A 106,461-nucleotide genomic window follows, 5' to 3' on the forward strand; every position below is an offset into this window, starting at 1 on the left:
ATGGGAGTTTTAGCACAAAGAGGTAGGGGGTAAATCTACTAAGAAGGAGACACCTCCTCCGCCCCTGCTGGAGTAGCAGGTTTGTTTCCTTGGGAAGGAAGGGATTACATTTTATTCAAGTTGGGTGCTCTGAGCATGAGCCATTGGAAGGCCGAAACTGTATTTATCCTGAGCTACCACTGGACCTGGCAGAAAATAGGCATGGATTGAATGTAACAAATGGATGAATGAACAGGTAAGCAATAGATCATAGAGGACGCTGATGAAATAGCAGAGAGATCTGAGTTTGAGGTGGCTGGCAAGGCAAAGTTACTATGGGTTATTGAAATAGGATATGACAAGGTGGACCTTTACTGCTTGTACCTAAATTGGATTGCCAAATCCAGCAGACACCTGCAATGCTCATGTAACAGACACCTTGCTCAACTAGGTGGCACTTGTCACAGAAGCTACTCCTCATTCTTGAAGCACCCCTGCTTCAGGATTCTGTGACCCCATACTATCCTGGTTTTTTCCAGTTCACTTTGCTAGATACTCCTTTTCAACCTCCTTTGAGATCTTGCCCTCCTCTTCCCAATGTCTGAGTGTCAATATTCCTCTAATGCTTACAATTATATTCCTCCAATCCTTAAATGTATATCTCCAGCCCAGACATTTTCCTCCAAAAGCACTCTGATTTTTAAATTCAACTGCCTCCTTAACATGACATCTTCACTTGGATGCCTCAGAGAAATCTCAGATTTACCACTTGGAATTTAATTCTCTTAATTCTCCACTAGTTGGCCAGGCAAGGTAGCTCACACCTGTAATCTCAGCACTTCACTGAGGTGAGAGGGTTGCTAGAGGCCAGGAGTTCGAGGTTACAGTAAACTATGATCGCACCATTCTACTCCAGCCTGGGCAAGAGAGTGAGACCTTGTTCCCAAAAGAAAACAGAAGAAAAACGAACATAAGGCTGGGCATGGTGGCTCACTCCTGTCATCCCAGCACTTTGAGAGGCAGAGGCGGGCAGATCACCTGAGGTCGGGAGTTCGAGACCAGCCTGACCAACATGGAGAAACCCTGTCTCTACTAAAAATACAAAATTAGCCAGGCATGGTGGCACATGCCTATAATCCCAGCTACTTGGGAGGCAGAGGCAGGAGAATCGCTTGAACCTGGGAGGCAGAGGTTGCAGGGAGCCATTGCACTCCAGCCTGGGCAACAAGACCGAAACTCCATCAAAAAAAAGAAAAGAAAAGAAAGACAAAACTCCACTAGAAAAACTCCTCACTTGCATATCTCAGTAAATGGGATTAACCTCTACCCATTTATTGAAGTCAGAAACCTGGGAATTATTCCTATCTCCTTCATTTCCCTTCCTTCCACCCTTATCCAATCTATTAGGTAAATTCAGTTACTTCTACCACCAAAATATATCTCAAACCCATCCCTCAGAGCCACCATTCTAGTCCTGCAACATCCTAACAGATCTTACACCCTCCACTCCTAGCCTCATTTATTCTCCACATAAAAACCAGAGCAATATTTTAGTAATGTAAATCAGATCATAGCACTCTCTGCTTAAAACTCTTCAAGGACTTCCCATGACACTTCCCCATGACACTTTGAGTAAAATGTAAATACTCACCACTCAGGATCCTTGCTTCCATTATGTGCATCTGGCCCACTGCCAAGGAGATGATATTTGGTCAAGGACCTCTAATCAATGTTGGAGACAGGGAAAAAAAAAAAAAAAGAATTGGCTGCAGCTGGGTGCGGTGGCTCACGCCTGTAATCCCAGCACTTTGGCAGGCTGAGGTGGGTGGATCACCTGAAGTCAGGAGTTCAAGACCAGCCTGGCCAACATGGTAAAACCCTATCTCTACTAAAAAATACAAAAAATTAGCTGGGCATGGTGGTGGGTGCCTGTAATTCCAACTACTTGGGAGGCTGAGGCAGGAGAATCACTTGAATCTGGGAGGTGGAGGTTGCAGCGAGCCAAGATCGCACCACTGCACTCCAGCCTGGGAAACAGAGGCAGACTCCATCTCAAAAAAAAAAAAGAATTGGCTGCAAAAGGATACAAAGCCAGGGCTGGGCCCGATGGCTCACACCTTTAATCCCAACATTTTGGGAGGCAAGCAGACCGCTTGAGCCTCTGAGTTTGAGACCAGCCTGGACAACGAAACCCCATCTCTACTAAAAATACAATGGTGGTGTGCACCTGTGGTCCCAGCTACTGGGTGACTGAGACAGGAGAATCACTTCAACCCGGGATGCAGGGGCTGCAGTGAGCCAAGATCGTGCCACTGCACTCCAGCCTGGGTAACAGAGCAAGACTCTATCTCAAAAAAAAAAAAAAAAAAAAAAAAAAAAAAAAAAGTCGGGAGTGGTGGCTCATACCTGTAATCCCAGCACTTTTCAGGGTTGAGGTAGGCAGGTCACCTGAGGTCAGGGAAAAAAAAGATACAAAGTCAAAACGGATGAATATTTGTGACTATACAAAATAACAGCGTGCCAACTAATCCTAAATTTCCACTCAGTCTTTAAGTAGTTCCTTATATATTTTGTGTTGGGTATAACGTAGAATTGATCTGCAAATGTAGGAGAATCTTTCCCCCGTTCCTTCTTCCCTCAGCCCTTCTGACTGGCTCCTTCTCCTCCATTAGTTCTCAAATTGTCACATCAAAGGGACCTTGAGGATCAGTCTATCTAAAGTAGCTCTCCGCCAACACACACACACCCCATCATTCTGTCTTATTTCCTCTGTCACGCTGCTCTCACCGGCACTGCTCTCAACATCTGTAGATGCTCTGTCTGTTCATTCTATCTTCCCCATTAGGCTAATAAACTCCATTAAAGCAGGAAACTTATGTCTTGTTCTCTGTTCCATTCTTAGGGCCTACTCCTGTGCCTGGCCCAGAGCAGGCTTCAATAAATAGTTACAGAATGAATGAAGAAATAAATTAATGAGAATTTAATCTTCTAGCCAGGAGGGGCTAACTAGAAAGATTTGTCTTGACTCCATCTTGAGAGGCTGGAGACAGACATCTTCCCTTGATTCCAGACAGATTTATTATTTATGTGCTTATTTAGAGACCAGGAGAGGGGTGTGTGTGTGTGGGGGGGGGGGTCTCCCTATGTTGCCCAGGCTGGTCTCGAACTCCTGGACTCAAGGGAGCCTCCCGCCTCGGCCTCCCAAAGTGTTGGGATTACAGGCGTGAGCCACCGCACCGGCAAGACAGATTTAAAAAGCAATGTCTGGAGGTTTTTTTCCATCAAAAGGTTTGATGAAACCCATTGTAACTTGCCCTTCTGGGGTTAGTGGGGGTGGGAGCGACTCAAAAATTGTCTCAAAACTAGGTGAAGGGAAAGGCAGTGGAGCAGAGACGTGGCTCGCCGCGTTCAGGATCTTGGGCTACACCCTCCCCTCCCCCACACCGTAACGGCTCCAGCCCCTTCCTGTCTTCAGCTTGGCGCGAAGGGTGGCTGAGGCCTGAGTTTGGGCTCCAGGAACCTCGCACCGTTAATTATTCATGAGAAGAAGGGCACCATGGGAGCTGGCTCTCTTGCTATTGATAAGGGGGCGGTGGGGGGCCGACTTCCCGCTAGGGCTCCTGGGAAGATCTACAATATTCATGAGGGAGGCGGGCTCTACGAGAGCTGAGGCTTCTTGCTATTCATGAGGGGGCGGGCCTCCTTCCCGCGTAGGCTCTTGGGAAGATTCTACAATATTCTAGAGGCCACGGGGACACCTGGTGGGCAGGGCTGCAGCTCCGGAGCCTACGGGAGTCTGACCTTCCCGCTTCCTGGCGGGAAGATCTTGAGGAGATATTTTCTTTTCTAAACACTAAGAAATTTGAGGATGGTGGGGCAGAACGACTAACTGCCACTTTCCTGTGACTCTGTAGCCTGAAAAGTGTCAAAATCTGTGGTAAAAGAGGTTTTTTTCCCCCAGTATTTTATTGCGATAATTTCATCTTTCATGGACTGAAGGGAGTGAAACGTACCCCGTGTGGTTTGATTCTCCTGTTGGCCAGGTTGTCCTTTAGGCTTGCCTAGTTTGCGACTTTGGAGATGTTTGGGGGCAGCTGCCCGACGGATTGGGTGGGGCCTTTCCAAGAGTTTTATGTTAAAACAGAAATCGCTGTGAATGTAGTTTTTATCTTAAAGGTGTGGGGGGCGGGGAAGTTCATCCAATTGAGCCTTTCACACGCGGACGAAGTTAGTGGGATGGAACGGGGGGCATGAAGCATCATTTTATTATTATTATTATTTGGGGCTGTGATTCTTATTCACTTGAGGCGTGAGCGGAAACCAAAAATAATTTAGGATTATACCTTTAGAATTTTCACAAAAGCCTGCTTTTTCCCTGCGAAACGTCCAGCTCTGAGTGAGGAAAATAAGGAACTATAGGTGGAGACCAGTTTTAAACGAATTTGGGCTTATCATTTTTAAATGTGTATTTATATTTATTTTAAACATGTATATAGTTCATAGTTGACACAGTGAAGTCCCCGCCTGGTGACAGTCTTTGAAGAGCCCACGGGCCTAAGCCGCGCTTTCCACATTCCTCAGAGAAACAGGACGAAGCCAAGGCCAGATTTATGTTACTATAATAAAAATGCTTTAAAACGCCTACGTTGTTGGCTGGACGCGGTGGCTCACGCCTGTAATCCCAGCACTTTGGGAGGCCGGGGCGGGTGGATCACGAGGTTAGGAGATCGAGACCATTCTGGCTAACGTGGTGAAACCCCGTCTCTACTGAAAATACAAAAAATTAGCCAGGCATGGTGGCGGGCGCCTGTAGTCCCACTGCTCTCCTGCTCAGGAGACTGCGAAACGCCATCTCAAAAACAAACTAAACGCCTACTGTGAAAAGTTAAAGTTACAAACAACCTTATGGATTCAACGAATTAAGATTCTTTTACTTGGTGGAATGACACACAGTCATTAAAATATGATTACTTGTAGAAGGATATTTATTAGCATGGAAAGAGAATTCATTGAAAAAAGCAGATTGCAAAGTAGTATAATGATCCCTCTTTTTTGTTAAAAAGAAGTGTATGTAAAAGTTTGAAATTATATAAACCAAAGTGTTTGTAAGTGAACTTAATTTTTTCTTCGTTTAGCTGTATTGTGTAAAGTTATTATTTGTGTAATTTTTTTTTTTTTTTTTTGAGACAGTCTCGCTCTGTCACCCAGGCTGGTGTGCAGTGGCGATCTCAGCTCACTGCAACCTCCGCCTCCCGGGTTCAAGCGATTCTCCTGCCTCAGCCTCCGGAGTAGCTGGGACTACAGGTGCGTGCCACCATGCCCGGCTAATTTTTTGTTTTTTTGTTGTGTTTTGTTTTTAGTAAGGAAGGAGTTTTCACCATGTTAACCAGGGTGGACTCGATCTCCTGACCTCGTGATCCACCGGCCTCCGCCTCCCAAAACGCTGGGATTAAGGCGTGAGCCACCATGCCCGGCCTATTTGTATTATTTTAATGATAATTTTAAAATATCTCCTAATTTAAGTGTTCACTCAATACTGTCCCCAAGCGCTGTGGTATGGTTTCAAAGGAGGTTCAGAGTGTACCTTTCACTAAGCACTAAATTTCTTTGTTGTGTTTTCAAATGTGTAACCAATTTTAAATTGATGTAAGTTGATATGTAACCTTTCAAGATGAATAAGTAACAATGTTACTTTAGCAATTCTGTAGGAAAGGAGAAAATGCCTTTTAGCCAGATACAATTACATATCTTTGATGAAAATGTCTTAGTTGTTACTTCAGAAACAAGGAGCCTTCTATTGGAGTTGTAATTATGCGTATATGTATATATACACAAAAGACATTGTTTTCTGAATTAGAGCCATAGAGTGACACAAAGTCACTGTGTGGTACACGTGTTTAAATAATTATTTAGTGTAATAGGCGGCGCCGTGGCTCTCGCCTGTAATCCTAGCACTTTGGAAGGCCAAGGCTGGTGGATCACCTGAGGTCAGCAGTTCCAGACCAGCCTGACCAACATGGTGAAACCCCGCCTCTACTAAAAATACAGAAATTAGCCGGGTGTGGTGGCACACGCCTGTAATCCCAGCTACTTGGAAGGCTGAGGCAGGAGAATCACTTGAACCTGGGAGGCGGAGGTTGCAGTGAGCTGAGAGCGCATCGTGTAGCTGCACTCCAGCCTGGGCAATAGAGCAATAATCCATCAAAAAAAAATTATTTAGTGTAAGTAAATAGTCAGTAATTTTAATAAGTTACGTTTAATGAGTTTAAGAAATATTTATCTTTGAAATCAAGTTGCATAGGCCCTAAGATTCATCAGTGACTATTATTTTTTGTTTGTTTGTTGGTTTGTTGAGACCAAATCTCACTCTGTTGCCCCAAGCTGGAGTGCAATGGCATGATCTCAGCTCGGTGCAACCTCTGCCTCCCGGATTCAAGCGATTCTTATGCCTCAGCCTTCAGAGTAGCTGGGCTCACAGCAACCTCCGCCTCCCGGGTTCCAGCAATTCTCCTGCCTCAGCCTCCCAAGTAGCTGGGATTACAGGTGTACACTGCCGTCCCTGGCTAATTTTTGTATTTTTTGTAGAGATGGGGTTTCACCATGTTGGCCAGGCTGGTCTCGAACTCTTGACCCCAGGTGATCCACCCACCTCTGCCTCCCAAAGTGCAGAGATTATAGGCATGAGTCACCTCGCTCGGCCAGTGACTGTTATTAATAGAAGGTGGAATTGAGGAAAGAATTATTACTATTCATGTATTTGTTCTAGTCTTATGAACACACAGTGGCTCATGCCTATAATCCCAGCATTTTGGGAGGCTGAGGTGGGAGGATCACTTGAGCTCAGGAGTTCAAGACCAGGTTAGGCAACACAGGCAGACACTGCCCTGCCTCTACAAAAAATTTTTTTCTTTTTTTTTTTTTTTTTTTGAGATGGAGTCTCACTTTGTCACCCAGGCTGGAGAGCAGTGACACAGTCTCAGCTCACTGCACTCCATCTCCCGGGTTCACGCCGTCCTCCTGACTTAACTTCCTGAGTAGCTGGGACTACAGGCACCTGCTGCTACGCTCGGCTAATTTTTGTATTTTTAGTAGAGATGGGATTTCACTGTGTTAGCCAGGATGGTCTTGATCTCCTAACCTTGTGATCTGCCCACCTCGGCCTTCCACAGTGCTGGGATTACAGGCGTGAGCCACCGTGCCCGGCCAAAAAAAATTTTTTTTTCTTTAGCTGGGAATGGTGGCTCTGTGCCTGTAGTCCCAGCTACTCAGGAGGCTGAGACAGGAGGATTGTTTGAGCCCAGGAGTTTGAGGCTGCAATGAGCTCTCATCATGCCACTGTACTCCAGCCTGGGCAACAGAGCAAGACTGACAAAAAAATAAAAACCAACAAAGAAAAGAAGAAAGACTTTAATTCACTGCTTATTTGAGTATTATACAGCACATAATTGGTAATAGTAATGCCACCTACTTTTTTGTGTTGGGATTACAGACATGAGCCACCACACCCAGCCTATATTCTTTTAAAAAGTCAAAATATTAATGTAGCTTTAAAATTTCATAGTAATGTTTTTCTATTTCTTTAAAACTGAGTACTGAGTTTTTTTGTTCGAAACAATAAAAAAGATGAAAATAGAGACTTTAAAACTATTTAAATTTTAGCTGTAATAAAGTAAGTGGGGCCAGGCTCAGTGGCTCATGCCTGTAATCCCAGCACTTTGGGAGGCTGAGGAGGGCAGATCACCTGAGGTCAGGAGTTCGAGACCTTCCTGGCCAACATGACAAAACCCTGTCTCTACTAAAAATACAAAATTAGCTGGGCATGGTGGCGCTTGACTGTAATCCCAGCTGCTCAGGAGGCTGAGGCAGAAGAACCGCTTGAACCCGGGAGGCGGAGGTTGCAGTGAGCTGAGATTACGCCATTGCACTCCAGCCTAGGCAACAGAGCAAGACTCCGTCTCAAAAAAAAAAAAAAAAAAAAAAAAAAACCAAAAATCTTTTGTAAATACGGAGAAACAGCTATTGCATATCATACTATCAACCTCTTTGTTAAAAAACAAACAAACAAACAAAAAAAACTCTTCCTTGCTTTAACTTCCTTTCTTTCTTGTCTCTTGTACTTTGTTTTTCTGACCAGGATAAATTTATGAGACAAGAAGAAGAATGGCATCCAGAACAAATACCAATTTCACTTTGATTCCCAACCAGAAACTTAGACGTAGTAATCGTCAAACCAGCTGTTGTTCCAAGACCCTTGGCTCAGGCTTTCAACCCATATCAACATTTGGAAATTTTAAAGCCTTACCATTGGAAATATTCCAGATAATTTTAAAATATTTGTCAGGTGAGGTTTGGGAACTTATGAATAGCCTACAAAAGACACTAGACTATTTTAAGTTTTCCCAAGAACTAGTTTGTCATCATGGGCCATGCTAAAATGTTAATGACATTCATGTTAAGTGTTTATTTTCTAAAGTTTCATTATTGTCAGATAAGAAGTACAATGAGAAAGCACAATACTTAAATTATTATTATTATTATTATTATTATTTTGAGATGGAGTTTTGCTCTTGTTGCCCAGGCTGGAGTGCAATGGTGTAATCTCAGCTCACTACAACCTTCCCAGGTTCAAGCTATTCTCCTGCCTCAGCCTCCTGAGTAGCTGGCATGCGCCACCATGCCTGGCTAATTTTGTATTTTTAGTAGAAACGGAGTTTCACCATGTTGGTCAGTCTGGTCTCAAACTCCCAATCTCAGGTGATCCGCCCGCCTTGGCCTCCCGAAGTGCTGGGATTACAGGTGTGAGTCACTGCGCCTAGCCCTAAGTTAATTTTTTTAAATCTTCCTTTGAACACAGCAATACTTAAACTCTTGAAAACATGCCTGTAATTATGACATAGTACCTTGATTGGTAAATCCAAACATGTTTCTAATTCATTGAGAACTGGATTTTAAACAATTTTAAGATTTTTCCCAATGAGATGATGATGGTGATAGTGATGATGATTTAGTTAACCTATAAGTTAATAGACTGTGTTAATAGTGATGTTCTTGCATTTAAGCCATTGATACATACACATATATATTTCTTTTGGTAGTGAAGGATATCAGCATGCTAAGCATGGTGTCCAAAACAGTCAGCCAACACATTATTAATTATATCTCAACCTCATCAGGAAGCAAAAGACTTTTACTACAGGACTTTCATAACCTTGAGCTGCCTGACAGGAGACAAGACTCTGCTATCCTGGAGCACTACAGATCTCTAGGTAACTTATGTAATGAGAATCGCAACAAGTAAAGAACTGTGCTTAATTAAGAGAAACTTAGTATACAATCTGTAAGGCCAGTAGGAAATGGAATATATTCCAAAATGTGCCTGTTTCTATGATGCTTTTACTCTTTAGTGTGAGAACACTCCCTTAACCAGTTATCTTTAAAGGTGAGAAAATGCATTTTGATGTAACGTGTCAATTCTTGTGATTTCATATAGATACAACGTCACCTATGCTTAACGTCTAGTGGCTTATTAGTTTAGGAAATTGATGTATTTTCTATGTGTCACTTCCTGTAGATCGAATGAGTTTTATCTCTTTACCTCTTTTCCCTTTCAACCATAATCTAGTCCTTAGAAATAGAAATTTAAACACATTATTATGGAAGATTATTTATCCTCCCACCAGAAACTGTGTTTTTTTAAGTACATCTAGTAAGTCATTAAGCTATAATTAAACTGACCTTATCAAAGCAAATTCTGTATAATCTTTCTTCCTTAATTTATAATCATTTATGTTTTTTACTCCATTCATTGATTTCATTGTCCCTGAGAGTGCTGAAGTAAAATTCTAATTTTGACTTGACTAATGACACCGATTTAATTATGAAACCACTTTATAATTCATCAAAGCATGGCAATAAAACCAAATATCAAGATGGTGTGATTTAAATAAAGGCGTAACAGTAAGTTAAGTGAATACTGCATTTTAGTAGCCCAAGGATGCTTAGATTTAAGATAATAAGAGTATGTGGATATGTAAATACATCAAAATGTATTTGATGATTACCTGTGTATTTGAATAAGACCAAATGAAAGAAAAGTATGTGATTTGATTACAGTGTCATTGGTTTCAGTATTTATGATTAGGCTTACTAAAGCCTGTAACAGAATATGGAAACTACTTTTTCCTACTTCTCATTATAAATGTAATTTTTTGGCCGGCCACAGTGGCTCACACCTGTATTCCCAGAACTTTGAGAGGCCAAGGCAGGCAGATCACCTGAGGTCAGGAGTTCAAGACTACTCTGGCCAACATGGCGAAACCCTGTCTCTACTAAAGATACAAAAATTAGCTGGGCATGGTGGCACATACCTGTAGTCCCAGCTACTTAGGAGGCTGAGGCAGGACAATTGCTTGAACCCAGGAAACGGAGGTTGTAGTGAGCTGAGGTCACACCACTGCACTCCAGCCTAGGTGACAAAGTGAGACTCCGACTCAAAAAGAAAAAAAAAGAAAAAAAAAAGAATTATTTTCAGTTCATCATTAGTTGTAGAGGAAGTGGTACCTGGGTAATACAGTAGAGCTTATACTTTGGTTTTGATCTGAAAGAAATATTTCTCCCTGATCAAGTCTCAATTACTTAAACTGACAAAAACACTAAGACAATTATATGTGTAATTCAGTAAAAAGTACAAATATGTATTGATCTTAATAGCTTTTTTAGATGGTTGTATTCATGTAATGATTTCAACTTTCTGTTTAATTTTGATGCAAACACTTCATTTATGACTAATTCTTTAAGTAAATGTTTGATACACTTACCATTTTCTCATGTTGTCATTCTTACCTGATCTGTTATTGTTTTCACTTTTTTTTTTTTTTTTTGAGATGGGATCTTGCAGTGTTGCCCAGGCTGGCCTGTACTCCTGGGCACAATCGATCCTCCTGCCTCAGTCTCCTGAGTATCTGAAACTACAGGCATGTGTGACTGTATCCAGCTTGTTTTCAGACATTAAAATAAGATTTTCAGAATGCTGTGCTTTGGGCCGGGCTCAGTGGCTCATGCCTGTAATCCCAGCACTTTGGGAAGGCAAGGTGGGAGGATCGCTTGAGCCCAGGAGTTCAAGACCAGCCTGGGCAACATAGGGAGATCCCCATTTCTACAAAAAATTAAAAAATTATCTGGGCATGGTGGCCCAGCTGAAAGCTGAAAAAAGTCATGAGGTTCAGGTATATATTTTCTTACCATAAATCTTATTTTTAGTTTGAGGACATTTGCCCTCATAGGAGTGTTAACAATGTATTGCCATTTTAGGAAAATAGAACGTTTAAAGTTAGAGGAAACAAATTAGAGGACAAAACCTGTTGTCCCAGCTACTCAGGAGGCTGAGGTGGGAGGATTACTTGAGCCCCAAAGGTCGAGGCTGCAGTGAGTCGATTTTGAAAATGCACTCTGGCCTTGGCAACAGAGTGAGACCCTGTCTCATATTCATACACACACGCGCGTGCGCGCGCTCGCACACACACACACACACAATGCTTTGAAGAATTTTTTTTTTTTTTTTTTTTTGAGGCAGTCTCACTCTGTCGCTCAGACTGGAGTGCAGTGGCACAACCTCGGCTCACTGCAACCTCCGCCTCTTGGGTTCAAGCGATTCTCGTGCCTCAGCATCTCCAGTAACTGGGATTACAGGCACGCACCACCATGCCTAGCTAATTTTTGTATTAGTAGAGACAGGGTTTCACTATGTTGGCCAGGCTGGTCTCGAACTCCTGTCCTCAAGTGATCTGCCCTCCTCAGCCTCCCAAAGTGCTGGGATTACAGGCGTGAGCCACCGTATTCAGCCAATTATAAGTTTTAATTTGCTTTTTCATGTAAAACAGAGCAGATGGCCAATGTGGAAAGAACATTACATCTGACTCTATTTAGGGAAGAACTTTAAAAAAGTCTCTAAAGAGCACCTATGGTTTTCTTTTTTTTTTTTTTAAACAGCTGGTATTGGATTTTATGGTAAGTTGTGAGCCTTAAAAATAGGAGTTTTATGTTAGGCAATCAGCATACCAAAATAAGGCTGGATGCAGTCACACGTGCCTGTAGTCCCAGATACTCAGGAGGCTGAGGCAGGAGGATCAATTGTGCCCAGGAGAAGAATTCTAAGAATTAATGCCTAGAATTCCTTAGTTATGATGTGCTGTGAAACTGGATACCGAAGTATGAAAGGGAAAGAACTCAGCTTAAAAACTAAACACTGAAAAATGTCTTTTTTTTCTTTTCCCTTAGTTGTCAAGTATGAAAAATGTCTTTATATACAAAAATAAAGAGGGTTTATGTTTAAAACTCAATTCTGTTCATGTGTTACTCAAACATAGCAACTTCTAAAAATAAGTTAGATTCCTATAGATTCTTCAGAATTATGTAAAGTAATTATAATCTTATGTAAAAAGTAAATACAGAGAATATGAAAGCTGAAAAACGTCATGAGGTTCAGGTATATATTTCCCTACCATATATCTTCTATTTAGTTTGAGGACATTTGCCCTCATAGGAATGTTAACAATGTATTGCCATTTTAGGAAAATAGAACGTTTAAAGTTAGAGGAAACAAATCATACACTTCCTGTCACTGTAGCTCACGTTATATATCTCACTGAGAAACTGAGTTTTTTTTTCTTTTTAAAGTATCTGTACACAAAATCCTATACATTCTTAGCATGCAAGTCCCATAAAAGGATATCTTAGAAGGAATAAATGGATATTTCATCCTAACTGGATACTTTCTGTGAAAAAAAGAAAAAAATCTAGCCTCTGAAATTTTAAGTACTTATGACTTAAATTTTTGTATTTGGAGAGAGGGATACAAAACCTGTTTTCTCAGCCCAATGCAATTTAATCCCAGTGCTTTGTGAGGCCAAGGTGGAAGGATTACTTGAGCCCAGGAATTCAAGACCAGCCTGGGCAACAAAGCAAGACCCCATCTCTACGAAAAAAAATGTTTTTTTAAAAATTAGCTGGGCTTGGGCTGGGCACGGTGGCTCACACCTGTAATCCAGCACTTTGGGAGGCCGAGGCAGGCAGATCATGAGGTCAAGACATCGAGACCATCCTGGCCAACATGATGAAACCTCGTCTCTAAAAAGACATAAATTAGCTGGGCATGGCGTTGTGCACTTGTAGTCCCAGCTACTCAGGAGACTGAGGCAGAATAATCACTTGAACCTGGGAGGTGGAGGTTGCAGTAAGCAGAGATCGCGCCACTGCACTTCATCCTGGTGACAGAGTGAGATCCTGTATCAAGAAAAAAAAAAAAAAAATTAGCTGGACTTGGTGGCACATGCCTGTGGTCCTAGTTACTTGGGAGGCTGAAGTGGGAGGATCACTTGAGCCCAGAAGATCAAGACTGCAGTAAGTCATGATGGCATGCCACCGCACTTCAGCCTGGGCGACAGAGTAAGACCTTGTCTCAAGAAAAAAAAAAAAGAAAAATCTGTTTTCTCATTCTTTCCATGTTTTAGATTAGCAACTCTTAAAACATTTTCCTTTGTGGATATGGATATGAGGTTAATTTCAAGAGATGCTGAAATCTGCTTTCTATGGAATACAGGCAAAATAAAATTTCTCTAGCGTGTCTTTCTTATTGTATCTTTTATACTCTATGTATTTTTCCACGTGTCCTGTAGAAGCAATTTAACAATTTTTTGCAAGATTTTATGCCAAGGCCTCTTAGATGAGCATCAGAGTCACTTGTTAAATACCACAAATGGAAAGTGTTTTGCACCCTTCCTCCCAAACTTTCTCTTAAAAACTATATCAACTCATAGTCCACTGTGGTATACCATACTTGACTTTCAGGAAACATTATTCTGTGCTCTATTGATATTCTTAATTGTATTGTTGTCATTTTTTCTTACGTCTCTTTACTTTCTTAGGTCTACTGTTTAAAAGATGTACATTGCTGCTACCCACCAAGGAAAGGCTAAAGTACATTCACAAGATACTCACAGAAGTAAGATCATACTTCTAAATTAGTTTACAATCTTGATTTCCAGTAAAGATATTATTTTATTATCTCATGCTCATTTTACTCTGTATTAGTAGAATTTCATGAATTAGCACTAAAAAATTGATTTATGATAGTCTAATATTTTACCAAGTACTTAGAGATTATATAATGTCAAAATATAGTAATCTTTCACTTATTATAAAACCATTTTCATATATAACTAAGCACATCATTGAAGTTTATTAGGTTTCTCAGAGTATAAAGTGTATTTTACACCTCATACAAATCCTAAGGAAGTTTTAAAGTAGTGATTCAGATATTGTATTGAAGTGAAATAATTTCTGAATATTGAAATTTTATTGTTTAAATGTATAGAAACATAGGAAAGTGTTTAATATATAAAACAACAAACATTTTATGATAATAGACTTGGAAATGTGTATCAATATGTTTGGGCATAGTCTCTTTATAAGACTTTTATATACAAATCCAAGCATACGTCCAACTCTTGATGGTTCAGTTCAACACTCAGTGGTATCTACTGTTTCTGATACACTGACTTTTTCTTTTCTTTTCTTTTTGTTGTTGTTGTTGTTGAGACAGAGTCTCGCTTTTGTCACCCAGACTGGAGTGCAGCGGCGTGATCTCGGCTCACTGCAACCTCCACCTCCTGGGTTCAAGCTATTCTCCTGCCTCAGCCTCCCGAGTAGCTGGGATTACAGTCACCCACCACCATGCCTGGCTAATTCTTGTACTTTTAGTAGAGACGGTGTTTAGCCCTGTTGAACAGTCTGGTCTTGAACTCCTGACCTCAGGCAATCTGCCCACCTTGGCCTCCCAAAGTGCTGGGATTACAAGCATGAGCCACCTTGCCCTGCCAACTTTTTCGTGTCAGCATTTACATTGAGTTCTGGTCTGTATTATTATTGCAGCTTCCCAGATGACCTTTCTGTCATCCAATTCATTACTCCCCAAAGCATTCTGTATGCTGAATCAAGATTACTCTTCCTAAAGCATCACATTCGTAAATACGGTTTTTTTTTTTTTTTTTGAGACGGAGTCTCACTCTGTCGCCCAGGCTGGAGTGCAGTGGCACTATCATGACTCACTGCAACCTCCACCTCTTAGGTTCAAGCACTTCTCCTGCCTTGGCCTCCCAAGTAGCTGGGATTACAGGAATGTGTCACCACGCCTGGCTAATTTTTTTTTTTTTTTTTTTTTTTGGAGATGGAGTCTCTTTCTGCTGCCCAGGCTGGAGTGCAGTGGCATGATCTCAGCTCACTGCAACCTCTGCCTCCCAGGTTCAAGTGATTCTTCTGCCTCAGCATCCCAAGTAGCTGGGATTACAGGCGTGTGCCCCCATGCCCAGTTAATTTTTGTATTTTTAGTAGAGACAGAGTTTCACCATGTTGGTCAGGCTGATCTCGAACTCCTGACCTCGTGGTCCGCCCACCTCGGCCTCCCAAAGTGCTGGGATTACAGGCGTGAGCCACAGCACCCAGCCAATTTTTTGTATTTTTAGTAGAGGCGGGGTTTCACCATGTTAGAATGGTCTCGATTTCCTGACCTGGTGATCCACGCCTCGGCCTCCCAAAGTGCTGGGATTACAGGCGTGAGCCACCACGCCTGGCCAACATAACTTTCTTTCTTTTTTTTTTTTTTTGAGATGTAGTCTCGCCCTGTCACCCAGGCTGGAGTGCAGTGGCACAATCTTGGCTCACTGCAACCTCTACCTCCTGGGTTCAAGCAATTCTCTTGTCTCAGCCTCCCAAGTAGCTGGGACTACAGGCACCTGTCATCACACCCAACTAATTTTTGTATTTTTAGTAGAGACAGGGTTTCTTCATATTGGTCAGGCTGGTCTCAAATTCCTGACCTCAAGTGATCCACTCAACTCAGCCTCCCAAAGTGCTGGTATTATAGGCATAAGCCACCGCGCCCAGCCTCATAACTTCTTGTGTAAAACCTTTGCAGGGCACGGTGGCTCACACCTGTAATCCTAGCACTTTGGAAGGCTGAGGCAGGTGGATCACCTGAAGTCAGGAGTTCAAGACCAGCCTGGCCAACATGGTGAAACCCCATCTCTACTAAAAGTACAAAAATTAGCCAGGCCTGGAGGTGTCTGTAATTCCAGCTACTTGGGAGGCTAAGGCATGAGAATCGCTTGAACCCAGGGGGCGGAGGCTTCAGTGAGCCAAAATCATGCCACTGCACTCCAGCCTGGGTGACAGAGCAAGACTCCATCATAAAAAATAAAAATAAAAAATTATTGTTATTATTAAATAAATTGTGAACTTCTTTGAGAGTAGAGTTTTTTTTTTTTTTTTTTTTTTTTTTTTTTTTTTTTTGAGACGGAGTCTCCCTCTGTCACCCAGGCTGGAGTGCCATGGCGCCGTCTCAGCTCACTGCCGGCTCCTCCTCCAGGGTTCATGCCATTCTCCTGCCTCAGCCTCCGGAGTAGCTGGGACTACAGGCGCCCACCACCACGCCCGGCTATTTTTTGTGTATTTTTAGTAGAGATGGGGTTTCACCGCGTTAGCCGGGATGGTCTCAATCCCCTGACCTCATGATCCGCCCGCCTCAGCCTCCCAAAGTGCTGGGATTACAGGCGTCAGACACTGCGCCCGGCTGAGACTTTTATACTACTTTTATAATCCCCACCTATGGAACACAATGCTGATCAGAATAGGTGCTGAAAAAATTCTTGCTTATTTCCATTAAATTTGAATGTCAAACCATTGTTCCACTATTGTCAAACTATAGTTTCACCAACAAGGAGGTATTAACATTGTTCTCTTTACAGGTTTCCTGCTTTAAATTCAATGGCTGTGCAGCTCCTATGCAGTGTTTAGGATTAACATGTTATGGCATGTTTTTACAGGTACATTTTTTTTAATCAGAGAAGAAAAGGGATACCTTTGGAACTGCTAACAAATAGAATATCCAGTCTCTCTTTTCATAGGTTAATAAAGTTATAATAATCTTAAAAAGAGCAAAATAAAGATTTGAGAATGTATTAATCTAATAATGTTTGCTATCTCAGATTTTCATTTTGAATTTCTCAGTGGTAAAAAATGTTTGACATTTATTTATCCCCCAAACCATTCTACATGCTGAATGAAGGTTACTCCTCCTGAAGAATTGGTGTCCTCAAAGTTTCTACTAGTTGTAAAGATTAGAAATATTATGGGGTGGTGTGTGTGCATGCGTGTGTCTATATCTATCTATATAATGAGTTTAATCTTGGGCTAGTTATTTAAGGTGTGATATTAGTAATCAGTTGTAGTAATTCAAGAACATTTTGACTGATCTATTATATTATAAACAAAGAAGATAATAATTAGCGTTTACTCAGCTTACTATGTGCCAAACACTGTTCTAAGTAGTTTACATGTGTTGATTAATTTTTATTTATTTATTTATTTTTTGAGACAGAGTCTTACTCTGTCACCAAGCCTGGAGTACAATGGCATGATCTCAGCTCACTGCAAACTCCGCCTCCCAGGTTCAAGCGATTCTCCTGTCTCAGCCTCCTGAGTAGCTGGGATTACAGGCACCCGCCACCACGCCTGGCTAATTATTTGTTTGTATTTTTAGTAGAGACAGGGTTTCAACATTGTCCTGCCTCAGCCTCCCGAGTAGCTGGGATTACAGGTATGTGCTACCACACCCAGCTAATTTTTGTATTTTTAGTAGAGACAAGGTTTCGCCATGTTGGTCAGGCTGGTCTCAAACTCCTGACTTCAGGTGATCCTCCCACCTCAGCCTGCCAAAGTGCTGGGACTGCAGACGTTAGCCACCACGACCAGCCAGATTAATTTTTTTTTTTTTTCTTTTTTGAGATGGAGTCTCGCTCTGTCGCCCAGGCCAGAGTGCAGTGACATGATTTCAGCTCACTGCAACCTCGGCCTCCTGGGTTCAAGTGGTTCTCCTGCCTCAGCCTCCCAAGTAGCTGGGTTTACAGGGGCCTGCCACCACACCTAGCTATTGTGTGTGTGTGTGTGTGTGTGTGTGTGTGTATGTGTATATGTGTTTTTAGTAGAGACAGGGTTTCACCATGTTGGCCAGGCTGGTTTCAAACTCCTGACCTCAAGTAATCCACTTGCTTCAGCCTCCCAAAGTGCTAGGATTACAGGCGTGAGTCACTGTGCCCAGCCAATAAAAGATTTTTGGTTGTTGACATTCAAAAGTCATAAATAGCCAGGCACAGTTGCTCACACCTGTAATTCCAGCACTTTGGGAGTCTGAGGCAGGCCGATCACCTGAGGTCAGGAGTTCAAGACGAGCCTGACCAACATGGTAAAACCCCATCTCTGGAAAAAAAGTCATAAATAAATGCTCAGAATTGTCACATTGAAATTGGATCATTCTCATTTATAAGCAATATCATAAATGACAACTGCGGGTGTCAAAAGGGATTCTACTCCAGTCTTAAAGCCATAGCATGGTTGTAAGTCAGATATCTAAACTGTGTTCAGGATTTTGGTTATTTGCCTCACATTGTCAAAGTTCAGGATTCAGTACCATTTAAACCTTCTCAAACAAACAAAAAAGTTCTGTCCGTTGCACTCCAGCCTGGGCAACATAGTGAGATTCCATCTCAAAAAAAAAAAAAAAAAAGTTATCTGAAGAGATACTTCCTTTCCAACCAAAAATAAACTGAATTTTGGAGCTTTCCAAGTTTTGTTTATGTTAATTTGTTATTAATTTGATAGTTCCATAATGGGTAAAAATTGCACATCACCTTGATCATGTGCTAAAAACAGTTACACTCATAAAGCAGTAGTGACTTATGTTCTTGTTGTTGTTGTTGTTGTTGTTGTTGTTTGATACGGAGTCTCACTGTGTTGCCCAGGTTGGAGTGCAGTGGTGTGATCTCGGCTCACTGCAATCTCCACCTCCGGGAACAAGTGATTCTCCTGTCTCAGCCTCCCAGGTAGCTGGGACTACAGGTGCGTGCCACCATGCCCAGCTAATTTTTTGTATTTTTAGTAGGGACAGGGTTTCACCTTGTTAGCCAGGATGGTCTCAATCTCCTGACCTCATGATCTGCCACGTTGGCCTCCCAAAGTACTGGGATTACAAGTGTGAGCCACCGCGCCTGGCCTGTTTTGTTTGTTTGTTTTTGTGACAGAGCTTTGCTCTTGTCACCCAGGCTAGAGTGCAATGGCATGATCTCGGCTCACTGCAAGCTCCGCCTCCCAGGTTCAAGCAATTCTGACTCAGCCTCCCAAGTAACTGGGATTACACGTGCCCACCACCATGCCTGGCTAATTTTTGTATTTTTAGTAGAGACGAGGTTTTGCTATGTTGTCCAGGCTGGTCTCAAACTCCTGACCACAGGTGATCCGCCCACCTTGGCCTCCCAAAGTGTTGGAATTACAGGCGTGAGCCACCATGCCTCGTGTGACTTATGGTTTGACTTGATAGTCTGAATATCCACAATGTTTTCTTTATTTTATTTTCCTCAGACCTTAACAGCAGGTTGGGATGAACTTGAGTGCCATCGCGTTTATAATTTCTTATGCGAACTGACTAATCTCTGCCGCAAGATGCAAATGGCTGTCTGCAGCAAACCAGGTAAAAAAACTACAATTTGCATATAATTTACAGAGATTAAAATAGAAAAAATAGAGTTTTAAAAATGTAATTAAAAGTAATTTTGGCCAGGTGTGGTGGCTCATGCCTAAAATCCCAGCACTTTGGGAAGCCAAAGTCGGAGGATCACTTGAGTCCAGAAGTTCAAGAGCAGCCTAGGCAACATAGTGAGACCTTGTCTCTACAAAAAATAAAAAATTATCCGGGCATGGTGGTGTGTGCCTGTGGTCCCAGCTACTCAGGAGGCCGAGGTGAAAGGATCACTTGACCCTGGGAGGTCGAGGCTGCAGTGAGCTGTGATCGCACCACTGCACTCAGCCTGGGCAACAGAGTGAGACCCTGTCTCCATAAATAAATAAATAGTGGGCCAGGTGCCGTGGTTCACAACTGCAGTCCCAACATTTTGGGAAGCCAAGGCAGAAAGATCCCTTGAGGCCAGGAGTTCAAGACCAGACTGGGCAAGACAGCAAGATCTTGTCTCTACAAAAAATAAAAAAAAATTAGCCAGCCGTGATGGCATGTACCTATAGTCCCAGGTACTCAGGAGGCTGAGGTGGGAGGATAGCTTGAGCCAACTAGATTGAGGCTGTACTGAGCCAAGATCAAGCCACTGCACTCCAGCCTGGGCAACAGAGACCCCTTTTCAAAAATAAAAATAAATTGTGGCACACATATATAGCAAAAGGACAAAGAAATGTAAGGGAATGATAAATACTGAATAAGACAGTGAGGTAGAAAAGCAGTATGAGATTGGAGAAAGAGGGCTTCAACTGTATTGATGATCTTTTATTCGTTAAGCCAACTGGTAGATACAAAGGAGCTCATTATAGCATCCTGTAAACCTCTCTATATACCAGAAATATTTCATATTTTTAAATTATAGAACCTTATATCGAGCTGTTTCACTCTGAGAAACTCCCACAATGTGCAGAAGGAGACATGTATATGAATAATCATGGCAGGCAGAGGGCAGTGACTCATGCTTATAATCTCAGCACTTTAGGAGGCCAAGGTGGGAGGATGACTTGAGCCTAGGAGTTAGAGACCAGCATGGGGGACATAGCGAGATCCCCATCTCTACAAAAAAAAAAAGAAGTAGGCAGGCATGATCCAGTCACTGCACTCCAGCCTGGGTGACAGAGGAGGCCCTCCGTCTCAGAAAAAAAAAAAAAAAAAAAAAAAAAAAAAACAGGTGAATGGATAAACAAAATGTGGTATATGTTGCAACATGGGTGAACCTTGAAAACATTATACTAAGTGAGAGAAGCCAGGAACACAAGGACAAATATTGTATGGTTCTACTTACATGAGATACCTAGAACAGGCAAATTCATAGAGACAGAAAGTAGATTTGAGGTTACCAGGAGCTGAGGGCAGGGGAGAGTGGGGAGTTATTGCTTAATAGTTACAGAGTTTGTGTTTGAGGTGATAAAAAACTTTTGGAAATAGACAGTGTGGTGGTTGAACAACAGTGTAAATATAAATGATGCCACTGAATTGCATACTTACAAATAGTTAGAATGGCAAATTTTATGTGATTTATATTTTACCACAATATAAAAAAATTGATAATATACTATAAACCATTGAATTGCACACTTTAAATGATTGAATTGTATGGTATATAAATTATATTTCAATAAAGCTGTCGAAAGAAAACAGTGATAGGCTGGGCAAGGTGACTCACACCTGTAATCTCAGCTACTCAGGAGGCTGAAGTGGGAGGATCACTTGAGCCCCTGAAGGTTGAGGCTGCAGTGAGCCATGACTGCTCTACAGCATTCTAGCATGGGCAACGGAATGAGACACTGTCTCAGAAAAGCAGAGAAATAGTATATACCATTTCACATTCCGTTAGGATGGCTAGAATCAGAAAGTTCGATTTAGATAATAAGTGTTAGTGAGAATGTGACAACAATCCTCATATTGCTGGCGGGAATGTAAAATGGTGCAGTCACTTTGCAAAATAGTCTGACAGTTTCTCAAATGATTAAACATAGAGTTATATGATACATCAATTTCACTTCTAGGTATATAGCCCCAGGATAAATGAAAACATATGTCCACCAAGAAACGTGTGCATGAATGGTTTTGTTGTTATTGTTTTGTTTTGTTTTGAGACAGGGTCTGGCTCTATCACCCAGACTGAAATGCAGAGGTACGATCTCAGCTCACTGCAACCTCCACTTCCTGGGCTCAAGCAATCCTCCAACCTCAGCCTCCCGAGTAGCTGGGACTACAGGCACATACCACTATGCCCAGCTAATTTTTTTGGTATTTTTTTATAGAGATGGGATTTCACCATGTTGTCCAGCCTGGTCTCAAACTCCTGGGCTCAAGTGGGCCTGTCTCAGCCTCCCAAAGTGCTGGGATTACAGGCGTGAGCCACCATGCCTGGCCTACACGAATGTTAATAGCAGCATTATTCATAGCAGCCAAAAGATGGAAACATCTCAGATGTCCATCAATGGGTCAATAGATAAACAAAATGTAGTAGTACATCCATACCATAGAATATTATTTGGCCATTAAAAAGAATGAAGTGCTGTGGGGGTTGGGGGAGGGAGAACATCAGGAAGAATAGCTAATGGATGCTGAACTTAATATCTAGGTGATGGAGGGATGGGGGCAAGGGGAGGGATAATATTAGGAGAAATACCTAATGTAGATGACGGGTTGATAGGTGCAGCAAACCACCATGGCACAAACCACCATGGCACATACCTATGTAACAAACCTGCACGTTCTGCCCATGTATCCCAAAACTTAAAGTATAATAAAAATAAATAAATATCTGGGTGATGGAATGATCTGTGCAGCAAACTACCATGGTACACATTTGCCTGTGTAACCTGCATATCTTGCACATGTACCCCTGAACTTAAAATAAAAGTTGAAGAAAAAAAAAAAGAATGAAGTGCTGATACATGCTACAATATGGATGAACCTTGAAAACACTGTATTAGGTGAAATAAGCCAGTCACAAAATGCCACATACTATATGATTTCATTCATATAAAAATCCAGAATAGGGGCCAGGCGTGGTGGCTCACAGCTGTCATCCCAGCACTTTGGGAGGCCGAGGCAGGTAGATCACCTAAGGTCAAGAATTCGAGACCAACCTGGCCAACATGGCAAAACCCCATGTCTACTAAAAATACAAAAAATGTAGCCAGGCGTGGTGACAAGCGCCTGTGATCCCAGCTACTCAGGAGGCTGAGACAGGAGCATTGCTTGAACCCAGGAGACAGAGGTTGCAGTGAGCCGAGATCGCACCACTGCACTCCAGCCTGGGTGACGAGCAAGACTCTGTCTCAAAAAAAAAAAAAAGAGAAAAAGAAAAAAATCCAGAATAGGGAAATCCATGAAGATGGAAAGTAGAGTATTGGTTGCTTAGGGCTGGGGGTGGTAAAGGACAGAGAGATAACAAGATGATAACAAAAAGAACAGCATGTCTTTTTGAAGTGATGAAAATGTTCTAAAATTAACTATGATGATGGCTGCACATATCTGTGAGTAAACTAAAAACCATTGAATTGTACACTTTAAATGGGTAAATTGTATGGTATGTGATTTATATCTCAATAAAGCTTTTGAAAAAGTAGTCCTATGTTAATCTAAATTTTTTGAGATGGATTCTGGCTCTGTTGCCCAGGCTACAGTGCAGTGGTGTGATCTCGGCTCCCTGCAAACTCTGCCTGCTGGGTTCACACCCATTCTCCTGCTTCAGCCTCCTGGGTAGCTGGGACTACAGGCGCCTGCCACCACACCCAGCCAACTTTTTTGTATTTTTACTGAAGATGGGGTTTCACCGTGTTAGCCGGGATAGTCTCAATCTCCTGACCTCGTGATTCACCTGCCTCAGCCTCCCAAAGTGCTGGGATTACAAGTGTGAGCTGCCGCGCCCGGCTGTTAATCTAAAATTTTTGTAGCTGAGTGTGGTAACTCATGCTTTGTAATCTCAACACTTTGGGAGGCTAAGATGGAAAGGTCTCTTGAGGCCAGGGGTTCAAAACCAGCCTGAGCAATATAGTGAGACCTCTGTAACTACAAAAAATTAGCCTGTGGTCCCAGCTACTAGGGAGGCTGAGGTGGGAGGATTGCTTGAACTCAGGAGTTCAAGGTTGTAATGAGCTATGATCAATCATGCCACTGAACTCCAGCTTGGATAACAGAGCAAGACCCCATATCTATCAACAACAGCAACATAACATTTTTTTTTTTTTTTTTGGGACAAAGTCTAGCCCTGTCACCCAGGCTGGAGTGCGTGGTGAGATCTCAGCTCACTACCACCTCTGTCTCCCGGGTTCAAGTGATTCTCCCTGTCTCAGCCTCCTGAGTAGCTGGGATCACAGGCATGTGCCACCACTGCCACCTGGCTTATTTTTTGTATTTTTAGTAGAGACAGGGTTACGCCATGTTGACCAGGCTGGTTTTGAACTCCTGACCTCAGGTGATCCTCCCACCTCAGCTTCACAAAGTGCTGGCATTACAGGCATGAGTCACCGCACCTGGTCATAAAATTTTCATAAAGGAAAATGAAGTGACTCTTTCAGTACAAAGTATATTAATGATGTATGTCTTTGACCTTTCTCTGCATTTATTTCTTTTTAAATTCAAAATTGTACAAGAGTCTGGTAAGCTTAAGCATGTCTTTTGATTGATTGACCCATTATTCAAAATACTGATTATAAATCAGGAAGGTAAGAGTAGGTAGATAGACAAATTATGAAGTTAGGGGAGTTTAAGAATAGATAATCGGCCGGGCGCAGTGGCTCAAGCCTATAATCCCAGCACTTTGGGAGGCCAAGACGGGCGGATCACGAGGTCAGGAGATCAAGACAATCCTGGCTAACACGGTGAAACCCCGTCTCTACTAAAAAAATACAAAAAACTAGCCGGGCGAGGTGGCAGGTGCCTGTAGTCCCAGCTACTCGGGAGGCTGAGGCAGGAGAATGGCGTAAACCTGGGAGGCGGAGCTTGCAGTGAGCTGAGATCCGGCCACTGCACTCCAGCCTGGGCGGCAGAGCAAAACTCCGTCTCAAAAAAAAAAAAAAAAAAAAGAATAGATAATCTCTTGGTTACTTCCTGTTTAGAAACCTAGTTTACTATCACTAACCATAATGATTAATAAGTTGCTTTGATCACTATTCAATATGCACAGCAGCCTTTCTACAAAGAATGATTTACAATTCTTTTGTCTTCATAGGAAGTGCCCGAAAACTTGAGTTAAGGATCAGACTCTTCTGTAGGAATGTCCTCCTTGATCATTGGACACATCGAAGTGATTCTGCTTTTTGGTTGACACGAATATTAAAACCATGGCCAATGGTGAATCAGGCAAGATTACTGTATATCATGTTTGGGCCAGTATCTCCTCAAGATGGTGAGTACCCATTTTTCAGGGGTGTAACATAACTCGTTCATTATTTTTACTTTAGGAAGCATATATATATTTAAGAAGCATATATTATACACACACACACACGTGCGTGCACACACACATGCACACAGTGGTACAATCACGGCTCACTGCAAACTCCACCTCCCGAGTTCAAGCAATTCTCCTGTCTCAGCCTCCCAAGCAGCTGGGACTGCAGGTGCGTGCCACCATGCCCAGCTAATTTTTTGTTTTTTTGTTCTTTGTTTTGAGACAGAGTCTCGCTCCGTCACCCAGGCTGGAGTGCAGTGGCGCAATCTCGGCTCACTGTGACCTCCGCTTCCTGGGTTCCCACCATTCTCCTGCCTCAGCCTCCCGAGTAGCTGGGACTACAGGCGCCCACCACCACACCCAGATAATTTTTTGTGTTTTCAGTAGAGATGGGGTTTCACCATGTTAGCCAGAATGGTCTCAATCTCCTGACCTTGTGATCCACCCACCTCGGCCTCCCAAAGTGCTGGGATTACAGGCGTGAGCCACCACACCCGGCCAATTTTTTGTATTTTTAGTAAAGACGGGGTTTCACCGTGTTATCCAGGATGGTCTCGATCTCCTGCAGGATCCCACTTTGTTACCCAGTTTGGTCTCAAACTCCTGGGGTCCCACCTTGGCCTCCCCAAGTGCTAGAATTACATGCATGAGCCTCTGTGCCTGGCCAAGAAGCATACACACACATACACACACACACACACACACACACATATATATATATATTTTTTGAGACAGTCTCGCTCTGTCGCCCAGGCTGGAGTTTAGTGGCCCAATCTCCGCTCACTGCAACTTCTGCCTCCCGGGTTCAAGTGATTCTTGTGCCTCAGCCTCCGGAGTAGCTGGGACTACAGGCGTGTACCACCATGCCCAGCTAATTTTTGTACTTTTAGTAGAGACAGGGTTTCACAATATTGACCAGGCTGGTCTCGAACTCCCGACCTCAAGAGATCCTCCCACCTCGGCCTCCTAAAGTACTGGGATTACAGGCATGAGCCACCACACCTGGCCAGAGATGTTCAAATCTATACTATTACCAGAATTGACTTCTTGTTATGAAAGTTAAAATGAAAGTAGCTTGTATAAGTAATGGGATTCCATTATGCAATTCACTTTCCTTTTTGAACAAGTCTTTATCACAAAGCCAACTATTCTGTCATAGCCTCGTTTTTGTTTCAATTCAGGACAGGTGGTTTGGCAGAAAATGATAGAAGAACCTACAGATGAATTCAGTCTGAAAGGTTTGGCTGATGCCATTAAGTTACTATATGACGCTAGCACTAAAGAGTGGACAGCAGATGATGTTATCAGTCTTGTAGATGAACTATCAGGTAAAAAAATATATTTACTAACATAGAATAATAGAAGTTTATTGTTAAAATGCAGTTATAAAATTGTAACAAATGATGTGTCTATTGGAAACACTGAATGCTCTAAAATATTTAAAGAGTTTGGCATTATGTTTGAAAAGAATGCATATAATGAACTTACTTTCCTTTGCTTGCCAATTGTATAAATAAACATTTATTATTATTATTTGAAAGCCTCTTCGTTTAATTAGCTCAATTACTCCCATGTTGTAAATTCTCAGAAACACCCTCCTAGGTTCTGTAAGAAGCCCTCTTCTGCAAGTAAAGGAGAGGTGAAACAATTATTCCTATTCCTGCATAATCCTTTAAGATTCTAAAGTTTACAAGGATGCTTTCCTTGCACAGGGTTAGACCACTTTGCCTGCTGACCTATGTGTAGGAGAATTGCTTTGATTATATTATTAGTATATTTGTAAGAGTCTCCATGACATGGCAATAACCTGTCTCTAACTGAATGCCATAATTGGTAAACTAGAGCACTTTTTTTTTTAGCATTTCCCTTGGCACTAATTGTATTTCCAATAAAGTGATAAAATATTGCATGTACTTAATGGTATTTACTATAGCTGTTGTGTGATTTCTCATTAAATAATTGTTCTTCCTCTAATAAAAGTGGTTCCCCATGAGTGGCTTCTAGAGAATAATGCACGTCTCCTAATGCTAAGTGGAAACAACATCTGTTTCACTTTCATGGCTAGTAAAGCTGTGAATGGACGGACCATTGAACTGGCAAGGCTCATAGTCTTTTTGGCTTTGGTAAGCAAAAATAAGTTTTTCTCTAGCAAGTTGTTCAACACTACAATTGACCTACCAGGGAGCTGCCCTTAAGGAACTGAAATGTGGACAAAAAACATTTCGTAAAAATGAGTATTGAAGTATATATTTTTAATGTTTCTTTTTCAAAATATTAAAATATTTGTTTTGTTTTGTTTTATTTTGTTTTTTGAGACAGAGTCTCACTCTTTTGCCCAGGCTAGAGTGCAGTGGTGCAGTCTCAGCTCACCGCAACTTCCGCCTCCCGTGTTCAAGCAATTTTCCTGCCTCAGCCTCCTGAGTAGCTGGGACTAGAGGCATGTGCCACTATGCCTGGCTAATTTTTGTATTTTTGGTAGAGAACGGGGCTTCACTATGCTTGCCAGGCTAGTCTTGAACTCCTGACCTTGTGATCTACCCGCCTCGGCCTCCCAAAGTGCCGGGATTACAGGCGTGAGCCACCACACCTGGCCTAATATTAAAACATGTCATGAACTATAATATTTGGAATCATCCCTTCTATTAATCTCTCCCCACTTCAAGTCTGGATTTTCATTATACAGTTCTGTTAAGTTATATTCTTTTTTTAAAAAATCCGTTTTAAGAAAAGCATCCCATTTGATTTACTTCAAAATAATCACTGTGGGGGTGGGTTGGGTGACCTCCAAGTTGGGTGACTTGAAAGTAAATGGAGATAGAGTTGAAATAAGATTGATAATTGTTGAAACTGGGAAATGAATACTGGGAGTTTATGATATTATTCTCTCTAATTTTGTATAGTCAAAATGTTTCAAAGTAAAAAGTCTTGAAAATATATTTAGGCTGGGCGGGATGGCTCACACCTCTAAACCCAGCACTTTGAGAGGCTGAGACGGAAGGATCACTTGAGCCCAGGAGTTCGAGACTAGCCTGGGCAACATGTCGAAACCCATCTCTCCAAAAAATACAAAAATTAGCTGGGTATTTTGGCAACATCTCTGGTCCCAGCTACTCAGGAGGCTGAGGTGGGAGGATTGATTGAGCCTGGGAGTTTAAGGTTACAGTGAACCAAGATTGTGCCACTGTACTCCAGTCTGGGCAACAGAACGAGACCCTCTCCCCTCTCAACACACACACACACACACACACACACACACACACATGCATACATATATATAAAATATTATATTTATTTAATATTCATTTAACACAAATTTGTATTGAGTGCTTACTATGGGCCATAAATTATGAGATTCTTGAGCCCAGGAGTTCGAGAGTAGCCTGGAAAACACAGCAAAACCCTGTCTCTACGGTAAAAATTTTTTAAAATTGGCCAGGCATGATGGCTCATGCCTGTAATCCCAGCACTTTGGGAGACTGAGGCAGGCCGATCACCTGAGGTCAGGAGTTCGAAACCAGCCTGGCCAATGTGGTGAAACGCCGACTCTACTAAAAGTACAAAAATTAGCCAGGTGTGGTGGCGGGTACCTGTAATCCCAGCTACTCAGGAGGCTGAGGCAGGAGAATCACTTGAGCCCGGGAGGCGGAGGTTGCAGTGAGCAGATCATGCCACTGCACTCCAGCCTGGGTGACAGAGTGAGATGCTGTCTCAAAAATAATAAATAATAAAAACATTTAAAAATTTAAAAAATTAGCCAGGAGTTGTGGCATGCGTGCCTGTGAGCTCAGCTACTCAGGAGCTGAAGTGGGAAGATCACTTGAGTCTGGGTGGTCAAGGCTGTGGTGAGCCAAGATAGCACCACTGTACTCTAGCCTGGGCAACAGAATGAGATCCCATCTCAAAAAATAAGTAAAAGGCTGAGTGCAGTTGTTCATGTCTATAATCCCAGCTTTTTGGGAGACTGAGCCCAGAGGATCACTTGAGGCCAGGAGTTCCAGACCATCCTGGGCAATATAGGGAAAGCCTCAATTCTACAAAACATAAAATAAAACTAGCTGGGTGTGGTGGTGTGTGCCTATTGTCCTAGCTACTCAGAAGGCTGAGGCGGGAGGATCACTTGAGCCCAGGAGTTTGAAGCTGCAGTGAGCTATGATCACACCACTGCACTTCAGTTTGCATAGCAGAGGGAGACCCTGTCTCTAAAAAATAAATAAGTAAATGAATAAGTAGGAGTTCACCAGGCAGATAGAGGGTGGCAGCAGGTTATTCAAGGCAGAAGAAAAATGGGATCATGTGACTATTCAGAACACTGTAAGCAGTTGAGTATGACTTCTGAAGGGTAAAATCTGCAGAAGAGTAGAAGGAGGTGAGATTAGACATGAAGGGAGAGGCTAGGTAAGGAAGGGTTTTGTGGGCCATTCTGTGGAGCTTCAATCCATTTTCTAATAGGGAGCTACTGAAAAGTTCTATGAAAGAGAGAGACATAATTGGCTTTGTGTTTTTGGCAGATCGTTTTGGCAGCACTATAGCAAATGTAATGGAGAGAAAATCATTAGGGGTGGGGAAGCCTTCTCTAGAAAGCCTTCTCTTATTAACATGTCAATTCTGATCATTAAAGTTCTCTGAATTGCCTCTGATTTGTCTTCTCTATCTTCATTTACTATTAGTGTGCTTAAGCCACTGTATGTGTGGGGTAGGTCATCTCCCAAAATAGACTGCAAGCTCTTTGAAATCCCGTACTGTGTCATTTATTTCTTTCATAGTTCCTAGTACAGTATTTTACACATAATAGTCAATAGATCTTTCCTATCACAGTGCTATTATTTAGTTACACTACTATACAGTTTATTTTAATAATGTGCATTATTTATTTGGCTATGTGAGTTAAATTGGCAATTAAGGATGTTAGTAAAGAAACTTTTTACTTTTCAGTCAATTTTAGCAGGAACATGTAATATTTACTTTAAATATTTATTTTTTCAATAATGAAGAAATTTAGGGAAGAAATTTATTCCCTAAAATTCTCAAGATGGAAAGTCGATAATACCATACAATTCTCTTGCTTATTGAAATTGCCCATTTGTCTGTCACCCTCATTGAACTTCTTGAAAATAGAGCCATGTCTTTATGGTTTCTCATTGCATCTTCAGCTCCTGACAGGTGCTCAATAAATGTTTATTGAATGAGTAAATGAGCAGAATTCTTTTTTTTTATGTTCAGTAACTGTTTTTTATATATATATATTTGTTTTATATATATTATATATATTTATTTTGTGTGTGTGTGTGTGACGGAGTCTGGCTCTGTCCCCCAGGCTGGAGTGCAGCAGTGTGATCTCCGCTCACTGCAACCTCTGCCTCCTGAGTTCAAGTGATTCTCCTGCCTCAGCCTCCTGAGTAGGTGGGATTATAGGCACCCGCCACCACGCCTCGCTAATTTTTATATTTTAATAGAGACAGGGTTTCACCATGTTGGCCAGGCTGGTCTCGAACTCCTGACCTCAGGTGATCCGCGCACCTCGGCCTCCCAAAGTGCTGGGATTACAGTCATGAGCCACCGTGCCTGGCCTGTTTTCAATTTTAGGTATTGCATTAGTAAATAATATTCTATGATAATCTTAAATTAGGCTTATATTTACTTCATACTTTTTTCCCATTAAAATCGTACCATTTGAAAGCAAAATGGTATTAGTTACAAGGGCATTTCCCATGTATAGACTCAGTATGGTGTCAGGTATCATAAATTATGTAAAATCACAAACTATCATTGTTCATCATTGTTCACCATTTTCAAATTCTATAGCTTTCTTCACATGAAGGTTTACAATGCTTTATATGTCTAAATCAGGTGTGTGAGAAAGAACTATACTGCATGGATTGGACAGTTAAAATGATGCAAAAAGTCTGCAAAGTCTTTAGCACTCCAGTGGAAAGAAATAACTTCCTGCAGAATGTGGCAAATGCATTTGCATGTGTTATAATGGAAATGCTGCAATCAATTATGTCTGGTGAGTAGGAATGTACACTTGGTGCACAGGTGTGCATAAAAATGCGCTCTAGTTTCCACCTAAAACGGAGATATTTTTCTCTAACAGTCCAGGAATAGAAAAAAAAAAAGCTATTTCTATGTTGACTTAAAAAAAAAAAAAATTAACAATAAATGGAGCAGACTTCTTGTTTGTTTGTTTGTTTGTTTTTCCTTGCAATATATTTAGTTCCTGGCTTTCATCACTTTAAAAATCTAGTATTGGTTTTAATGGAGAATATAAAGTTGAAGAGTCTGCTCTGAAAGGAACTACTTTCAGTTTTGCACAGCAAAAAAATTTAACTTGCTCACTTACCAACTGTCACTAGCATAAAAATATATTTGTAAATATTATTTTACAGCTTTATTAAGTAACCAACATGATAATTAACTCTATTTTACATGAGAAAACTAAGGCTTAAAGAAGTTACCTGACTTACCAAGGTCTTAAAGTTAGAAGCAATAAAGCATGGATGAGCATCCTTTTCTTTTTTTTTTTTTTTTTTTGAGGCGGAGTCTTGCTCTGTCGCCCAGGCTGGAGTGCAGTGGCACTATCTCGGCTCACTGCAAGCTCCGCCTCCTGGGTTCACGCCATTCTCCTGCCTCAGCCTCCCGAGTAGCTGGGACTACAGGCGCCTGCCACCACGCCCGGCTAATTTTTTTGTATTTTTAGTAGAGATGGGGTTTCACCGTGTTAGCCAGGATGGTCTCGATCTCCTGACCTTGTGATCCACTCACCTCGGCCTCCCAAAGTGCTGGGATTACAGGCTTGAGCCACCGTGCCCGGCCGAGCATCGTTTTCTTCTGACTTCTAATCTACTTTTCTTATATAATTCCTTGATTTCAGTAGTTAACCTGACTTAGTAAAGTCACTAACAAAGCCTTCTGTTTAAATATTACTAGGGAAGGCCGGGCGCGGTGGCTCACGCCTGTAATCCCAGCACTTTGGGAGGCCAAGGTGGGCGGATCGCGAGGTCAGGAGATCCAGACTATCCTGACTAACACGGTGAAACCCCGTCTCTACTAAAAATACAAAAAAATTAGCTGGGCGTGGTGGTGGGTGCCTGTAGTCCCAGCTACTCGGGAGGCTGAGGTAGGAGAATCGCTTGAACCTGGGAGATGGAGCTTGCAGTGAGCCGAGATCGCACCACTGCACTCCAGCCTGGGCGACACAGGGAGACTCTGTCTCAAAAAAATAATAAATAAGTATTACTAGGGAAAATTAGAACATCTTATGTTTCAAATAAATTATATACTTACAAGGTGGGCGGATCACCTGAGGTCAGAAGTTTGAGACCAACCTGACCAACATGGAGAGACATCATCTCTACTAAAAATAGAAAAATTAGCCAGGTGTAGTGGTGCATGCCTGTAATCCCACCTACTTGGAAGGCCGAGGCAGAAGAATCGCTTGAACCCAGGAGGCAGAGGTTGCAGTGAGCCGAGATGGCACCACTGCACTCCAGCCTGAGCAACACAGGGAGACTCCATCTCAAAAAATACATTAATTAATAAAATAAATTATATACTTAAAATTTTAACTGTCATTTTATTTTCCCTACTATGTATGGCATATAGGAGACCGTGATGAAGATGACAGAAGCTTTCTGAATTTGTTCCATCTTGTACATGCTCAGGCTAACTTCCATAAAGAGGTCCTGTATTTGACCATGAATACTTCTCTGTCTGCCTAAATCCTCAGAAAGCCTTGCCTTTAGAGAACCTCACTGAACTAATGATTAGAGGAGTGGTACTTTTTCACTCAAAAAATAGCATCCGTGGGACTTTTTATCATCTAAGTAACCTAAGAATTCAAAAGCTGTATAGAATTTTAGAAGCAACTACTTACATCGTTATTAATATAAAAATAACAGGCAAACTCAAGAATGAACTGAGATTTCTTTGGAAAACAACCTCTGCCTCTCCAGGTTTTAGTCAACCTAACACCAAACCAAAATAGAATGTTAGCTGTTCAAGAATCTGGGACCAGCCAACCTGTATGTGTGGATTTTTGAAGCAAGAGAAAATTCCATTTTATAGTTAGACCCAAATTCACTAAATAGTATGTGTGTTCACTTTGTTTAAGTTGTATAGACATAGCCCAGAATGTTTTGTGAAGATTTGCAATATGGTGTTTTGGAATGTGTAGAATACAAATCACAGTTTTTACTACCTTCTTGGCATATGCTTACAAAGAACATTATATTTTGTTCATGTTTTACATGAACTAACAGATAAAAAAGTATATGTGTATGTCTGTGTGTGTGTGTGTATATATATAGAGAGAGAGAGAGACAGACATATATTTCCTTCTTTAAGATAATCATACAGAAGGTCTATACATACAGGAAGGTATATATTGTCTCAATACAATCAAATCTTTTACTAGGGATTCAAATAAAATGTAGCAAATAAGAGAAAAACAAAATGAAAGAAAATAGCTATTCTGCTGCCAGAATAATCTTTACAAATAGTTTTTACTTCTTCCTAAAGCTTTTCTCCCTCTCTTAAAAAGTGAGATTTGGCTGGGTGCTGTGGCTCATGCCTGTAATCCCAGAAATTTTGGAGGCTGAGGCAGGAGGATCCCTTGAGTCCTGGAGTTGAAGGCTACAGTGAGTTATGATTGCACCATTGCACTTCAGCCTAGTGACACAGTGAGACCCTGTTTCTAAAAAAAAAAAGAAACAAAACAAAACAAACGAGATTTGACGAAGGAAAGTAAAAGTATGGGTGGTTTACAGCAGCCCATGAGAGAGTAGGGTTCGGTTCTCTTCACTCAAGTATATAGATTCCAAGAAGCTGCAGGACTATTTCAGCCTGACTAGCATCTGCCACTACTGCTTTTACTTTTACTATTAAAGTAAATAATAATAGTACTTGACAGGGCTGAAATAATGCTAGAGTCCTCCTGGATCTCCCATCCCATTTTTTTCTCCTTGGGTTTGAGCACTTTACTTCTGAAGACACATTGCTTCCACCTGGACTTCTCAGAGGCCGGCTTTCTTTACCCACGCTCTTGATTTAATTCACCTTTGGAGCTGATGAAGGGAAGAAACACTAGAGGATATGGAAAGTATCTGCAGAAGTAGGGTGTAAAGTGTAGGAAATTCTCAAATTTTTGGTAAGAGAGTCTCAGAGATGAATAGGACTGAGGAAGAGTGAAAATTGTGGAGAAAATACAAATTGTGAAACAGGATTTTATTATATTTCAGTAGTAAAGGCACTTACCTTCATCTCTGGAGGGTGAGAAGTTTAACTGTCTTTCTTAGATGGGTTTTCCAACTGTAATTCCATTGGTGGCCAGAATTTTTTTCTCCAGTTTTTCATTAGCATATTTATGCAAAAACAAAGTTCTTGCTTTTATCCTGGTTTCATTTTCTTCTTCTAAATTTAAGAATTCACCCTCAGTGAATTATAAATGGAATTGAATTATAAAGATTAAAAGTTGGCAGGTATCAGAATATAAAATAATACCTTAGTTTTTTCATTTTCTCCTCTCTTTTTTCCTGTACATGCTTGCAAAGCATAGATTTATCAAAACATTGGTTATTCCAAGTTAAGAACATACCTCTTCAACTACCTGTGAGGGAAAGAAAAACTAAGGAAAAAAAAAAAGTGAAATATTTAAATATAGATAGTGAATTTTTTTTTTTTTTTGAGACTGAGTCTCACTCTGCTGCCCAGGCTGGAGTGCAGTGGTGTAATCTTGGCTCACTGCAACTTCCGCCTCTCTGCTTCAAGCGATTCTCCTGCCTCAGCCTCCCCAGTAGCTGGGACTTACAGGCGTGTGCCACCATACCTGGCTAATTTTTTTGTATCATTAGTAGAGACAGGGTTTTGCCATGTTGGCCAGGCTGATTTCAAACTCCTGACCTCAGGTTATCCACCCGCCTCAGCCTCCCAAAGTGCTAGGATTACAGGTGTAAGTCACCATACCCGGCAATAGTGAATATTTTTAATATTTTAGTAAATGGATTCTAGATTTCATTTCCTTAGAGAAAGAAATTTTGCATTGTAAAGTTTCCTTGAATTCCTTGAATGATCCCAGTCTCCACAGCAATTGTTTTTAGCAAGTTTACAAAAGAAGCATGTAAAACATATTTGGTCTGGGTTTTGAATCTTCTTTATACACTTGAACTGACATGACTGCTGCTGTAATTTTAAAAAACCCTCACATTATTTATTTCATTATTCTTAATAATTGTGAGATTATTATATCATCCTTACCAAAAATTTGGAACATAAAAAGTTTGATTCATTCTTTGGGTGCAGGAAATAAACTGTGTCATTCTGCCACCAATAAAAAGCAAGCTGACAAATTGTCCACTCAATTGTTAAAAAATATAAATAACATTTATGACCAAATTTGCAGTTTTTTCAATTCGGTGGTCCATTCTTTTTTGCTGAATACCTTTGTCATGAGGAAGTGTAATGTCAAATTTTAAAGGGGAAATTAACTTTTAAAAGCATATGTTGTTCTTACCATTACTATCAATGTTTAAGTGATGGTATAGGCAGTCATATTGTCCCAAAAAAAAGAGAATTTGGAATATGAATAGTTTAAAAACGTTAGGAGACTGTAAATTTCTAGCTAACTCTGGAACAGTCATAACAACATAACTATGTAAAGTACTAACAAGTCAGATAATTTAGCCTGTACTGTTTTTTAAAGTAGAAGATTGGCTGCTGGGCGTGGTGACTCACGATCCCAGCACTTTGGGAGGCCGAGGCGGGCAAATCACAAGGTCAGGAGTTCGAGACAAGCCTGGTCAAGAGACCAGCCTAACCAGTGTGGTGAAACCCTGTTTCCACTAAAAATACAAAAATTAGCCAGGCGTGGTGGCGGGCGACTGTAATCCCAGCTACTTGAGAGGCTGAGGCAGGAGAATTGCTTGAACCTGGGAGGCGGAGGTTGCAGTGAGCCAAAATCACGCCATTGCACTCCAGCCTAAGCGATGGAGCAAGACTCCGACTCAAAAAAAAAAAAAAAAGACTGGCCTAAATTAGCAGACCTCGGCGCCCAGCTCCTTTTTCTTTTTTGTAATGATTTCCTCAGCCTCCTTTGACTTTGATTTGTAGAATGATTTTTTACTCCCTGTAGAAGGCAAGTTCAATAACACATTGTTATCTTTATCTTTATTATTGTTTTTACACACACCATGCACCATAATAGTACTAACAAACTAATGATGCTACCTTCCTGAGAAACTAATTGAAAATGTACAACTTGTGATAAACTCTCTGTACCTTGTGAAACTATGAAGCTTTAACACTTTTTTGGAGGATTCCTTCTCATGCCAATTATGAGATACCCAACAGAAGGTGCAGCTGGAAATACCATCTTATGTCAATGAATAACAAATACTAACCTCTTTGTGATTATTACTAAAAGGTTAACCTCTTTATTCAAATAGTACTCAATTGTATGATTAAAGATTTTTATGTCAATAAATATTGTGAAAGGTAAAAGTAAGGCTATTACAAAAGCCTCTTTGGTTATTGGATATCTTACTAACAATGTGACTTCTGTAGCACTTCCACCAGCAGGTAACTGTGAAACCTGTAAGAAATCAGGATATGGACATATGCTTCTTGGTTTTTGAAGCATTACTAAGCTAGGAAAGGTGACCTGCAAGATAGCTGCATTGAACAGTCTTCTCCAGGTTAAAAAAGAAAAAATTTCCAAAGGACTAAGATTGCATTCTTTTCATCGAGAAAACAAATATATTCCATTTAAGGGCAAGATTGAAAAAAAAAAAGAAGAAAAATATAACTCCAGAAAATTCCTCAAATAACTAGAGACTGAAAAAAGAACCCTACAAACCCCAATGATTTGCCCTTTGAAAGACTCTTAAAATAATAATAGTAATACTTGTAGACATTCTGAGATCACTGCTTTCTTAAAGGTACATATAACTGGAAAATATGCATTGCTATTTCAGAAGTATTGTATTTATGGTAAAATTTCTTTGATACTAAATATATTTGCTAAATTTTGTTTATTTACTATATTAATAAAACTATGTTAAAATTGAAAACATTCCAACTTGTTCAGAGTTTGTCATTATGCAAGTCATTGAGTTTTTTGTGGGGGAATTTATCTTCATTTAAGCTGTTAATTATAGCTCTACCATGATCAAAAAAATGAAATGTCTTAATATAAATTAATATTGTAATTAGGTGTATATTTATGTATGTGTATACTTACACTTAATATTAACATAAAATTAAATAATTTCATTTACTAGCAATAACTCATAAACAGTAATCTACAGAACAGTATTCTGCACTGTTCCGCTATTTAATTCAGTGATTAAATCCATAAGCAATGAATATTCCAATTACTGCTAAACTAGAAATGCTATAATTATCATAGCTTAATACCAGTTTCAAAAAATAAAATATGTAATTAAATATTGTGGATTACCTGCAATTTCCCATGACTATAAGATCTTACAGTGTTTTTTTGAGACAGATTCTGTCACCCAGGCTGGAGTACAGTAGTGCGATCTTGTCACACTGAAACCTCTGCCTCCCAGGTTTAAGCGATTCTCCTGCCTCAGCCTCCTGGGAAGCTGGGACCACAGGCACACACTACCACGCCTGGCTAATTTTTGTATTTTTAGTAGAGCTGGGGTTTCACTTTGTTGGAAAGGCTGGTCTCAAACTCCTGACCTCAGGTGATCTGCTCCCCTCAGCCATCCAAAGTGCTGGCATTACAGGCATGAAGCACAGTGCCCAGCCTCTTACAGTGTTTGTTTGTTTTTTGTTTTGTTTGTTTTTTGTTTGTTTTTTCGAGGCATAGTCTTGCTCTGTCGCCCTGGCTGGAGTGCAATGGTGTGATCTTGGCTCACTGCAACCTCCGCTTCCTGGGTTCGAGCAATTCTCCTGCCTCAGCCTCCTGAGCAGCTGGGAATACAGGCACGTGCCACAATGCCCAACCTTTTTTTTTTTTTTGTATTTTTAGTAAAGATGGGGTTTCATCATGTTGGCCAGGCTGGTCTCGAACTCCTGACTTCATGATCTGCCCACCTTGGCCTCCCAAAGTGCTGGGATTACAGGCATGAGCCACCGCGCCCAGCCTGTTTTTTGTTTTTTGTTTTTGTCTTTTTGTTTTTTGGTTTTTTTTTTTTTGAGACGGAGTCTTGCTCTGTCGCCCAGGCTGGAGTGCAGTGACCGGATCTCAGCTCACTGCAAGCTCCGCTTCCCAGGTTTACGCCATTCTCCTGCCTCAGCCTCCCGTGTAGCTGGGACTACAGGTGCCTGCCACCTCGCCTGGCTAGTTTTTTGTATCTTTTAGTAGAGATGGGGTTTCACGTGTTAGCCAGGATGGTCTCGATCTCCTGACCTCGTGATCCGCCTGTTTCGGCCTCCCACAGTGCTGGGATTACAGGGTTGAGCCACCACGCCCGACCAGTTTTTTGTTTTTTGTTTTGAGACAGAATCTCGCTCTGTCGCCCAGGCTGGAGTGCAGTGGTGCAATCTCGGCCCACTGCAACCTCCACCTTCCGGGTTCAAGTGATGCTCCTGCCTCAGCCTCCTGAGTAGCTGGGATTACATGCATGTGCCACCTCGCCCAGCTAATTTTGTATTTTCAGTAGAGATGGGGTTTCACCATGTTGGCCAGTCTGGTCTCCAACTCCTGACCTCAAGTGACCTACCTGCCTCAGCCTTCCAAAGTGCTGGGATTACAGACGTGAGCCACCACCGTGCCTGGCAGTCTCACAGTTTAAATTTTAAGTACAAAGATGTTCTTAAACATTTCTAAATGTATCTGCCTTAGTGTGATTGATTTTATAATGGGCATTGTGTCAATGGTTTTTTCTGTTCCCCTCTTAATATATGACTTTGGTTTTATTTTTGTTTAAAATAGATGGGTGCAAAACTGACTTAAAAGAGGATACTCTAGACTTTGAAAATATTTATAGTTTGATAAAGCCAAAGCATGTAATTTACAAAGACAATTTTCCACTTCAGTTGTGCTTTGATGCCTTACTAAGGAAAAGTCCCATTATTTTTGAGTAATTTAAAATCAAAATGACATTTTGGCCAGGCATGGTGGCTCACACCTGTAATCCCAGCACTTTGGGAGACTGAGGCAGGCAGATAACTTGAGGTCAGGAGTTCCAGACCAACCTGGCCAACATGATGAAAACCCATCTCTACTTTAAAAAATACAAAAATTAGCCAGGCATGGGGGTGCATGCCTGTGGTCCCAGCCACTCAGAAGGCTGAGGCAGGAGAATCGCTTGAACCCAGGAGGCAGAGATTGCAGTGAGCCGAGATCATTCCATTGCACTCCAGCCTGGGTGACAAGAGCGAAACTCCGTCTCAAAAAACAAAAATAAAATAAATAAAATACATCATTCTTCCCCACAAACCCCGTTTTCATCAAGAAAGCAGGTATTAGTGTAATGATTCTTAGCATTGTCACTTGATTTTTTCTAAGTAATCTATTCAGAGTGGTTTTTATTTCATTGACATTTTATTGGACAAAATTACCCTATGACACAGATTTATAAAATTTATACAAAACCTTATATTACAGAAGTAACTTTTTTCAGTGTTTTATTATGTTTTGGGATGCCAAAATACAAATAGTTTAAATGTAAAATTTAAACAACTATCAAAATAATACAGTAAAACCCTGTTATAAGCTAGCATACTGTTGCATAAATATAAGCACAAAGTCATACATTTTTTCCAAAATGTATGTATTTATTTTTTTTAAATCCTATTTTACAACTGAAGAGATGGGTAATCTTCTCTCCTTACATTGTACCCAGTACCAGTGGTATATGTCACCAGTGTATGAGTGAAATCTGCTGATTTTTTTTCACTGAATTGATTAGTTGGTTCAACTTTGTAAGAATACAGACTGAGAAGCCTTGATGTCACAAAAGACTAGAGCAAGCTTGGTTAGACTATGCCTTAAAGATCTATACCGTCATAACTAACTCTAATTTGAACTCCTCCAAAATACTGGCACTTGCCTGAATTACCTAGGTAAGGATGTAGAGCTGCTGTCTTGGCTTGAAGAGGGAAATTGTAGTTTGAAACACTAAGTTATACTGGAGTTAGAAGAATATTTTAGTGGAAAATGTCACGTCAAGGACTCCACTGAAGATCATTCCTAAATATATCCAGGTTCACAGTCATGCTTCTTGCATCCATGTATGTCAGATTACCTGTCTTTTTGCAGTATACCACAATGCAGTATCATACTTGTTAATATTCCTGAAACAGTTTAGGCAAATTATCACTGACATAATATATATTCGGAGTAAATAAATATGGCCATTTTCTCATCAAAATCTGGCTGTTGGTGCAAAAAAAAAAAAAAAGGGGAGTTTTGCAGTTAAATTTTCACTATCAAATGTCATGTTGGGGAGAATATTCAGAAAAGGGGGACTACCAGTGAGCTATTAAGAGTTTGTTCCATGGGAATTCTGTTCTCAATGATGTAGTTTCCAAAGAGATAATGCGACCTTGGCCTAACACTTTCATTTGACAGAATAAACAGAAGACCTAAAGCTTATGTATTTATTTATTTTTATTTTATTTTTTATTTTTGTGGAGATGGGGGTCTCGCTATGTTGCCTGGGCTGGTCTGGAATTCCTGGCCTCAAGCTATCCTCCTGCTTCTACCTCCCTAAATGCTGGGATTATAGGCATGTTCCATAGCGCCTGGCCTAGCCCTGAAGTTTAAATGACTTATGCAAAGTCACATAATCTGTTGCCAAAACAAAGCTTCCAGAATTGTGTTTTTTCTTGTCCATAATTCTTATGTTTTTATTATTATTATTGAGATGGAATCTCGCTGTGTCACCCAGGCTGGAATGCAGAGGTGTGATCTCAGCTCACTGCAACCTCCGCCTCCCAGGTTCAAGCCATTCTCCTGCCTCAGCCTCCTGAGTAGCTGGGATTACAGGCACCTGCCACCACACCACGTAATTTTTGTATTTTTAGTAGAGACAGCGTTTCACCATGTTGGTCAGACTGGTCTCAAACTCCTGACCTCAAGTGATCTGCTTGCCTCGGCCTCCCAGAGTGCTGGGATTACAGGCGTGAGCCACTGTGCCTGGCCTTGTCCATAATTTTTAAATGCAACTTTTCCATTTTAATTGTGACATATAATGCCTCAATTTTTGTTTTAAAACATGGAAATTGGACACAATGTTATTACTAAAAGCTATTAATTTAACTTTCTCCTTATTTATTTATTTATTTTATTTTATTTTATTTTATTTGAGTTGTAGTCTCACTATGTCTCCCAGGCTGGAGTGCAGTGACATGATCTCAGCACACTACAACCTCTGCCTCCCAGGTTCAAGCGATTCTTCAGCCTCAGCCTCCCAGGTAGCTGGGACGGCAGGCGTGCACTACCGTGCCTAATTTTTGTATTTTTATTAGAGATGGGGTTTTACCATGTTGGCCAGGCTGGTCTCCAATTCCTGACCTCAGGTGATCTGCCCGCCTCAAAGTGCTGGGATTACAGGTGTGAGCCACCGCGCCTGACTCTCCTTGTTTATTTTTAAGTGAGAAGGGAAAATTAAATGTAGAACAATTACGACAGACTTGTAAAAGGAATAAACACCCCAGATTTGCAAGCCAATTCTACTCTGAATCCCAAAATATATAGTTTCTTCAACTCTAATGGGTCAGAGAACTATGTGGAAAGTTTTTTTTTTTTCCAGAAAAGATCTTTGACAAAACACACACACACACACACACACACACACACACACACTCATTTTGGGGTAAGAGATTTTTCCTAAATAAGTATAGCCATCTTGTTTCTATCATTTATAATTCAATAAGCTGCAAGGATGAGGACTACATAACCATTTCTCCCTTCAAATGAGAAACTGGGATACAAGTGGTTTGAGGTAGGGAAGAAATGATAAATTTTAAAAACTCAAATGACAAGTTCTTCCTGGCTGGAGAGTGAGACAAGAGAAACCACAAAACCCCAAATTGTGCAATCTGTAAAGACAGTGATAAAGTGACTACTTCATAGGTGAAGATGGACAACTTGAACTTCCCCTTGAGTTTCACAAGGGAGCCCTGTGTGTGAGAAGGAAGGAACATATTTGAGTGTAATGTGCAGTTGCATTTAGATCTAAGGAAACTTAAAATGAATTTAAGTTTCCTTAAATTAAGGAAATTTAAGTTTCCTTAATTCAAAATGAATTTTTGAGCAGTTCTCCACTGTAACTTTAATAAGTCTCCATTTCAACTTTTTGTTCTCAATCCCCTCTATCTACAGCTCAAACACATGCAGTATCTGCCAGCCATGTCCATGAATTCCTGATGTCCCAGCCAAGTGCCTCTCAGCTCAAAAAGCCCCTTGCTTGCCAGGGGTCAGCCATGTCTGGAAGGCTCTGAAAGAGGTCTGCTGGGCAGCGGGACTGCTGCTGTGGATGAGAGACCTCTTGTTGGACTGGAGAGACCAGGAGCTGTAAGAAACCCAGAAATAAAAAGGCTTAGATGGGGACAGCTGCAAAGGTATCAGCTCCCAAGTACCAGGAGCTCCTCCCTCCTCTCCACCAAATCCCACAGTTGGGACATCTCCCTGAAAGCCCCACCCCAAGTAAAATTATTTGCTGTCTCACCCTCAAATAAGAATGAGTCAATAATTAAGTAATGCAATTATACAAGCATAGTCGTAAACAACTATGTTGCAAGTATGCTGACATGCAAAGATGTGTTTTATCTTTAATTACCGGAAGAAAATAGACAACTTGAGTTTGAGCACCTAACTTGAAGAAGAAATTAGGAAATAATAGTCCCTCCCCACCACACCCATCACTCCCAACCCATTCTGCCTAAAACTCCTTTGCATTGTAGATTTTATTTGTAATTTTTAAACTCTTATTTTAAATTAAGTCCCAAAGAAAGAAGCTGGCATTTCTTATTCTTTTCAGAGTGGTCTGAGAAAAAAAATAGGAAAGCAAACTCTTTCTTTTTTTTTTTTTTTTTTTTTTTTAAATCAATACCCGAGATAACAGCCAGAAGCAAAAATCCACCGGTGCGTCAGCAAGCAGGGCACTCGGCCATTCAGCTCCATCCTTCCCTCTGAGCTGTTCTCCAGCAGGCTCCAGCCGCAGCTCCAGGCCACTAGAGCAGATAGATAATGTAGGACAGAATGACCAGGCCTATGATAGCAAAGAACATCAGGATGAAAATATCCAGCATTGTGGATTCCTAGGCCGACCAGGCCCCTGGATTCTGGTGAAACGTGAGCTGTGAGCACGGAGGTTGCAGTCGGTGGAGAGAAATGGCTCCTCTTCCCTCCACGGCTCAGCCCTTGTTCTTTCCCCTCCCCCTCCTGGGGGCCTGAGACTGAAGGATGCTGCAGCTCCACCAGCAGCTTCCTGCCCCCCCACCAACCACAGCCAACCAATCACAAAGCCTGGGGGTGGATAGCCAAGAAGCTGCCAGATTTAGACCCACAGAACCGCAGAATCAAAGGGGCTCAATTTCTCCCCAGTAACCCAATCTGACCCCTTTGTATCTAAATGGAGCCTGCATGCTCTGGATGTAGGAGGAGATAGGATCCTACCCAGCTCCCCCGCGAGTGAATCCTCCTGACTGCCTTCTTCGCCTTTCCTCTCACACACCTCAGGCAGATTATCTCAGAAAAATCACGGTTGGGTATTGGGTGGGCCATTGGCAACTTCTAAAGGTCACATTATGGGGAGACACAGACAAAGGACTCATATGGATCTCAGTGGGCTTCCCTGGGGGATGAAGCTAACATTTATACATTTCCTACATTGGGCCAGATATTGTACATGTGGTGCAATTTCAACCACCCTACGAGTCTTTCATAGATGGGGGTCAGAGATGGTCAGAAATTTACCTAATGCTTCATAGCTTAGATGTGTCAGAGACCAGCTGGGCACAGTGGCTCGCGCCTGTAATCCCAGTACTTTGGTAGGCCAAGGCAGGTGGATCACAAGGTCGGGAGTTCAAGACCAGTGTGGCCAAGATGGTGAAACCCTGTCTCTACCAAAACTACAAAAGTTAGCCAGACTTGGTGCCGCATGCCTGTAATGCCAGTTACTCGGGAGGCTGAGGCAGAGAATTGCTTGAACCCAGGAGGTGGAGCCGAGATTGTGCCACTGCACTCCAGCCTGGGCTACAGAGCAAGACTCCATCTCAAAAAAAAAAAAAAAAAAATTAGCTGGGCATGGTGGCAGATGCCCGTAATCCCAGCTACTCTTGAGGCTGAGGCTACAGAATTGCTTGAACCCGGGAGGCGGAGGTTGCAGTGAGCTAAGACCGTGCCGTTGCACTCTAGCCTGGGCAACAGAGCGAGACTCTGTCTCAAAAATAAATAAATAAAATAAGAAGTAAAAGGCCTGGTGTGGTGGCTCATGCCTGTAATCCTAACATTTTAGGAGGCTGAGGCGGGTGGATCACCTGAGGTCGGGAGTTCAAGACCAGCCTGAGCAACATGGAGAAACCCCAGCTCTACTAAAAATACAAAATTAGCTGGGCGTGGTGGCGCATGCCTATAATCCCAGCTACTCGGGAGGCTGAGGCAGGAGAATCGCTTGAACCTGGGAGGTGGAGGTTGCAGTGAGCTGAGATTGCACTCCAGCCTGGGCAACAAGAGTGAAGCTCAATCTCAAAAAAATAAAATAAAGCCGGGCGCGGTGGCTCAAGCCTGTAATCCCAGCACTTTGGGAGGCCGAGACGGGCGGATCACGAGGTCAGGAGATCGAGACCATCCTGGCTAACACGGTGAAACCCCGTCTCTACTAAAAATACAAAAAACTAGCCGGGCGAGGTGGCGGGCGCCTGTAGTCCCAGCTACTCCGGAGGCTGAGGCAGGAGAATGACGTGAACCCGGGAGGCGGAGCTTGCAGTGAGCTGAGATCCGGCCACTGCAGTCCAGCCCGGGCTACAGAGCAAGACTCCGTCTCAAAAAAAAAAAATAAAAATAAAATAAAATAAAATAAAATAAAATAAAATAAAATAAAATAAAATAAAATAAAATAAAATAAAATAAAATAAATAAAATAAAATAAAATAAAATAAAATAAAATAAAATAAAATAAAATAAAAATGAATAAGAAATGTCAGAGACCAAGATTCAAAACTAGGCATGCAGACATCGAAGTCCATATTCTTCCTCTTGCCCCACACTGCTCCCCCTGTTGGTCTGGAAGGCCTCTACACCCCACGTGCACTGCTCAACTTGCAGAGGGTGCACTTACAGGACGGGCACAAGAGACCCCTCCTCCACTCACTCCTTCGTCTCTTGCAGTCATTACCCACTGTTTTGTTTTCCTTCTTTCTTTTTTTGTAGAGACGGGGTCTTGCCATTTTGCCCAGGCTGGTCTCAAACTCCTGGACTCAAGCAGTTCTCCCACCTCAGCCTCCCGAAATGCTGGGATTGCAGGTGTGAACCACTGCACCTGGCCTAATTTTGTTTTCTTTGGTATCCTCTTCCAAAAGCTCAGCATAGTGTTATACACAGAGAGGACACTGAAGAATTCTCAGGGGGCATCCCTGAAATTAAAAAAATTCAAGTGGTTTCTTCTGAGGGGGAAAAGAGAATTGTTTTATTCTTTTCTTTATTTTTATTTATTTATTTATTTATTTATTTATTTATTTATTTATGAGACGGAGTCTCACTCTGTCACCCAGTCTGGAGTGCAGTGGTGCGATCTCTGCTCAATGCAAGGTCCGCCTCCTGGGTTCACACCATTCTCCTGCCTCCCGAGTAGCTGGGACTACAGGCGCCTGCCACCACGCCCGGCTAATTTTTTGTATTTTTAGTAGAGACAGGGTTTCACCATGTTAGCCAGGATTTTTTTGCCTTTTTATAAGCCTCAATTATTTCTTATTAAATTAAAAAATTCCCTAGGATGTCTCTGAGGCCTAGTCTCCTTGGCCCCCACCCCAAATAGTATTTTTTTTAAAGGCCTGGGGTTAAGATATATTGGTAACCTCCTCATAATGCTAGACCTCAAGAACTTAGGCCACTCAGAAGGAAATCCAGAAGCCCCTCCCATTGGCCCACTCCCAGGAGGCAGAGCTTTCTGTGAGCAGGGAGTGGAGACGTGGCAGCAATGCCCCCCAAAGCACTGTTCCCTCAAATAGATCTGAAGGTGAATGAAGCCTCCTGAGGAGTGGGGTAGGCCAACATGAGGCAAGATTTGCCAACAAACTCCCTTCTATTGGGAAAGTACTGGGCTGCCTGCGCCCCTGGAGGGGAGCAGGTGTCAGTGCTGTCTCTAATTATACCACCCAGGGCCGCCTTGGATGCTCCCCACACTGGCCCAGCTTGGCGGACTCTGGCCATGTCATTCTCCAGATTACAAATGCTCAGCTCAGGAGAGCCCTCCTCCTCTCCACCCTGCTGTGATTCTTAGGCTGGACAATGCTTTAGTTCTGAGCCCCAAGAGAGAAATGCCCCTCAAGCAGCTGGACCTGAGGCTGATTGGCAGCACTGAGCAGGGCCAGACTCACCTCTCTACCACTGTCCTCTTCCCATGCCCACTGAGCAAGAGGGGAGGCCGCCTGGCCTTTTGGCCAGTCACAGACCCTGGGCACCTGGAGCAAAACATGGAACCCAGGAGACACGCATCTGAGAGCTGCCAAGGACACAGGCACACAGCCTGCCACGGCCAGATGGCACAGCACCAGACTGTGAGCATCACATGGGAGTCTCAGGCCCCACTCTGCCACTGTGACTGCCACCAATCTGCTTTGCCTTTCTGGGTTTCAGTGAGCCCCTCTATAAGTAGTTACTTCTCTCACAGAGTTGTGAGGAAGAAGGAAGAAAGGGGATGTGTATTAAAGATTACATTCAGAAGGCACTGTGAGTAGTGCTTTGGGTTACCAGGCCACCTTACAGACAGCTTTATCCAGGTCCCATCCCACTGCGGAATGCCCTGTCCCTGTCATCTCATTCCTTAAACGCATGGAGCTCCTGCTCTCTGCCTGGCAGCGGCAGAGTGCTAAAACTGCTCCCCAGCCGAGCTCATTCATTAATTCAACAGCTCCGCACCTGCTCCTGGGCAAGTACCAGGGATTTAGAGATGAATTAGACTCATCGCCTGCCCCAAGGGCTCTGGCTAGTGGGTACAGATTCATCACTGAGGAAGTGACACAGTAAGACAAGACGGAGCTCAGGGAAGCTTCCGGGAGCATCACCAAGTTGGGCAGAGAGGAATAAGCGGGTGGGAAGCCAGAAGTAGGTTGGTGGGGAGTTCTCAGCAAGGAGGAACTAGGGGCCGAGGGCTTGTCAGACAGCAGCAAACTATCCTTTGGCGTCCAGACAAGTCATTCTCTCCCTGAAGGGCAGCAGAGCTCCCAGGAGGGCCATAGGCCAGTGCCCCCAAGCAGACAGAACACACGCACACACAGCAGTACGTTACAGCTAGACACACACACACACACACACACACACACACATACACAGCAGCACCTTACAGCTACACACACACATACAGCAGCAGCACCTCACAGCTAGACACACACATACAGCAGCAGCGCCTTACAGCTACACAGACACACACACATGCAGCGCCTTACAGCTACACACACACACACACATGCAGCGCCTTACAGCTACACACACACACACACATGCAGCAGCAGCACCTTACAGCTAGACACACACATACAGCAGCAGCACCTTACAGCTACACACACACACACACATGCAGCAGCAGCACCTCACAGCTACACACACACACACATGCAGCGCCTTACAGCTACACACACACACATGCACACAGCAGCACCTTACAGCTACACACACACATACACATGCAGCAGCAGCACCTCACAGCTAGACACACACATACAGCAGCAGCACCTTACAGCTACACACACACACACACATGCAGCGCCTTACAGCTACACACACACATGCAGCGCCTTACAGCTACACACACACACACACATGCAGCAGCAGCACCTTACAGCTAGACACACACAGCAGCAGCACCTTACAGCTACACACACACACACACATGCAGCAGCAGCACCTCACAGCTACACACACACACACATGCAGCGCCTTACAGCGACACACACACATGCAGCGCCTTACAGCTACACACACACACACACACATGCAGCAGCAGCACCTTACAGCTAGACACACACAGCAGCAGCACCTTACAGCTACACACACACACACACATGCAGCAGCAGCACCTCACAGCTACACACACACACACATGCAGCGCCTTACAGCGACACACACACACACACATGCAGCAGCAGCGCCTTACAGCTAGACACACACATACAGCAGCACCTCAGAGCCAGAGAGGAAACCAAGTCCGCAGGTAAAAATTATACTTTTATTTGAGTCACCAGGAGAAAGATTCACTTGTGGTTCAAGTCAAATGTTCAGAATCATAACAGGCCAGAAAGATTTGATCCCGAGCACAAGCCCACGAGGGAGGGGACCAAAACAGACTGAAATGAGACAACAACCCCATATAAAAAGATGAGTGGGTGGCTTCACACACGCACACACATACACACACACACGGATGAAATGTTTGGACAGAGGCAAATTTCATGTGGTCATTTCTGTTTCTTTTTAAATACAGGTTTGTAGGGTGGTATTTTGTTTTTTCCAGCTATAAAAAAAGGCCCAAAAGTGCATGTGTGAGGGGGGAAAGGCAGAAATTAAGCAATAAAGTCATTTTCCCTGGAGGGACATGAGAGGGAGAAAACAGGAGGCAGTGTTGGGAGAACACACTTGGCTCACCACTGGGCTTCTTGTCATTTTTAGTATTGGTCCACAAAAGTTATATTCACATTCTAGCTTTGATGCCTCTTTCCTAGGATTAAATGAGCTGAAAGACCTCTGTGAACTGTAGAGAAGACCGGGGGCTCAGCCCAGCACAGCCCAGCCCCTCAGGGCTCTGTGCTCTTCTAGGGATGTAATGGTTCTGGTAAGGAACAGAGATGCCCAGCAGCCTCCGGGTCACTCAGCACCAGTGTGACAGTCCCTCCTCTCTCTGGGGGTGTGTAAGAAAATGGCCCCTATTTTTAGGACAGGAAGAGTAGAGGGAGGGCCTGCAGCAAGATGCCATAACTGGCTTGCCTTATCTGGGAAGGAGAATTAAGCTGAGTGACAACAGGCTGCTTCTTGCTGCTCCTCCCCTCCACTCACCACTCTCCCAAACTCAGGTCCTCTAAGGGGATGTGTCCCTAACCTTTGGTCCCCAAATCCACACTGTGCTTTGAGATCAAGAGGAAACAGAGTGCACCAGCGCCACCCAAGACTCCCAAGCCCCCACATCGCCCAATATAAGATATTCCACTTGCCTCCACCTAGGCTGGGGCCAGAAAGGAAAAGGGATGGGTCAGGCAGGGCCTCCCCACCCACAGTCTTTTCCTCAGCCTCTCATTTGGGGCAAATATCCCCAAATGAATTAACAAGCAGTTGACAAAAACACCCATGATGACTGATTGTTGAACAGGCCAACACCTTCAGGTCCTGTCCCTCACCTGGGGGTACAAGTGTGCAAAGGGACAAGAGGCCAACGGCGGGGGGCCTGGTTGGGCTCAGGGTGAAAATGGGATGGGGACTCCCAGAGGGTGGCAAGAAAACCAGAGATGAAATCAAGTGAGGCCAGGGTTGTCACAGCCACCTGCGAGCAGAAAGCAGGAACCGGATATAGCACCATCTTTCCCTCCCCATCCCGGAGGCTGTGCTTCCAGTTTTGCAGCCCTGGGACCCTCTTTCTTGCTTCAAGGGAGCTTTATGTAAGTGATGGGGAGGTCTAGGGAAAGAGCCTCCAGAGTGAGACACCCACAGGGTGACACTTCTGCCACCCTATTCTGCAGCCCTAGACAGAGATGGGGAAAAATATGCCTGGAGTGACAGAGCCTTCCTCTACCCCTTAGCCCCAGCAGGCTGCAGACCCTGTGGCAGCCCCACCAACTCCACACTAACCTCTTACCTTCCACCCTGCATGCTGCAAAGTGCAGTTTGGTGGGCTTCCTCCACTCAGAGATGGGGAGAAGGAGGAACTTCATTCCAAAAACACATAAGGAACTTCTCTCCCCCAGGAGCCCTCCCCTCTCACTGTGGCTTCTGAGGAAACTCTCAGGGGAAGACGGCTCTTGGTACCCTCACATAACCCCACCCACACATAGGCCCAGAGACACCTACAGACACCCCCTGCCCCATCTCTCACATTCACACTCACACACTTGCATGTCAGACACCTGCAGACATACATGCTCCTGCCTCCGCACACCAGGTCTTGGAGATTTAGTGGTCCTTGCTGGCTTTGTGCAGCTCCAAGTCCACTTGGCACTGGGCTGGGGAGGGGAGGCCACGGAAGGCTCTGAGACATCTTCCCATGAGGAGCAGTGAGGAGCAGCCACCTAACCCAGATCCTGGGGGCTGAGGGAGGCTGAAGACCAAAAGGCCCTGAGGCACCCTTGCCCAATACTTCGGGACCATGGCTTCCAGCCTAGGAAGCAGGCAAGGGTCCCTGGAGACTCGGGGTGAGCGTGGGGAAAGGGGCTGCGGGAGAGAACTCCTTGTTCCCCTCCTTCCGGTAGCCGTCCCTAAAATTAAGAAAGGCAAGAACCTGACCCAAGCGGTGCTTCCTGGGGAGCTCTTTGCCCGCTGCAGGTATGCGTGGGCAGGAGGGCAAAATCACAGTGTGCGAAGGAACGCGTGGGGAGGGGATGAATGCACCCCGCAGCAGGAACCCCGTTTTCCTGTTGTTGCCCCTGAGGAGGGAGGTAGGGAGAGACCCCCCAGGTGGGCAGAGCCCCCTCTCTCAGAAAGAGAAGTAGAGCCCATCCCACTGGTCCCTACACAACGGCAGAGCCCCCAGGAACCGAGAAGTGGATCCCACTTTGGAGAATGTAGGGAGCCCCTGCCCTGGGGTCCTGGGAGTCTCAGGCTCACCCCAGCCCTGGAATGTGTGGGTATGCGAGGAGCTGGGCAGGAGGACGTGAGGGAAGAGAACAGAGGGGCAGGCGAGGCCCACAGGCCAACAGGTCTTCCATTCCAGCCCTGCCCCACGGGCCTAACCCTCCCCCAGAGAGGCCCACGCCCGTTCCATCCAGAGAGAAAACCAGGAAGTCGGTCAAGGGGGAAGCCTGCCAGAGGAGGGAGCCCGCGGAAGTGGCAGAAGAAGGCTTCAGTTGGCAAAAGAAGCTGGAAGAGGGGTGGGAATCACAAGCAGGTTTTAAAAAACAGAGACACTGAAGAATGGACGGGTCACGCCCAGGACGGATGCGATGCCGTGGAATGTGCTGAAGACAGATGGGGGCGCTGCAGGTTCAGATGGCCTCCACGTAGTTGGCCGGCAGCATCCCCGTGTCGCCGGTGCGCTCCACCGTCCCGTACATCCAGCCGTCATCGATCTGCTGCACGTTGATGATGGTGTCACCGTCCTGAAAGGAGACCTCGTCCTCGTCGGCGGCGCTGTAGTCATACACCGCGCGGTACCGCTTCTGTGGGGGAAGCGTGGTCAGCCTAGGGCCCTGGATGCCGGCTCACCTGGGTCTGAGCATTTCTTTCTAACTCTCCAGGACCCTGGAGCAGAGCCTGGGGGAGCAGTGAACTCAGAAATGGAGCACCAGGCTCTGCTACAAAGATTCTTACCCCTGTGTCTTGCTTTCTGAGAGCAATCGATCTTTTACAACCTTTGGCAGCTATTAAGGTCCAGAGGCAGAACAGGGACGGGGTCACATCAGCTCTGCCCCACCTCCCCTGAACAGGACTGCAGTAAGGTCCACCAGCCATGATGACATAGTAATGTCTAAAACTATGACACGCAGGCCAGGTGTAGTGGCTCACACCTGTAATCCCAGCACTGTGGGAGGCCAAGGCAGGAGAACTGCTTGAGCCCAGAAGTTTGAAATCAGCCTGGGAAACATAGTGAGAACACCGCTCCCCCTCTTTTTTTTTTTTTGAGATGGAGTCTTGCTTTGTCACCCAAGCTGGAGTGCAATGGCGCAATCTTGGCTCACTGCAACATCCACCTCCTGGGTTCAAGTGATTCTCCTGCCTCAGCCTCCCAAGTAGCTGGGACTATAGGTGTGTACCACCATGCCCAGCTAATTTTTGTACTTTTTTGTAGAGACAGGGTTTCACCATGTTGGCCAGGATGGTCTCAAACTCCTGGTCTCAAGTGATCTGCCCACCTCGGCCTCCCAAAGTGCTAGGATTACAAGTGTGAGCCCATCTCTACAAAAAATACAAAATTAGTTAGGCTTAGTGGTACATGCCTGTAGTCTCAGCTACTCAGGAGGCTGAGGTGGGAGGATCACTTCAACCCAGGAGGTTGAGGCTGCAGTGAGCTAGCTGTGATTGCACCACTGCTGCACTCCAGCCTGGGCAGCAGAGCATGACCCTGTCTCAAAAAAGAAAAAACAAAAACAAAAACAGAAAAAACATGACCTGTATGCTATTATTTGCATGATTATAAGCACCAGTAGTTTCTTTCAGAAGCCATGATGTGTCCTGTCCAAGTTCAGGACAAAGACCTTTCCTTGGGAGAAAAGTCTTCAGGGGACGTGTCTATTAGGTTCCACCTTCCAAGCCTCAGCCAAAATCTGCTGCTTAAGCCCTAGATCTAGGTAATGTCCAGTAAGGCACACAAAATCCTACAGCGTCATCTACTACCAGGATGGAGTTTTAAAAAAGAGAGAGGGAAAAAAAAAAAAAGAAAAAGAAATCCTATAGCTATAGACAACATTCTACCTCCCCTGACCTTCACTGCCCTTGACTTGTCTCTGAGGCTCCACAGGACAGTTTGAAACCAACAGGTCTATGGGATAAGAGGTCACACTTCTCATGAAGTGACCTCAGTCTCTCTCATCACCAATTCTGCCTCTGTCTTGGTCTGAGCCGCTCCCATCCGTGCCTGTATCCTGCAACAGCCTCCTGACGGTCTCCCTGGTTCCACCCTTAAACCAGCCTCTTCTCAACACAGCTGCCAGGGTGGTCTTCCAAAAACCTATGTCGCTCTGCACAGATCAGAGGTCCCAGAGGCCTTCCTGGGGCCCACAAGTCCCTGCATAATCGGAACTCTTCCCCTCTCCCACTGGAGTCAATTTGGGTTTCCTGCTGCTCCTTGAACTTTCCTAGAATATTCCCGCCTCAGCACCTTCACGCTTGCTGTCCTCGTTGCACGGCTCACTCTTTCCTTTATTGAGGACTTTGCTCAAATGTCACGTCTTTTTTTTTTTTTTTTTTTTTTCCATCCGGAGTTTCACTCTTGTTGCCCAGGCTGGAGTGTAAATGGCATGATCTCGGCTTACTGCAATCTCCACCTCCCAGGTTCAAGCAATTCTCCTGCCTCAGCCTCCCAAGTAGCTGGGATTACAGGCATGCACCACCATGCCCGGCTAATTTTATATTTTCAGTAGGGACAGGGTTTCACCATGTTGGCCAGGCTGGTTTCGAACTCCTGACTCAAATGATCCGCCCACTTTGGCCTTCCAAAGTGCTGGGATTACAGGCGTGAGCCACTGCACCCAGCCAAATGTCTTTTTTCTTTGGAGATGGAGTCTTGCTCTATCGCCCAGGCTGGAGTGCAGTGGTACGATCTTGGCTCACTGCAACCTCTGCCTCTCCGGTTCAAGCAATGCTACTGCCTCAGTCTCCCGAGTAGCTGGGATTACAGATTACAGGTACACGCCACCACACCTGGCTAATTTTTGTATTTTTGGTAGTCAGGAGGTTTCACCATGTTGGCCGGGCTGATCTCAAACTCCTGACCTCAAGTGATCTGCCCGCCTTGGCCTCCCAAAGTGCTGGGATTACAAGTGTGAGCCACCGCACCTGGCCAAATGTCTTAATCCGGCTGCTTTCTATCCATCCCTCACCCTGCTGTCTTTCTCTTCACAGCATGTCACTGCTGACCTTACCTTATATACCTATTTTCTTACTGCTTTCTTGTTTGTCCCCCTGACTGGAATGTAAGCCCCCTGAGGGCAGGGAAGTGGCTTTATATTCAGAGATGGACCCCACACATCCAGGACAGACCCATTAAGGAGGGAAGGACTGGCTGAGCTGCCTGGAACCCTACCCTTCAGACTAACTCTTGTGCCAGTGCTGCAGGCAGTCCTAACATACCTTTGTTTGTGTGCCCAGAGCATCAGGCTCCAGCCTGCCATTATCTCAGGCGATTTTATCTCTCTAAGTATCTGTTCTCTCCTACGTGAGCTACTTTGAATTCCCAGGCACCCAGCCTGGAGGCGCTGAGCCTGCCAGGAGCTTGGTAAGGGTGGCTCAGCGGCACCCATGGGTAGAGTGAGTGGCAGGACTTATAGATCATTCACTTGCTCTAGGCCTGGCGCAGAGTAGTTGAACCAGAGGGATGCTGCCAGGTCCCCAGCCCAGCAGGGGACACAGAGAAGGTGACCAACACAAAGAGCTCTTTTTAGTTGGAAAAAGTGCTCTGAAGGCAGCCAGTGGGGTTCAGTGATGCAAAGCATCAGGGTGGTGTGCTTTGCACGGCATGGCTGGGGAGGCCCCTCAGAAGCAGGGGCAGCCTGAGAGCTGAAGGATTTGGGGGCCATCCTCATGATGCGAGGAGAGCAGCGCCCAGGGCTGGAAGGCCCCACACAGAAAGGTGCCTTATGTGTTCCCAGGTAGCTGGCGTAAGGAAACCCCGCCCAAAGCAGGGTGATTGACCTGCCCATGGTACACCAGGGGTGGAATGCAGGGCCCCAGTCCCAGCCAGCCTCTGCCCACTACGCCAACCAATTTCCTCTCTGCTCATAAGGCTGAGATCCTTATCATCACACACAAGAGTGTGGGTGCAAAGGTCAGGAGAATCCACGAGCTGTGTCCAAGCCTTCCCTGAGGACCCCCTGCCTCTGGCCTCTCCCCTCTGGCCAGCGTTACTCACCCCGCCACCACCTGGGGCGCTGCGCTGTATGGAGACTGGGGCTGCAGGCTCCTTGTAGCCACCATAGGACTGGGCCCCCGGCTGCTGCTGGGGCTGCTGGTAAACTGGAAGATGGGAGGAGACAGGGCTCGAAAACTGTCCTGCCAAACCCAGCCCCTCCCAGAGCTCCCTAGAAGCCCATACCATGCACTTCAACCCCATCCCCAACCCGGCTCAAAGGCTGATGTCCACGTGTGCACATCTGCCTGTGTGGTGTATCCCACAGCAGGGGCTCTGAGCCCCATGACCTGGGAGCCTCTCCTTTCAATCCTCTTGGCGCAGTACAGGCCAGACCCTGGTGCTCACGCCCTCATCCTGGATGAGAATGGGACTTGGGGGCTTGGGAAGCAGTCCTTTCCACGCCTGCATGCGTACATGCATGCGTGCGTGCATGTGTGTATGTGCGTGTGTGTGTCTGTCTCTCGCCGGCTTCCTCCCCACCCCAGCTGGTCCGGCCTCAGGTCCTCTGTCCCCTCTTGCACACGAGAGGCTGAATTGCCTGTTGGTTAAGAGCAAGGCTCCAGAAGGTGTATCTGTCTGTCTGTCTTCTCTCTGGCTTCCTCCCCACCCCACTGGCCTCGCCTTAGGTGGTCTGCACCAACAGGCCCTGCGCTCACCCGGGGCACTGGTCGGGATGTGGTGAGGCTGCTGCTGCTCCGCGGGCCGCCGGTAGCTGCTGCTTTCCTGGGAATCCCGGCGCTCTGGCTCCATGCCCTCGCCCCCGCTAGGGCCCATGCGGCTCTTCTCAAACTCCTCATGGTATTTTATCTGCAAGGTCAGAAGGCACTGGGTAAAGGATCCCACTGCAAACCACCCCGTTCCTTCCCGTGACCCTCAAGATCCCAGGATGGGAGAGACTCCCCAAGAGCTTTGGGCAGAGAAAGCCAGGTCTTGCTCTGGAAGCACCAGCTATGTGCCCTTGGACAAGCGACCTAACCTTGCCAAGCCTCAGTTTTCACCTCTGCAAAATGGGACACCAGTATCTCCCTCAGACGTTGCTGGAAAATGCAATGAAATGACCGACGTAAAAGCACCATGAGAACTAAAGGAACTAAAGAATCAGATCAAAGTTTGTGGTCACTTTTTTTTTTTTATGAGACGGAGTTTTGCTCTGTTGCCCAGGCAGAAGTGCAATGGCATAATCTCGGCTCACCGCAACCTCCACCTCCAGGGTTCAAGCAATTCTCCTGCCTCAGCCTCCCGAGTAGCTGGGATTATAGGCACCTGCCACTACACCCAGCTAATTTTTTGTATTTTTAGTAGACACAGGGTATCATCACATTGACCAGGCTGGTCTCAAACTCCTGACCTCAGGTGATCCACCCACCCCGGTCTCCCAAATTGCAAGGATTGCAGGCATGAGCCACCGCGACCAGCCAAGTGGTCACTTTTATATGCCTGCGACGGAGGCGGGGTCTGCTCTGTTTCTGCCCTGATCAACAGTAACAACAGCAGCAGCAGTTTACTGAGTTCCTACTGCGCTGGGGCTGTGCTAGGCATTTTATGTCACAGGCTCATGTGAGCTCGTCAGCGCCCCTGAGGGGTAGATTGCAGACCCCATGTAACAGGCAAGAAGGAAACGAAGGGATTGATAAGTGAAGTGAGTGGCCCAAGATCACAGATTCCAGAGCCTGGCTCTTTATCAACAGGCGATTCTGCCTCTTGTGTGCAAGATGTCGCGGGTGCTACAGTCTAGGATGATGCTCTGCTGAGAACCCCAGGCTTTAGGGACAAAAACTGCCAGACCCTCCCTGAGGGTGGGACATTGTCTTGGAGATGGGCTCCTTCTCGGGTCAGGTTCCAAAAATGGGCAGAGAGGCCCAAAGAAGTCATATCCCTCAGGAACACCCCACTAGGCAGGTATGTGAGGCTCCAAGCCCGCAAGTCGGTCTCTTGCCCCCACAGTGCAGTACTGGCTACAGAGACCCCCACCTTGACCACCACCACCCAGGAGTCTTGAGTTGGACCTCATGTTGTTTGAGGGCTGTGACTGTGCCTGCCTGGGGCTGGCTGCATTAGCCATCAAGGTCAGGAGGGCAGGGGAGGCAGGTGCCCACCAAGCCAAGTCGGGGAGGGGAGGGAAGCTGCACTCTGCCTAGACCCCTTGGGTGCTGTGGCGGAGGACTTGGCCAGTTTGGTGGAACCAGAGACCCTGCTACCTCCATCAGAGACCTAAGCAGGGTCAGCCAGAGGAAGCCCCACCCCCACTACCAGAAAGAAACCTCAGGGTAAACTGGCCCGTTTGTGTCCAGAGCCTCAGCCCCAGCTCAATCCTCTTAGCCAACTGAGTCAGAGAGAAAGGGTCGTTCATCCACCTTGTCGTCTTCAGGCTGAGTCCCATAGTGGGACCAGAACACCAGCCTCGGTGTTGCCTGCTAGATTCAGATTCTGATCGGCCCCAGGCTTCCTCCATCTCCCAACCCCCATGGCACCTTCTCTGGACACCAGTCTTTCCTCCTCTCAGGTCTGAAAACTGTCCAGATGGCCTTCTGGGGCTGCCCCAGACTCCCAAAGACAGGCCTGCCAAGGTCTCCCAGATCTCAGCCTAAGAGCCAGACCCTGGAGAATCACGGGTGACTCCCCACGCTTGCAGCACCCTGACCTTGTGGCGCCCTGACCCTGTGGCAAACAGATCCTGCGCCACCCCGGCCCAGTGGCACCCTAACCCTGTGGCACCCTGGCCCTGTGGCAATCTGACCCTGTGGCACCCTTGCTCCCACTCTCCTTCCTCCAGCCACTCCATGAGGCATAAGGCCCATACCTTCACACCTCACATGCCTGGATCCAGCTGCTCTAGCCCCACCTGGGCCAGCCCAGACCCGCCCCCGGGCTCATATGGGACAGGGGAAAAGTCAAGATCCCTATTCCCAGGCAACCGTATATCAGGTGGGTTTTGAGGCCTGTATTGCATGCACCTGCAGCAAAAATACACCACAAGAAAAGCGGGTGGTAAGGCGAGCGCAGTGGCTCACACCTATAATCCCAGAACTTTGGGAGGCCAAGGTGGGTGGGTCACTTGAGGTCAGGAGTTGAAGACCAGCCTGGCCAACGTGGTGAAACCTGTCTCTACTAAAAATACAAAAATTAGCTGGGTGTAGTGACAGGCGCCTGTAATCCCAGCTACTCGGGAGGCTGAGGCAAAAGGATAGCTTGAACCCAGGAGGCAGAGGTTGCAGTGAGCCAAGATCATACCACTGTACTCCAGCCTGGGTGACTCTTGTCTCAAAATTAAAAAAAAAAAAAAAAAAGATGAGTTACAGAGCCTCACATACATATCTCATTGCCTCAAATGGGAAAAGACCTCCAGGTGGGCCTATTCATGGGGGAGGGAGCCAGCCCTGGCCAGACTGACCACGCCCAACCCCACTAGGAAGGGCACCAGGGCACTCCCAGACACGGGGCCCATGCCCTGCTCTCAGATCCCTAAGACAAGGCCAGAAGTGACTCTCCCAGCCCACTCCCACAGCAGCACCCTGTCCGCTGGTTGGGGGTGGTGGGGGAAGACAAGGGAAGGGGATACCAGTCAGCAGCCCTAGTTGATACACTTCATGCATATCAGCTCACTGAATCCTCCCCACAAGCCTCTGAGGTAGTCAACGTCGTATCCCAATATCCAGAGAGGCTAAGGGACCTGCCCAAGGTCATCTGGACACATGGTGGTAGGGAGGGAAGGAATTAAGGTCAACCTGAAGGCAGCCCACCCTCGCCACTCAAGGGCGGTCCAACCTTCTCTCATCCTTCAAGGTCCATCTCGGCACCTCATCCTTGGGACGCTGGCCCTGGCTCCAGGCTGAACCCAGGGCTTCCACAGCACCCGGGACTGGGCTGTGCTGTCGGTGGGTGGTGTCCCCCCTCAACTGAATGGAAACTCCTGGAAGGTAGTGAAGGAGCCGGTTATTCTGATGCCAGGGCCTCCCACAGCACTGCACACCCCAGGCCTCAGGACTGGCTTAAGAGAACAGACCGCCGGGCGCGGTGGCTCACGCCTGTAATCCCAGCACTTTGGGAGGCCGAGGCGGGCGGATCACAAGGTCAGGAGATCGAGACCATGGTGAAACCCCGTCTCTACTAAAAAATAGAAAAAAATTAGCCGGGCGCAGTGGCGGGCGCCTGTAGTCCCAGCTACTCGGGAGGCTGAGGCAGGAGAATGGCGTGAACCCGGGAGGCGGAGCTTGCAGTGAGCTGAGATTGCGCCACTGCACTCCAGCCTGGGCGACAGAGCGAGACTCCGTCTCAAAAAAAAAAAAAAAAAAGAGAACAGACCAAGATCCTGGGGACCCTTGAGCTTTGCTTCTTAAAATGTGGTCTCCAGGCTGGGCATGGTGGCTCACACCTGTAATCCCACCACTTTGGGAGGCTGAGACTGGTGGATCACCCGAGGTCAGGAGTTTGAGACCAGGCTGGCCAACATGGCCAGGCACCTGTGATCCCAGCTACTCAGGAGGCTGAGGCACAAGAATTGCTTGAACCCCGGAGGCAGAGGTTGCAGTGAGCCGAGATAGCGCCATTGCACTCCATCCTGGGCAACAGAGTGAGACTCCACCTCAAAAAAAAAGAAAAAAAAAAAAAGTGGTCTCCAGACTACCTGTGTCTGACTCAACTGGGCTCCTTGTTAGAATGCAGGTTCTGGGGCCTTCCAGAGAATCTACAAAATCAGGGCTGGGGTTCTGGAATATGCATTTTGTAAAAAAGCTTCCCAGGTAAGTCTGAAGCAGGCTTCAAGTCTGAGAATGGGTGGTCTAGAGCAGAAGCTGGGAATCTATGGTCCACGGACCAAATCCAGCCCACAGCCGGCTGCTAAGAACGCGTTCCACATTTTTTAATGCTTGGCAGGGGGCGGTGGAGGGGGGGAAGAAGAACCAAAAGAGGAATAATATTTCATGACACATGAAATTTCTCTGAAATTCAAATTTCAGCCTCCAGAAATAAAGTTTTATTGGAACACAGCCACACCCACTCAATTACCTCTTATCTGTGGCTGCTTTCCGGCAGAACTGCAGAACTGAGCTGCTGCCACAGAGGCCATATGGCCACAAAGCCTGAGATACCTCCTACCCAGCCCTTTACAGAAAAAATTTACTGACCCTTGTTTGCCAAAATACTCTGACGGCATACTCCTATTGGTTAAATGTATTTTAGCACAACCTTCCTGAATTATGTGTATTTTATAAGTTACACAGAAGTTATCACTTGACAAATATAGAATGTATATTGTAAAACTTGCACCAAAAAATGAATGTTAAAAGTATGAGATGGCCAGGTGCGGTGGCTCACACCTTTAATCCCAGCACTTTGGGAGGCCGAGGCCTGCAGATCGCTTGAGGTCAGGAGTTTCAAGACCAGCCTGGCCAACACAGTGAAACCCTGTCTCAACTAAAAATACAAAACTTAGTCGGGCGTGGTGGTGGGCAACTGTAATCCCAGCTACTTAGGAGGCCGAGTCATGAGAATCACTTGAACCCAGGAGATGGAGATTGCAGTGAGCCAAGATCGAGCCACTGCACTCCAGCCTGGGTGACAGAGTGAGTCCATCTCGAATGAATGAATGAATGAATGAGATGAGATGAGATGAAAAAGAACCAGAACCAGGAGTTCTAGAGTTTTTTTCCTATAGGAACATGCAGGCTGTCCCACACCTTGACGACCCCTGGTAGGCTCTATCCTCTTCACTTTTCTTTTTTTTTTTTTTTTTGAGACAGAGTCTTGCTCTGTCACCCAGGCTGGAGTGCAGTGGCACAATCTCAGCTTACTGCACCTTCCGTCTCCCAGGTTCAAGTGATTCTCCTGCCTCAGCCTTCTGAGTAGCTGGGATTACAGGCACCCGCCACCACGCCCGGCTAATTTTTGTATTTTTAGTAGAGACAGGGTTTTACTAAAACCCTGTTGGCCAGGCTGGTCTTGAACTTCTCAACCTTGTGATCTGCCCACCTTGGCCTCCCAAAGTGCTGGGATTACAGCCGTGAGCCACAGTGCCCGACCTCCTCTTCACTTTCCAGAGAGGAAACTGGTGGGGAGAGAAACAACCACAGAAAGGTGTAAGGGCTCAGGGTTTGAGGATCCGGGAGGACAGAAGTGGGACAGAGAGTGACAACTCTTCCCCACCCTTAGGGGAAACTCAGAAAGCAAGACACCAAGACAAGGAGAGAAACTGGTCCTTCCCAGACGGCTCAGGCCTGCAGGAACTTCCTCCAGACCCTGGCCGGAACCTGGCGGAAGCCGGCTTCACTTCCTGTTCTCCAGGACACTGGCCTGCTTTTCCTGATCTGGGGAAATGGGGTGGGAGCAGTGGGGTGGGAAGAGGAGGAGAGGCAAAGCCTGCTGTTTCTGGGAGCACCCCTGTCCCATCAGGGCTGTCCTAGCCTGGGCAGTCCCTTTTGGGCATCCCCTCCACACACCGGCTCTGCTGTCCCCTCTCCCCCTTGGCACTCGCTGTGCACAAAAGGCAAGAGCAAGCACATGGCCAGGCAGAGCTTACACGTTAACAGCTGGGAACACCTGCATTGTTGCTGCTCCTGCTGGCTGAACAGCCGACAGTTCCTGCAGCCCAGGCTGGGGGCACAGGGAGGGCAGTGGCGAGGGCCTGGACAGAGTCTGGAGGGAGTCCAGTCTGGACACAAAGGGCAGTTTACTTAAGGGTTTGGGTCAGGATCAGCCCCTCCTTTCCCGGCCCCCTCTGTTCAGGCCGGAGCAAGGACCCGCACCCACGTGGCAGCACAGGCTAAGCCTGTTCCTGAGGTGAGGCAGCCAGCCCTGGCCAGGCTGAAAACCCATCTGACCCCAACACCCACTGGGAGGGGCACTCCAGGTGACGTTCTCACAGACCCAGCACAGAAGGTGAGTCTCCTGAGCCCCACTCTCTTAGTGACCCCTGTCCACTGGTGGTGGTGGTGGGGAGGGCACAAGGGAAGGGGCCACCCCTCCTGAGGCCTCCAGGCTCACAAGGCACCTGGCCTTCCAACTTGTGTCCCGAAGTGGGAGAGGTCAGCTTCCCTTGTTTCCTTTCTGTTAAGGAAAAGAGCAGGCCCCTGAGAACACGTGACCAGGGAGGGGAGTGCAGACACGGACTGGACAGGGACCTGCCCTGGGCCCCGAAGGTGCCAGCAGGGGGCCTGCAGGGACAGGTGTCCTTGATGTTGGGGGCCCAGATGAATGTGTGACAGCTTCCCTGGATGTGACCCTATCTGCATTAGCGATGGGGTGACAGGGAGCCTTTTCCCCTGGGAGGAGAGCAGGTCTGGACCCCACAGGCTCAGTCCCTTATGATGGGCCACACTGTTGCCAGACCAATGCGTCATCCTTGGGGGAGCCGTATGCTTACTCACATGACCTTGGGAGAGTCACTTTCCCCTCTGGGTCTCAGTTTCCTCATCTGTAAACAAGGCCATGGTACCATCTGCTCCCAGGCAGTCCTGGGAACCCCGACCAGCTCTAGGAACCTGAGCAAACTCTAAGCTGAAAGCAAGTATGGACACGTGGGTATTCCCATAAAGGGCTGGGGAAACCGATCTTGCTTCTCAAACAGTCATTACACATAGATAAATGTATCTCAAGTTATGGCCAGCTGATCCAGACAGCTGGAGGAATAGCTGCCTGAACCCAGGACACCCTTTCCGGGTGGCTATCAATGTTAACAACCTCTGCAGCTGCACAGCTCTTCACACAGCTCGACAAAGCTGTTCATACCCTGACAATCACCGCCCTAAAAAATGAGTCGGACACACACACTTGCATTCCCATTTTACAAAAGAGGAAAATGAGGCTCAGAAATTAAATGACTTCCCGAGGCAGAGCTTTCATTGCTCAGTAACAGCCAAGGCTGGCTGATGACACAAGGACAAAATCCCAGCTAGACAGGCCCTTTCCTGAGAACAGACGTGGAGCAGGGTTACCACACGTCCCAGTTCATGTCTGCTGCCCAGGGATTAACTTCAATGCACCCCTTTTCACTCTCAACAGGAATGATAATCAGAAAGTCACCCTAACTCGAGAGAGAGGGACACCAGGCATGCAACTCAGGATGGGCGGTACAGAGGGGCTAAATGGGCTCAGAAAAAGTGAGGCTCAGCTCCCTCCAGCCTGGACCCACCTGGACAAAATTCCCAAACCCTCAGCTTCCTCTCCCTCCCCTCCCCAGCAAATGAGGAAATTGCGTTATTACTCTCCTGACCCACCTACTGGTTTGTTAAGCAAATAGGCACATGAGGGGTATGTTAGCACATTCAAAAGGCAAAGAAACATTTCCCAGCTTCCAAGGGCCTGGCTGATCCCTGCTCCAAGCTCCGAAAAGTTCTGGCCTTCTGAGAGCCCTGAGTGAGGACCGCCCTAAGCCCAGACATGTCAGCACAGTCCCAGCTTGGGAGCTGTCCTGGGCCTCTGTGGACAGAGGCCACACTCTACCTGTCCCATGAGGTCCAAGTACATGTGGGTTCAGGGGTCTGGGCCTAAGGACCCTCCCGACTCAGCCAGGACCCTACTAGCTGGGACTCCTGGATGACAAGTTAGGGTCCATGACAAAGCTCTGCTAGCTTATGTTCCGTTTTCTGACCCCCACCCCCCGCTCTCCCAACTGTGGTGGAAAATAAAAGTCTGACTCTCCATACGGTGCTCCTCACATGATTCTACATCACGGTGAATGAGGGAACAGCAGGCTCCGGGTGGAATCATCAGCTCACAAGCTAGGCTCTTTTTTTGGGTGCCCTTACATGCATTACTCCTTTTCTTTTTCCCTCCTTCTTTCCTTCTTGCTTTCTTGCTTTCTTTCTTGCTTTCTTGACAGTCTTGCTGTCGCCCAGGATGGAGTGCAGTGGTGCGATCTCAGCTCACTGCAGCCTCCACCTTGTCCCAAGTTCAACCAATTCTCCCGCTTCAGTCTCCCAAGCAGCTGAGATTACAGGGGCGCACCACCATGCCCAGCTATTTTTTTCTATTTTTAGTGGAGGCAGGGGTTTGCCATGTTGGTCAGGCTGGTCTCAAACTCCTGGCCTCAAATAATCTGCCTGCCTCAGCCTGCCAAAGTGCTGGGATTACAGGCCTGAGCCACCGCGCCTGACCTCGTTTCCTTTTCTCAGCCAGTCCAAGAATTATCGCCATTTTACAGATGGGGAAACCAAGGCTCAAGATGTGGGCAAACGGTGGGCTAAGTCAGAATCCAGTTCAAACATCAGAGCCTCAGTTCTCAACCACCATGCAACACTGCTCCCCATTAGAGACTCACAATATTTTATTTTATTTATTTATTCTTTAGAGACAGGGTCTCGCTCTGTCACCCAGGCTGGAGTGTGGTGGTACGATCATAGCTCACCGTAGCCTCAAACTCCTGGGCTCAAGCAATCTTACCACCTCAGCCGCTCCAGTAGCTGGGACTACAGGTGGATGCCACCAGGCATGGCTAATTTTCTTTCTTTTTTTGTAGAGATGGGATCTTGCTATGTTGACCAGGCAAATCTTAAACTGCTGGCCTCAAGCAATCCTCCCACCACAGCCTCCCAGACTGTTAGTATATAAGCGTGAGCCTACCATCCCCAATATTTTATTTTTAAAACAAAAGTCTGCACTCACCTTCATTAGTAATCACAGAAATGCAATTTAAAACCATGGGCTATCACACTCCACACAATCAAAATGCTAAAATGAACGTATCTGAGCACATGGAGCAGATGAAACTCATCTCTGCTGGTGGGAGGGTAAATCAGTGCAGCCACTTGGAAAATAGTTCCTTATTATCTGGTAAACTTGAAGGAACACACATTTTTTTTTCCTTTTTTTTTTTTTTTTTGAGACGGAATCTCACTCTGTCACCCAGGCTAGGTGCAGTGGTGCAATCTCAGCTCACTGCAACCTCTGCCTCCCAGGTTCAAGTGATTCTCCCTGCCTCAGCCTCCAGAGTACCTGGGATTGCGCCACCGAGCCTGGCTAATTTTTTGTATTTTTAGTTGTGATGGGGTTTCACCGTGTTAGCCAAGATGGTCTCGATCTCTTGACGTCATGATCCACCCACTTCGGCCTCCCAAAGTGCTGGGATTACAGGCATGAGCCACCACGCCCGGCCCAAGGAGCACACATTCTAAGATGCAGCAGTTCCAACGTACATAGACCTCAGGAGATATTTACAAAAATGTTCATAGCAACCAGAAACAGTACAAATGTCCACCAGCAACAGAATCAATAAAACGTGGTATAAACAAACAATGGAATACTATATAGCAATGAAAAAGAATGTACCACCACCACACGCAAATATATGGATGAATCTTTAAACCCAATGGTGTGCAAGAGAAGCAAGATACACAAAATTACTCTGTGTTCAAAATCAGGAAAAGCAAAACTATAGTGTTTAAGAATACATAATTACATATTAAAATTATAATGAAAAATATATGCTTTCAAAATCAAACTAGAGGATTGTCCAACAAACCTGCCTTCAGACTATTTGACTCTGGGGACAAAACTTTGTTTGATTATTTGCTATTGATTAGGGCCAGACTCTAAAGATTGAAGCTCATTACAAAATATAAAATGCTAATTATTTCTGGCCAACTGAGATGCAAAGCATTTCTGCCTGCAGCAAAGATATCTTCAAAGTTTATGGTTTTATTTTCCTGTAGGACAATAACTAATGTGTAACTAATGGTAGGCCCTTAACCAGTTCTGTAGTTAACTGTATCCAGCACTTTCTTTTTCTTTTTTTTTTTTTTGAGACAGAGTCTTGCTCTGTTGCCCAGGCTGGAGTGCAGTGGTGCAATCTCAGCTCACTGCAACCTCCGCCTCCTGGGTTCAAGCAATTGTCCTGCCTCAGCTTCCCAAGTAGCTGGGACTACAGGTGTGTACCACCACGCCTGGCTAATTTTTGTGTTTTTAGTAGAGACAGGGTTTCACCATGTTGGCCAGGCTGGTCTTGAACTCTGGACCTTGGGTGATCTGCCCGCCTTGGCCTCCCAAAGTGCTGGGATTTAGACATGAGCCACCTTGCCCGGCCCCAGCACTTTCTTTCACAGATTAGCATTTACCTCTGCCTCTCATATTCCCCAGCTTTAATCTCTAGCTGGTTCCCTTATAATTAAAGATATGATAAGTACTCACTACATGGGAGTTACATTTTTAACACTGTGAACACTGGGCTCTTGATAGGCGTAGGGTAATACAATGTATAGTATACCTGCCTGGTGAAACAGGTGTTTACTGTATATGTTACCATGTGTCATATTTCACACATAAAAAAAGTTTTAAGGACACAAAATTGTATACAGAAAATCAATATGTAAGTAATAAAAGAAGAGGCTTCAATAAAGGGACTGCTGCAACCAAAGTTTCCCATCCTTGAACACTGCTAGAGCTCATCACAAAAGGCCATGATTCCTAACATGTAACCTTTATCCCATAGCGTGGACCCATCAAAAGGCAACTCTTTAGATGCCTTTAATGATGACACAACTACTCACCATAGATGTGTAATATACTAGCCTCTTTCCTCCTCTCCACACTTTCTCAGTACTAGACAATAGCCAAACTTTTCTGCCAAACTTCACTTCATGTCCCTTCTCTGGCTACAGTGTAGAAAGCAGACCAGTGTGCCTTTAGAGTATTAACAACATTGACAACATAACCGGGTGTGATGGCGTGTGCCTGTAATCCCGGCAATCTGGGAGTCTTAGGCTGGGGTTCACTTAAACCCAGGAGTTCAAGGCTGCAGTGAGCTATGATCACGTGACTACACTCCAGCCTGGGCAACATAGCAAGACCCTATCTCTACAAAAAATATAACAATTAGCTGGGCATGGTGGTATATGCCTGTAGTCCCAGCTACTCAGGAGGTTGAGGTGAGAGGACCACTTGTGCCCAAGAGTTTGAGGCTGCAGTGACCTATGATCGTGCCACTGTACTCCAGCCTGGGCAACAGAGCAAAACCTTGTCTCAAAAATAATAATGATGATAATAATAATAGTGACATCATTTATCGTATGCCAGGAACTTGGCATTTTCCTTGCAACCACCCGTCAAAGTAGGGCCTACTGTCCCATTTTTACAAATGAGGAAACTGAGGCTCAAAGAACCCTGCCTGGCCCCAGAATGACAGAAGCTAGGATCTGGGCCCTTACCATCTCCTCCTACCTCACTGTCTCGCCGTTTAGCAACACTGAAGACAGACTGCACTTATCCAAAGCAGACACCCCAGAGGAGACCAGACACTTGTTTTTAAAATGCTCTGGCTGGTAAAAAGCCCTAGTCTGCAGCATATCCCTCCAGGGAAGCAAATTCTCATCCTTTTGCAAGATGGCCTGACCTTTAGAAATAACTGGAGTCAGCTGGGCGCAGTGGCTCACGCCTGTAATCCCAGCACTTCGGGAGGCTAAGGTGGGCAGATCACCTGACGTCAGGAGTTCGAGACCAGTCAGGCCAATATGACAAAACCCCGTGTCTACTAAAAATTAGCCGGGCGTGGTGGCGTGTACTTGTAGTCCTAGCTACTTAGGAGGCTGAGGCAGAAGAATTGCTTCAATCCGGGAGGCAGAGGTTGCAGTAAGCCGAGATCATGCCACTGCACTCCAGCCTGGGTGACAGAGCGACACTCTGTCTCAAAAAAACAAATAAATAAAAATAAAAAATAAATAAAATAACTGGACTCATTTGGTGCTAATCTGGGAAGCAAAGCAACAAGCTACATGCAGGAACAGGAATGCTATTTTGGATACAAAACAAAAGGTGTGGCTCTAAACACCCTCTTTCCCAAAACACTTCAGGAGGTTGGGAAAACTTAGCAATGGTTTTATGCGTGGTTTAAAGCTCCCTGGGCCAGGCGCGGTGGCTCATGCCTGTGGTCCCGGAGAGGCCGAGGTGGGCGGATCGCTTGAGTCCAGGAGTTTAAGACAACGTAGTGAGACCCTGTCTCTAATAAAATTTTTTTTAAAAAAATCTCCCCTGGGAGGCCAGGTGAAGTGGCTCACCCCTATAATCCCAGCACTCCGGGGGGCTGAGGCGGGAGGATAACTTCAATCCAGGAGTTTGAGACCAGCCTGGGCAACATAGCAAGACAGTGTCTCTGCAAAAAAAAAAAGAAAAATTAGCTGGGCATGGTGGTGTGCATACCTGTGGTCCCAGCTACTCGGAGGCTGAGGTGGGAGGATAGCTTGAGCCCAGAAGGTTGAGGCTGCACTGAGCCACGAACACACCACCACACTCCAGCCCAGATGACAGAGCGAAACCCCATCTCAAAAATAAAAATAGGCCGGGCTCGGTGGCTCACGCCTGTAATCCCAGCGTTTTGGGAGGCCGAGGCGGATGGATCTCCTCTCAGGAGATCGAAACCATCCTGGCTAGCATGGTGAAACCCCATCTCTACTAAAAAAAATACAAAAAAACTAGCCAGGCGTGGTGGCGGGCGCCTGTAGTCCCAGCTACTCGGGAGGCTGAGGCAGGAGAATGGCATAAACCCGGGAGGCGGAGCTTGCAGTGAGCTGAGATCCGGCCACTGCACTCCAGCCTGGGCCACACAGCGAGACTCCATCTCAAAAAAAAAAAAAAAAAGAAACCATCCTAACATGGTGAAACCCCATCTCTACTAAAAATACAAAAACAAAATTAGCCGGGCGTGGTGGCAGACGCCTGTAGTCCCAGCTACTTAGGAGGCTGAGGCAAGAGAATGGCATGAACCCAGTGAGCCGAGATCGCACCACTGCACTCACTCCAGGCTGGATGACAGAGCGAGACTCCGTCTCAAAAAAATTAAATAAATAAAAATAAAAAATGAAAATACAGCTCCCCAGGGTTCTAAGGCACAGCCTGATCTGGCACCCTCTGACTTAGGGGTTGAAGCTTTTTCAGACTTTTTAGGTGGTGGCTCTCAAACTTCAGAGAGCACCACAGAAACCCAGGGAATGTGTTTAACATGGTGATTCCTGGGACCCACTCCCAGAGACGCTGATTCTGACAGCCAGGGGAGAAGGCCTGTGAGTCTGCATTTTCAGTCAACCCTACAGGTGACTGTGCTACAGCTGTCTGGAGGCCCGTATCGGACAGACTGTAATTGCTTTCATTAAAACCAAGAGTCTCCAGGCTTTGCAGTCACACCCCACAGGTCTCTGCTAAAGCTGCAAAAGCAGCTACCAGGTCGGCCTCAATCCCTTCCCCCAGCTCCTGCAGAGGACCATCAGCTAACTGCAGGGTAAAAGATGGTTATCTCCTGAGGTGTGGATGGCTTGGCCAGGGTGGTGAGTTTTGTCACTAGGATATTAACACCTCTAATAACGGGGAGGGAAAAAGAGGAGGTGGCTTAGGCTGAGTGTGGAGTGTTCTGGAAGCCTTCCAGAAAGGGAAGCAGGGATGACTGGGCTCGTCTCCCTCCTCCAAAACCCACAGGGTGAAGCAATGAGTGAATGGCCAGGGGGCTGGGGCTGCAGACTAGGAGCAAGTGTCACTGATAAAAGACAAGGGCCTTTACATGAAAAGCCGCAGGGGTTGAAGAGCCAACATTCCAGTTCTGTGAACCATTCCGGGTTTTCCCCATAATCTAAAACCATCTTCCCCCTCCCCGACTTTCCAAGTGGTGAGCTCTGAGACACAGACCTAAAGGGTCTTACTTACCCTTTGGAGGGTCTAAGCCAAAGGGAAGCTCCAGGGTGTGAGGCCAGGCCCTGGCATATAAACAATCAACCGTGACAGGCCTCTGGCAGTTGTGGCAGGGAGAAGGATGAGCGTGCCCGCCCCAGGCATGCCCTGCTAGCCAAAGGGAAGCATGCCATTTCCTCAGGCCACCAATTTCAAACTGCAGGTCAACAATCCAGTTGCAAAACCCATTCACAGTAAGTCTGTAACCAGCATCTTTTTGTTTTGTTTTGCTCTGTTGCCAGGCTGGAGTGCAGTGGCACAATCTCAGCTCACTGCAACCTCCAGTGCCATCACACCTGGCTAGTTTTTGTTTTTTGTAGAAACAGAGTTTTGCCATATTGCCCAGGCTGGTTTCAAACTCCTGGGCTCAAGCAATCCTTCCACCTTAGTCTCCCAAAGTGTTGGGAATACAGTCCTCGAAGGGACTGTATTATGTGAGGGTGTATAGGGGCCTGCAACCAGCATCTTTAGAAAAGATCTGAATGTGGCCAGGCACGGTGGCTCACACCTGTAATCCTAGCGCTTTGGGAGGCCGAGGTGGGCAGATCACCTGAGGTCGGGCATTCGAGACCAGCCTGGCCAACATGGTGAAACCCCATCTCTACCAAAAATACAAAAATTAGCCGGGGGTGGTGGCAGGCACCTGTAGTCTCAGCTACTTTACTTGAGAGGCTAAGGCAGGAGAATTACTTGAACCCTGGAGGAGGAGCACCACTGCACTCCAGCCTAAGCAACAGAGCAAGACTGTCTCAAAAAAAAAAAACAAAGATCTGAACTCCCTCTAAGTAGGAAGTACTCATTCATGAAAGCTTCTATTCTGTTTTCCCTCTACATAAATGTATGCCTGTTAGATGGGTCAAGACGTACAATGTGTATTTTATTGTAGGCTGAAGTCAGAGTTTGAAAGCCAGTTTTGGGTATGGCTGGTTCTGCTGTTTGTGGGCTGCCGGCACCTCTGAAATCCACCTGACCCACCACTGCAGCCCACTCTATGCATGGCCCAGCGAAGCTCTTAAAGGAGCGCCCTGCTGAGGTGGCCAGGTGGAGGGTGGGAAGGGATGTGGAGCCCAGGGAGTGGGTGCTGAGGAGACCACTGGAAAGCCAGGACTCCCACAATCTCTATCCCCAGTTCCTCAGCCCAGAGCGACAACGGGCAACTCACTGATCCCTTCTTGTTCCATACATGAAGACAGGTGCCCACCTAAACCCTCCCTGGCAGGGCCTCCTGGGCCAGGCTGGCCAGGCAGCCCCTGCAGTTCTGTGTGCGGGTCCCCCATGGTTGCTGCTCACCGCAGTGCCCTGCCCCCACTTGCCTAAAGCCACACAGGCTGCTTGCCTGTGGCTCTCTGCCAGGCAGGAAACCGAGGCCTATTCTCTGACCACAGGTGCCATGGAGGGCACACGATGCTGAGGACAGTTGATCCCCCACCCACTCTCCACACCCGCCCCTGCCACAGTCAGATGCCACTGACCATCAGGGAGGTGGGGGGTGCGAGCCAGGGGGTGCAGCGCTGGCAGGCGAAGCTGGCTGGGGTTTTTACACAGGAAGGAAGAGCAGGCTGATGTGGGGGAGGAGGCCAAGGAAGGGCGGAAATGACTGCAATGTCAGCACCCAGGCGCAGATCAGGGGAGGCCAGGCGCTCCCCGCCCCCCAGTTCTGACCTTTGTGCTAAGATGAGACGTGCAGTCTACACCAATACCAACCATATTCAGAAAAAAGAACGACAGTCAAAGAGAGTGGGGGCTGATTTACCACACAGGTCCCCACACCCCCCACAGAATACAGGCCCTTCAAGGAGAAAATGCTACGTGGGCTGGTCTGGGGGCACAAAGAGAAGAGGCATCTGGGAACCCCAAGCTCTTCCCCAGGCCCACCCCAGAGGGCAGGGGTGGGGGAGGCACTGGCTCCATTCACATCTGCCAGGCTGCCAGGGAAGGGCCAATCAGAGGGCAGCAGGGATGCCGCAGGGTGGGGCGGGAGCTCACGTTACTGATCTGGTCCTGGGTCTTCTTGATTCTCTGGAGCTCGGGCGTGTCTGCCACCACGCTGAAGCCTTTGCCCTTGTTCTTCTCAAACTCCTCCTTGTAGCGCACCTGCAGGAGGGGAGGAAGAGGGATTGGAGTCGGGCCAGGAGCCGAAAGGGCCTCGGCCTGGGGCCCCTCTGAGGCAGCAACCAGACAGGAGATGGGGACAGGGAGTCAGGAGAAAGACACTGACCAGAAGTCCCCAACTCAAAGCAGAAGCCTCAGCTCAAAGGTGTTAGACTCATAATGAGAAGCCACTACTAAGTCTTCAGTGTGCTGAGTGGTGGGCACAGAGCCCAGGGCCTTACATGAACCATCTCCTTCACATCCCACCATATATACAGCCACGCAATTAACAGCTCCAATTTACAGACCAGGAAACGGAGCCACAGAAAGGCAAAGTCCCTTGCCTGAGGTCACAGAGCTTAGCGGTCAATGAACGGCACCACCAGAGTGCAAACCCTCATCTGCCTGACTCCTGACCCCTCACTCCCAGCCCATCCTGTCTGGAAGCTTATAGGAAAAAGGTTCTCTCCAGAGCTCCCAGGGTGGCCCCAGCCCTCATGTTAGCCAGGATGTGGCCCTGCCCACTGCGCCTGGGGGAGCTTTTCAGCAACCAGCTGAGTGATGGCTGTGCCAAAGGACAGAGTTGGTGCCCAGAAAGGAGGGTGGTGAGACAGCCCCAGGGAAGGCTCCATCAATGTGCCTTTGACAGGCCCCACGGATTCTGGGAGGCTGCCGGGCTGGCTTCAGAGGCCACCACCATAGGAGGGGAGGAAAGCAGCCGCAGTCAGACAGCATCTCAGCAGGTCTCCAAGCTCCAGGGAAGAACCCTTCCACCCCACCACAGTACTAGAGAGACTCAAGTCAGACATCAGAAAGGACTTCCCTGGCACGAAAGGTATTGAAATATGAGGAACAGCTTGTCCTCCCCTGGGGGTTTTGAAGAACAGAATGAGGCTGAGAAAACTCATGAAACAGGAAACCATTCCTTGGCTTCCAGAGACTTCACTGTCCACCTCAGCAGCCATCTGTTCCAGACCCCACCAGCTGCTTGGATTTCCTCCACAGGGGCTGCACTGTCCTGGACACGGGTCAGCCCAGGACACAGACCCGGGCAGTTCCCAGGCAGGGAATCATCCAACGGCAGCACCGAGCTGCGCTTGGACTGGAGTGACTGCGCGTGCACACACAGCCGTGGCCACACCTGTCAGGTCCCCTGCACATGCCCATAGGGATCAGAGTCCTTGTTTGTCTCCTGAAGCCCCAGTCAATCATCCATGTGGTTCCCTCTCCTTCTCTGTTCTGATCCAGACAAGAAGGGCCTGGATGTGCTGGTCCCCATCAGATCAGAAGTGAATGCAGTGGATAGAGGCACCAACCTACCCCAAGAGTCCAGAACCTGCCTAGCACCAGCTCTTCTGGGAAGCCCTGGGCCAACACGGTGACTCTTGGTGGGAGGCCCTTTGGGAAGTGGGCATTGGGGAAGGTAGGGCACTCAGAGACAGAGAAATGTAGCTCCAGATACAGAAGCCCTGCATCTCAAGCCCCTGGTCTCGGTTTCCTCATCTGTAAAAGAGTTGTCACAGAAATCAGGTATAATATGGGGAGGGAGCTTCTTATCACCAAGTATGGGCACAAAGCCAGGCGGAGCTGGCACTAACACAGGCTCACTCTCCCACTTCTGAGTGATCTTGGGCCAACGACTTCACATCTCAAGACTCAGTTCCCACATCTGTAAAATGGGTCATAATGCCAGTCATTCCAACCCATGATGCAGACAGTGGCTCAAAAGCAGCAGTGCATTGTGGATGGCTAGTGTGAAAGTGCTCTGTCAGCGATGAGGTGCTGAACGAGGGCCAGTCCCCACTCCATCCCCTGCTTCCTGGCTTTCCAAGGGTCAGGCCCCTAATCAGGGGAATAATCGCCATGACGACGCTGCAATGACATCAGCTGGTTCCCAGGCTCGGGAACTGCTTCTGCCTCCCCCTCCCTGTTGGGGAAGGATCATTCATTTCACTGCTAACATAGGAGGCCCACAGAGGGTAGGGCTGAGGGGTAGGTGCTGAGAAAGGAGGGAGCCTGGGATCAGCACCACCTTGCTGTGTGTCTCTAAGCAAGTCATTTCCCCTCTCTGGGTCCCCTGAAGGCAGCTGGCTAGCTGATCTCTAAAATCCCTCCCATTTGGGGTCTGTGACCATTTTTAAGCACCTTCAGACCCTGACCGTGGAGAATCAAGATGGGGAAGGCTCTTTGAGAGGCCTTTGGGTATGGAAGGGGTGGCAGAAGTGAAGGGTGGGGGGCCAGGGGTGTAGGGAGGGGGGCCCAGCCCAGAGCCCCTCCTTCAGGGCTCCCTTCTTGCCCTGGCAGGAGTGCTTGCCCCTGTTGTCTAGGATGGCTCGCCGGGGTGCTGTGGGGGTCCCTGTGCAGGGAGGGACCTGCCCAAAGTCACAACCCAGTTGTCGCTCAGGCCAGAATGCAACTCAGTGCTTCAGCCAGAGGACCCCACTCCTGGGAGATGCCTGGGCTCCCATTTTGGAAACTCTGGTGTGAGGGCCAGGACTGACTGGCACCTGAGGCTCCTGACACCCAAACAACCACCATCCATGAAACTAATTGTCATGTCAGTTCTTAGCTATTCTCCCTGGATCTATCCTGCTTCTCACCCCAGCAGACAGGAGGTGCAAATCAACTTTTGTTGGATGATGAATGAATTGAATGCAGACACGTAATCTCCAAACAAAGCAGCATAATTGGGAAAACAACTGCCTTGATGGCCCAATAAAATAAGAAGGATCATTACTTAAAAATTATGCCAGGCACGGTGGCTCACGCCTCTAATCCCACCGCTTTGGGAGGCGGAGACGGGTGGATCACCTGAGGTCAGGAGTTCATGACCAGCCTGACCAACATGGTGAAACCCCATCTCTACTAAAAAAAAAAAAATACAAAAAAAGTTAGCCAGGTGTGGTAGGCGTAATCCCAGCCACTTGGGAGGCTGAGGCAGGAGAATTCCTTGAACCTGGGAGCCAGAAGTTGCAGTGTGCTGAGATGGCGCCACTGTACTCCAGGCTGGGCAACAGAGTGAAACTCCATCTAAAAAAAACACAAAAATTAGGCTGGACTTAAAAACAAAATGGCTCATGTCTATAATCTCAGCAGTCTGGGAGGCCAAGGCAGGTGGATCACTCGAGCCTAGAAGTTCAAGACCAGCCTGGGCAATGTAGGACTCCATCTCTATAAAAAAATTAATAAAAATCTCTAAAAAAATACAACATTTATTGAGCAAAATATAATACCAACAATTTCCACTATTATGTGCCTACCGTGTGCTGGGCCAATATACTTTGTAACCCATCCCCTTCTAACAAAAAAGAAACTAGTTCTACACAGGGCGCGGTGGCTGACACCTGTAATCCCGGAACTTTGGGAGGCTGAGGCGGGCAGATCACTTGAGACCAGGAGTTTGAAACCAGCCAAGGCAACATAGCGAAACCCTGTCTCTACTAAAAATACAAAAATTAGCCGAGCGTGGTGGTGCACGCCTGTAGTCCCAGCTATTCAGGAGGTGGAGGCAAGATAATCGCTTGAGTCTGGGAAGTCAAGGCTGCAATGAGCCAAGATTGCACCACTGCACTCCAGCTTGGGTGACAGAGAGAGACTCTGTCTCAAAATAAATAAATAAATAAGTAAATACAAATCAGACACACCCAGATGGAGAGGAGAGCTGATGGAAAGGGCCGGGGCTGGAAGTCACGGTCAAAAGGTTGCCGTGTGTATTTCTCAGCTTCATCATGTCCAAGTTCCATTTCCTCTCTTTCCGGGACAGTAGTAATAGCAAACACTGAGTGCTGACTCCATGCCAGGAATCTTGAAATGCTTAACATATCCTCCTATCTCACACCACCCTCTGGAGAGAGGTAATCCCCATTTTTCAGACAAAGGCACTATACACAGAGGTTAAGCAACTTGCCCAAGGTCACACAGCTGGTGGCAGCAGATGTGAGATTCAATCGCAGGCCAGCGAGTTGGGGCAAGAGTGATACTCTACCACCCGCGCTGCTCACAAGATCCGAGGAGCAGAAACCCCCTGTAATTTCCCACGACCCCATCAAGGTGAGTTCGGGAAGGAAAAAAAGGAAGAACAGTCTCCTGGCGCTTGGCACTTCTGCCTGGGATCAGGGCCACACAGATACCTCCAGCTCAGTCCCACCCCAAAGCCACTGCCTCTGCTCAGCCTGAGGGTGGGGTGGGAGCAGCAGGTGAGAAGGGGGGCTGGGGATCCAGCTGCCAGCCCCCTGCTTCAGCCAGACCTGGGCAGGACCACCCAGAGGGTCATTTCTGGACAGTTCTGTGGTTACCTCCTCCACAGGGGAGGCTCCAGGTGTCCCAGACACCCAAAGTGCCACTTTGGAGACCAATATAGAGATGGGAAAATAAATAAAGCTGAAATAGCCTCGGCAGCTTCCCAGAGACAGGGAAGGGCAAGGCAGGCCCAGAAGGGGCATGGAAAGAAGCCAGCTAGCCTCGTGGGGTGAAGCTGGGTGAACAGAAGAGGCTTCCATTTCCCTTCCCGCCAGCCGCAGGCAGCTCTCGCCAGCTCTGCCCCCACGGCAGCCACAGGAACCAGAACCTGTCACTGCTCCAGCCTGGCCAGCTCAGCCCTTCCAAGCCTCAAAGCATCAGGCCCAGCCCCCAGCTTGAGGCAACTGGGTTTGCTGGCCCCATTTTACTGGTGAGGAAGCAAAGCTATGAGAGGAAAGAGTCTGAGGCCAGTCTAAGACCACACAGCTGCTGGGTGATGGGAAGGGAGACAGAACAGGCCTGCAAAGAGGGCAGCACCCTTTCCTCCCCGGCCTATCCTGGCCCTCAGCCCTCAGCCCCCACCCCCAAGGACCCCCACCTCAGGGGAACAGAGCAGTGCCCTCGGTGCAAAGCCCTACCCTAACGTTGCACCCCTCAGAGTATACAAACAGGGTCGGTACACTCCTGCCCACGGGCCCATCTCTAAGCTTCTTAAAGTGGGCCAAAGTCCTTATCAGAATCACAGGGGAGTCAAAAATGCAGATTCTTGGGCCTCACACAGAGCTGCCAAGCAGAAGTTCCTCGGGTGGGGGCCTAGGAATCTGCATTCCAACAAGCCCTTCCTACTTGCTGGCGACTGGTGCATCCTGCAGGGTGGAAGCACGGGGCTGGGTGCCTGTGCCGTCAGCACCATTCAGAGGAACGGGCTCAAGGGCCAGGTCACGGGGCTTGATGTCTGCCTCTGTCCCTGGGCTCTGGGCAAGCAGGGCAGCCTCTGTAAATCTCACTGTCCCTATCTGTATGATAGGGATAATAAGAGCCCCTCTTTCATCAGCTGGCTGTGAGGATTAAACAAAGCCAGGCATACACACATACGTGCACACACACACACACACACACACGGACACACTCTGGCCCTCAGTGAGACCCTAATGAAGAGTGACCACCATTGTCATCTCCCGAGAGGCCTGCCCAGGAACCCAGTAGGCCATGACTCTGAGAAGCAGGGGGCACAGGCTGGGGACAGGAGCCCCCAAACCCAGAGTGTGGTGCCAGCTTCCCCTGTTGGGGGCAGAAGTGGCCCCTGCCAACAGCATGCCCTGCCCACCTGCTGCCCATCCTGGGCAGGGGGAACAAGGTGGGTGGGTGGGGTGCTTCCTCCTTAAATTCCACCCCTCGGGGATCAGGTGCTGGGGCAAAAAGAGCGGCAGCCATGCTTTTGTGGGACTGACAAAGGCTGAGGGGTTTGAATTTCTCCCCTGAGAAGGGGTGTGTGTGTGTGTGTGTGTGTGTGTGTGTGTGTGTGTGTGTGTCCAAAGACCTGCCATCTGCTCCCAGCACCTCTTCCCCCAGGTCCTTCTGAGCCCCTCCACCTCTGGCCCCCAGCGCCCTTCCACAGGGAAGGGAATCCGAGGCAGGAGTCAGGGCCCGGCTAGAATCTGTAAAATCTGGCCAGGCAGCCAGGCCTCCGGCCTCCTTGGCTGACAGCAGGTGGTGGTGCTCCCCTACTTCCCAGTAACTTCAGCTTCTGTCCACAGGCGGGTGGGTGGTTGGTGTGAGCTGCTGCTGCCCTCCTCTGTGAGCCTCAGGCCCTACCAGGGCTGTGCAGGGTCAAGGGCCCCACACTTAGGAGTGACAAGACCAGGGCCCAAATCCTGGATCCATACTCACTCACTCACTCAGTTCCCCTCTCTGTAAAACACAGACAGTGGGTCTTTTACCTTACCCCAGAGCCCAGTCAAGGATAAACAGGGGAACTAACTAAAGGCACTTGCTAAACTACACAATTTCTTTCTTTTCCTTTTGTAGAGACAGGGTCTCACACCGTCACCCAGGCTGGAGTGTAGTGATGCGATCATGGCTCACTGCAGCCTCCAACTCCTCAGCTCAAGTGATTCTCCCGCCTCAAACTCCCGAGTAGCTATGACCACAGGTGCACACCACCATCCCTGCTAGTTTTTTGTTTTTTGTGTGTGCTTTTTTTTAGGGACCAGTTATTGCTATGTTGCCCCAGCTGGTCTCAAACTCCTGGGCTCAAGTGATCCTCTCACCTTGGCCTCCCAGAGCACTGGGATTACAGGTGTGAGCCATGGCTCCCAGCCCTAAATTACAAAACTTCTCAACAGCATAAGGAACTATCATGTTTATTGTTAAGGTAGAGACTGTTTCTTAGGGAGTGGGTAGTCCCTGGGTTAGACAAACCTACATTCAAAGCCGCCAGTGTCTATTTCCTCTTCTCTGAAGGGAGGTGATCCTACAGCTGCACAGGGCTAGGTGAGGATTACACAGCTCACACACCCGGAGCGCTGATCCCTCCATCGCCAGCTATGAATATTATTATTGCCTCTCCTACCACCCGCAGGACCTCAGCCAATCTCTTAGTGTCGCTGGGTCTCGGTCGTCTCACCTTCCTCACAGGGCTGCTAGGATTCCGAGAGAGGGTGCATGAGAAGCGTGACACAGGGCAGGGTCCGTTCTGCCTGATGAACCCAATTCTGAGAGAGGGTGATGGAAAGACACAGGGCAGGGTCGGTTCTCCCCGATGGACCCAGGCAGTCACATCAAGATCAGGCAGAAGGAGTCCCCTCTGGAGGAACTAGGAGAGACCCCCTCTCTGTGGCCCGGGTGAAACCTCTGCAGTCTTCTCCAGGTCCTGAGTGGGTCCTGGGTGCGCTGTCCACGTGGTAAATTCCCCTACGTGCATTCTTGTGCATAATCCTTTCATCGGCTGAAGCCCCGCCCCGCCCCACCCCACCTCATCACTGGCCAGGTTTGTCCCAGGAGCCCTCGAACCCCCAGGCAGGGTGGGTCAACTGTTCTGTTCTCAGGACTCCAGACCCTTTGCTTATTCCTCCGTGTCCCCTAAAGACCAAGTTCTCCCTAGGCCTGGAACCCATCCTCCCCTCCTACAGGAGCACACACCTCCCACTCAGCAGTGCTCTGGGAAGTCAAGCCAAAGGAGGCAGAGGCAGAACAGCCCCCCATCCCGCTACCCCATGGCAGGGCCCCCTTCACACCTTGCCCTCCAGTGGGTGGAGAAGGTTTGGGATGTGGCTATAGAGGGTGGGCTGCACAGCCTCAGACTGGCATGACCTGGAGGGGCAAATTCTCTGGTCCTCCCCAAACTCCTCCTTTTTGGGTAAGTGTGAATGGGGAAGACGGAGGGGAGAGTGGCTTCCTAGAGGAAGTGGGCTTTAGGGAGCCCCAGAACGGGCTCAAATAGACACCCACACCTCTCCAATCCCCTCTAGGTAGGAAGTGGGGGAACGCTATACTCTGCTCCTTTGATAAAGTCAGGGGTGGGGTCAAGAGTCAAGGCAATGCTAGGATTTCAGCACCTTGGCCTTGCAGAGTAACCGCAGGGGAAGGTACTCTTGCCAAATGCCGACCTTACAACACCCCTCCCCAGCACCCCTCCCCGCCAGGCCCCGGCACCGCCCAGCCCCTCACCTGACTCTGGAGCTCACTCTGTTGCTTGAGGCGAAGGTTTTCCGGGGTGTCAGCCACCATGGTGAAGGACTGCTTGGGGTAGTGTCTGCAGGACAGAAAAAACAGAGTGGGGGTGACTCTGGGGGAGGGGCAGGAGCCTCTGGGCTTCTCACAAAGCACGTTCTCCTGGGAACTTCCTCCTATGCCTGGCCACCCCCTGGCCCAGCCCCACAGGAGGACCTCAGTGTCCACTACCAAGGCCGAGGGGAGACAAGCATTTCTCAGACTCAGCTGGGACTGGCTGACCTGGGAAGACACAGCAGGCATCAGTGACAGGCCAGCCAAGAACTCTCCTGAGTGAAAGGATGGCCACTGGGACACTCTCTGAGGGTTGAAGGTTACCCTTGTTTGGGGATAATCCATGACTTGTGCCTACCACACATGGAGGTCAAGGCAACTGGGCCCGGCTGGGGGAAGATGGACACAGGTGAGTCAGGACTTAGCTTTCAGCTAAGACCAGAAGTGGAGACCAACCACGCAGAGGAGAGCAAGGGGGAGACAGAAAAAGAAAGGGACACACATATCCAGGGGAACTTCCTAGAGGAAGTGGTGAGAGAGAAAACACATGGTTAAAGTGGTATTTCAAAGGGTTAACAAGGTCCAACCTAATTGGAGGGTAGGTGGGAAGGCCAGCTTGAGGATAAAAAAGGAGGTCACCTGAGGGTGACAGGTAAAATACAGGTTGAATATCCCTTATTGCAAATGCTCAGGACCAGATGTGTTTCAGATTTTGGATTTTTTCTCAGATTTTGGAATATTTGGATATTTATACTGAGACATCTTGCGGATGCGGCTATTTCCTATATACCTCATACACATGGCCTGAAGGTAATTTTATGCAATATTTTAAATAATTTTGTGCATGAAACAAAATTATTGACTGCTTTTTGACCTATCACCTATCACATGAGGCCAGGTGTGGAATTTTCCCTTGTGGCATCACGTCAGCACTCAAAGCTTTGCATCTTGGAGCACTTCAGACTCTGGACTTTTAGATCAGGGCTGCTCAATCTGTAGTAACAACAGTGAATTAGGCCAGGCACGGTGGCTCACACCTGTAATCCCAGCACTTTGGGAGGCCGAGGCGTGCAGATCACGAGAGGTCAGAAGTTCGAGACTAGCCTGGTCAATATGGTGAAACCCCGGTCTCTACTAAAAATACGAAAATTATCTGGGCGTGGTGGCATGTGCCTATAGTCCCAGCTACTCGGGAGGCTGAGGCAGGAGAATCACTTGAACCCAGGAGGCAAAGGTTGTGCTGAGCCAAGATCCTGCCACTGCACTCCAACCTAAGCGACAGAGCCAGACTACGTCTCAAGAAGAAAAAACAAACCAAAACAAAACAAAAAACCAAACAGTGAGCTGGACGCGGTGGCTCAAGCCTGTAATCCCAGTACTTTGGGAGGCCGAGACGGGTGGATCACGAGGTCAGGAGATCGAGACCATCCTGCCTAACATGGTGAAACCCCGTCTCTACTAAAAAATACAAAAAACTAGCCAGGTGAGTTGGCGGGCGCCTGTAGTCCCAGCTACTCAGGAGGCTGAGGCAGGAGAATGGCATAAACCCAGGAGGCGGAGCTTGCAGTGAGGTGAGATCCGGCCACTGCACTCCATGCACTCCAGCCCGGGCGACAGAGCAAGACTCCGTCTCAAAAAAAAAAAAAAAAAACCAAACAGTGAATGTCTCCCCTGTGCTAAGGGCTTATGTGCCCTAGTTCATCGAATTCTCACGCCACTTGTGTGACTGGTACTCAGTGTACCCCTTTGACAGATGGGGGAACTGAGGCCAGAGAGGTTAAACAACACGGCCAAGGCACACAGAGATCCAGATTTGCGCCCAGGCGATCGCTTCAGTTCATGCTGAACTTAGTCGCTGATTTCCAGGCCCAGGACAGCCTGGTCCCCAGCAAGACGGCCTGGCTTGGAGGCAGCAAAAGCCAGGGCAACCCTCGGAGCCTGCAGAGACCTCCAGAAGAGTCTGGTCCACCTCCCTCATTTCCAAGGAGGAAACAGTGTGCTGGCACCAGGCCACTTCTCCCTGAGCAGTCTTCATAATTAACTTATTTATCACATCAATGTATTGTCTTCTCTCTCCACTACTTCTCTGTGAGGGGAGGGATTTTGGGGTCTCTTTTGTTCATTGATTTATCTCAAGCTCCTAGACTAGTAGGCAGTGCTCAGTAAATATTTGTTGAATAAACAAATGTCAGGCTGGGCGTGGTGACTCACGCCTATAATCCCAACATTTTGGGAGGCCAAAGTAGGTGGATCACGTGAGGCCAGAAGTTCGAGACCAGCCTGGCTAACATTGCGAAATCCTGTTTCTATTAAAAATACAAAAATTAGCCAGGCACTGTCGCGTGTAGCTGTAATCCCAGCTACTCAGGAGGCTGAGGCAGGGGAATTGCTTGAACCTGGGAGGCGGAGGTTGCAGTGAGCCAAGATTGCGCCATTGCACTCCAGCCTGGGCGACAGAGCAAGACTCTATTTAAAAAAAAAAAATGTCACACCAGGAGTTAGAGCTGGTGTGGGACTAGAACTCAGCCCTTCTCCATCCCCCTCTCATCACAAGGTCCCCTGGCAAACGAGTTGCAGGAGAGACAGGCAGCTCTGAGCCACGTAGTTTGTATGTATTTCTCATACCATGTGCTGGTATGAGAAATGTCTGGGGGTCTGCATGGGCCCCAATTACCTCAGGGACTGGTGGGCGGCCCATCAGGCCATTTTTAGCCCTGGGTGACCACAGTCCACCACAGCTGTGACCCCTGCAGATCCCTGACTCACAGGCCACACCCAGGTAAGCGACAGATGGCCTCCTGGAACCTATTTCTAGGCACGTGCCACCCAAAGTTGACACATCCAAGAGCTAGGAACAAGCTGCCCTCTGCTCTGCATGTTCTCTAGCTGCCCACACGGCCGTGCATCAGAGCTACCTGTAAACGGGCGACTTCCCTCGAGGCCACCACTTGTGAAGGGCAGGACTCAGGATTTGGAGACCTCAATCAAGGGAGGCATAACTTTCAAGGGCCCAGTGCAGGGCTCTGGCCCTGCCACTGACTTACTGGGTGACTTGGCAAATCCTTTTTCCCTTGGGCCACTTTCACTGTCCCGGTTCCAGATGATTCTAGCAGTGCCCATCCCCCAGCCCTCACCTGGGTCCTGGCCACCCAGGTCAGCCCAGACTCGCAGTTCCTCCAGCAAAGGAAGGAAAGATGAGGAAAGGCAAACACAGCTAGCAACAGACATGGCTTGTGGTGAACGTGTGGCCAAGTCTGGGGTCTGGTCCCCATGCAGCCAGGACCACCCACAGCTGAGGAGCTCCCTTCAAAGTTTCTGTACAATTCCAGGGCAAGGGACGATCAACCCTGAGTCTGTTCCTAGAGACCAGAAAGGGAAGATCTCTAGCAGGGCTGGCAGGCCCTGAGGCCCTAAGAGGGAGTGCTTCGGAGACGAGACAACCCTGCCCCCAAACCAGAGCCATTCTGCAGACTGGGCAGGGGCTGTGTCTAGGAGAAGCTTATGGAAGTAGAGGCACCTTGGCAGGAGCAGGGTAGGGAAGAGGGGCAGCTCTGGCCCAGTACTCGAAGACTTAATTCTGAGAAGATGGGGCTGGTTAGCATTTGGTGGGGAGGGGTAGAGGCAAGCAGGGCAAATGCATCCTCCAGACCCGGTCTGCAAACCCTGGGGTTTCTCATTTGCCAGAATGCACAGGGTTAAAACAGGTCAGGCTGGGCGCAGGGGCTCACATCTGTAATCCCAGCACTTTGGGAGGCCAAGGAGGGCAGATCTCTTAAGCCAGGAGTTCGAGACCAGCCTGAGCTACAGAGCAAGAGCCTGTTTTTAATAAATAAATAAATAAATAAATAAAAACAGGGGCCAGCTCCAGTGGCCCAAGGACCACCAGACAGGTACACCTGACGTGCTCCACCCACTCCACAGTCTGAAGTTCCTACACACACTGCACTGTGCCTCACACACGATGAATATATAGATGTGCCCTCTGCACCGACGGGAGCCTCCAAGACACGGAGGCCAACGGGTCCACACGCAGCAGCTACATTGAGGCCATGTCCGCATACCCCCTGCCCCCCACACTGTGTCCCTCTGCTCACCCTACACCCACCGGAAGGTCTCGGGAGCCCCTCCAACATGCAGCAGGCACCCTGGGTGGGGTTGCCAGGTACTTCATCCTCTCTTCAGAAGCACCCTTCCCCCTAGTCTCAGCCCCCGACAGCTGGAGCTCGAATCCCATCAGAAGGGAAGTGGGGATGAGCCAGCCCAGATGTGAGCTCAGCTTAATTTGGCAGGGGTGAGGGAGGATTTTAATCCTGCATCAGATTAATTAGATTAAAGAGGCACTCCAGAGCCTCCAAGCTCCTTCCCCTGCCCCCTAAGCCCAAACCGAGGCAGAGGAAAGCAGGCAGACAGCTCGGGCTATATTCCTCCTGCCAGGTCAACCCTGTCCCCTCCCCACAGCTCATAGTCCCCAGCTCCCAGCCCTGGCGAGAGGACTCTGCCTTTCCCTCTCCCTGCTTACTACGCTTCAGGTTTCCATGGCAACCTCATCTTCAGCTCCAGGCAGGAGAGCAGCAAGAGCTAGAGCGAGAGAGGAGAGGTCTATAGGGGTGGGGGAAGAGACACAGACGGCAAGGGGGTCCTCAACTAAGGAGAAGCCCATGAAGGCAAAGTCAGGAGACTGTGTCTATAGGATCTTTATGGATAATTTAGGTGAGGAGGTCAGGTGTCACGGGTTTGTTTGTAGAAGCAAAGGCATGAGAACATCAGTGCTGCACCCCTCCCCCGCACCAGCATGCCGGGCTTCAAAGAAAGCTCCAAATGATTTGACCTCCCTCCAGAAACAATTTTTGGGAATTCTACCTTTTCCCTTCCTCCCCACCCCATCCATTACCCCCAGATCCCAGCAGGGATGGTTGGAAATGTGTGCATGCCAACATGGGTGCTAAGACAGACAAGGGGCCACCTGTCCCAGCTGGTGACCCCGCTGGAACCCAACCCCATGACAGACTGGGCCACGGCGAGGAATGACGAACAGGGTGATCAGCTGGGTGCAGGGCAGAGTCCAGAGCACAGCTGTCCTTTGTCCCACAGGCCAGTCTGTATCGGCCCCTTGTTAATCATTCCAAGTAGATGGTGGGCTCTCTGCAGGTGCCCCACCTGTCCTTCCTCCCTGCTGTCAGCTGCTCTGGGGAGTTTGTGGGGAGAGGCGTGGAGACAGCCCCGTAGGACAGGAAGAAGCGGGGCAGGAACAGGGACTGGACAGGATGGGGCAGGGCAAACAGGCAGCTATTGACAGCAGCCTCGGGCTTCAAGACAATTTACAGAGACACAAAGTAACATCTTGGTACACTGCGTCCTGTGCACACGCCACACAGCTTTGGGCTGGCATTCTCATCGTGCCATTTTACAGATGAAGAAACTGAGGTCCAGTGTCAAGGGCAGAGACCTTGTCCAAGGCACTCTCCTCTACACCACAGCTGCCCAGACAGCGAAGGGGAGGCCAGATGGACCCCAGCCACCTCCAGCACTCAGTTCTGGGGAAAGATGTGCTTGGCAGGTTGGGTGCCAAACAAAGCACTTCATCCTTCAAACCCAACTCGTTTCCAAGCTCGGCCATTATGAGAGATACTCTGGAGCCTCTCAGCCACACCTACTTAGGAGCTGCCTATCCCTCTGAATTTCTCAAAAGTATATGGTACAGGTCGGGCATGTAATCCCAGAATTTTGGGAGGCTGAGGCGGGCGAATCACCTGAGGTCAGGAGTTCAAGACCATTCTGGCCAACATGGCAAAACTCTATCTCTACTAAAAATACAAAAATTAGCCAGGCATGGTGGCACACACCTGTAATCCCAGTTACTCAGGAGGCTGAGGCAGGAGAATCCCTTGAACCTGGGAAGTGGAGGTTGTAGTGAGCCGAGATCACACGTCTGCACTTCAACCTGGGAGACAGAGAGAGACCCCATCTCAAAAAAAAAAAAAAAAAAAAAAGCTGGACGCGGTGGTTCACGCCTGTAATCCCAACACTTTGGGAGGCTAAGGCGGTCAGAACATTTGAAGTCAGGAGTTCAAGACCAGCCTGGACAACATGGTGAAACACCGTCTCTACTAAAAATACAAAAAAATTAGCTAGGCATGGTAGTGGCCTCCTGTAATCCCAGCCATTTGGGAAGCTGAGGCAGGAGAATCGCTTGAACCCAGGAGGCGGAGGTTGCAGTGAGCCGAGACTGCACCATTGCACTCCAGCCTGGGCAACAAGAGCGAAACTCTCTCTCAAAAAATAAAAGTTTTTTTTTTAAAAAAAAAGGATATGATACAGAAGAGGCCCTGTGTCCCAGGAGAGGGGTTATCCGTGAGGACCTCTGGGTGGCCTTCCTGCTCGGTGGGACTACGGAGGCAAGGTTTCTGGGCTCACAGGTGACAGGGACAGCTTGTCGGCCACCAGCCTCATTCCCCAGTCCTACCATCAGCCACACTCCAGGGTCAGAAGAAGAACAGGATAGCAAACCTGAAAGCCCAGCGACCTTTCTACACAGAGCCTTGCCCCTTCCAGGCTTGGACCCCTTCAAAAACCACAGCTTTGTGTTCAAGGAGGAACAAAAATACATCAACAAAAGCAACAAGGAGCTTTTGGTTTTACCAAAAGGAAAAAAAAAACCGGCCCCCACATCCTGCCTCTAGAAAGAGCTGCTGATTCCAAAAGCCCCTGCTGGGAAGGCTGCCCACAGGCGGGAAGGGAGGGCTCCCTGCTAACCCAGTTTCTCACCCATCCGTCCCCTCAGGCCTAAGGGGCTGAAGTGGTGGGATAGGAAGCAACAAGGAGGCATTGTTCAACCAGAGGGAAAAAAAGAACAGTCAAAACCATCAAGGCTAGACTTGAGGAAGAACTTACCAGCTGTCAGACTGCCGTCAGATTGCACACAAAATGAAAAGAAAAAAAAAAGCCTGCCCCTGTCGGTAATAGAGAAAGAGAAACAATTCTGCCAAGTTGAGTAAGGCATGGAAACGCAGGCCTGTTTCCTCATCTGTAAAACATGGGTGTTAGGAAGCAAAGTGACCCCTGAGGCTCCAGGAGGCCTGGAGGACAGGGATTTGGGGGTAAGCGAGGTGGGAGGGCTACCTGGGGGCCATATTTGGCCACTTGGGCTGGCCATTTGTACTTGCCCTCCCCCACACTGTCATCCCTAGTCCCAATTTTTCCAGTCAGAGGCAGATAATTTTGGGGAGGAGGGAAAGCCCCAGGCCCCAGTACAGGGTTTGCCTACTCCTGCCCCACCCACTTTTATTTTTATTTTCATTTTTACATTTTTTAGAGACAGAGTCTCCCTCTGTTGCCCAGGCTGGAGTGCAGTGGTGCAATCAGGGCTATTTGCAGCCTCAACCTCCCAGACTCAAGCAATCCTCCTGCCTCAGCCTCCCAAGTAGCTGGGACCACAGGCATGCGCCACCACACTTGGTGAATTTATTTTATTTTTTGTAGAGATGAGGTTGGTCTTGAACTCCTGGCCTCAAGCGATCCGTCCTCCTCAGTGTCCCAAAGTGCTGGGATTACAGGCATAAACTACTGTGCCCAACCCTGCCCACCTTTTAAAAGCAGCTGGGATTAAAGACAGTTTGCTAGAATCCAGAGACACATAAGCACCCAGCCTTGTCTGGCACAGACCACACCCTACTCCCATCTGATGCCTAGGGGAAGGGGCAGAAACATAATCCCGGGCTCCCCAGAATCAGGGACATCTTTACCCTCCTTGGTCCTCACTCCACAGCTCAAGGAAACTGGAGAATGGACCCCAGATATGTGCAGTCAGAGAAGAGGGGAAAGGCACAACCAAGTCCCCCACTGTTCCTTGCCTAGCCCATGTCCACCTCCCACTTGACACCTCACAAGCTGGTTCCCCTGGCTGGCAACCCCGCCTCCTGTCAGTAGGGCCCCAAAGAGGAGGGAACAGGCAGTCATCTAGACTATCTGCAGGGACTTTCTCCAGTCCTCTAGACTATCTGCAGGGAGACAATGATGCAAGCTGATGCTAAGCCAGGGCATGTGGACTGATCTGCCCCACTTTTGGAAAATCCAGTTTACAAAACAAGTAACGGAGGGCATAAATATCTCTCTCACCAAGAGCGGGCTCACCCCACCCACCCAGAAGCTTCAAGAAAGAATTCGGGCCGGGTAGTGGCTCACACCTATAATCCCAGCACTTTGGGAGGCTGAGGCAGGTGGATCACCTGAGGTCAAGAGTTCCCGACCAGTCTCACCAACATGGAGAAACCCCGTCTCTACTGAAAATACAAAAATTAGCCAGGCATGGTGGAGGGCGCCTGTAATCCCAGCTACTCGGGAGGCTGAGGCAGGAGAATCACTTGAACCAGGGAGGCAGAGGTTGCAGTGAGTGAGCTGAGAACGTGCCACTGCACTCCAGCCTGGGCGACAGAGACTCTGTCTCAAAAAAGACACAAAAATAATTCGATTAGCGGTTCTTCCTCCACCACTGGCTATTGTGCAAAAGCCGGGAGTGCACCCTCAACCTTGCCACAGCATTGGCTGCATGGCTGCAGCCCTGAATGTGGAAACACAAAACACAGCCCATTCAGCCCAGCTCCCAAGTCCTCCTCCGCGGCCCCAGCACCGGTGTGGGTGTCTGCCTACACACCAGGCATGTGTGTAACTGCATGCACGTGGGGGTCCGCCACACCAGGCGGGCTGGCTGTGAGCTCTGGCCTGTGTTTTTTCCCCGGCCTCTCCCCCAAACAAGTCTGATGCAAGGACAGAAACAGAAGAGGCCTTTTCACTGCCTACTCTACAGTCACTTTCTAGAACTTAAATCTGAATCTTGAGAAATCACAAGGAAAGATAGCTTTCTTCTCTCTTGACCAGCCCCCTGCAAGATCCTAGCTCCCCTCAGGGCTCAGAGACTAGCCAGAGATAGGCAGAACATAGAGGCCTCCCTGTACACCAAACTCACATACTCGCTGGGTGGGCCCAACTCCCTGGCAAAGTGCCAGAAGAAACCACGTGCCCCTTTGGGTCCTGCACTGGGTTTGGCCCAGCATGGAGCATGTGATGCTTCAGAGAAGGAAGCCAGGCCTGTGGTCCACAAGGCAAGACCAGAACAGAAATGGGAGAAAACTGTACCCTGGTAAACCCAGGATTCAGGAACCTGAATGTCACTCAGGGATAAGACCAGAGGCAGGAAGAAAATGGGAGGAGGCGGGGCTGAGGCGGGTGGATCACCTGAGGCAAAGAGTTTGAGACCAGCCTGGGCAACATGACAAGACCTCCTCTCTACAAAAAACTTAAAAATTAGCATGGTGCCGCACGCCTGTGGTACCAGCTACTAGAGAGGCTGAGGCAGGAGGATTCCTTAAATCCAGGAGGTCAAGGGGGCAGTGAGCCATGATCACTCCACTGCACTCCAGTCTAGGCGACAAAAAAAGTAAGTACAAACAAAAAAAGTAAGCAAGCAGGAGGGAATGACAGCAAACACTTGGCCTAGGGCCTGGCACATAGCAAAGTACCCAATAAATTCTCTTTGGTCTAGGGTCCAACATCCCTGGGCAGGAATTTTTTTTTTTTTTTTTGTCTTTTTTGTTTGTTTGTTTTGAGATGGAGTCTCGCTCTGTCACCCAGACTGGAGTGCAGAGGCAATCTTGGCTCACGGCAGTCCTGGCCTCCCAGGTTCAAGCAATTCTCCTGCCTCAGCCTCCTGAGTAGCTGGGATTATAGGTGCCAGCCACATCTGGCTAATGTTTGTATTTTTAGTGGAGATGGAGTTTCACCACATTGGCCAGGCTGGTCTAATAGAACTCCTGACCTTAAGCAATCCACCCGCCTCAGCCTCCCAAAGTGCTGGGATTACAGGTCTGAGCCACTGTGCCGGGGCCTCCTGGGCAGGAATTTTTAACCATAGGGAAACCAAGGCTCAGACAGGTCCAGAGAGCACTCCTTGCAAGCGGGCCCCACACCTGGTTCATCCCAGAATCCCCACGGGTAACATCTTGGCCCAGCGGACCAGGGGAGGGAGAATGCCTGCCTTAGGTTAGGTGCTACCACAGCTAAAGTGAAACACAGCTGGGTCGCAAATCCCCCAGGTCTCTCTCACTAGTCTCCTTCCCAGGAAACATCCCAACTGGGCCAAAGGTCAACGAGGCATGGCAGAGGCTAGGGTTATAAAAGCTGGAGGAAACATGGAGGGGCCAACCTGCTTCTTTTGGCTGGAGACCAGGAGGGAGACAGGGGAACCTCTGCCTCTGCAAGTTGGAAGCAGCATCCAGAGAAGAAGCCTTCGTCTTCTGCCTCTCCAGGCTCCCCCAGCCCCCGCAGGAGCCCTCCACCCCACCTTGCGGCAGTTTCCCAAGAAGACAGTAACAACAATAAGCTGGAACTTTGGATGAGGCCGATAAAAATGCAAAGAAAAGCCTCTGATTTTTCTCCAGCTCCCAATGCTCACTGAATGCTAGGCTACTGGAGTCACTGGGCTCCAAGGCTCAGCGTGCTGGGGCGGAGGCTCAGAATCAAGGCTGAGGTGGTCCAGCAACCGAGGGGTTAACTGCCCTGGCTTCTCTGAACCCCACCCCACTCCCCAATGGAGGGAGGAAGTGGCAGAGAACCAGGGCTTGTGTGAGCCCTTAAGAATTTGAAGAATGTCCCATTTCCCTTGTGGGGGTGGGAGGGGTTGGTAGGGGGAAGAGGAACAGTAGAAATTAATAGAAGAGAAGGGGCAGCTGAAGGAGGGGCCAGGACAGAACTGCAACCCTTCCTCTACCCAGATAACCCGCCCAGTGCCCTCCTTCTTCCAGAAGGGACGACTTCATGTTGCTTCTTGGGCTTGAGATTTTTATCAGGAATCTGTTTTCCCAGCACCTGGCAGAGGTTAGTATGCATTATAGCAGCAGGCAGGCAATAAATGTCTGCTGAATGAGCAAGCGCCTAGAAAGATGAAAGAGTGGTCTTCGCCAGGGAACGGGAGGGGGTCAGGGAGCAGGGAAGGTTTAGGGTAAGGTTAGGGGTAAGGCTGGAGGTTTAAGCCCCCTTTTTAGACAAGTCCCAAATGCAGGTGAACTTCAGCGGCAAAGAGCCTACTGACTGAGAATTTAAAAAAAAAAAAAAAACCGGCCGGGCGAGGTGGCTCAAGCCTGTAATCCCAGCACTTTGGGAGGCCGAGGCGGGCGGATCACGAGGTCAGGAGATCAAGACCATCCTGGCTAACACGGTGAAACCCCGTCTCTACTAAAAACACAAAAAAATTAGCTGGGCATGGTGGCGGGCGCCTGTAGTTCCAGCTACTCGGGAGGCTGAGGCAGGAGAATGGCGGGAACCCGGGAGGCGGAGCTTGCAGTGAGCCAAGATTGCGCCACCGCACTCCAGCCTGGGTGACAAAGCAACACTCTGTCTCAAAACAAAACAAAAAAAAAAAAAAAACTGGACTCAAGTCAGATCCTAAATTCATGTGAACCCTGAAATTACCATTACTTGAGTTGGTTAAAGTTAAAAAAAAAAAAAAGTAAAAATACATTTTAAATTAAAAAAAAAAAATTGAATTAAGGCTGGCAAGGTGGCTTATACCTGTAATCCCAGCACTTTGGGAGGCTGAGGCGGGCGCATCACTTGAGGTCAGAAGTTCGAGACCAGCCTGGCCAACATAGAGAAACCCCGGTCTCTACTAAAAATACAAAAATTAGCTGGGTATGTTAGCGTGCATCTGTAATACCGGTTACTCAGGAGGCTTAGGCACAAGAATCGCTTGAAGCCAGGAGGTGGAGGTTGCAGTGAGCCAACTGCACTCCAGCCTGGGTAATGGAGTCTGTCTCCAAAAAAACAAAAAAAGGGGGCAAGTTAAAAGAAAAAGAAATTATCATTACTTATAAGTGACTTGACCTTCCAAAACCTCCACCTCGCAGGTGGCGGCAGCTGTGAGGCCCCAATACTGAGTTTGTACTTACTACTCACAAGGCCAACTTGAAGATGGAAAGTTGCTGTACTTTCTGGGACTGCATGGGATGGGATGGGAGAGGAGGGGAGGTGTTCCTCCAGGCTCTGGGATGGGGGACCCCACCTCTACACTCCCTCCCTACTGTCGGCTGCTGCGATCCCCGTGCAGAAGGAACACAGTCCAAGATGACTATACTCAAAAAAATACAGTCTCCACAGCCTCCCTCACCAGGCAGGGAAGAGATCTATCTGGCCCAGGCAACACCCTTTATACACCCCCTGCACCTTCTCAAAAGATGAACACCAAAAGGGCAGACATGAGGCTTCCAGAGAGTTTTCTTGAAAGAACCACTGGAGGAAGGAGCCCCCAAAGCCTGGGAAGTACCAGGTGAGAGAAGGAAACCATCGATTTTGGGGAGAGAAATAAGGGAAGGTAAACAGGAGAACAAAGCCCCCAAACCCAAATACAACAGACAGGTCACTCATTCTTGAAAGACCACGCGGAAAGCCCCCTCTTTTGTAGCAGGAGGCAGTGGAAAGACATGTGCTCGCCTTACTGCCCAGAGACTGGGCTAGAGCCAGTCTCTCCCTAGCCATCCCATCTTGAGAGTCTCTTCCCTTCCCTAAGCCCCAGTTTCCTCGTCTGTACTTTAAATGGGGGATAAAAGCACTTTAAATGGGGATAAAAAGTGCTTGCTTCATCCAGCTGTCGTGAGGATGAAATGTGATGTTCAGGCAGGGGGTGGAAGTGTTCGCCACTGTCACCTTGCGGTTATTGGAAGGGAAGGAAGAACTCACTAGGGGAGGGAGCCAAAGCACCCACCCAGTCCCCTGCCAAGAACAGGACTCACGCATTGCAGTAGGGCTTTTTCTCGTAGCCCTTGTAGTTCTTCATGTTCAGTGTCATCTTGCAGGTCTCGCAATGGAAGCATGCTTTATGCCAGAACTGGGGATGGAGACAGAAGGAGGACATACATCAGATACCAAGACTTCTGAAAAAGGGGCTCAGGCCCTGGGAAGGGGCACTCTGGAGCTGCTGGGACTGTCCTAGGCCCATGGCTATGGGGAGAACATGGAATTATCCCAGGTGAGCTGGGGGCATCTCAGGTCACAGTCTTTGGCACTCACCTCCCCTCTCTCCTTCCTCATCCTCCACCAACGGGCCATTTGAACCCAGGAGGAAGAGAAGGGCAGGCATGAAGGACGGGAGGAAGAGCCCAGTTATAGTGGCAGCAGCAACCCCCAGGTCAGCTCCACCCTCCCCAGGGAACCCCTCCTGCCCAGAGCTGGAGACACCTCATTGCTTATGCAAAGCTGCTCTGGGTTGCTAGGGAGCAGCCGCTGAACATGAAGGAGCAGCTCCTCTGGCCGCACCAAGGCCTCAGAAGAGGAAGGCCCAGCCCCCACACACCCAGGCCCGGAACCCAGGTGCTCCTAGCTCCTGGACCAGAGCCCAGCACACCCGCTAGACCCACATAAGCCCCAGGTGGTGCTACAGCTCCAATACCTCCCACTTCCTGTGGGATGCCCAGCCAGAGGAGTGGGCTGGGTGTCCCAGGCTCTGTCAACACACCACATCCTTTCTACCCTTCCTTCATCCTCCCCCACCCCAGTGAGAGGGCAGGAGAGCGCCCAGCAGCGGGTCCCCCACTGAGGCACTGAAGGGCTCTGCTTCAAAGCCTTGAAGGTAGACACCTCCATAGTGGACATCAAAGCTCTACCCCACTAATTGTATGGCCTTGGGCGGGGCCCTGCACCTCAGGGGAGCCCACTTCCTGGTGCGTAGAATGGATGTAATAACACCTGGCCCTCCTGGGATTGTCCAGAGCTCAGGAGAAATCACCTTCAAAGCCCTCAGCACAGCATTTGGCACCTCTAAGCACTCAGATGTCAGGTGCTGGGCACCGCAGATGTGAACCTCAGCTGAGGGAGTCAGGGCTCACACTGGAGATTGTGTGTGTTGGGGTGCAGAGGGGCTTCACTGTGGCAACCACAGCTCCAATCCATTCATGCATGTGAGAATGTGGCACACAGGGGCCATCCAGGGTGGCTGACGGAGGGAAAAGAGTGATGACAGAAAGAGAACTGATCTAGGCCAGGAGCAGTGGCTCACGCCTATAATCCCAGCACTTTGGGAGGCTGAGGCAGGCGGATTACCTGAGGTTGGGAATTCAAGACCAGCCTGGTGAAACTCCGTATCTACTAAAAAATACAAAAAAATGAGCCAGATGCAGTGACGCATGCCTGTGATCCCAGCTACTCGGGAGGCTGAGGCAGGAGAATCGCTTGAACCCAGGAGGCGGAGGTTGCGGTGAGCCGAGATCACACCGCTGCACTCCAGCCTGGGGTACAGAGCAAGACTTAATCTCAAAAATAAATAAATAAATAAGCCAGGTATGGTAGCGCGTGCCTGTAATCCCAGCTACTTGGGAGGCTGAGGCAGAAGAATCACTTAAACCCAGGAGGTAGAGGTTGCAGTGAGCCAAGATTGTGTCACTGCACTCCAGCCTGGGCGACAGAGCAAGACTGCCTAAAAAAGAGAGAGAGAGAGAGAAACGATCTAACAGCCTCCATGTGGCAGCCCAGAGGGGTCTTTGTGGAACCGCTGAGCAGTATTGATGCTTAGGCAAACCCATGACAACAGGATCTAAATTCACCCCCAGAAGCCCAGGATGATGCCCTGGATCACCATCAAACAGGGGTCCACTGCCAGGACCCCAGAATAATCCAGGCCACCTGAGTGACCTGGCTGGCCTGTCCCTGCCCCATTTCCCAGCAGTCAAGGGAGACATTCCCCACTCTGAAAGAAGGAGGCCAGGAGGCAGGCCTCAGGGACTTTTGAAGGAGCCCAGCCAGAGCTGGTTCTTGGCCATTTGTCGAGGAATTCCCCCATGGCGATGCTTTTCAAAATGTGGTCTCTAAACTGCGGAGAGGTGCTTCTGAGACACTGGGAGGAGGGGATAGCAGAAAGAAGGCTGAGAATCTGGGATTCAACCTCCCCTACCATGGCCCACTTCAACCAGAGACCCCCAGGGTAATTTCAGGGGGAAATCGCCTTCTAATAGGGTACTGGTTCCCTATCAAGAAGACCCAAAGGAAAAACCTAATGGTGGAATATTCAACAGAGTGCTAGGAGAACCACTCTTGAGGAGGAAGGCCAGCCAGAAGTCTGGAAGCAAAGAAGTGGTGGCTCTAAGCTTGGCTCCCTCCCCAACCTGGGCCTACCCCAGTGACCCAGGTCCGCTAAACTCCCATGTGGCAACTTACAGACTCCTTCTGGTGCATAACCCCAACACACAGAACCCACTGGGGACACGAAGACAGGGTGGTCACTGCCCCCACAGGCCCCTGAAGTGACAGCCCCACTCCCTCCCCCAGTTACTGGGAGGCATTGGCAGGGTGCCCCAGCCTTGTCACTACCCCGTCTGCTGGCCTCTACCTACTTAGCTGCACATGCCCCTGCCTGGGCCCCCGCCTCCCGCTACCCCCACAGGGGCCTGCCAGCAAAAACATTCTCCAGAATCCAGACCATGACCCACTTTCTCTCTCTCTCTCTTACACACACACACATACACACACAGACACACACACACACACACGAAGGGCTACACACTATCCTAGGACGGGGGGCCTCCAAGTCTGCCTCCTGATTGAGGTTGGGGAGACAAAGGGAGAGAGACCCCCTACTCCAGATGGCCAGGCCTCCACCTGGAGCCAAGCCCCTTGGAGGAGGAGGGTGGGGTGTACTGAGCAGGCAGGGGGCACAGGGCCAACACCGCACCCAGGGGTTCCAAAGACCCCTCCAGGCTGCCACGTGGAGGAAGCAGAGCCCCTCTTCAAGGGGATGGCGCCTATTTCTATCAATTCCTTCCCACCTCCCTCACAGGCCCCACACTCTCATCCAGACACACGAGGGTGGGGCAGAGGAGGGTGGTCACCTGTCCCCCTGCAGGGGGCTCCCAGCAGAAAAATGGAAAGCAGTTACTATGAAGCACAAGTGCCAGGTGGAGCTGCAGCCACTGTCTCCTGGAGTGCTGGAGGGTCAGGAGAGGAGACCGCTCCACCCCTAATGCCTGGCACCTCCAGCGGCTTCAGGCGACTCCCCTCCCCTCTGGAGGAAGGCCCCAAGGTTCAAGAAAACCCACCAGCTCTTTACACTGTGTCCTTTTTGGGGTAGGAAAATTGTGGGGAGGGGAGGCAGAAAATGGCCAGTCCCTCCACAGCCGCTGTGAGCCTAGCCTGGACCCTAAGATGAAAGAAACCCTGTCTTGTCTCAATGGGGTCTAGGGAAGGACACTGTCAGGGAAATATGTCCAGAGGATCCCACAGTGACCCCGTCTGCCTCTGCCCTGCCCCATGGGCTCTGTCCTAGAGCAAGAGTCCCCCCTCTTTTAAAGACCCCAGGCAAGATGATTTCAGTGAAGCATTCCTGGGCCTCAGGACTCTGGAGGAAAGTGCACCTTGAGGCATGCACCTCTGTCCCTTCCTGCTCCCTGCAAAGTCCATGGTTTCCCTGTTCACAGAAACCAGACAGACCCTACCCCTGCTGCCCGTTAGAGGCCTCTCAGCCTGGATCCAAGGCTCCAAAGCAGGGTCACATTGATCTTCCCTTGCCTATTGATCTTCCCTTGCAACCTGCAACCCACTCTACAGAAAGGTAAACAGGCTGGTAGGGGCAGAAGCCTGCAAGGATACCCCTCACTTGGGACAGCCTGTCCCTCCGTGGCTCTGGGTTGGGGGGAATGTGGCAAGCTTCGTGTCACTGTGCCTGCAGCCTGGCACCTTGGCCTCTGAACCCAGGCTACCTGGGGTAGCCATGACTCAGGGATGGAGTATGAGGCCGTCTCTTCCCTTCCTGTTGCCCAGGGTTACAGTTTCTCCCTCCTGCAGAGGCAATGCCAACCCCACCCTGGCCGGGTCACCGGCCTAGCTCAGTTGGCCACCTGACCCGCTGGCTTAAAGGCACAGATCTTTGCTGCACCTCCACAAATTCCGAGGAGGACAGGACTATTCCCAGTGGCCCCACTCCCCCATACAAGACCCCAGGCCCAGAGCATTCCTCCAGATAGGGTCACGAAGGGATGGGACCTACTTTTGGCACAAATGAGATAGAAATAAAATATAAATATGTATAAATAAAAGTACTTTATACTGGCAGAAGAGCTGAGCAGAAAGAACTGTGGATATGAATCTCAGCTCTAAGAGAGGGAGATGAGCCACACGGGCTACCTCAGCCTCCATTTATGGGGTACATCATTTACAAGAGCAAACACACCTATTTTGTGAACCTGCTGTGAAGACTGAGCCCAGCATACTGCGATAACTAGTAGCTATTATCAAGGGATGATCCCAAGATGATGGTGGGGTACTCTAAGCTTCAGCTAGCAAAACGGGGTACCACAGCTGTGAGGACCTCACCCCCTTCGAGTGGGGAGGGAGCGCTCAGACAAGCAGAGACAGAGGGCCCGCCTTAACGGGGGATTCCAGGGGACCTGGCAGCAGTCCAATCCTCTACCTCCACCTGTTTTCAGAAACCTGGGGAAGCAAGCCAGGAAAGAGGGACATGGCAAGATTCTCGACAACACAGCTCCCTAGATACAAAGCAGGTGCACAAAGTAGGTGCTCAATAAATATTTGTTGAATGAGCTAATGAGGTCACCCTGTTTCTCCCCCAGCTCTAATCCCAGAAGTCCTCTGGAGAAGCAAATCTCGACCTCCTTCCTCAAACACTGTCATCAGCAATACATATTTATCCACCTTGCAAAGCATGCTGGGTACTGCAGGTTGGGGGCAGGGTGGCCTTCAGAGGTGACAAGGTTTTTACCCACCTATGCCTTTGGGAGATAAGGCTCAGGGAGGAGAAAAGGCTGAAACCAAGGACACAGTCTGTGCTTTGGGCCACGTAGGGGGCTGAGTGCCATGGGGGATTGTAGAGAAAAGGGTGAGTCTAATTTGACTCTTTTGCTGTAAATGGGAGGCCTTGGGAAGTTAGTTAGCAACTATGGGAATGAAGTTGCCTATGGGACTGAAGGTTCCCCCTCCTCCCTGGTCTCAGCCCAGCATCCTCCAGGCACTGGCTCACCATTCCTGGTGCCTATCCTTACTGCCTGGAACAGGTGGGGAGGAATACATCTGATACATGGATATTTCAGGTCTCCTGCTCAGTACAGGGGGCAAGGTCTCTTCAGGGCCACTTCCTATAGGGAGAATTCTAAAAAGAGGAAGGAATCACCAACTCCTACTTCCCTGGGCAACCCCCACTTGAACGTCCTCTTCCAGCTAGGGTAAGAGAACTGGGGAGGGCACCCTGCAGCATCCCTGCTCCCCTCCCCTCGGATACACGGCACTGAAGGGCTTTCCAAGGGGAGTGGTATGGAGCTGAACAGAGCATCCCAGAGAGGTAGGGAGGGCATAGTCTATACAGCACCCTCTTTAGCACTCAGGGACTTTAGTGCACTGCCCCACCTTCAAGGAAATGACATCATCATACCCATCTGACAGATGGTAAAAACTGAGGCCTAAAGACATTCAAAAAACTCGTGGGAGCAGACCTGGAACAAGGACCCAGTCTCCCAACTCCTAGGGTGGCAGTCCTGCCTTCATGTTTTGCTTTTTCCTTATACAGGTGAAGTGCCCTCTGCCTCTTCCCAATTCATGACTGTGGAGAAGGGGACCACAGGGAACTCAAGATGCAGAGGCCAAAATCTCTGCCACGAGGGGAGGGCAAAATCCCAGTATGCAAGGACAGGTACATTCTCAAGGGAAGACTTCATCATCTGATAGCTCTAAGCTCAAGTCCTGCCCAACAGCGGCTGGCATGGTCACGGGCAGATCAACACCTTTCCTGTGCCCACAATATACCCCCTCCTCTCCTCCTGCCCAATCAAGCCCAGGACCAGGAGGGACAGTGACACAGCAGCGGCCCCATATGCTCACACTCCCCAAGAGCAAGTTCAAATGTGTTTCAGAACCTCCAACCCCACCTCCTCACCCTGACTCAGACGCCAAAGGTCACTGAGGAAGCTCACACCCTAAGGGGGAGGGGAGAGACAAGGTGTCCAATGAACTATCCTCTCCTGAACAAAACCCAGCTCCAGGTCAGTAATGAACTTGGCCCCAGGGCTCTGTACGCCTCTTTCATCCAGTGTTCCCACCCTTGCACCCCTCTTCCATCCAGTCCCCCCAGCCCTCCCAGTTCAGATGGAAAGGTCAGAATACCTGGACTTGAAGCCAGCTTTGGGTGATGGACGAAAGACGCGGTGAGGAAGGGCACAAAATCACAGAGGCCTCCCCTCCAGACTGGGGAGGAGAGGGGATGCAGAGGGACAGGTTTTACCTTAGGATCTCACGGAGCTTACAAGAGGACAGGATCCTACACCAAACTGTACGGGAAACGCCCAGTTCTACTCTCCAACCCCCCTCCAAAAGTCTAATGGCAACCAGATGAACAAGTCCAGCATTGGGGAGACAGAGCCCCCAGGGGGCAGTGAATCTACACAAGGCCACCATCCCTCCCCCACGCCGCCCATACCTCCCCCTTTCCTCGGCTTCCCCAGAACTCAGCCAACCCCACCCTCCATTGGAGAAACCTGCTTTGAAAAGTTAGCTCTTTGTTCTTCCACACGATCTCCTGGCTCTGAGCACAATTTCAGGAGATCTAAGCGAAGCACCCCCCACCCACCCTACTCCGGCACCCGACCCCACCCGGCTCAGGCAGGGCGGCCCAGCACCAGGAGTTGGCTTTTAATTGGAGGTGGGGGTTGGGAAGCTATGGAGGAGGTCTGCGAGTCCTTTAACCACTCAATCACCAAGGGGGCCTCAGGTCGTTCAAAATCGGGGGTCTTGCGGCGGAGCCCGGGTCCTTACCCGAAACCCCCCGCATCAGATGCCACACTAGCAGGCTGATAGCCACCGCCCCGCCAGGCCAGGAAGCGAGGCCATCCCCCGCCGGAACGGACGGTTTCGCAGGGCCCCCCAGCCTCTGCCCCGCCCCCCTCCGCCCCCTCCACCAGCGCCCCGCGCTTCCGCCTACTTGGCGCTAGGCGCGGAGTGGAGAGGGAGCGGCCGTCTCTTCTCACTCTCCAGGCCCTAGGGGGCGGGACTGCACCCCTAACCTTCCCCCAACACACCCCGGGGCCTGGCTTCCCTGCTTCTCTCCCGTCCTCCCAACCCCAAGGCACAGAGCCCCCCCCTCTCCAGCACCGGCTGCCCGCTACGCGTGGACTCCCCGCCTCGCCCCAGATCTCCTGGTTTCCAGATTGGGATGTGTCCCCACACCCCATGACACCGCCCGCCCGCCCTCCCTCCATTCTCCTGGGATCGCGGGGATAAGGCAGCAAAGACCCGGCCCTTCTCTCCTCCCTGGATTCAGAGCACTGCCGGGGATTGCAAAGACGCGTCTCCCGGTCCCGGACTCACCTTATCCAGACAGTTCACCTTCTCCGTGGGATACACGATCTTGCCGCACCGGGCACAGTTGGGGTTCATGGTTCCGAGAAAGGCTGAGGCGGGGACGTCGGAGCTCTAGCGCGTCCTCTTCCCCAAGGCGAGCTGGCGGGAGGCGGCCGCGGCTGCAACTACACAGGCGGCAGCGACGGCGGCTGGAGCTGGGGAACTGGCCTCCGCCTCCGCCCTCCTTTGCCTAATAAACACAGCGGGGAGGAGGGGCTGCACCGGGGCGGGCACGCGCCTCGGGCGCGGGCGAGGGCACGCGCAGCGAGGCGCGCTCCCCGGGCGACGTGGGGCTGCGCGGGGGCGGATTCCTGGGGGGAACTGCGCGGCCAGCGGTGCTGGCGCCCCGGCGCTCCCAGGCTGACTGCGCCCGGTGCCCAGGGCCCTTCCCGAGCCGGAGGCGGCGCAGAGCCAGGCCGGCTGCACATCTGGGGCGCTCGGGCTGCAGGAGGCGGGCTAACCCCTTAAGCCCGTCGAGGGTAGGGTTGGAGCCCTCCTGAACGCCGGAACTGATTCACCGCATTCGGGGACTTTCCTTTCTACCGGTTGCTACCGGGCATGAATCTACAGACCGAACGGGGACCCCCTGCCCTGCCCCTCTTAACTCTCTTCCGGCCCACACCCTTTCCCACATTTGTGGGGCGGACCCGTCCCTCCCTCTTGGACCCTGCGCGCTGCCGGGCCCGGGCTAGTGCTTCCCTCTCGGAGCCCCTGCAGTGCACCTTCCCAGGGTTCCCCGGATGCGGGCACCGTCTGCGTTCAGCATGACCCCTTTTCTTCTGCATTCCTTTCTCTTTATGTTACACCCTACCACAGAGTAGCAGCTGCAACAATGCTTAGTACCCAAAGAGCCGCCTCCAGGCGCTGCAGCGGCGCGGGGGTATAGCTCAGTGGTAGAGCATTTGACTGCAGATCAAGAGGTCCCTGGTTCAAATCCGGGTGCCCCCTCGGTGGCTTTTCCTTCCACTTGGTAACCAACCACCTGTTTTTCATTCTTGATTCATATTTTAACATTGGGTCCTGACTACAAAGAAAAAAAGGTCAAAGAAGTATCTTCCTCATTTTTCAGCCTTAGCAGAAAGCTTTCGGTTTTACTTTGTGCTCAGCGGGTGGAGAAGCGGGTGGGTATAAAAGCTGCGCGAACGCAATACTCGCGCCAGAGGTGTAGGGATTTCTGTGGGCAGGGCTGCCAGCCTCAGATGAATCAGACAGTTCGAGGTGCCGGGTTTGAGGGACAGAATGTTTCCAATGGGGGTAGGCAGACAGGAGAACGCCTCAAGTTGGCGTTCCTTTTGGGGGTGGAGGGTGGGTCAAGCGAGGGAAACCCATAGACACAGCCCTTCTCCAACTTCAACTTTCTGTATTAATAGTGACATGGACGTGCTGTGTTCATCCTTGACTATTAATGTACAAAAGTAAAGTTATATCCCAATGCAAACTGAGATAAACGAATACAGTGTTTCTCAAACTTGAACGTGCATCAGAATTACCTGCAGGGCTTGTTAAAACCCTCCTAGTTTCTGATTCTGTAAGGGGGCACCGAGAATTTGCATTTCTACCAAGTTTCCAGGTGCCGCTGGTGCTGCTGGTGTGGGGACCACATTTTAAGAACCACTGAAGTGAGAATAAAAGGCCGTGGAGTTTCATAACCTAAAGATGAGAACAAGTATCTGCTGGCTGCGTGCCTGACAGTGTCACTGTTGGGCCGGAGGAAAATGGTAAGTGTGACGGGAGACAAGGGCGTCCCCCTCAACTAGGTTTTGCCCAAAAAAAGGAAAAATAAGGGAGAAAGGAAGAGGCGTGCTGCCTGGGTCAAAGGGCAACTGCTATATTTTAAACCCGGAATGTGGTTGTGTCATGCCTCGGACCCCGGGAAAACGCGCATTTTTTTTTTCTCCTGGCTCCGATTACTGTGAGCTGCATCGCTAGGCTGAACAGAGAGATCACAGATCAGCAGACCTGCGGTTCCGTGCAAAAAACCCAGGAGGAACCAGTTTTACCTCTCCTTTAGGCCTTGGACTTTCCATCTACAGCTTATCAAGCCAAAGCCCTGCCTATGAGCTAAGTAAAGAAGGAAGAGAGAAAACTGCTCGCTGTTTACCTTCTACCTTATGTGCCCTGTCCTGTTCGAGTTCGCGAATATATGAAGACCTCTGAAATTGGATTCTTTCTCCTAGTTTTCATAGTCAAGTACGAACTACTGCCCCGTCCAAGACACATTTTTTAACCCCAAAACAAATTATAATTATCGGTAAACCAATGGGCATCGGAGATGGGAATCGATCAACGCCTTTGTTCTACAACTGAGACTACTGGTGCGCTTCTCGCCACTTGGGGTATGAGGACTCAGGTCCACCTAAAGGCAGCCTCTGGTTGCTGCTCTCTCCTTCTAGGGTACGGGAATCCTTTCAAGGTGAAAATTAGGTAGGTGGAAGATACAAAGGACACTTCCGGTGACTTTTGGATTCAGAACTCGCTAACTCGGGTTATTCCTGCATGATTGTGAAAAGAGGTAAAACAACGCGAGGGGGCACCCGGATTTGAACCGGGGACCTCTTGATCTGCAGTCAAATGCTCTACCACTGAGCTATACCCCCTGTGCTGGACGCCTTTTGGGAAATTCTTTTTACAGCGATCGATCCCAAAATGTTCATACTTTCACCATTTGTTCAAAATTAGCGTCTCTTTGCTAGATTATACTGAAATTACCAATGAGGAAGGGGAAATTAAAAAACTAGGCCAAAATAGGCCGGGCACAGTGGCTCACGCCTGTAATCCCAGCACTTTGGGAAGCCGAACCAGGAGGATCACGAAGTCAGGAGTTCGAGACCAGACTGACCAAGATGGTGATAAACCCCGTCTCTACTAAAAATACAAAAATTAGCCGGGCGCAGTGGCGGGCGCCTGTAATCCCAGCTACTCGGAAGGCTGAGGCAGGAGAATCGCTTGAACCCGGGCGGCAGAGGTTGCAGTGAGCCGACATCGCGCCACTGCACTCCATCAGGGGCAACAGAGTGAGACTCCGTCTCAAAAAAAAAAAAAAAGGCTAGGCCAAGACGTGGTGGCAGTTTGAAAAGTATGTGAATTTAGGTGCCAATCTGCTTTTTCTAGGTTCATTACTTTTTTTTTTTTCCCCAGACGGAGTCTTCCTCTGTAACCCAGGCTGGAGTGAGTGCAGTGTGGTGCAGTCTCGGCTCACTGCAACCTCTGCCTCCCGGGTTCAAGCGATTCTCCTGCCTCAGCCTCCTGAATAGCTGGGAATCCAGGCGCCCGCCGCCGCGCCCGGCTACTTTTTGTATTTTTAGTAGAGATAGGGGATTCACCATGTTGGCTAGGCTGGTCTCCAACACCTGATTTCGTGATCTGCCCGCCTCGACCTCCCACAGTGCTAGGATTACAGGCATGAGCCACTGCACCCCGCTTGGTTCAGTTTGTTTGTTTGTTTTCCATTTTGTGGAGAAGGGGGCAGGTGGTGGGTGAAGGAGGCCGTCTCCCAATGTTGCCCAGAGACGGAATTTCGCTCTTGTTGATCAGTCTGGAGTGCAATGGTGCGATCTCGGCTCACCGCAACCTCTGCCTCCCGGGTTCAAGCGATTCTCCCGCCTCAGCCTCCTGAGTAGCTGGGATTGCATAATTGTGTATTTTTAGTAGAGACGGGGTTTCTCCATGTTGCACAGGCTGGCCTCGAACTCCCTACTTCAGGTGATCCGCCCGCCTTGGCCTGCCAAGGTGCTGGGACTTGGGACTACAGGCGTGAGCCACCACTCCCAGACTAGGCTCAATTCTTTTTTTTTGAGATGGAGTCTCGCTCAATCAGGCTGGAGTGCAGTGGCGCGATCTCGGCTCACTGCAAGCTTCGCCTCCCGGGTTCACGCCATTCTCCTGCCTCAGCCTCCCAAGTAGCTGGAACTACAGGCGCCCGCCGCCACGCCCGGCTAATTTTTTGCATTTTTAGTAGAGACGGGGTTTCACTGGATTAGCCAGGATGGTCTCAATCTCCTGACCTCGTGATCCGCCCGCCTCGGCCTTCCAAAGTACTGGGATTACAGGCGTGAGCCACCACTCCCGGCCGGTTCAATTCTTTATCCAAAATCGCACTCATCTCTCCCCACTAACAAGTTAGAGAACAACCTCCTGCAAAACTGGATAGAGAAAGTGTTTCCTTGGTCTCTCCAAAAAGAATAGGAACACCGGCCCGGCGCGGTGGCTCATGCCTGTAATCCCAGCACTTTGGGAGGCTGAGGCGGGCGGATCACGAAGTCAGGAAATCGAGACCATCCTGGCCAACATGGCGAAACCCAGTCTTTACTAAAAATACAAAAATTACCCGGGCGTGGTGGCGCATGCCTGTAATCCTAGCTATTCAGGAGGCTGAGGCAGGAGAACTGCTTGAATGCGGGAGGTGGAGATTGCGGTGAGCCGAGGTCATGCCATTGCACTCCAGCCTGGGCAACAAGTTTCACTCTCAACAAGAGCGAAACTCCGTTGCAAAAAAAAAAAAAAAAAAAAAAAAGTAAGAAAGAAATCCTGCAATATGCAACAGCGTGGATGAACCTTGAGGATATTATGCCAAGTGAAACAGGCCAGTCACAGAAGACCAAATACTGCATGATTCCACATATATGAGGCATTTAACATAGTCAAACTCACAGAAGTAGAGAGTAGAATGATGGTTGCCAGGGGCTGCGGGGAGTTGCTGATCAACAGGTCTAAAATGTCAATTCTGCAAGATGAAAAAACTCTAGAAATCGGCTGTACAACATTGTGCCTTTAATTGACAATACTGTATTGTATAGTTGAAAATCTAAGAGGGTCCGCCAGACATGGTGGCTCATGCCCATAATCCCAGCACTTTTGGAGGCCAGGGCAAGAGGATCACTTGAGCCCAGGAATTTGAAACCAGTCTGGGCAACACAGTGAGACTCCCATCTCTACAAAAAAATTTAAATATTACCCAGGTGGGCCGGGCGCAGTGGCTCAAGCCTGTAATCCCAGCACTTTGGGAGGCCGAGATGGGTGGATCACGAGGTCAGGAAATCGAGACCATCCTGGCTAACACGGTGAAACCCCATCTCTACTGAAAATACAAAAAAAGGAAATTAGCCAGGTGTGGTAGCGGGCACCTGTAGTCCCAGCTACTCGAGAGGCTGAGGCAGGAGAATGGCGTCAACCCGGGAGGTGGAGCTTGCAGTGAGCCGAGATTGCGCCACTGCACTCCATCCTGGGTGACAGAGCAAGACTCCGTCTCAAAAAATTTAAATAAATAAATAATAAATAAATAAAAAAGAATGCAAGCATCGAGATTGATGACACATGGCAGGGAAACCCAGTCCGATTTTTTTTTTTTTTTTTTTTTTTCCCTGCCTGGCTGATTCAGGCCTGTAATCCCAGCACTTTGAGAAACCAACGCTGCAGCCCAGCTCTGAGACCAGCCTGGGCAACGTGGCAAAACTCCATCTCTACAAAGTAAAGAAAGAAAGGGCCTGGCATGATGGCTTACGCCTGTAATCCCAGCACTTTGGGAGGCCGAGGTGGGTGGATCACCTGAGGTCAGGAGTTCCAGACCAGTTTGGCCAACATGGTGAAACCACGTCTCTACTAAAAATACAAAAAATTAGCCGGTCGTGTTTGTGGGTGCCTGTAATCCTAGCTATTCTGGAGGCTGAGGCAGGAGAATTGCTTGAACCCAGGAGGCAGAGGTTGCAGTGGGCCAAGATTGCACCACTGCACGCCAGCCTGGGCAACGGGAGCAAAACTTTGTCTTGGAAAAAAAGAAAAGAAAAGATAAAAATCGCACTGAGAAAGGGGCAATTTAGGGGGAAAAAAAGAGTTTATTTTTAAAATTCTTAAAAGAAAGTAACAAAGTACAGCCCCCTGTCCTCACAGGCATCATGTCCCAGTATTGGGGTGAACATGTTTTATTTAAGGAGACTAATTAATATTTAAGAGTATGCATTTGGAGGCCGGGCGCCATGGCTGACGCCTGTAATCCCAGCACTTTGGGAGGCCAAGGCAGGCAGATCACGAGGTCAGGAGATTGAGACCATCCTGGCTAACACAGTGAAACACCGTCTCTACTACAAATACAAAAAATTAGCGTGGCATGGTGGCGGGCGCCTGTAGTCCCAGCTACTCGGGAGGCTGAGGCAGGAGAATGGCATGAATCCGGGGGCCAGAGCTTGCAGTGAGCAGAGATTGTGCCACTGCACTCCAGTCTGGGCAACAGAGCGAGACTCCGTCTCAAAAAAAAAAAAAAAGAGTATGCGTTTGGGGATACAGCTAATTCTGGAGTTCAGGGAAGAGGTCAGGTCTAGAAATATAATTCTGGGAGTTCTCAGTGTATAGATGATAATTGATGAAGGATGTAGTTAATCTCAGACATGTGCTGGATTCAGTTCACACTGGCTTGCAAGAAACAATGGTTAAATTTTCCAGAATTTTTTTTTTTTTTTTTTTGAGATGGAGTCTCTCTGTCAGGCTGGAGT

General features: G+C 48.2%; 2 protein-coding genes, 2 long non-coding RNA genes and 2 other non-coding genes across 7 annotated transcripts; 2 read left to right on the top strand and 4 right to left on the bottom strand.

Annotated features, from left to right (window-relative positions):
- Positions 1–462: 462 nt before the first annotated feature.
- Positions 463–3,393, bottom strand: LOC140708786 (uncharacterized). The gene is made up of 3 exons (XR_012088990.1): positions 2,767–3,393; positions 2,386–2,427; positions 463–1,701 (listed from the first exon to the last, which is right to left on the bottom strand). It is a non-coding gene; the product is annotated as an uncharacterized lncRNA (long non-coding RNA).
- A 258-nt stretch (positions 3,394–3,651) lies between these two features.
- FBXO47 (F-box protein 47) lies at positions 3,652–33,748 on the top strand. The gene is made up of 11 exons (XM_008012889.3): positions 3,652–3,916; positions 8,114–8,320; positions 9,075–9,245; positions 13,902–13,978; positions 16,779–16,856; positions 19,447–19,555; positions 24,783–24,959; positions 26,186–26,332; positions 26,985–27,127; positions 30,852–31,011; positions 32,607–33,748. Exons 2-11 carry the CDS (start codon positions 8,140–8,142, stop codon positions 32,720–32,722), a joined length of 1,359 nt encoding a protein of 452 aa, XP_008011080.2. The 5' UTR covers positions 3,652–3,916; positions 8,114–8,139; the 3' UTR covers positions 32,723–33,748.
- Positions 33,749–39,579: 5,831 nt separating this feature from the next.
- Positions 39,580–44,051, bottom strand: LOC103243555 (uncharacterized). The gene is made up of 2 exons (XR_501116.3): positions 43,028–44,051; positions 39,580–42,487 (listed from the first exon to the last, which is right to left on the bottom strand). It is a non-coding gene; the product is annotated as an uncharacterized lncRNA (long non-coding RNA).
- Positions 44,052–48,342: 4,291 nt separating this feature from the next.
- Positions 48,343–100,208, bottom strand: LASP1 (LIM and SH3 protein 1). Of its 2 annotated transcripts, none has more exons than XM_008012896.3 (7): positions 99,944–100,208; positions 92,377–92,471; positions 79,541–79,625; positions 71,528–71,635; positions 55,558–55,708; positions 54,902–55,005; positions 48,343–51,494 (listed from the first exon to the last, which is right to left on the bottom strand). In XM_008012896.3, the coding sequence occupies exons 1-7, from the start codon at positions 100,010–100,012 to the stop codon at positions 51,321–51,323; spliced, it is 786 nt and encodes a 261-aa protein (XP_008011087.1). In that variant the 5' UTR covers positions 100,013–100,208; the 3' UTR covers positions 48,343–51,320. The 2 variants fall into 2 exon arrangements, with proteins under 2 accessions (XP_008011087.1, XP_008011088.1); XM_008012897.3 differs by lacking the exon at positions 99,944–100,208 and adding an exon at positions 99,392–99,499.
- A 644-nt stretch (positions 100,209–100,852) lies between these two features.
- Positions 100,853–100,924, top strand: TRNAC-GCA (transfer RNA cysteine (anticodon GCA)). The gene has a single exon. It is a non-coding gene; the product is annotated as a tRNA-Cys (tRNA).
- Positions 100,925–102,501: 1,577 nt separating this feature from the next.
- TRNAC-GCA (transfer RNA cysteine (anticodon GCA)) lies at positions 102,502–102,573 on the bottom strand. The gene has a single exon. It is a non-coding gene; the product is annotated as a tRNA-Cys (tRNA).
- Positions 102,574–106,461: the final 3,888 nt, after the last annotated feature.

Source organism: Chlorocebus sabaeus, chromosome 16 (genome assembly GCF_047675955.1).
Source record: "Chlorocebus sabaeus isolate Y175 chromosome 16, mChlSab1.0.hap1, whole genome shotgun sequence".
Lineage (NCBI taxonomy): Eukaryota > Metazoa > Chordata > Mammalia > Primates > Cercopithecidae > Chlorocebus > Chlorocebus sabaeus.

Bases quoted from the DNA above. Each gene is read 5' to 3' on its own strand.
- FBXO47 (XM_008012889.3), top strand. From the start codon at position 8,140: ATGGCATCCAGAACAAATACCAATTTCACTTTGATTCCCAACCAGAAA. The intron at 13,979-16,778 runs GTAAGATCATAC...TTCTCTTTACAG, and splicing joins TTCACAAGATACTCACAGAA to GTTTCCTGCTTTAAATTCAA. The intron at 19,556-24,782 runs GTAAAAAAACTA...TTGTCTTCATAG, and splicing joins GGCTGTCTGCAGCAAACCAG to GAAGTGCCCGAAAACTTGAG.
- LASP1 (XM_008012896.3), bottom strand. From the start codon at position 100,012: ATGAACCCCAACTGTGCCCGGTGCGGCAAGATCGTGTATCCCACGGAG. The intron at 71,636-79,540 runs GTGAGGGGCTGG...CCCCTCCTGCAG, and splicing joins AGAGTGAGCTCCAGAGTCAG to GTGCGCTACAAGGAGGAGTT. The intron at 55,006-55,557 runs GTGAGCGCAGGG...CCCATCTTCCAG, and splicing joins CATCCCGACCAGTGCCCCGG to TTTACCAGCAGCCCCAGCAG.